The sequence below is a fragment of the Scyliorhinus torazame genome, chromosome 17 (genome assembly GCF_047496885.1).
Source record: "Scyliorhinus torazame isolate Kashiwa2021f chromosome 17, sScyTor2.1, whole genome shotgun sequence".
NCBI lineage: Eukaryota > Metazoa > Chordata > Chondrichthyes > Carcharhiniformes > Scyliorhinidae > Scyliorhinus > Scyliorhinus torazame.
The window spans coordinates 105,482,058-105,626,236 of NC_092723.1; the positions used below are offsets into that span (position 1 = coordinate 105,482,058).

The 144,179-nt window shown below is 50.0% G+C and overlaps 1 long non-coding RNA gene across 1 annotated transcript; it reads right to left on the minus strand.

Annotated features, from left to right (window-relative positions):
* Nucleotides 1-29,465: 29,465 nt before the first annotated feature.
* LOC140393560 (uncharacterized) lies at nucleotides 29,466-102,629 on the minus strand. Its single transcript, XR_011935663.1, has 4 exons — nucleotides 102,555-102,629; nucleotides 80,588-80,664; nucleotides 78,525-78,620; nucleotides 29,466-29,557 (listed from the first exon to the last, which is right to left on the minus strand). It is a non-coding gene; the product is annotated as an uncharacterized lncRNA (long non-coding RNA).
* Between the last annotated feature and the right edge of the window lie 41,550 nt (nucleotides 102,630-144,179).

The window sequence follows — 144,179 nt, forward strand, 5'->3', positions numbered from 1 at the left end:
GGGCCGCAACTCATTACCCTTTCAACTGCCCGCATCGCAACAACGAGGCGTGGGTTAATCACGCATCACAATTCCACGCCTGCTTTTCAGTCCTTATTCAATTCCCAACCCCATCCACCACCAATTTTGAAATATTAATGAGGCCCTTGCCTGATTGAGAAGGCTAATGTTGCTGAAGCCCGGATTAGTGAAAATGATGGTGTATGTTTAAATGAATTTGTAACGCAGCAGGTCTATTCCCCCATTTCAGCCACTGACCCACATTGTACCAAACTCAGGCTTTATACATCACTTGACACCAGAACAATTGTCAAGAATAATTCTTTCAGTGGTACTGTGCTAAGACCCACGAGGCCCACGGGGATACCATGATTGATCACCCCGTGGGGCTTGTGGAATACCAGCTTCCCCACCCATCTGGGGCTCGCAGGAATCGAGTATAATGGGCGGCCCGGACAGGGACTGGTATGTTGGTTGTCCCAGTGTTGTGTAAATAGTTTGTTGCCTTGGCAGCCTTTAATTGATTGTGATTAAAATTTGCATTCTTCTTCCCACTGGCTTCCTGTGTCTTAATACTGGCAACAAGGTAAAAGGGAAATCTGACCTTTAATTCTGGACGTCCCAGCCACCCTAGATGATTGTCGTACAGGAACGTGTGAAATTCACTTTTAAAAATACTACTTTTTTGGAAACTGGAAACCTTTGACACAGGCCTGGGAGATTGGACTCAGTACCCAGAGCAGATGAGTACTTTTTCCAGGCCAATGGCATCTTGGGAGAGGACCAGCAGAAAGTAATCCTCCTGACAACTTGCGGGTCTCAACCTCTGGCATTATACAAAGCCTCACCTACCCAGCTGTTCCGGATTCAAAATTGTTTTATGGATTAGTCGCACTTGTGTCTGACCATTATGACCAGAAACCGTCAGTGATTATGCAACGGTACCGGTTCAACAGGGCTGTACAAACTCCCAGGGAGCCAGTAACGGATTTCTTAACCCGACTCCGACAGCTGTTGAGCATTGGGAGTTTGGACCATCCTTATCCGAGATGCTGAGGGATCGGCTAGTGTGCGGCATCAACAACATGGCCACACAGAGGAAGCTGTTGGCGGAGCCTACGTTAGACTTAAAAAGGGTCATTGAACTAGCACTGTCTCGCAAAAATATGTAAAAAGGGGTGCAGGAACTCCAGGGTTCCATGGACTATGGTGTCCATAGTGTTGCTTGACCTCCACACCGGACTCCAGCGGCATCCCAGGGCAGTGCCCGAATGGTCAGGTCGCCTCCAAAATGACAACCAAGGATACAACACTGCCTCCGAGCTCAATATTCCGGAGCTGCCGCAGACCAGTGGGACACCTCTCCTGGAGACGAGGGGGAGTTCCGGCAATGTTGCCAGGCATGTGGGCAGAGTACGCAGCAATCAAGGCCGCCAGAATCGACAGTGAGTGTGTCGCCTTGGATAGACGATGAGGTTGTCCCGAGCCAGGGCCTTGCACGTTGTCCCATTTGAGGGGGATAACATGATGCAATTGAACTGCATCATGGCCCTGAAGGTGGTTTCCAATTCAGGGCAAACTGCAGGTGAATGGACGCTCCAGTAATGGAGATGGACACAGGGGCCGCTGTCTCCATCATTGGTCAGCAGACTTTCCGCGCTGGACTCTGCACAGGAATCCTGCCTCCAAGCCTATACAATACCAAAGCCAGATTGTGACTTATTGTATTATATTTGTTTTATTGTCACGTGTACCAAGGTACGATGAAAAGTATTGTTCTGCGTACAGTCCAGATAATTTCATACATGAAAAAATACATAGGGCATACATAAATAGCCGATGTAAATTCATAGACACAGGCATCAGGTGAAGCATATAGGAGTGCAGTATTACTGATTTGTGAAGAGATCAGATCAGTCCATAAGGGGGTCATTCAGGAATCTGGTAACAGTGGGCGAGAAACTGTTTTCGAACCTGTTAGTGTGTGTTCTCAGACCTCTGTATCTCCTGCCCGATGGAAGAAGTTGGAAGAGTGAATAACCTGGGTGGGAGGGGTCTTTGATTATGCTGCCTGTTTTCCCAAGGCAGTGGGAGGTGTTGACAGAGTCCATGGATGGCAGGCGGATTTGTGTGAGGAACTGCTGAGCATCATAAGAATAACTGTGATCCCGCTAACCCATGGTCAACAGACTGTCAGGCTGCCCTTGGTCGTGGTGCATGGGCCAGGACGTAACCTGCTGGGGCGTGATTGGCTTTGAGTACTCCACTTTGGTTGGAAGCAGATTTTCCAGATGAGCACTGGAAACTTGCCTGAAGCCCTTGGAAAATATCCAGAGGTATTCCAGGAGGGCCTGGGCAAGATAAAGGGAGCCAAGGCATGCATCTAGAGGCCTAGCCCAGGTATTTCAGGGCACGGCCAGTTCCTTAGACCTTGCTCACCAAGGTGGATGTTGAGTTGCAGCACCTAGAACGTTTGGGCAGCATATGCCCTGTGCGGTGTGGGCTGCACCCATGGTCCTGGTCATGAAGCCGGACAAAGGGTGATGGAAGGCATCACCCAGGAGCCACCCAAAGTGACGGTGTATTTGGATGATGCATTCATCATGGGATACACTGAAAAGGAGCTCATGGGGAATCAAGAGAAGGTCCTCAGATGGTTTTCCCAGGTAGGCGTCCACCCGAAGATAGGCAAGTGCGTCTTCCAAGCAAAGACTGTGACATACTTGGAGTAGAGGGTGGATAAGGACGGCTTGCACCCTGTACGGAGAAGGTTCAAGCCATAAAATGGGCCCCGACGTCACAAATGACCATGGAATTGCAATCATTCCTGGGTCTCATAAATTATTACGGGATGTTTACTCCAAACTTGGCCATCCTGTTGCCACCCCTGCATATCTAGGTCAGGAAGAACCAGAAGTGGGCCTGGGGAATTCCAGAGGAGGAGGCATTCACAGGAGTGAAGAAGCAATTGTCATCCTCAAGAGTTCATCTAGAGGGACTTCTGGTTGCGGTGATGCCTTGCTAGCCGCACGTTTCGGCGGCTCCAGCTCCGACGGACCTTCGGGCTCTTTTAAGCGCCCCAACGGGAAATTTTTGGGCGACGCAACCCGGTGTGGGGTGAGTGAGAAGGGAGTCTCCCCCCAACGAAGGAGGAAAAAACCGGCGGCGGCGGCTGCAGCGCGAGGAATTGTCGACCAAAGAGACAGAAAGGGAGAAGCACAAGATGGCGGCGGAGAAAGCGCAGGTGACATGGGGGCCCGAGCAGGATGAATTTTTGAGACGGTGCGTGGAGCTGCTGAAGAGGGCTGTGCTGACCCCGATGCTACAGGCAATTGAGGGGCTCAAGGAGACACAAAAGACCCAGGAGACAGAGCTCCGCGTGGTGGAGCAGAAGGTGACGGATAATGAGGATGAGATCCTGGGCCTGGCGGTTAAGACACAGACGCACAAGGCACTTCATAAAAAGTGTACTGAAAGGATCGAGGCCCTAGAAAACGGAGCGCGAAGGAAGAACCTTCAGATACTGGGTCTCCCTGAGGGTGTGGAAGGAGTGGACTGTGGAGCTTATGCAAGTACGATGCTGAGCTCACTGATGGGTGCTGAGGCCCCTACGGGCCCCTTGGAGGTGGAGTGGGCACATTGGATCCCGGCGAGAAGACCAAAAGCGGGAGAACCACCCAGGGCGATAATCGTGCGATTACACCGCCTTAAGGATAGAGAAGAGGTCCTGAGATGGGCTAAAAAGGTGCGGAGTAGCAGATGGGAGAATGCAGTGGTACGGGTGTACCAGGATTAGAGTGCGGAGGTGGCGAGAAGGAGGGCGAGTTTTAACCGAGCCAAGGAGGTGTTGCATAAAAAGGTGAAGTTCGGGATGCTGCAGCCGGCAAGACTATGGGTCACGTATCAGGAGAGACACCATTATTTCGAGACGGCGGAGGAAGCATGGACCTTTATCAAAGAGGAGAAATTGGATCGGAACTGAGGGACTGATGCTGCAGGAAATGTTATTGTTAATGTTATGGTTGAAGTTAATTGAGAAGTAAATTGGGAAGGGGGGAGACATTGGGAAATGTGGGCGCCGGTGAGGGGGGAAAGACGGGACATAGATGGAGAATGAGGAAGGGGAGGGGGAGGGGAAAGGAAGCTGCGCCACAAGAGGCGGGTCAGGTAAAGGGATGTTCCCGTGCTAGAAAGAATATGGCGGGAAGACAGGCGCAAGGCGGATGGGAGTTCCCCACACGGGGGGGTCGAGGAGTGAGCAGGAGTAGCCGGGGTCAGTTGAAGTCAGCTGACTTACGGAAGTAATATGGGGGAGCAATCACGCTAGAAAGAGATCTAGCGGGGAGGGGGGAGGGAGGGGGGGGGGGGGAACAACTGGGTTGCTGCTGCGGAAATCCAAAAGGAAATGGCTAAAGAGTGGGTGGACGAGGATGGTATGCGACGCTGGGGGAGCGAGTGGGAGCGCGGAGGCGAGATATGGGACTGGCCTAGAGAAGGTAATGGCTAGTCGACACGGGAGGGGGGCAGGTAACCCCCTAGTGAGGCTTATCACGTGGAACGTGAGAGGCCTGAATGGACCGATAAAAAGGGCCCGAGTGCTCGCGCATTTGAAAGGACTAAGGGCAGACGTGGTTATGCTCCAAGAGACGCACCTAAAGGTGGCGGACCACGTTAGGTAAAGGAAAGGATGGGTGGGACAGGTGTTCCACTCAGGACTAGACGCAAAGAACAGAGGGGTGGCCATTTTGGTGGAGAAACGGGTAGCATTTGAAGCAAAGAACATCGTAGCAGATAGCGGAGGTAGATATGTAATGGTGAGTGGCAGGCTGGAGGGAATGGAGGTCGTGTTGGTTAATGTATATGCCCTGAACTGGGACGATGCGGGATTTATGAGACGGATGCTGGAGCGTATACCGGACCTGGAGGTAGGAAACTTGATTTTAGGAGGGGACTTTAATACTGTGCTGGACCCGGGGCTAGATAGATCCAGCTCAAGGACTGGAAGAAGGCCGGCAGCGGCCAAGGTGCTTAAGGGGTTTATGGACCAAATGGGGGGAGTGGATCCATGGCGATTTCTTAGACCGAGGGCTAGGGAGTTCTCCTTCTTCTCCCATGTCCATAAAGTGTACTCCCGGATAGATTTTTTTGTTTTGGGAAGGTCGTTGATCTCTAGGGTGGAAGAAGCTGAGTATTCAGCCATAGCGGTTTCGGACCATGCCCCACATTGGGTGGACCTGGAATTAGGAGAGGAAAGGGAGCAGAGAGCACTCTGGCGATTAGATGTGGGATTGATGGCGGATGAGGGAGTGTGTGCAAGAGTGCGGGGGTGTATTGAGAGATACCTGGAGGTCAATGACGATGGCGAGGTCCCTGTGGGAGTGGTATGGGAAGCACTAAAAGCGGTGGTCAGAGGAGAGCTGATCTCCATTGGGGCCCACAAAAGGAAAACAGAGGCCAAGGAAAGGGAAAGATTACTGGGGGAGATTCTAAGGGTGGATAGGGAATTTGCAGAGACCCCGAAGGAGGGACTGTACAGGGCGAGGAGACGACTCCAGACGGAGTTTGACCTTCTGACCACCAAAAAGGCGGAGGTGCTGTGGAGGAGGCACAGGGGAGGAGGTATGAATATGGGGAAAAGGCTAGTCGCCGGTGGCTCATCAATTGCGAAAGAGGACAGCAGCGAGGGAGATAGGAGGAATTAGAGACGAAAAGGGAGACACGGTGCGAAGAGCAGGAAAGATAAATGAGGTGTTCAAGACCTTTTATGAGGGACTGTATAGGTCTCAACCCCCAGAGGGGGGGGGGGAGGGGATGCGGCAGTTCCTGGATCAATTGAGGTTCCCGAAAGTGGAGGAGCAAGAGGTGGTAGGCCTGGGGGCACCGATTGGGGTGGACGAGGTTATTAAGGGACTGGGAAGCATGCAAGCAGGGAAGGCTCCGGGACCAGACGGGTTCCCGGTGGAATTTTACAGAAAATATGTGGACTTGTTGGCCCCGTTGATGGTGAGGACGTTCAATGAGGCCAGGGAAGGAGGGACTTTTACCCCCGACAATGTCGGAGGCGACGATATCGCTAATTTTGAAGAGGGATAAAGATCCGTTGCAGTGCGGGTCCTATAGACCTATTTCATTATTGAACGTGGACGCCAAATTGCTGGCAAAGGTACTGGCATCGAGGATAGAGGACTGTGTCCCGGGGGTGGTGCACGAAGACCAGACAGGGTTTGTAAAAGGGAGACAACTGAATGTTAACGTGCAACGACTATTAGGGGTGATAATGATGCGCCCAGTGGAGGGGGAGGCAGAGATAGTGGCGGTAATGGATGCAGAGAAGGCATTTGATAGGGAAGAGTGGGAGTATTTATGGGAAGTGTTAAGGAGGTTTGGGTTCGGGAACGGGTTTATTAGCTGGGTCAAACTTCTTTATGGGGCTCCAACGGCAAGTGTAGTTACGGGTCGACAAAGATCGGAGTATTTCCGACTATATAGGGGAACAAGACAGGGATGCCCGCTGTCTCCATTGTTGTTCGCGTTGGCAATTGAACCTCTGGCCATGGCGTTGAGAGACTCCAGGAAATGGAGAGGGGTGATTAGAGGGGGAGAAGAACACCGAGTCTTGCTATACGCAGATGACCTACTGTTATACGTGTCGGACCCAGCGGGGGGGGGATGATAGAGGTTATGCGAATGTTGAGGGAGTTCGGGGATTTCTCGGGGTATAGGCTAAACATGGGGAAGAGTGAATTATTTGTGATACATCCAGGGGACCAGAGTAGAGAGATAGAAGGCCTGCCTCTAAGGAAAGTGGAAAGAAACTTCCGATACCTGGGGATTCAGATCGCTAGGAGCTGGGGAACCTTGCACAGACTTAATCTGACACGGCTGGTAGAACAAATGGAGGAGGACTTCAAGAGGTGGGACATGCAGCCTCTGTCGCTGGCGGGCAGGGTGCAGGCAATTAAGATGATGGTCCTCCCGAGGTTCTTATTTGTATTTCAATGTCTCCCTATACTAATCACTAAGACCTTTTTCAATAAAATAGACAGGAGCATCACGAGCTTCGTGTGGGCAGGGAAAGTTCCGAGAGTAAGGAGGGGGTTCCTTCAGCGTAGCAGGGACAGAGGAGGATTGGCACTACCGAACTTGGGCGATTACTATTGGGCCGCCAATGTGGCAATGATACGTAAATGGATGATGGAGGGTGAGGGAGCGGCGTGGAAAAGACTGGAGAGAAAGTTCTGTAAAGGGACGAGTTTAGAGGCGCTGGTGACGGCGCCGCTACCGTTCTCGCCAAAAAAGTTTACCACGAACCCGGTGGTGGCGGCAACATTGAATATCTGGGGACAGTGGAGGCGACAGAGAGGGGTGCGGGGTGCCCTGGTGGGGTCCCCAATTAGGAACAACCATAGGTTCGCCCCAGGAAGAATGGATGGAGGATTTCAGAGCTGGCACCAGTTGGGAATTAGGAGGGTGGGAGACCTATTTATAGATGGGACTTTTGCGAGCTTGGGAGCATTGGAGGAAAAGTATAAGTTGCCCCGGGGAAACTTCCTGAGATATATGCAGATGAGGGCGTTTACTAGACAACAGGTGAGGGAATTTCCACTGCTCCCGACACAGGGGACTCGGGACAGAGTGCTTTCAGGGGTGTGGGTCGGAGAGGGCAAGGTGTCAGAGATATACCGAGAGGTGAGGGAAGAGGGGGAGGAGTTGGTGGGCGAACTAAAAGGAAAGTGGGAAGAAGAACTAGGGGAGGAGATAGAGGAGGGTATGTGGGCTGCTGCCCTAAGCAGGGTAAATTCCTCTTCCTCATGCGCCAGGCTTAGCCTGATTCAATTTAAGGTGCTACACAGAGCACACATAACGGGAGCAAGATTGAGCAGGTTCTTTGGAGTGGAGGACAAATGTGGGAGGTGCGGCGGGAGCCCGGCAAACCACGCACATATGTTTTGGGCGTGCCCGGCACTGGAGAGGTATTGGAAGGGAGTGACGGGAGTGATTTCGAAGGTGGTGAAGGCCCGGGTCAAACCAGGCTGGGGGCTAGCTCTATTTGGAGTTGCGGATGAGCCGGGAGTGCAGGAGGCGAAAGAGGCCGACGTTGTGGCCTTTGCGTCCCTCGTAGCCCGGCGTAGGATCCTACTCATGTGGCAGGAGGCGAAACCCCCCGGACTGGAGGCCTGTGTAAACGATATGGCGGGGTTCATTAAACTGGAGCAGATAAAGTTTGCCCTGAGAGGATCGGCTCAAGGGTTCACCAGGCGGTGGCAGCCATTTCTCGACTACCTCGGGGAACGTTAGAGGGAAGACAGATGACCAGCAGCAGTAACCCGGGGGGGGAGGGGGGAGGGGGATGGGGTGGGGTTTAGTTTAGTTTATGTCAAAAGATTATGGGGTTTAGTTATTTGTGTATTGTTAAAAATTTCTTTACTGTTACGTTTGTTTTGTAAGAGGGAAAAAATTGTTGTTTGGAAAAAATTTTCAATAAAATATATTTTTTTATAAAAAAGAGTTCATCTAGAAAATGGCGGTCTACCAACAGCTACACGTTACCTGACCCAGACCACTGACAGAAGCACAGCCATGTGCAAAGCGGCGCAGAAGGCCTCGTCAGATGGTTGCAGAGGAGGAACGCTTTGATTCTCCTAGGCGACTAAAATGCTAGAGTTGGGAAGGACGCAAACCTTTGGAAAGGCGTGTTAGGCAGGGAAGGCGTGCGGAAAACAAATGCCAATGGTGTCCTCCTCCTGACAAAATGTTTAGAACATGACCTGGTTATGAACACCCTGTTCCACCAGAGGGACAAACAGAAGACCACATGACAACACCCCCGCTATAGACACCTAATATATTATGTCATCATCCGAGCAAGGGACCGCAAAGATGTCCACATCACCCACGCCATGATGGGAGTCAACGACTACTGGACTGACCACCAACTTAGCCACTCTACCATCACCCTGACCCCAAACCAGCACAGGTCGAAAAACACTCTGCCGCAGGATACTCAATGTTGCTGGATTCAAAGGCTCTGAGAAGAACGAGCTACTCAGTCGGTGCCTCGCAGCTAACCTGACGATGACCAAAGAGCCAGAGCAGAATGTCGACAACATCTGGTCCACCTTAGAAGCCACTATAGTCAGCACCTGCAAGGAGACGCTTGGGCTCTCGACCAGGAAACACCAAGACTGGTTCGGCGAGAGTGATCAGGCGACCCAGGATCTCCTTGAGCAAGGCGTTCCTGAACTGGCAGTTCCACCAAAACTCGAGTGAGAGGAAACAAGACTCCAGGAAACTGAAGGTCGAGGTGCAACAAAGAACTGATGAGCTAAAGAACAGGTGTTGGGTAGAAAGAGCGCAGGAGATGCAGCAATCGCCAACAACCAAGATGTGCGCAGCTTCTTCAGTGCAATTAAAGCCATCTACAGTCCAAGTACCCAGGGGCTCACCCCACTGAGAGCCAAAAGCAGAGAGGTGGTCATCAAAGACAGAGAGGCATTCAAGGCCCATAGGTGAGAGGACTTCCGAGGACCTTTTCAACCATGACACAGCCTTAGGTGCAAGTGCCCTCAACACCATCCTACCAGCATCCTCCCTGGGTCTCAGTGCAGCTTCCACACATCAAGAGGTTCAATGGACATGATATTCAGCACGTGACAAATCCAGGAAAAGTGCAGGGAGCAGCATCAACCTCTGTACATGGCCTTCTTCGATCTCGCAAAGGCCTTCGACTCTATCAACCATGAGGGATTGTGGAACATCCTCCTCAAATTCGTCTGCCCGCAGAAACTCATCACCATTCTCCGCCTACTCCACGAAGACATGTAAGTCGTGATCCTCATCAACTGAACTACCACTGACCCAATATGTGTGCAAACTGGAGTCAAACAGGGATACATCATTGCACCAACGCTCTTCTCCATTTTCCTCGCAGCAACATTCCATCCCGCCACCCTGAAGCTCCCCGATGGAGTGAAGCTAAACTATCGGACAATTTGGACAGTGTTCAAACTCTGATGCCCCAAGCCAGAACCACAACCACCCCAACCTCTGTCATCGAACTGCAGTATGCAGACAAGGCCTGTGTGTGCGCACATTCAGATGCCGAACTACAAACTATCATCGATGCACTTGCCGAGGCATATGAGAGAATGGGCCTCAGATTAAACATCCGGAAAACAAAGGTTCTATATCAGCCTCCGGCCACACCAAAACTGCCCTCCAACGATCAAGATCCACGGTGAGCCCCTGGACAATGTGGATCATTTCCCATACCTCGGGAGCCTCCTCTGAGCGCGAGCAGCCATTGATGATAAAGTCCAGCATTTACTCCTGTCCACCAGTGCAGTCTTCGGATTCCTGAGGAACAGAGTACCTCAAATGCAGCACCAAGCTCATGGGAAGGCAGTGGGATAGTGGTATTGTCGCTGGACCAGTAATCCAGAGACCCAGAGTCATGATCTGGGAACGCGGGTTCAAATCCTGCCACGGCAGATGGTGAAATTTGATGCAATAAAAATCTGGAATTAAAACGTCTAGAGGTGACCATGAAACCATTGTCGTAAAATTCCATCTTGTTCACTAATATCCTTCAGGGACGAAAATCTGCCATTCTTACCTGGTCTTGCCTACATGTGACTCCAGATGCACAGCAATGTAGTGACTCTTAAATGCCCTCAGGGATGGGTAATAAATGCTCCCCAACTAGCGACACCCACATCCCACGAACGGGTGAAAAGAAAATACACCTCAAGTCCCTGGAGAAATATCACCAACGTTGCTTCTGCAAAATACTGCAAATCCACTGGCAGGACAGGCATACCAACGTGAGTGTCTTCTCCCAGGCTAATATCTCCAGTCTTGAGGCACTGATCAAGCTCGGCCAGCTGCGATCGGCAGGCCACATTGCCCGCATGTCTGACACAAGACTCCTGAAACAAATTCTCTAATCCGAACTCCACAATGGCAAGAGCTCGCTAGGAGGGCAGAGCAAACGTTACAAAAACACTCTGAAAGCTTTTAAAATAAATGCAACATTTCCACCCACACTTGTGAATCGCTTGCCTTAGAATGCACAAACTGGAGAAGAAGCATCCACAAAGGCGCCAATCAACTCGAGCATCACAGGGTGGAGCACGGGGAGGCCAAGTATAAACAGCGGAAGGAGAGTGCAGAATCCCACCTCATCAAAGACCACCTGCCAAACCTGTAGCCAGGCCTGCGGATCCAGGATTGGACTATTCAGCCTCACCACAGAACTCACCTCCCTAAAGTGGAAGCAGGTCATCCTCAACACTGACTGCCCAAGAAGAAATAGGAGAAGAAAATGTTTATTGCCACTTTTGGCTGAATTGCTATTCCCTTTTGGGTGGCCTTTTTGGACTGGATACTCATTAATCTTGATGGTGTTGTTGCATTAAACTTCATTCAATCACTGTTGATATTGTGTTGACATTGATATTCGCTTTATGTGCCAACATAAAGTTCAACACAGGCCAGATTCTCCATTGTGAGTCTGCCCCGCTACTGCTGCTAGCGAGAATGGAGAATTTGGCACACCGCTCACTGGCGGCGGGATTCTCTGCTCCCACCGCTGTCAATGGGAATTCCTATTGTAGCCACCCCATGCTGCCGGGAAACCCAAAGGCAGGGGTCCGCGGCCGAGGGGACCAGAGAATCGCGCCGCCAGCGAATGGCCTGAGGATTCCAGCCATAGCTTACTGGTGGAGTCTGCAGCAGCAGTTGGTGCAGTAGTTGTGGCTATCCCAGAAGGGAAATAACTGTAAAACGCAAAATAAGAATACTGATCCAAACTGTTTTTCCCTCTGGGATGCCAATGAGAAAAAGGGGGCATTCCTGGCCTCCGACCTCATTCCCTAGTCTACTGGCTGGGTTCTGTGGTCTTCCATGATACCCTTCCCAACAAAAGTCTGAAAGTCTGAAACTCACCCAAATGTGTAAAAAGGGAATCCTAGATGAGGAGTTTGTGGAGCAGATTTGATCGACAGGCCACATCTTGGACATCCCTGTGGCAGGATGCAATTGATTAAAGTTGGCCTAGTTTAGTCTTACTTACAATCCTAACTGGCTAACACCAGTGGATTTGCTCTCAACTTATCATTGATGACGTAATTGTGCTTGTTTCTGCTTCTTTGGTGATAGTCTACAAGGTCTAAACAACCAGAATTAGGAGTCAACTACTATCTTATAACTTCCTTTAAACATTGCAGAAACGGTACGTCCTTTTGTGGATCTGATTGATAGATTAATTACACAGATTATTATTGGGGTAAAGTGATAGGCTGATTTGTCAGAGAATTGCTATTTGCAAACTTTAGATTTTTCTTCAGTTACTCAAATTTCACAAATTTGAGGGCCAAATGACTTCCCACTATGCTGTAAATAACGATAATGAAGCAATCTCGCTCTCTATAGTTTGAATGTGGAGGTGGACCATAACAGATGCTAATTATTTATGATGATTTTCAAATGAATTATTTTTGAATTTTTTTTCCAATTAAGGGAGCAATCCACCTACCCTGCAGATCTTTGGGTTGTGGGGAGTGAGACCCATGCAGACACGGGGAGAATATGCAAACTCCACACGAATAGTGAGCCGGAGCCAGAATCGAACCTGGGTCCTCAGCGCCGTGAGGCAGCAGTGTTAACCACTACACCACCGTGCCACCTCTCAAATTAATTCTTAACGAGGATGATGTTAGCTAGGTTCCATCTATTCTTGGCTTCAATTTCTTTCAGTCTGATTGTGGCACCAACAGTAGTAGAGTTGCCCTGCACTAGCAAACCTCCCAAACGCACTTTCAGATTGAGTATTGTTAGGGCGGATATTTGTGACACCTGTTTCTTTTTAAAAAAAATAATTTTTATTAAAGGTTTTCATAAAATATCAATAACAAAATGAGAAAGAAAAAAGAACCCAACGGGGTTAAGTACAAAACACAATCTAAAAAAACAACCCCCCAAACCCCTCCCCCCCCCCCCCGTACATAAATAATAAATTAACATTAACACCCCGACTTAACACAACAGGTGTATACGCCCCCTCAGACCCTTCCAGTGTAAATAACATAAACAAAAATAAAGTAAACCCCCCCCCCCCCCGAGCTGCTACTGCCATTGACCAATGTCTATCGTTCTGCCAGGAAGTCTAAGAACGGTTGCCACTGCCTAAAGAACCCTTGTACCGACCCTCTCAAGGCGAATTTCACCCTCTCCAACTTAATGAACCCTGCCATATCGCTGACCCAGGATTCCACGCTTGGGGGCCTTGCATCTTTCCACTGAAGGAGAATCCTTCGCTGGGCTACCAGGGACGCAAAGGCCAGAATTCCGGCCTCTTTCGCTGTGGTAATACCAGGTATTGCGGTACCAGAGAGAGGAATAACCTTTGGCTAGACCGCGGGGTCTACCATTCGGCAATGTACATAGCCCCGCCCTGAGAGGCGGGGTATAAGAACCGGTGCCGTCCCAGCAGCCTTCACTTCTGTAACTTCGCTGCTGGGTACAGTTCTATCTGATTAAAGCTGAATTGATATGACTCCACGTGGACTCAAGCGTATTGATTGTGTATCAATTTAATCAGATAAGTACTTTTGAAGGATGGATCTCCGCATCAAGCCGACGTGCCTTCAGCTCAGCCCGCACGCAGAAAACTCCGCCGCGATTTTTAAACATTGGCTGGCGTGCTTCCAGAGCTACCTCGATACGGCTGCCGACACCCCCACGGAAAGGCAGAAAATACACCTCCAGCTGAATCGATATGACTCCACGTGGACTCAAGCGTATTGATTGTGTATCATTCGCCTCCTTCACTCCCGGCTCCTCTGCCACCCCAAATATTGCGAGCCCCCAGCCCGGTTTGACCCTGGATCCTACCACCCTCGACACTGTCCTCGCTACGCCCTTCCTAAATTCCTCCAGCGCTGGGCATGCCCAGAACATATGGGATGATTTGCTGGGCTCCCTGAGCACCTAACACACCTGTCCTCACCCCCAAAGAACCGGCTCATCCTTGTCCCGGTCATGTGTGCCCTGTGCAGCACCTTAAACTGTATGAGGCTGAGCCTCGCGCACAAAGAGGAAGAGTTCACCCTCCCTAGGGCATCTGCCCACGTCCCCTCTTCGATTTCCTCTCCCAACTCCTCCTCCCACTTACCTTTCAACTCCACCACCGAGGCCTCCTCCTCCTCCTGCATCACCTGGTAAGTTACCGAGATCTTCCCCTCTCCCCCCCCCCCCCCCCCCCCCCAAGAGCACCCTGTCCTGTACTGTGTGTGGCAGTAGCCGCGGGAATTCCACCACCTGCCGTCTGGCAAACGCCCTTACCTGTAAGTACCTGAAGGTGTTCCCCGGGGGGGAGCCCGTACTTCTCCTCCAGCTCACCCAAGCTCGCGAACTTCCCGTCCACAAACAGGTCCCCCAACTTTCGTATCCCTGCCCTGTGCCACCCCGGAAACCCTCCACCTGTTCTTCCTGGGGCGAACCGGTGGTTCCCCCGTAATGGGGTCCACGCCGAGGCCCCAACTTCCCCCCCCTATGCCGCCTCCACTGCCCCCAAATTTTGAAGGCCGCCACCACTACCGGGCTCGTGGTATACCTCCTTGGAGGGAGCGACAGCGGCGCCGTTGCCAGCGCCCCCAGACTCGTACCCACACAGGACGCCATCTCCAGCCTCTTCCATGCAGCCCTCTCCCCCGCCATCACCCACTTGCGCACCATCGTCGCATTGGCGGCCCAGTAGTACCCACAGAGTTTGGGCAGCGCCAGCCCCCTCCTATCTCTACTCCGCTCCAGGACACCCTTCTCACCCTCCGAGTCCCTCGCGCCCACACAAACCCCATTATACTCCTGTTAACCCGCCTGAAAAAAGCCTTCGGGATAAACATGGGGAGGCACTGGAACAGGAACAAAAACCTTGGGAGCACCGTCACTTTGATTGACTGCACCCTACCCGCCAAGGACAGCGGCAACGCGTCCCACCTCTTGAACTCCACCTCCATTTGCTCCACCAGCCTTGTAAAGTTAAGCCTATGCAGGGCCCCCCAGCTCCTGGCCACCTGGACACCCAAATATCTGAAGCTCCTCTCCGCCCTTTTTAGTGGGAGCTCGCCAGACCCCCTCTCCTGGTCCCCTAGCTGAACTACAAACAGCTCGCTCTTCCCCATATTGAGCTTGTACCCCAAAAAGTCCCTGAATTCCCTAAGGATCCTCATTACCTCTGGCATTCCTCCCACCGGGTCCGCCACATACAGCAGCAGGTCGTCCGCATAAAGCAGCACCCTATGCTCCTCCCCACCCCGCACCAACCCCCTCCAGTTCCTCCACTCTCTCAGTGCCATAGCCAGGGGTTCAATCGCCAGTGCGAAGAGCAGGGGGGACAGGGGACACCCCTGTCTCGTCCCTCGGTGCAACCAAAAGTACTCGGACCTCCTCCTATTTGTGGCCACACTCGCCATCGGGACCTCATACAACAGCCTAACCCACCTGACAAACCCCTCCCCAACCCGAACCTCTTCAGCACCTCCCACAGGTACCCCCACTCTACCCTATCGAAGGCTTTCTCAGCGTCCATCGCCACCACTATCTCCGCCTCCCCCTCCCTCGCCGGCATCATGATAAAGTTCAACAGCCTCCGCACATTCGCGTTCAACTGCCTCCCCTTCAGAAACCCTGTCTGGTCTTCATGGATGATCTGCGGCACACAATCCTCAATCCTCGTGGCTAAGACCTTCGCCAGCACCTTGGCATCTACATTTAGCAAGGAAATCGGTCTGTAAGACCCACATTGCAGGGGATCCTTGTCCCGCTTCAGGATCAAGGAGATCAGTGCCCGGGACATCGTCGGGGGCAAAGCCCCCCCTCCCTTGCCTCATTGAAGGTCCTGACTAGCAACGGGCCCAACAGGTCCATATATTTTTTATAGAATTCGACCGGGAAACCGTCCGGCCCCGGTGCCTTCCCCGCCGGCATGCTTCCTATCCCTTTGGTCAGCTCCTCCAGCCCAATCGGAGCCCCCAATCCCGCCACCAGTCCCTCTTCCACCTTTGGAAACCTCAATTGGTCCAGGAAGCGGCCCATCCCTCCCTCCTCCCGTGGGGGCTCGGATCGGTACAATTCCTCGTAAAAGTCCCTGAAGACCCCATTGATGCCAACCCCACTCCGCACCACACTCCTTAACTCCCCCAATCTCCCTAGCTGTGTCCCACTTCCGAAGCTGATGCGCCAGCATCTGGCTTGCCTTTTCCCCATCCACGTAAATCGCCCCCTGGGCCTTCCTCCACTGCACCTCCGCCTTCCTGGTGGTCACCTAGTCGAATTTGGCCTGGAGGCTGCGCCTCCTCCTCAACAGTCCTTCCTCAGGCTCTTCCGCATACCTCCTGTCTACCCTCACCATCTCCCCACCAGCCTCTCCCTCTCCCCCTGCTCCCTCCGCTCCTTGTGGGCCCTAATGGAGATCAGCTCTCCCCTCACCACCACCTTCAGCGCCTCCCATACCATCCCCACTCGGACCTCCCCGTTGTCGTTGGTCTCCAAGTACCTCTCTATACTTCCTCGGACCCGCTCGCTCACCTCCTTGACCGCCAACAGCCCTACCTCCAAGCGCCACAGCGGGCGCTGGTTCCTCTCCTCCCCCATCTCCACGTCCACCCAATGCGGGGCGTGGTCCGAAATGGCTATTGCCAAATACTCGGTATCCTCTACTCTCGCTATCAGCGCCCTACTCAAAATGAAAAAGTCGATTCGAGAATAAGCCTCATGGACATGTGAGAAGAATGAAAATTCCCTAGCCCCGGGCTTTGCAAATCTCCAAGGGTCCACCCCTCCCATTTGGTCCGTAAATCCCCTCAGCACTCTAGCCGCTGCCGGCTTCCTACCCGTCCTAGACCTGGAGCGATCCAGTGCCGGATCCAACACCGTGTTAAAGTCTCCCCCCATTATCAGGCCCCCTACTTCCAAGTCTGGTATCTGACCCAACATACGCCACATAAAACCCTCATCGCCCCAGTTCGGAGCATACACATTGACCAGTACCACCCTCTCTCCCTGCAACTTACCACTTACCATTATGTACCTACCGCCATTATCTGCCACAATGCTCGACGCCTCGAATGATATCATCTTTCCCACCAAGATCGCCACCCCTCGATTTTTGGCATCTAGCCCCGAATGAAACACCTGACCTACCCACCCTTTCCTCAGTCTTACCTGGTCTGCCACCTTCAGGTGTGTCTCCTGGAGTATAACCACATCCGCCTTGAGCCCCTTCAGGTGCGCGAACACGCGGGCCCGCTTAACCGGCCCATTCAGTCCCCTTACATTCCAGGTTATCAGCCGGATCAGGGGGCTACCCACCCCCCTCCCCCGCCGACTAGCCATGACCCCTCCTTGGCCAGCCACGCGCCCGCACCCCACACCCGGCCCGTTCCCCACAGCGGCATAACCCCGTCTCGACCCCCCTCACTCGCTCCAGCTCCTCCTTGACCTTAGCAGCAGCAACTCGATTCCTCGCTTCCCCGCCACGCCCCCCCCACCCCCCCACCCCCCCCCAGTCTTCGGCGCGGGAAAAAATCCCGCGCTCTCCACCTACCAAACCCCGCCACCAACCAAAACAGTGCCCAACCCGCCCCATCCACCCTCCCCAACCCGAAATAGAAAAACACAGAGAAAAAGAAGCCCAAAACAATGCAAAGGGCCCCCCCCCCCCCCCCTGCCCAGGAACAAAAAATAGGCATAACATATCCACCGCAGTCCCCAATCGCCCATCCTGACCCTCAGTCTGTGTCCAGCTTCTCGGCCTGAACAAAGGCCCACACCTCCTCCGGAGACTCAAAATAATGGTGCCGGTCCTTGTAGGTAACCCACAGTCGTGCCGGCTGCAACATTGCAAACTTCACCCCCTTCCTGTGCAGCACCGCCTTCACTCGATTGTACCCGGCCCTCCTCTTCGCCACCTCCGCACTCCAGTCCTGGTATATTCGAATCTCTGCGTTCTCCCACCTGTTGCTCCTCTCCCGATCGACGAACCGATGGAACCGCACCAGCACCGCCCGCGGAGTCTCGTTAGCCTTGGGCCTCCTCGCCAACACTCTATGGGCCCCTTCCAGCTCCAGGGACCCCTGAAAGGACCCCGCTCCCATCAGCGAGTTCAACATGGTGACCACATAGGCCCCCACGTCCGGCCCCTCCGGGAGGCCCAGAATCCGCAGATTCTTCCGCCTCGACCGATTTTCCATCTCCTCGAACCGCTCCTGCCATTTCTTGTGGAGCGCCTCGTGCGCCTCCACCTTTACCGCCAGGCCTAAGATGTCATCCTCATTGTCAGAGATCTTTTGTCGAGCCTCTCGGATCGCCACCCCCTGGGCCGTCTGTGTCTCCAGCAGCTTATCAATAGAAGCCTTCATCGGCTCTAGCAGGTCCGTTTTAATCTCTTTGAGGCTGCGCTGGATACCCTCCTGTTGCTCCTCCGCCCACTGCCTCCACGCTGCCTGGTCTCCGCCCGCCCCCATTTTGTCCTTTTTCCCTCCCTTCTTCGGGTCCACCACCACCTTTTGTGTCGCCCCGCTCCTAGTTAAAGCCATATACTGACGGGGAGCTGTTATTATCATAGAATTTACAGTGCAGAAGGAGGCCATTCGGCCCATCGAGTCTGCACCGGCTCTTGGAAAGAGCAACCTACCCAAGGTCAACACCTCCACACTATCCCAGTAACCACACCCAACACTAAGGGCAATTTTGGACACTAAGGGCAATTTATCATGGCCAATCCACCTAACCTGCACATCTTTGGACAGTGGGAGGAAACCGGAGCACCCGGAGGAAACCCACGCACACACGGGGAGGATGTGCAGACTCCGCACAGATAGTGACCCAAGCCAGAATCGAACCAGGGAACCTGGAGCTGTGAAGCAATTGTGCTATCCACAATGCTACCGTGCTGCCCATACGGTAGCATTAACTCCTTCCCACACTGGGAAACATTGAAAAAGTGCCATTGGGGGCCCTGAAAAGAGCCCAAAAGTCCGTTTTTGCAGGAGCCGTCGAATGTGCGACTTAGCTCCGCATAGCCGCAACCGGAAGTCTCGAGAGGGAATTCTTTTGGCAGTGTTCGCTTCACCAATCTGCTCCAAAACGTCTGTGGAAACTCCTGAAAAAGGTCTGAGAGTCCGTTCCAGACAGGAGCTGCCAAATGTACGACCTAGTCCTCCATGGCCGCTACCGGAAGCCTCGTTCCCGCTTCTTCAATGGCCTTGGTGAGATATTTTCACAGTTGTTCCCTCTGCTGCTAGAATTCATCTTTAATAAAGGCCCTCAAGTCAGCTTAAAGCCTTTAAGCTTGCCCTTCCCCCGCATGCATGCTGGAAGAGGCTTTTGTCTTTCCTGCAGCTCCAGCCAAATCTTTTACTGTTTCTGCCGGGTCTGGTAACCAAGAGACATACCATTCCTGGGGGACACTGTCAGGGGAATGTTGCAGTCTTCTTCCCACACTGGGAAATGTTGGAAAATTCCGTTGGGGGCCTTGTAAAGAGCCCAAAAGTCTGTTCCAAGCGGGAGCTGCCGAACATGCGGCTTAGCTCTGCATAGCCGCAACCGGAAGTCTGACACCTGGTTCTAACCACCAACTGTTGTGAAATGTAAATTTTTTAGAAATTATGGAATGCCAGCAATAAAATTTGATAGTTGACTCAAAGGTGCTTTATTGCCCTGAGCAGTAACTTTGATGACCAAAGCAGCGAGAAGAAATATGGGGCTGGATTTTCCATTGGCTGGATCCTCCGTTTCACCTGCAGCGCACTGAGGCCCGTGGATTTCCTGACGGCGTGGGGGTGCCCACAATGGGAAACCCCATTGGCCGGCTGCCGGGACAGAGAATCGTGCTACCGGCTGGGGTGCGCCAGACCAGAAAACGGGTACGGAGTGACGGAGAATCCCACTGCAGCATATTCACAGTCTAACAATAGACATTGTTTGATTAAATGTGTCATTGAACAAGCCCCAGAACCCAGCAAAGCAGTACTGTGAATGTGCCCACTTACCATTGCCCACATTTTTAGTTACTACAACACCCAATTTTTCTCAGCAGGTCTGACAGCATCAGTGGAGAGAGAAAACAGAGTTGATGTTTCGAGTCCGGATGACTCTACTTTGGAGATGAAAACCGCTGGGTTTTCTCTGATAGATACTGACAGGCCTGCTGAGTTTTTCCAGCTTTTTCTGTTTTTGTTTCAGATTCCAGCACCTGCAGAATTTTGCTTTTATCTAATTTTTCTTACCCATGTTATGCAACATGCAATTTAAAAATAAAATAAACAATAGCATTATGGGAATTGCTTCGAATATATTTTACAATCTTGTGACGACATACGTCTCAACTTGCAAAAGGTTTGCTGGCATTATTCCAAATCCTCACAATGAATCTGTTTCCAATAAATGCAATTTACTTTATTGCCGCTCTGTGTTGACTGAGTCGTATTTATTGAGAATATTGCAGTGTGTCTCATTGCAGTTTTGCCACTTACAAACTTTACTGGCGGAAGCCATAGCTGTGTATTTCCAGCCTCTATCACATTGAAAGCATGTCATTGATGCTAATGTGACTTTGAGGATCGTGTTATTATTTGCAGAACACCACAAGAAACCTAATAATTTCAACTTATCTAACATTAACAGTGCAGCTGAGTAAGATCAACAGGAAACACACCTGTCCAATGTTGCATCTAATATTTGATCTACACTATATAAAGCAATGACATACTGTCATAAAGTCTTTGGAGGCAGAACCTCCTCCCACAGCTTTACAATATACTGCTTATATATTGTCTATTATATAATGAGAGCAAATATTTTTGCTATAACTTCCCTGGCTGACATGGTGTAATGATTAAACCGACTGTGCCTTCAACCCAATGTCTACCTTGACTGTTAACACATTTCTAGGGATTCACATTCTCAGAACTGACGTAATGAGCTACCGTTCCACTAAGTATAGGTTTAAAAAAAAGCAAATAACACATTTGTTTGCTGATGGGAATAAGACTGTGTCATTTCAAACACAAGCACAGCTTAGTGCCTGTGCAAAGAGTGAAAAATCAAATCTTTATGCTTGAGATAAACAAACGGCAGCCCAGAAAGATTGGTGCAAACCTCTGGCCAAATCTCAATTGCTACAATCTCTTCAACTCTCTGAAAACAGTTTTCTGGTTTAAAATTGATGAACTATTCAAGATTAGCTCAGTCCTAACTTAGTACCTGTCTTCATCAACAATAATAAGTAACATTTGTGTTGCACAAGTGCCAGGCAATGATCATCTCCAACAAGAGAGAATCTAACTATCTCCCCTTGACATTTACCATCACTGAATCCTTCACTATCAACATCCTGCGGGTTACCGAAGCAGAAACTGTACTGGACCAAACAGATTAATACTGAGGCTACAAGAGCAGGTCAGAGATTAGGAATTCTGTGGCGCGTAATTCACTTCCTGACCTTCTAAATCCTGCTCACCATGCACAAGGTACAAGTCAGGAATGTGGTGAAATACTCTCCGCTTACCTGGATGAGTACAGCTCCAACAACTCAAGAAGCTCGATAGCATCCAGGACAAAACAGCCCACTTGATAGGCACGCCATCCGCCCCCTTCAACATTCATTCCCACCACCACCAATACACAGCAGCAACAGTGGGCGGAATTTGGGAGACAACCTTTTCCTGCCGAAGTTAAATTGCATTTGATTTACGCTCCCACTTGGAGCGCAGATCAGGAAGCGACTCTCAATCCTTCGCCATGTAAATTTATGCATGGCAAGGATTGCGAGGGGTTCCCTGTGGAATCCTGCTATCGGGCCATCAATTTGAGCGAGTCTGTCACTGCCACCCCCCACCACCCACCCCCCGCATCGTAATTGAACCCCCGCATCCCTGAATTTTCTGGGTTTCCCCTAGTATGGGTGTGACTCGACCTGCCCCTCCCCATTTGTCTTTGTTTAGGTGGATCTCAGGGGGGTCTCTTTATTTAGGGGGGCTCTGGGTAGTGCCTTTATTTTGGGGGTCTCTGGGGGGGGGGTCTCTTTGTGTCTGGGGGGGCAGTGAGGAGTGTATGGTGGGGGTGAGATGGACAGGTGTTGCATTGTGTGGGTGGTGGCCCTTGGATGAACTTTGGGGGAAACCCCCCTAAGGAGTTACCCCCATAGCACACCACACGAGGTACATGTTTGTTCATTTCAGTAGTGGTCCTCGCTACGTGATTCCCCGGCCCAGAGGGCCGGAGAATCGCGTGGGCCCAGAGGATAGGGTGCCCAGCCTGTTAAGTGGATGCAAATGGGTCTTCCCATTTGCATCCTCCCTCTGGCGTGGGGCGTGAGCCTCGATCCCACCATCAGCGAGGCGCTGGAGCATCGGAAACAGGTTGGTGCCCGATGCCTGGTGCCGATCCAATTTTCATCACTAGAACAGGATTATTCGCCTCACTGTGACGTCCACTACTGGTGGCGTGAGGCGGAGAATCCAGCCCAGTGTGTACCATCTACAAATGGAGTGCAACATCTCACCAGGGATCCTTCACTGGCATCTACCAAACGTGTGACCTCTTGAAGGACAAGGGCAGCAGATGTATTGGAACACCACCATCTGTAAGTTTTCCTCCAAGTCACACACGATGGGCACGATCTACTGGGCTCATTGCACCTGACTTTGGAAGCGATGAGGCCGTTAATTCTCATAAGAGGTCTCTTGCAAGATTTACGATGCTCGTTACATCTTGCGAGATCTAACAAAATCGAAGGAAGGCTGCATGGTAGCACAGTGGTTAACACAGTTGCTTCACAGCTCCAGGGTCCCAGGTTAGATTCTTGGCTTCGGTCACTGTCTGTGCGGAGTCTGCACATTCTCCCCATGTCTGCGTGGGTTTCCTCCGGGTGCTCCGGTTTCCTCCCACAGTCCAAAGATGTCCAGGTTAGGTGGATTGGCCATGCTAAATTGCCCTTAGTGGGCAAAAAAAGGATAGGTGGGGTTACTGGGTGACGGGGATAGGTTGGGGGGGGGGGTGGGCCTAATTGCTGAGAGGCAGTTATCTGGCAGTCACCTGAGGCCTGTTAAGGGGCACAAAGGTACACATTGTATTCTTCTCTTTGAAGTTTTAGTGTGAGTCATCCTAAAGTCTATATAAAAGACAGACAGAAAGCGCACTTAGTAAGCATTGAGCTGGCCAAGGAGACACAGCCTGAGTGAGTGAGACACAGACAGAGTGAGAATTTGGTAATTTGGTGCAGTGAGGTAACCAGGAAAGGTAAGTGGTTAATCTAATTGTGCTGTTTTTCAGTTAAAAGTGCAATGTAGATTAGTGTCTGATTGGCTGAAGCTGCCCCCACCCTAATTGCTGAGAGGCAGTTATCTGGCAGTCACCTGAAGCCTGTTAAGGGGCACAAAGGTACACATTGTATTCTTCTCTTTGAAGTTTTAGTGTGAGTCATCCTAAAGTCTATATAAAAGACAGACAGAAAGCGCACTTAGTAAGCATTGCGCTGGCCAAGGAGACACAGCCTGAGTGAGTGAGACACAGACAGAGTGAGAATTTGGTAATTTGGTGCAGTGAGGTAACCAGGAAAGGTAAGTGGTTAATCTAATTGTACTGTTTTTCAGTTAAAAGTGCAGTGTAGATTAGTGTCTGATTGGCTGAAGCTGCCCCCACCCTAATTGCTGAGAGGCAGTTATCTGGCAGTCACCTGAAGCCTGTTAAGGGGCACAAAGGTACACATTGTATTCTTCTCTTTGAAGTTTTAGTGTGAGTCATCCTAAAGTCTGTATAAAAGACAGACAGAAAGCGCACTTAGTAAGCATTGCGCTGGTCAAGGAGACACAGCCTGAGTGAGTGAGAATTTGGTAATTTGGTGCAGTGAGGTAATTCGGTGAAGAGTGGGAGAAAGTGCTTTTTCCCGACTGTTTTGTTCTCTCTCTTTCTTCGGGCCTAATTTTGGGAGCCGTTCGGAGGAGGAGGAGCAGTCTCTGTGAGTAACGGTAACTTCCTGTTTTCCAGTTTTTTCCCCCAAAAGTGACGTCAGAGGGAAGCTGTGATCTGATTGGTTGATAGCAAATCTGCCCCAAATTTAAAAAAAAACACAGCTAAACTCGTAAACTTAAATTAAACTAATTAATTAATTAGTGATGGCTGGTCAGGTGATGTGCTTGAGCTGCTTGATGTGGGAGCTGACAGATCCCATTGCGAGCTGCAGCGACCACATCTGCAGTAAGTGTTGGCTGCTCGAAGAGCACCGGCTCAGAGTTGATGAGCTGGAGTCTAAGCTTCAAACACTGAGGCACATCCGGGAGGGGGAGACTTACCTGGACACTGTGTTTCAGGAGGCAGTCACACCTGTCAGAGTAAGTAGTTTAAATCCTTCCAGTGGCCAGGGACAGCAGGGTGTGACTGCAAGTCAGGCAGGTAAAGGGAACCAGCAGTCAGGAACTCAGGAGCCTCAGCCCTTGACCCTGTCCAACAGGTATGAGGCACTTGCTCCCTGTGTGGATGGCGAACAGGGCTGCAGGAAGGGCAGCACGGTAGCATAGTGGATAGCACAATTGCTTCACAGCTCCAGGGTCCCAGGTTCGATTCCGGCTTGGGTCACTGCCTGTGTGGAGTCTGCACATCCTCCCCGTGTGTGCGTGGGTTTCCTCCGGGTGCTCCGGTTTCCTCCCACAGTCCAAAGATGTGCAGGTTAGGTGGATTGGCCACGATAAATTGCCCTTAATGTCCACAATTGCCCTTAGTGTTGGGTGGGGCTCCTGGGTTAAGGGGATCGGGTGGAGGTGTTGGCCTTGGGTAGGGTGCTCTTTCCAAGAGCCGGTGCAGACTCGATGGGCCGAATGGCCTCCTTCTGCACTGTAAATTCTATGATCTATGATGAGTCAGCTGACCAAGGCACATGGTTCAGCAGGCCATTCAAGGGGAGGGAGTAAATAGGCAAGTTGTAGTTGTAGGGGATTCTATTATCAGCGGGATAGATAGTATCCTTTGTGAGCAGGATAAAGAGTCCCGCATGGTATGTTGCCTGCCCGGTGCTAGGGTGCGGGACATCTCTGACCGGCTTGAAAGGATACTGGAGAGGGAGGGGGAGGATCCAGTTGTTGTGGTCCATGTCGGTACCAACAACATAGGCAAGTCTAGAAAAGAGGACCTGTTTAGAGATTATAAAGAGCTAGGATTCAAATTAAAAAACAGGTCCTCAAGGGTCATAATCTCCGGATTACTGCCTGCGCCACGTGCAAATTGGCATAGGGAGGCAAGAATAAGGGAAGTTAACACGTGGCTGAAAGAGTGGTGTGGGAAAGAGGGGTTCCTTTTCATGGGACACTGGCATCAGTTCTGGGACGGGGGGACCTATACCGTTGGGATGGTCTCCACCTGAACCGAGCTGGGACTAGTGTTCTGGCGAAAAGAGTAAATAGGGTGGTCAATAGGACTTTAAACTAGAGATTGGGGGGGAAGGGAAAGTCAGGGAACCAAGAGGTGAAGTAATCAGTGGGAAGCGTAGCTGCTTAGGAATACAAAAAAGCACGAAAAGACAAAACTCAGGAGAGGTTACGACAGTCCCAATCCCACAAAATATGACACAGTGTATGGAAAGGCTCAGTAAACCAAGGTCCACCACACTAAAAAAACAAAAAGGGACGGTTGATAGAGAATTAAAGGTGCTATATTTAAATGCGCGCAGTGTACGGAACAAGGTAGATGAGCTTGTGGCCCAGATTGTGACTGGCAGGTATGATGTGGTAGGCATCACAGAGACGTGGTTGCAGGGGGTTCAGGACTGGCATTTAAACATCCAGGGATTCACAACCTATCGAAAAGACAGAGAGGTGGGCAGAGGGGGCGGGGTTGCCTTGTTAATTAGGAATGAAATTAAATCAATAGCAATAAACGACATAGGGTCAGATGATGTAGAGTCTGTGTGGGTAGAGTTGAGGAACCACAAAGGCAAAAAAACCATAATGGGAGTTATGTACAGGCCTCCTAACAGTGGTCAGGACCGGGGGCACAAAATGCACCACGAAATAGAAAGTGCATGTCAGAAAGGCAAGGTCACAGTGATCATGGGGGACTTCAATATGCAGGTGGACTGGGTAAATAATGCTGCCAGTGGACCCAAGGAAAGGGAATTCATTGAATGTTTACAGGAGGGCTTTTTGCAACAGCTTGTGATGGAGCCCACGAGGGAACAGGCCATTCTGGACTTAGTGTTATGTAATGAGCCAGACTTGATTAAAGATCTTAAAGTAAGGGAACACTTAGGAGGCAGTGATCATAATATGGTAGAATTCAATCTCCAATTTGAAAGAAAGAAGGTAGAATCAGATGTAAAGGTGTTACAGTTAAATAAAGGTAACTACAGGGGCATGAGGGAGGAACTGACGAAAATCGACTGGGAGCAGAGCCTAGTGGGAAAGACAGCAGAACATCAATGGCAGGAGTTTCTGGGAGTAATTGAGGACACAGTACAGAGGTTCATCCCAAAGAAAAGAAAGGTTATCAGAGGGGGGATTAGGCAGCCATGGCTGAAAAAGGAAGTTAGGGAATGCATCAAAGCAAAAGAGAATGCCTATAATGTGGCAAAGAGTAGTGGGAAGTCAGAAGATTGGGAAGTCTACAAAAACAAACAGAGGATAACAAAGCGAGAAATAAGGAAAGAGAGGATCAAATATGAAGGTAGGCTAGCCAGTAACATTAGGAATGATAGTAAAAGTTTCTTTAAATACATTAAAAACAAATGGGAGGCAAAAGTAGACATTGGGCCACTCCAAAATGACGCTGGTAATCTAGTGATGGGAGACAAGGAAATAGCTGAGGAACTAAATAAGTACTTTGCGTCTGTCTTCACAGTAGAAGACATGAGTAATATCCCAACAATTCAGGAGAGTCAGGGGGCAGAGTTGAATATGGTAGCCATCACAAAGGAGAAAGTGCTAGAGAAACTAAGAGGTCTAAAAATTGATAAATCTCCAGGCCCAGATGGGCTACATCCTAGAGTTCTAAAGGAGATAGCTGGAGAAATAGTGGAGGCGTTAGTTATGATCTTTCAAAAGTCACTGGAGTCAGGGAAAGTCCCAGAGGATTGGAAAATCGCTGTTGTAACACCCCTGTTCAAGAAGGGAACAAGGAAAAAGATGGAAAATTATAGGCCAATTAGCCATTGTTAAGGATGAGATTTCTAAATTCTTGGAAGTGCAGGGTCGGATTAGGACAAGTCAGCATGGATTTAGTAAGGGGAGGTCGTGCCTGACAAACCTGTTAGAGTTCTTTGAAGAGATAACAAATAGGTTAGACCAAGGAGAGCCAATGGATGTTATCTATCTTGACTTCCAAAAGGCCTTTGATAAGGTGCCTCACGGGAGACTGCTGAGTAAAATAAAGGCCGATGGTATTCGAGGCAAGGTACTAACATGGATTGACGATTGGCTGTCAGGCAGAAGGCAGAGAGTTGGGATAAAAGGTTCTTTTTCGGAATGGCAACCGGTGACGAGTGGTGTCCCGCAGGGTTCAATGTTGGGGCCACAGCTGTTCTTTTTATATATTAACGATCTAGGTGATGGGACTGCGGGCATTCTGGCTAGGTTTGCCGATGATACAAAGATAGGTGGAGGGGCAGGTAGTATGGAGGAGGTGGGGAGGCTGCAGAAAGATTTAGACAGTTTAAGAGAGTGGTCCAAGAAATGGCTGATGAAATTCAACGTGGGCAAGTGCGAGGTCTTGCACTTTGGAAAAAAGAATAGAGGCATGGACTATTTTCTAAACGGTGACAAAATTCATAATGCTGAAGTGCAAAGGGACTTGGGAGTCCTAGTCCAGGATTCTCTAAAGGTAAACTTGCAGGTTGAGTCCGTAATTAAGAAAGCAAATGCAATGTTGTCATTTATCTTAAGAGGCTTGGAATATAAAAGCAGGGATGTACTTCTGAAGCTTTATAAAGCATTAGTTAGGCCCCATTTAGAATACTGTGAGCAATTTTGGGCCCCACACCTCAGGAAGGACATACTGGCACTGGAGCGGGTCCAGCGGAGATTCACACGGATGATCCCAGGAATGGTAGACCTAACATACGATGAACGTCTGAGGATCCTGGGATTATATTCATTGGAGTTTAGGAGGTTGAGGGGAACTCTAATAGAAACTTACAAGATAATGAATGGCTTAGATAGGGTGGACGTAGGGAAGTTGTTTCCATTAGCAGGGGAGATTAGGACCCGGAGGCACAGCCTTAGAATAAAAGGGAGTCAGTTTAGAACAGAGATGAGGAGAAATTTCTTCAGCCAGAGAGTGATGGGTCTGTGGAATTCATTGCCACAGAGGCCGGTGGAGGCCGGGACGTTGAGTGTCTTTAAGACATAAGTTGATAAATTCTTGATTTCTCGAGGAATTAAGGGCTATGGAGAGAGAGCGGGTAAATGGAGTTGAAATCAGCCATGATTGAATGGTGGAGTGGACTCGATGGGCCGAATGGCCTTACTTCCGCTCCTATGTCTTATGGTCTTATGGGTGCTTTTTCTAAGGGTGCAGACTCAATGGGCTGAATGGCCTCCTTCTGCACTATAAATTCTATGATTCTATGATCTATGAGATCTCGTGAGGTGTCACGAACTGGGTCTCCCCCTGAATGGATGTGATCCAGATTTGCATATTCAAGTGTCTGTGCCGGAATTACCCAAGGCGTGTGATCGAACGGCCACGCCTCAGATTCCCCAACCAGGTGCCGTTTAACAGTGGTTTTCACAAACGTGGCATAATGGCACTTGGGCGGGTCTCCGAGGTGATTGGAGACTTCTGGGTGGTCGGGCACTGGGCAGGGTGGACTCTGGCAACCAAGATGCCAACTGGGCACCTTGGCACTGTCAGCCTGGCACCCTGGCACTGCCATATGGGTGCCACTGTGACACTGACAGAGTGCCCAGGTGGCACTTCCAGGCTGACAGGGGCACTGCCCGGCTGACAGTGTCAAGGTGCCCAGTTGGTATCTTGTCCGTGCTGGAGATCGGACCCGGGGCGTCTCTATGAAGGGTTAATATATAACAATTACTTGCTCAGTTATTCTAATTGGTTTTTCTTTTGAACAGCCAGATGTATTGGTGGAGGGGAAGGTTTTGTACAGGTGTTTTGAAAATGCTCCTTCATTTCTTGCAACAACAGCTCTGCAAGGTTTCGATAATCTTACATTCTTACATTCTGCAAAAGATAAAGGGGGTCACTATGGATGAGATTTATACCAGTACACATGAAGGCGGAAGGGTTGGCAAATAAAAGTGGAAAAGGTTTCAAAATCGCATTAAAATGACAGAACACCAAATATCATTGTACGTAACTAATTTCTCCCTTGTTGCATGTGTGCTTGGCTCCCATCCATGTAAGTTCAAGAATGTGCTTGGCATTAAAATACCCTTCAGCAGCATAATTCATACCTGCTGACTACTTATATGTTTCCAGGCAGAATGTCGCTAACCGGTACCATGGAGACAGCAATTACTTCATGTATCAGCATCCTGTTCTGTGTTCCGTTCTTTTCGGTTTGAAGGCATAAACACAAATGGTCATAATTAATCTTGAACACAACATGCTTGAACTCGCAGCCATCATATTACTATAATTGAGATCACTAAGTGTGTTTTCATTGCTTAAATTGCCTGGATTACAAAATAATTGTATCTGCTTTGATATTATTTTCTGGATGGTCGTTCTATTAAGTCTGTGTTAAACAATGATGGCCAGAGGCATGTCAATGAATATTCCAGGGGCTAATCATAATCCTTTCATTAATCATCATTTTTCAATTGGATAGTCACAAACTGATGAACGGAAGATTCTTATGAACACTTTGTTTTTGCTTCATGATCAGTGATCTGCCTCTCATTTTCCCCCAAATCCCTTAATTTTCTGAGAATGTGACAGAACCAGATTCAATTGTGTTTTTCCATAGGGTATTGCTAATTATCTCGGCCGGGAATCTCTGTTGCGAGTCTGCCCGCGAAGATGGAGAGGTTTAACGTGCCGTTCCTTGGCGGTGGGATTCTCTACTCCTGCCGCTTGTCACATTGAAGCCACCCCAGACCATCGCGGAACCTGCGGGCGGGGCAGAGCTGCTGGCGGCCCCAGAGAATCCCGACGGCAGCGAACGTGCGGAGACATCTGTCCTTGAAGATAGAAACATTTGCAGGGCTACAAAGGAAAGGAGGGGTTAGTGCGACAATATGAGTTACTCTGGCAGAGAGCTGGCATAGAGACAATGGGCTGAATGGCCATCTTTTATGCTGTGGTCCTCTTGGGCGTGAGTCCAGAACTAGGGGGACCCCCTTTTTAAAATTAGGGATCGCCCTTTTAGGACAGAGATGAAGAGATTTTTTTCTCTCAGAAGGTTGTGCAACTTTGGAAGTCCTATTTTTTGGCCGCTCGCGAGATTTAGCGGCCAATACGGGATTTGCAACTGTGGCTAACGGGGTTAATAGTTCATCTGGGCTGTGTCTCTTGAGCATTCTAAGATTTGTTTGCCCCTTTCTGCCCTCTTGCGTCGAAAAGCCAATGGTCCAGAACAGGATATTCTAACTGGTAACTTTCAGCAAGGCTATGCACATTGCAGAGAATGCAATTAGATTTTTTTTCATAAATTTAAATTGTCCAATTCTTTTTTTTCCAATTAAGGGGCAATTTACTGTGGTCAATCCCCTATGGAAAAACACAATTGAATCTGGTTCTGTCACATTCTCAGAAAATTTGGGGGAAAATGAGAGGCACATCTTTGGCTTGTGGGGTGAGACGCACACAGGCGATGGGACGATGTTGAAACTTCACACGAACAGTGACCCGGGGCCGGGATCGAACCCGGGTCCTCGGTGCGATGAAGCAGCAGTGCTAACCATTGTGCCCCCCGTGCTGCCCCCACAAAGAATGCAATTAGTAATTAACTCCAGGTGAGGCTGGGTGCATGGGCAGGGAAAAGATGTTGGCAGAGGAGGCTGGCTGAATACTTGATTGCGTCAAAAATGACTCCGAAAATCTTTGACTGGTGGCAGTGTGGTTAAGTTTAGTAGCCATGTTGAGCTCCTGTTCTTTAAAGTGAAAGGAACTGAATGTGCTGTCTATGTTAACTAATACCTCAAATACGTGTCTGAGACCACTGTAGTTAGCTAGTGCTTCAGTGCTAGTCAGAAATGAGTCAGAGATTTAGATGCTGAAGCAATGGGTCTTGCTGATGGTCAATGGCTGGGGTCGTGTCTGTGTAACAGATTGGCTACAGGTGGCAAAACACTGCTTCAGCTGGCAGTCTGCTGACCCAGATCCTAAAGAAGATGTTGTCATCAGACATTTGGAGGAATGTACCCTTAATTTTCCAAATGGGATCCGAAGTTATATTTAGTAAAGAGGCAATGCTAAAATGCTCACAATTTGTTTTTTAGACTGCTTCCTTGGTTGGCAAATCCTGTATAAGAACACCACGATCAGTTAATAATATCAATTTGTATGGAAATTAATAGGAACATTGATTTGAAATTTTAGGCTTATTTTAACTGGCCGTTAAATTTAATGGGACTGCTCCCGTTTATCATATGTGCAAAATGGATGCCTGAAATGTGCAAAATGGATGCCTGAATCCAGTATAAGAAAGAAGCAGACCATATATGCTCACCACATGCCAGAGGTGCAGCACCCATCATATTGATAAAGGCAGGGAAGAGTCAAGGGCCGAGTAGCACTCGCATACGCAAATAGACAGGCCCCTGACTGTATGAGACCACCATTTGGCTCCCTCATGATCACTACCATCTAACTTTCAATCATCCCCTCTTATTGCAGCACTTACTTCCAACCATCTCCCAATAAATTCCCCAACCTTCTGCATCGTTTGCCCCCTTTCCCCAATGGCTTTCCTGCTCTCTTGATAAATTCCCCCTCACCTGCCACTCCTGATTGCTTCCTCCCTCCTCTCCCTGCCCCCTCCCCCCCCCCCCTTCCTGGCTTGAGGCCTGCAAGAATATACAACTCGTAGGTCACTTGTAAATGAACCCAAGGCCCCAATTTATGGGGTTCCTCAGGCCAGCCCCTTCTGGTGGGAGAACCATTCTCTTCTCCCAGTTTGTGAATCCATTTTGAAGCCTTTAAATTCAAAAGACTCTTTTCAATTAACTTCTAATACCTTGCAAGTTTGTTTATCAAACAACATAAACACTAATGTTTAATTTTTTCTGAGTGCGAATTCGATCACCCAGATTGTTTGCAATGGATTAGTTCTGCCCTTTAATATGTTTCTGTGCTTAGGTACCTCGATAAAGCTCTCACCTGGATTCACATGTGAGAGAGGCAAACAGACCCTTGCTTTTGAAACAACTAAATTAAAACATATGTCGCATCAACACTTGAGTGTGGGAATTGTCTGGCCGTTGGGATCCTCTATTCCCACCAGCAGTGCAATCCGGCCCATGGGTTTCCTGGCGGCGTGGGATGTCTTCAATAGGAAATTCCATTAACAAGTGGCGGGAGTAGAGAATGCCGCCACCAGCGAATGGCCGCCACCGAGAAACACGAGGGACTGGAGAATCCAGCCTGAAGTGCGTGTTGTAAAATTAATTGACTCAGGTTTTTTTCAGTAAAGGGTTTAGTAACCTGAGGAAGCCAGCAGTAAGAGAACAGAGGTTTATTTAACTATGTATAATATTCTGCTCAAGGCAGCATCTCACTCCCAGTACAGTCCTTGCTGGGAGGACTAACCCACCCAGGCGCTGCTTTGGAAAGGATGAGCGCCACAAAATATGTGGCAAAGATACTAGCTGGGCTGGTGGAGCAAGGAGTGCTGGACAAGGCCCCAGAAATGGATAGGGCACACAGGTCCAGTGGTGTTCTTTGTGTTGCTAAATTCAGGATGGTTGGCGTAGTGTTCACAAAGACCACAAAATAGCTTTAACTTGAACAAACCTATAAATGTATTAACTACTAATTTGGATTCGATACGTACTCCTGAAGAATACACAGTTGATAATTAACATATAATCTACACTCACCTTCAACTAATCTCTACATGAGTACAAACTATGATCTGCTCTTACTCACATTATCTTGCCTTCAGTCTGTACTCTAGCTAACTCCTTTACTTCTCTCCCCCACAAGGCTTAGCATCAATGTCTTATATACATGTAACTCTAGCTCCCTTTAGTGGCTGATCTAGACATTTCATTAACCTTTGTTGGTCTTACATTTATGATAATACCACAGGTCCTTAAGGCAAAGGCCGATAACGGAGGAGCCGCCAAGGTTGGTGATTGCGAATACACAAATTTTTGGAAAAGGAAAGGATCTTGCATTGGGCCAGGGTGAAGCAGGACTGAGAGTGAGAGGGGAACTGGGTTCGCATCTACCAAGACATCAGGACGGAACTGGCGAAGAGGTGCGCAGGTTTCAACAGGGCCAAGGTGATATAATACTGAAAGAAACCTCGGTTGTGGGATTCTACACACAGTGAAACTGTAGGTCACATTTGAAGGCCGGGCATACTATCTAGAGTTGCCAGAAGAGGTGAATGATTTTATATGAGACCATAAATCAGGGGAGAACTGAGAGTTGATGTAAGATGAAGGAGCTGCTACTGTAAAGGTTGGAGGGTATGGTTGTTGTCTGTTGTCAGAGGGTCCAGCGGGGGTCTTGTTTGTTGAGTGCTGTTACTTCAAATTCTATTTTTCAGAGTTGCAAACTTACAAGTTTGTACGGGGTATTTCCGCTTCCCACTGCCCCCCACCCACCCCTTGTCATTTGCACTGTCTTTTTTGGAGAGTGGAGATTGCGACTTTGGTCGTTGTTTCCCCTTCTTTCGCCCAATAAAGGACGGTATTGGAAAAGGCAGAGCCGGAAGAGGATTATGGCGGATGATAGAGAGGAATGGAGGTGTAAGCCCCCAATAAGATTTGTAACATGGAATGCTCGGGGGCTAAATAGGCCGGCTAAGAGATCCCCGGCCTTTGCACACTTGAGGAGTTTGAAGGCGGAGGTAATCTTCTTACAGGAGACGCACCTCTGACTGAAGGACCAGATTAGGCTGAGGAAGGGATGGGTGGGACAGGTATTCCACGCGGGAGTCTCACTTGAAGTCACGGGGGCTGACCATTTTGCTAAATAAGAGAACGGGGTTTGTGGAAGCTAAGGAGATACGGGACCCAGGGTGGTGCTGGGGCGGGGGGGGGTGGCTGGAAGAGATATGTAATAGGGAGGGGGGTGGGTTGGAAGGGACACCAGTGGTGCTAGTCAACATATATGCACCAGACTGAGATGATGTCGGGTTTGTGAGGGGTTCGCTGGGAGCAACTCCGAATCTGGATTCGCACCAATTGATTATAGGTGGAGATTTTAATTGCATGAGGGAACCGAGGGTGGACAGTCGAGCCCCAAGCCAATGGGAAGGTTGAAGATGGCAAAGGAGTTGGGAGGGTTTATGGAGCAGATGGGAATGGTTGACCCGCTATATTTAAGAACACGGGGCGGGGAGGGAATACTCCTTCTTCTCACACATATTTAAGGTGTACTTGAGTATTGATTTCTTCGTGGTGAGCTGGGCAGTGCTGTTGGGGGTGGTGGAGGCAGATTCTCCAGAATTGTAATATCTGATCACATGCCGCATTGGGTGGAGTTGAGGCTCAGCAAAGGGCAGGCACCAAGGCCGGGATGGAGGTTGGATTTGGGTCTTTTGGCAGAGAAGGGGCTTTGCGAAAAGGTAAGGTCGGCAATTGGCGACTACATGGAGATTAACCAGAATGGGGAGGTGCCGACGGCCACATTTTGTGAAGCATAAAAGGCGATGATCTGAGGGGCGATTGTCTCGTTTAAGGCACACAGGGACAGGAGATGGATGGAAGAGAATGGACGGCTGTTAGATGCGATAGAAGAGGTGGACAAGAGATACGCAGGGGCCCCCACCAAGGAGCTTTTGGCGGAGAGGTTGCAGGGGCAGTTTGATAGGCTGGCGATGGGAAAGGCAGTGGAGCAGTTAAGGAGGGCGAGGGGGGTGCGATATGAATATGGGGAACAGGGGAGCCATATGGGGAGGCGGTAGCATAGTGGTATTGTCACTGACCCAAGAGAATGATCCGAGGACACCGGTTTGAATCCCACCACGGCAGGTGAATAATAAAACATCTGGAATTTAAAGTCTATTGATGACCATGAAACCATTGTTGATTGTCATAAAAACCCATCTGATTCACTAATGTCCTTTAGGGTAGGAAATCTGCCGCCCTGACCTGATCTGACCTACATGCGACCCCAGAACCACAGCAATGTGGTTGACTCTGAAATGCCCTCTGAAATGGCCTAGCAAGCCACTCAGTTGAATTCAACTGCTACAAAAACACAAAAAAAGGAATGAAACCGGACGGATCACCCAGCATCACCCTAGGCACTGGAAATGACAAAGACAAACCCAGCCCCACTGATTCTGCAAAGTCATCCTTACTAAAGTGTGGGGGCTTGTGCCAAAGTTGGCAGAGCTGTCTCACAGACTAGTTAAGCAACAGCCTGACACAGGCATACTCACAGAATCATACCTTACAGATAATGTCCCAGACAGCACTATCACTGTCCCTGGGTATGTCCTGTCCCACCGGCAGGACAGACCCAGCAGAAGTGGCGGCGCAGTGGTATACAGTCGGGACGAAGTTGCCCTGGGAATCCTCAACATCGACACTGGACCCCATGAAGTCTCATAGCTTCAGGTTTACCATGGGCAAGGAAATCTCCTGCTGATTACCATGTACCAGCCACCACCAGCTGATGAATCAGTACTCCTCCATGTTGAACACCACTTGGAGTAAGCACTGAGGGTGGCAAGGGCACAGAATATGCTCTGGGTGGGGGCTTCAATGTCCATCACCAAAAGTGACGCGGTAGTACCACCACAGATTGAGCTGGACGGGTCCTAAAGGACATAGCTGCTAGATTGGAACTGCAGCAGGTGGTGAGGGAACCAACAAGAGGGAAAAGCATACTTGACCGCATCCTCACCAATTTGCTTGCTGCAGATGCATCTGTCTATGACAGTATTGGTAGAAGTGACCACAGTCCTTATGGAGGCAAAGTTCCGTCTTCACATTGAGGCCACCCTTCATCGCGTGTGCGGCACTACCACCAAGCTAAATGGAATAGACTTTGAAAAGATCTAGCAACTCAAGACTGGGCATCCATGAGGTGTTGTGGGCCACCAGCAGCAGTAGAATTGTCTTCAACCACAATCTGCAACCTCATGGCCTGGCATATCCCCCACTCTACCATTACCACCAAGCCAGGGGGTCAACCCTGGTTGAATGAAGAATGCAGGAAAGCACGCCCCGAGCAACATCAGGCATACTGAGAAATGAGGTGTCAACCTGATGAAGCTACTTGTCTGTCAAACAGCATAAGCAGCAAGTAATAGTGATTTAACAACGAATGCATCGGATCTAAGCTCTGTAGTCCTGCCACATCCAGCCGTGAATGGTGGGTTAAACAAGTCACTGGAGGTGGAGGCTCCACAAATATCTCCATACTCAATGATGGAGGAGCCCAGCACATCTGTACAAAAGACAAAGCTGAGGCATTCGCAACAATCTTTAGCCAGAAGTGCTGAGTGGATAATCTACCTCAGTCTCCTCTGGAGGTCCCAGCATCAGAGATGTCAGTCTTCAGCCAATATGATTCACGTGTTATAAAGAAATGGCTGAAGGCACTGGATACTGCTAAGGCTGTGGGGCCTGACAATATTCCGGCAATATTCTGAAGACTTGTGCACCAGAACTTGCCACACCCCTAGCCAAGCTGCTCCAGGACAGCTACAACACTGGCATTTACCAGCAATGTGGAAAATTGCCCAGGTGTGTCCTGTACACCTGAAACAGGACAAATCCAACCCAGCCAATTACCGCCCGGTCAATCTACTCTCCATCATCAGCAAAGTGATGGAGGGAGTCATCAATACTGCTATCAAGCGGTACTTACTGAGCAATAACCTGCTCACGTACGCTCAATTTGGGTTCCGCCAGGGTCACTCAACTCCTGACCTCATTACAGCCTTGGTTCAAATATGGACAAAAGAGCTGAATGCCAGAGGTGAGGTGAGAGTGACTGCCCTTGACATCAAGGCAGCATTTGACCAAGTGTGGCATCAAGGAGCCCCAGCTAAACTGGAGTCAATGGGAATCAGGGGGAAAACTCGCCGCTGGTTGGAGTCATACAACAATAAACAATAACAGTAATCTTTTATTGTCACAAGTATGAAGTTACTGTGAAAAGCCCCTAGTCGCTACATTCCGGCACCTGTTCGGGTAAGCTGGGACGGGAATTGGACCCACGCTGCCAGCTTTGTTCTGCATTACAAGCCAGCTGACGAGTCCACTGAGCTAAACCAGCCCTTTCCTGGCACAAAGGAAGATGGTTGTGGTGGTTGGAGATCAATCATCTCAGCTGCAGGACATCACTGCAGAAGTTCCTCAGGGCAGTGTCCAAGACCCAACCATCTTCAGCTGCTTCATCATAAGGTTAGAAGTGGTGATGTTTGCGATGACTGCACAATGTTCAACACCATTCGCGACTCCGCAGATACTGAAGCAGTCCGGGTCCAAATGCAGCAAGACCTGGACAATATCCAGGCTTGGGCTGACAAGTGGCAAGATACATTCGTACCAATAAGTGCCAGACAATGACCATCTCCTATAAGAGAGGATCCAACCACCATCCTTGATATTCAAGGGCATTACCATCGCTAAATCCCCCACAATCAACATCCTCGGGGTTACAATTGATCAGAAACTGAACTGGACTAGCCATATAAATACTGTGATTATCAGGGCAGGTCAAAGCTCAGAATCCTACACGAGTAACTCACATCCTGACCCTCCAAAGCCTGTCCATCTACAAGGCACAAGTCAGGAGTGTAATGGAATACTCTCCACTTGCCTGGTTTCACACTGGGCAGGACAACATTCAGGCTGGGATTGATAAGTGGCAACTGACATTCACGCCACACAAATGGTCAGGCAATGATCATCTGCAATAAGAGAGAATCTAACCACCGCCCTTTCTCATTCAATGGCAATGTCATTATTGAATCCCCCACTCACAACAAACAAGGGCTTTCAGAAATTGAACTGCAGCAACCATATAAATACTGTGGCAAAAATGCAGGTCCGAGGCTGAAAATCCTGAAAGTGTCAGGAATGCCTCACCTCCTGACTCCCCAAAACCTGTCCACCATCTAAAAGGCATAAGTCAGGGGCGTAATGGAATACTCTCCACTTGCCTGGATGAGCGCAGCTCCAACAACACTCAAGAAGCTCGACACCATCCAGGACAAAGCGGTCTGCTTGATTACTACCCCTTCCGTAAAAAACATTCAAACCCTCCACCACCAACGAACAGTGGCAGCTGTGTTTACCATCTACAAGATGCACTGCAATAACTCACCTCTGTGGTTCCTCCGTGGGTGGCATGGTAGCACAGTGGTTATCACTGTTGCTTCACAGCTCCAGGGTCCCAAGTTTGAGTCCCAGCTTGGGTCACTGTCTGTGTGGAGCCTGCACGTTTACTCCGTCTCTGCGTGGGTTTCCGCCGGGTCCTTCGGTTTCCTCCCACAAGTCCCGAAAGACATGCTGTTAGGTAATTTGGACATTTTGAATTCTCCCTCTATGTAACCGAACAGGCGCTGGAATGTGGCGACTAGGGGCTTTTCACAGTAACTTTGTTGCAGTATTAATGTAAGCCTACTTGTGACAATAAAGATAATTATATTATATATAGACAGCGCCTTCCAAACTCACAACCGCTACCATCTGGAAGGACAAGTGCAGCATATAACTGGGAGCCCCACTACCTGGGGCTTCCCCTCCAAGTCACTCACCACCCTGACTTGGAAATATATTGCCGTTCCTTCACTGTTGCTGGGGCAACATCCTGGAACTCCCTTCCTAACAGCACAGTGGCTGTACCTACACTTCAAGGACTGTAGCAGTTCAAGGACGCAACTCACTTCCACCTTCTGAAGGGCAACTAGGGATGGGCAATAAATGCTGGCCTAACCACCGACACCTACATTCCGTAAATGAATTTTAAAAACAAATAGATACATCCAGGCTCTCTGCCAGTTCAGATACACAGACTTTCTGGAGAAAAACGGAGAGATTCTTATCTTTCTGCCGACAGGAATCAAACTGAAACCATGAAAACTCTGAAAAGCATACCCGTGGGATCATATCCAATCACCACCAGTTACCGGATAGAGCACGGCCTTTTGTGCCGTTTCAATGGCCACCAGCCAAATCAATCAAACTGAGTCTCAGCCCATCTCTGTCCTTGGTGCCGGAAAGTCTGCACCTCCAGTTTGAACCAGCAAATGATCTCTCCTGTAGCTTCTTGATTCTCCTGCGTGAATTAAAGATACAGGCTGCTTGCCTTAAAGTGACATGTCCATTAATCTTCCATGGATCAAAAGAATAACAGCAAAAATAAAAGAGAGGGGAAATAAGGGAATAAAAAGGTAAGGGAATCAACGGGGAATAAATGGGACCTAACATACCTCCCTCCTAAAATACTGAAACTTCAGGGCACGGACGTTTCATAATGAGGTATACAAGACATAAATCACAAACACCTATCCATCCAATATATCTCCGTTATACAAGTCCTCTTCCCAGTCTCGACATTTGTAACTAGTCACCCCTTAAAGCATCCGCAATTACATTATCCCTTCCTGGAATTTGTACAACTCCAACACTGAACAGCTGCAATAACAAACTCCAATGGATTAATCTTGCATTCCGGGTTTTAAATTTCTGTAGAAATGCAAGTGGATTATGGTCTGTGTAAACCAAGCTTTGCTGATTGTCATGTTGGACATATACTTCAAAGTGCTGAAGGGCTAGTAGTAATGCTAATGTTTCCTGTTCAATGGTGGAATTCTTCCTTTGGCATGGACTTCATTTTTTAAAATAATGTCCCCCTGGCCTCTATTCCTGCATCATCACCTTATAGTGGCAATGCCTCTACCCACAGGTCACTGGCACTGTGGCCATTTCAAATAACCTGGAAATGTCCGGGGTGTCCAACATCGGTTCGCTTGTTACGATGCCTCTCAATTTCTCAAACACCCCTTGGCAGTCTGCGGACCACAGCATTTTCGTTTGTTTCTGCAACATGTCCAAAGTGCATTGTATTTCAGTCTCTAACTGAGTCAGGTTCCATGATTTTAGTCATGACGGATGTGGCTGTATTGGTTCAGAGTTTCTTATGTCTACATCATGACTAGTTAACCAAGTGGCTCCTGGTGTTAACCTATAACACCATCTTTCAGTATCTTTATTATATCTGTCTCCTTCTGTCTCTCATGTAATGCAATGAGTCTTTTCTGATTGTCCAATGAAAGTTTATCCGATTTTCGAGGCTCTCCTGCAACTAAACTACAAGTAGTATTATCAATGCTGAGGGAAATAGTTTAAACCAGCAAGTGATCATTCCTGGAACTTCTGGATTCTCCCGCTTAAATTAAAGATATCCAAGGATCAAAAGAATAACAGCAAAAATGAAAGAAGGGGGAAAGGAGGGAATAAACAGGGAGGACCCTTACAATACGAATAGACTTACCTTTTTTAAACACTTCAATCCCCCACTAACATCAGAGCAATGCTGGATAGCAGGAATGTTTGACTACTTCCTTATATCTGTGGCTCAATTGGTTCGCACTCTTGCCTTGGAGTTAGAGGGATGCAGGTTCAATCCTAGTCCAAGATTTGAGCACAGAAGTTTAAAGTTGCCATTTGTAAGGTTTTCGGGCAATTCGGCCCTTTTTGGACTGCCCAAGGATAAAACCCAGAGACTGTAAACTGGACACTTTTCAGCCAAGGGAACATAACCAAATTTCCCAGCAGGCTTGGTCCGCTGAGCCGAGTAGGGGCATAGGTATTTACAAACCCACCCCCAGGAGCTACAAGGAAGAAGGAGCCAGACAACTAGATAAGATTAAAACACAGACAAAGGGGTACGGGAATACACAAGGGGCCTGCCTGCAAGCAGGACAATGGGATGGTCATAGCCCCATGCAGATGTAAATGACTATGCCTCCACCAGAGCAGAATCCAATCAACATAGCAGCGATCTCCAGAGCAGATGGAAGACTTTGAAAATCTTCACAAGGGAGCTCAACCTCGTTATCTCAAAAAGCAGACTGGAGGCGGACCTAGGGGAGGTACTCCTATCTTGACAGGTCTGACCGGCTCAAAGGGGGCAGGACCAGCGGGAACTTTAAACCTTATGGATTCAATGCAAAAGGGGCTGGCCGAACACAGGAAAAAGCCAGGTAAAACGGATATAAAAGGGGCTGTGTTTCGATTGAGGGTCTCTTGGCTTGACCTCTCCACCTTTGACTTGACCTCCTGCAGCCTGTGACTGTAAGTACCCTGCAGCAGCTTGCGAAACTCCCTTGACCTTGATAGTGGTTGAGGCTTTGGGGAAGGGGACTTGATTTGTGTTCTGTGTCATTGCTAAAACTGTGTAACAATAAGATTTTACGTTGTGTCCGTTATAGTACTTTCTGAATAGACTTAGTTTGTGTTAGAGTTTAAGATTTTATTATAATTTCTTCTGTTTGATGATTTTGACCTGGGTTTTGCAATAAACCTTGATTTGCTGATAATTGGAGTCGTTTAAATTCTTCAATCTCTCACCAGCGATCTCTGACCAAGTCATTGTTAAGATATTCCTCACCTTAATTCCGGGTTCGAGAATCTAGGGTCATCTTGAACGATTCACTCAGGACAGGCTGCTGGTTAGGTAATAAACAGCAGTGTCCTATTCTCTCTCTTAGTAAAGCTACTCCAGCGAAGTAGGAACCGGGTGGGTGTTGCACCACCGGCAAGAGAGAGAATCACCTGGGCATTGGTGGGGGTCTGGATATCTGTGTGATATAAGCCTCAGGCTTCCGGTTAGGGATAAACGGCAGGCTTGATTCAGTGCTCTCTCCCGTGGAGGTGTCCCAGTGCGGCATCCCCTGGCCTCTGAAGTTTCAGTGCCAGCTGGAGAGAGACACACACAGATACTCAAACCCCAGATATCGGCCCAGTAGTGGAGTAGCAGAGATGGAACCCTCTACAATGGCAACCGCGCAGGACCCCGGTGGTTTGGAGTATGTGACTTGGCAGAGGGGGTGAGGGAACGAAGTAAAATGGAGGAGAGAATCTCCTCGTATATGTGGCAAAAGGTCAACCTCACCAAACCTTGGGTCTCAGAACTAATCAATGCGGAGCGACCCGTAATGGCGGCGGCCGCATGGACAGAAAGTAAGGCACACAAAAGGCACTTGGAGAAGGCAGTTTGGCTAGTCTGCTTGTCCCAGCAGGTAGCCAAAACAGAGCGAAGGGTCGAAGAATTAGAGCAGGAGTTGGGAGAAGTTAGGGCCAGCGCAGGGGACAGCGCTAGCGCAGCGGAACGACTGCGGGAGGAATTGGCAGAAATGAAACAGGACAGCCTACAGGAAAGCGAGTCTAACCGGTGCGAGAAGGAGTATCTCCACTGCCAGATAGTGGAGGGTAAGACAAAGGAATGGAGGCTCCAGGAACTCTATGCTCGGAGTACAGAGCAGTGTAGGAAGCTGGAGGGGAAGTTCCGGGACATCCAGGCAGCGTACCGAGTGGCTCGCGAGGAAGTAGGGGACTGTGCTCACGGGCCGTGCCAGGCACGGATAACAGAGTTGGAGGAGACCTTGTCCAAGGTCAGGGGACAGGTACACCTGGTAGGTCCAGGGGGGTTCCCAAGGGGCAAGGGGCTCCTCGCAGCGGATGATTCCCCAAAGGCTAAGGGGAATAGACCGCCTCCTGAGGCGCCGGGATTGTGTCCGGGTCGGCAGGGGGGGATCGGACTGCACGTTCAGGGGCAAGTCCAAGGGGGGTCGGCAGGGTACCCCCAGCTGGCGGCGTGTCCGCCTGGTTTCGTATGTGGGTCCCCATGGGATGGGGACAGACTTGTGACAATAAGCGATTATTATAGTCTCTCTCTCTCACAAAACAGACTATCTGGCCATTATCACGTTGCTGTTTGTGAGAGTTTACTTTGCACAAGTTTGCTGCTGCATTCCCTACATTACAGTACGTCAAATCTCTTGTTTTTTGCAAAATGCAAATGACAGAAATACTTTGATTGGAATATTGCCATCACTTGACAGCAGAACAGTACACTCAGCCATATATGGGTGGATGATCGCATGCCACTTGTCACTCAAGAGTAGAGTGGAACAGTGTAAAAATGCAGCAGAGGTTCCTGCTGCTGCCCAGCTGAATTACGCTGAAAAACTGGTGGAGTTTGGGTGGAATATCTTGGTCATTAAATATCTTCATTCAATCATTCCCTTTGCATGCAGTTTGAATTGTTGTCTCTTATCATTGATGAGCCTCTCACCCATTCTCTAGCCTTTAGGCTGTTTGTCTTCATTCTGTCCTTATTGTTTAAACTCTTCCACCTAATAGAAAATCCTTTAGGTGGCCCCTTCCTTCTATTCTCTACCTAATCTCTAAAGGGAAACTTTTGGCGCTAAAGATCTGGTGGAAACCGGACAATTGGGCTGTTAATATTGGCTGGGGGCCTTACCTGCTAAATACCCTGCTCCAGCCCCAGGTCAGGATGCAAAAGAAAGTGGAAACGAGATCAGAAGAGTCCCAAGTAAGCCTTTTGGACTTCCTTTGTGGGGCCAGGGAGTTTAGGTCTTCTTAGCTCGAGGTTCACCCCAGACCTTCCTGGCCACAAGACCATCCAGATACCCCCTAAAAGACCTCCGTACTGTTGGCTATTCCTTTAGTGCCAACCTGTCCTCCTGCCACCAAGATGATGCTCCCACTTGGCAACCAGCTACTCTTTTTGCCAGCTTTGCTTGAGGAATGAAGCAACGGTAATGCAGATGAAGGCTGAGAGTTTAAAATCCCCTTTGCCTCAGGATGCTGAGGCCGAGTGGATGGTGGGGGAATGGGGTGCTCAGTGTTTGGTGCATGCCTTGGCTCCTCTCTGACCAGCTTCCACTCTGAGTCAAAACCCCGGCTCTTACCCTGGACCCTTTCTGCCCTGATCGCCATTGTAGGTTGCAATCTCTCAGCAATTATACTAAAAGTTGCCTTACCTGCCCTCCAACATGGAATCAGCCATTACAGTGAACCTATATCTTAACTTAATACCCTTTAATATGATGTGGTGAGTTACAATGAAGATACAGAGTGATGTAAAAAAATAAAGCACAAGTGACTCACACCTTTATACACTTGTTTTTTGCAAACCTTTGACATAGATCTGAAGGTTGAAAAGTGAGCTATATCCTAGTGTTATATTTATCAATTAATTTGGATTTTCCACTAATTCATACTTTACCTCATCATCCAAGCATGTAAGAAACATTCTAATTTCCATGTCTACAGAAATTCAAGCTTATTACCATGTACAATGGAAGTAATTTGCCAAGGTGCAATTAAAACTTAAAGTAATGCTTTGTTCTTGGAACTAACTCTTTCTGGCTGCTCACAAGATACATTTTGATTTTCCTGGCAGGCAGTATTTTTCTGAAGTTTATAAGCAAGAGAGCTGTAACCTCATAAATGATTGAAACCAGCTGTGGGAGTGCTCTTGCACATTACAGAAGTCGCTGCGAGTACCTTATATGTTCTTTTATGAAAAGGCCCCGAAACATCTGCAGCAAGAAGGCCGAAGCCAAGGCTGAGAATTGGATACTCCAGACAGTGGTGGGTCTGAAGCCTCAAGTCGCTCCTTACAAGGTCATCAGTGTAGAAAGGAGCAGGGATGAAGGTGAGGAAGCTCCCTACATCTTATTGCACCTCAACCCAGTTATGTGGGTATATCCACAATTGGCAACAGCTTGTACCTATACAGCAACTTTCATGTTGTAAAACTTCAAAAGCTCCATGCAGGAGCATTATCAAACAAAATTTGACAGAGTCAGGGTGGATAGCCAAATGTCTGAACGAGAGGTGGAATTTCAGAGTTTAGGACCTTGGCAGCTGAAGGCATGGCTCCATTGGTGGGACGATGAAAATCGAGCATATTCAAGAAGCCAGAATTGGAAGAACACTGAAATTTTTAAATAATAATAATCTTTATTTGTGTCACAAGTAGGCTTACATTAATACTGCAGTGAAGTAACTGTGAATATCCCCTGGTCGCCACACTAAGGCACCTATTCTGGTGTACTGAGGGAGAATTTAGAATGTCCAATTCACCTAACAAGCCCATCTTTCAGGACTTGTGGGAGGAAATCCACGCAGACACGGAGAGAATGTGCAGACTCCGCACAGACAGTGACCCAAGCCGGGAATCGAACCTGGGTCCCTGACGCTATGAAGTAACAGTGCTAACCACTGTGCTAATATTTTGATGGGTGGTAAGGAAATTAAATAAGTCTGCGAAGGTCAGCAGCAGGAGTTCATTATAAATACGTCCTAACACTTAAGCTGAGATTGTCCCTTATTGTGAACATTTTGGAGCATAAGTTTGAGAACAGAAGAAAAACGAGCAAGAGTAGACCACTCGGCCCATCGATTCTGCTCCGCCAGTCAGTATGATCATGGCTGATCTTGGATTTCAACTCCATTTTTCACCCACTGCCCAGATCCCTGAATTCCCCGAGAGACCAGAGATTTGTCTATCCCAGCCTCAAATAAATTCAACGATGCAGCATCCACAACCCTCTGGGGTCAAGGTACCAAAAACCCACAACCCATTGAATGAACACATTTTTCCTAAATTCAGTCCTAAATGATCATCTCCTTACCCTGAGACTGTGTCCCCAGTGTTATAGATTTCCCAACCAGCAGAAACAATCTCGTTGTTCACCCTATCAAACCCCTGTAGAATTTTATAGGTTTGAACTAGATTGCCTCTCATTCTTCTGAACTCCAGACAATAGAGGCCCAATTTACTCACCCTCTCAACACCCTTACCCAGCGAACAATCTAGTGAACCCTCACTGCACTGCCTCCATTGCAGGTTTTCCTTTCTCAAATGTGGAGACCAAAATTGCATACAGTTCTCTAGCTGCTGTCTCATCAAAATCCCTTGCACTGTAGCCAGACTTCTTCATTCTTGCCATTTACCATCCTAATTGTTTTCTGCACCTGCATGCAAACTGCCTGCGTTCTTTGTACAAGCACACTTTGAACACCAGCACTTACAAATTTCAAACACCTTTAAAACGCACTTTGCTTTTCTATTCTTATGATCATATCTACATCTTCCCTAAACAACTGATTTAAATTTGGAAACAGGTTTGCAGATTTGCGTGAAGGGAAAATCTTGGTTCATGTAAAATCAGTGAAAATTGGTAGATTAGTGAAACAACAATGGTCGGGCAGAGGTTATAATGTTAGCTATCATACAAGAAAAGCTGATTTTAAACACTACCGTGACAAGCTCTGTAGTTAACTTCAATAGGTCTGATTTTAAAACATTCTTCTCATAAATCCCTACAGTGTAGAAGGAGGCCATTCGGCCCATTGAGTCTGCATAAACCCTCTGAAAGAGCACCCGACCTAGGCCCAATCACTTGTCTTATCCCCGTAACTGCAGCTAACCTTTGAACACTAAGGGGCAATTTTATCATGGCACATCCACCTAACCTGCACATCTTTGGACTGTGGGAGGAAATCAGAGCACCCAGTGAACGTACAAACGCCACACAGAGAGTCACAGTGCTAATCACTGTGCCACTGTGCCACCCCTGGCTGCTTCCCAGAATTGCTATCAGACAACTTGTAAAAGATCTTCAGATAGGTGGCTGGAGAACCAACTCATTTCGAATGGAAAGCCTCCTGTACTATACCAATAAAAGTCTTGGACTATACATGGGACTCAAATTTCCATCTTTCTGTATAATTGAGTGGTCCATGCGCTCTGCATATTCTAGTCAACTTTAACCTGACTGTGAGTCCCCCTGGGTGTTCATCTTCCTGGAATCCTGCTCAGGTGCCATGATTTCTTGTCCATGATTTCTTGCCTGACCATTTGTGTGGCGTGAATATCACTTGCCACTTATCAATCCCAACCTGAATGTTGTCCTGCCCAGTGTGAAACGTGAAAATAATGTTTCATTCATTTGCGCGGGCATCCCCTTGCTTAATCAACTCTCCAGCTATCAGCTTTGGAGAATATTTTCCTCCAGGTATTAATAAGATTTAAAATAATGTAAGAACTTGCATTCATAGAGTGTTTTCAAATCCTCGGGATGTTACAATGTACCTCATAGCCCAATGAAGTGTTTCAATGTGGGCAAAACTGGGAAGCAATTTAAACGCAGCCTGATGGTACTAATGGCAAATAGATAGCTAATCTGTTTTCATGTGAGTTCAAGAATAAATATTGGTCAGGACACCAGTGAACTCTCCTGCTCATTGGTGGAGCAACCACCTTGCTTCAATCTGAAAGACATCACCTATGACAGTACGTCACTTCTTCAGTAGTCTACCGGGTGTCAGGTCTGATGTACTGTAGTCTCTGGGAGGAAGGCTTAAACTCACAAACTTTGGACCTGGAGTAAAGGCAGATGCTTTATAATACTGCTAATAACATAAATGATTTATGCTAGCATGGTTTATCAGCAATATGAAGCAGATGAGATCATCTGTGCTTCTACTAAGGAATGGAGGTGCATTTGCTGGAAAAATAATGCAATAAGTTATTTAACAGAAGTTCATGAATAGTGGGTGGAGGCACTCGATCTCAAAAGTTTGTTTTGAAGGAAATGGCACAGAAATAATCTTATTATAAGAGCCTCTGAGTTCAAGCTATTAATATATCTATTTTGAGGTTTGTGATGATTCTTCAACCGAGTTTGAAAGCTATATATAGTTATAATTTTTATTTAGCTACTCAGGACCAGAAGATCGCTTCTGGGAATTTGCTTTGCGGAGATTTTAAAATGGCAAATATTGAAGATTATGTAATTAAGATAATTGCATTTTAACAAGGTTCAAATATTTAACTGAGCTGCTGAGTTTGCCCAATGTAGCTGATGCTCCTAACAATGAAATGGAGCTCCTTTGTAATTGCCTTTAACAATGATGAAAAGTGGTTATCATTAATTCTTCAGCATGGATGGTTGGCCATTATAAGCTTGGGCTCTTAAAAGAGATGGGGGGGTGGGGGAGGGGGGGGGGGGTGGTGCTGTATATAAAAATAAATAATGCGGTGTGAAAAATCACGAACAAACATTTCATCCATTATTGCGAGTTTATTGATGTTGGATCAGTTGTTAATTTTAAATCTGAGACAGATACATTTTTGTGAAGCAAAAGTATTAAGGGATATGGGCCAAAAGCAGGTATATGGAGTTGGGCCACAGCCATAATCTCATTGAGAGGTGGAGCAGGCTTGAAGGGCTGAATGGCCCACTCCTGTTCCTATGTTCCTAAATCTCACTCAGCCGAATGTGAGCGCAGATATCAGATTCCCAGCTTTTTTTCTTTTAGGGTGGTGAGATGTGCTTTTTAAAGGTTTGTGCAGTATGCTCAACGCTTCATAAAACTAACGTTCATGTAGCTGGTGTGATGGGGCGTAAATGTCACCACATCAAATTCCTGGAACTCTTCCTAACAGCACCATGGATGTACCTACACCACATGGACTGCGACAGTTCAAGATGGCGGCTCACCACCACTGTAAGGACAATTAGGGATGGACAATAAATGTTGGTCGAGCCAGCGATGCCCACATCTCATGAACGAATGGAAGAAGTAAGAAGTTAGTCTGATCTCTCATTTAGAACAGGATTTACTGATGCAAAGTACAAATACAATATAATTGTTTCTGTTTGCCTATCGTGATGAATTTAGAAATTTCATGTGTATTGTATTTGGTACAGTAAATGTTAAAAGCCTGGGTTAGAGTGTGTTTGATTGCTGCTGTCATGTTTTAAAAGAAATCATAGCTTGAAAAACAAAAAAAGTTTTGGGAGCCAGGGGTGCAATTAAGCCATTGTAAAAAAACTTGGGCTAATGCAGTTTTGTTTGGGTTAAGGGGATTCATGTCGAGTTAATTAGATTTCAGCTTGGTAAGATGATGTCGTTACTGGGTAGAGCTAAGTTATTAGAAATTTTGCAGAAAGCAGGTCGGTGGAGTTCTAGATGAAGTTGTGACCAGACATCAAGCAGTTTACTCTCACTGCAGTTTAATTAAAAGAGATTAACTGTCTTTCCAAGCAGTGCAGACTTGTCTGAGAACAAGGAGAGCTGAAACAAGTTGAGAAGCATCTTCTGAAGACAGACAGATAGATTTTCTGCATGGTTCTGACAGGAATCAGTAACTTTTTAAAAGCAGTGACAGAAGATCTCCCTTTTGCAACGAACATCTCTGAACAGCAGGTATTCCTATTTGCTTTGATACTTAAAGTGGATTGAGAGCTGAGATGGTTTTTCTTATTGTTTGAGTGGGAATGAAGATAGCAGTTAAGGGTATTGTATTCACAGTATTCAGTAGCATTATTTGAGGGGTAATTGTAAGCTATTTTTTCAAGTGATTTTAAACATATTTTAATACTGTGTTCATAATAAAGTTTGTTTTAAAGTACAGGTTGAGGATCCCTGATCCATAATTCCGAAAACCGAAACATTCCGAAATCTGCACTTTTTTCCAAGTGCCTTGCATGTGCAGTTCCCAACACGCATCATATACGCGCAGTTCCCAAAGTTCTGCGCATGCGCAGTTCCCAATGCCTGCGCAGTATATTCTGAAATCCGAAAAACTCCAAAATCCAATACGCACTCGGCCCCAAGCCTTTCGGATAAGTGATTTTCAACCTGTACCATATCCTGATTTCTTTGTGAAATCACCCTGGAGTGAGGTATCCTTTCCTCACAGTCTTACAAAATTAAAATAAAACATTGGGTTTCTGTCCAGTATCCTAGCCACTGTTGGGGGTCTGGCCTGGGTTTGTAATATTGTTGACTGTTAGTAATCTCATTACTCAAGATATTGTTGATTGTTCACATCAAGAACAGAAAAGGGAATTTGAACTTCTTTCAACGCAATAGGATTGTAGAGAATGGCCTTTGTAGTTTATCAGAGCAGACTGTGATAACACAAACTAACAGCTGATGTATGGAGATGCTGTTTTTATGATTACAGAGTGCAGATTTAAATTTATGGGCTATAACATTAAGTCTACATGAATGACAAATGCAATTTATTTTGACTGTAAATTATTTAAAATAGTAAACAAAGGACAGAAGAGATATATAATTGAGAACAAGAAATATATAATCAGAGAGTTATGTTGCAAGAAGCAAGGCGCTAAAGCCCGGATATTTGCTCCCACATCAGGAACGCAAAGTCGGAAAAGTTCCCGACTCCACTGATGTTGCTCTGTTCTGTTGACACTACACATGATGGGCTTACTTGGGCACCATGAAGCAGTCTTGTTGAAGTTACAAAGATATATTTCTTAAAATTGCTGACAAATGTCTGCATTTATATTAGAGGGCAAAGGTTTTGAGAGAACCTAATACCAAGTCCCTACATTTTGCCACTTATCTCTAGTTTGCCCTTAGCTCGAGGTTACGTGCCTTCTTACATCACTGTGTGGGGGCATTGTACTCAGTCCCATGTTAACCCTTTAGGTACCAGATCCTTCTAATACAACCCGGACCTAGAAAAAAGAGGACCAGAAATTAAAATTTTCATTTTGCGGGTTGGATTAGAAGTCAGGCCTGCCACCCTCAGAGAGTGTGTGAATGCTGCCAGGTGTGGAGGTGGGCTGGGAAAAAGGCCCATTTCTCTGCTCTGGCACTTTGCTGACTCTATTTAAAAAGATGATGGAAACAATAAACAGCCCTCATCCCCCACACACACTCCCCATACCCCATCTATGCCAACATATGCCACCTCGTTCCCCCACACTCCCCATGGTCCTTCATAATCCTATGTCACTCTATGACTCTCTACCCAACCCCAAGGCTCCTCATAGATCCATGCCACCCTATCCCCCTCTAGCCACTCCAATGGCCCCTCAAGCCACTATGTCAACCCATGCTCCATTCATCTCCAAAGCCCGTTATAGTCCTTATGCTAACTTAGATCCATAGAACCATAGAAATGTTACATCACAATAAGAGGCCCTTTGGCCCATCTTGTCCATGCCAGCCCGAGGACACCCAGGTACCTTTTCTGATCCTACCTTCCTGCACCAGGTTCATGGTCCTGTAGCTTACATCACTTAAGGTGCAGATCCAGGTACGTTTTAAAAGAGTTCAGGGTCTCCGTTCCACCACCAACTCGTGCAGAGAATTCCAGACTCCCACTACCCTCTGTGTAAAAAAATGTTCTTCCTCATGTCCCCTCTACACTTTCTGCCACTTAACTTGTATCTATGTCCCCTGGCTCGAGAATCTTCTTACAAGGGAAACAATTGTATCCTCCCCACGCTATCTCTTCCCCTCATAATTTTGCACACCTCAATTATGTCACACCTCAGCCTTCTTTGTTCCAAGGAAGATAAACCCAACTTATCCAATCTCTCCTCATAGCTACACTTTTCTAGTCCTGGCAACATTCTTGTAAATCTCCTCTGTACTCTCTCCAGAGCAATTACTTCCTTCCTGTAATGTGGTGACCGGATCTGCACACAATATTCCAGTTGTGGCCTCATCAGTGTGTTATACAATTCCAATGTTACATCCTTACTTTTATATTCTATGCCGCTGCCAATCAAGGAGAGCATTCCATATGTTTTCTTTACAATCTTGTCTACTTGAACTGCTGCCTTAGGGACCTGTGTACGTATATACCAAGATCCCTCACTTCATCTCCTCCTCTTAATATATTCCCATGTATGTGTACTCCCTATAACTGTTTGACCTCCCTAAACCTCACACTTGTCTGTGTTAAAATCCATCTGTCACTTTATCACTCACTCCATCTATATCATTTTGGAGATTATTGCTATCCTCTACACCATCCACTACTCAGCCAAACATTGTGTCATCTGCAAATTTCCAAATTGTGCCCCCCCCCCCCCCCCACCCTCACGTTCACATCTAAAATGTTAATATATGAGGGTCCCAGCACCGAGCCCTGTAGACACCACTTGAAACAACTTTCCATTTGCAAGGGCAGCCATTGAACATTACCCTTTGTTTCCTGTTACTTAAGCCAGCGTTTAATCCAGTTTGCCACACTGCCCTGTATTCCAAGGACTTTTACATTTTTGACCAATCTGCCATGTGGGACCTCATCAAACGCCTTGCTAAAATCCATGTACACAACATCCACTGCACTATCTTCGTCAACTCTTCTTGTCATTTCCTCAAAGAATTCAATCAAATTTGTGAGGCAAGACCTTCTTTCAACAAATCCATGCTGACTATGCCTGACTCGTCCATGCCTTTCTCCATGACAGTTAATCCTATCTCTCAGGATTTATTCCACTAATTTGCCCACCACCGACGTAAAACTAACAGGCCTATAATTGTTTGCCATTTCCTTCAATACCTTTTTAAACACTGGAACTACGTTTGCATTTCTCCAGTCCCTCGGTACGTCCCCTGTATCGAGTGAGAATTGGAATATAATCCTCAGAGCACCTGCTATCTTCTCCCTGACCTCTTTCCATAGCCTCAGAAACAATCCGTCTGGCCTGGTGGCTTATCAATTTCACGGATTCCAACTCTTGGAGTACTTCCTCTCTCCTTATGATTATCCTGTCCAATATCTCACAGTGTTCCACCTGGATTACTATATCTGCATCATCCCTTTCCTTTGTATACACGGAGACATATTTATTTAAAACCCTTCCCACAGCCACTGCATCTACACACAAATTCCCTTCTTCATCTCTGATAGGTCCCATTTTTTCCTTAACTAACCATTTACCATTAATGTATTGGTAAAACAGCTTTGGATGTTCTTTAACTTTGTTTGCTAATCTTTTTTCATGCTCTCTCTTTGATTTCCTTACTGCCTTCTTAACTTTATTCCTACATTCCTATACTCATCTAGGATATCTGCAGTGCTTCTTTGTGCCTATTGTACGCCTTCTTTTTCTGCTTGATCTACTCCTGCATTCCTCTAGACAACCAGGGGGGTCCAGTTCAGGTCTAGGACAATCAGTTATATATTTTTATAGCTAGGACAGTTCCACTGAATCTTGACAGTTCTTTAACAGTCTGACAGTCCTTTGACAGCTTTGTCAGTTCTTTGATAGCTTGACAGTTCCAATGAGTTTATGCACATTTTACACACAATCATGTCTACTTTGAACAATCCCAAAGGGCACCTAACGTACCCCAAAGTGTGCCTTATCTATCTCAAAGGGCACCTTACCTTTCCAAAAGGCACCATATCCAAAGGGTTGCCTTACCTGTTCAAATGGTTTACCTAGCTAGCCAGACTACACCACAAGGCTTAGACCTGCTCCTACAAAGATCTCATCTGCACTCTTCGTGTTTCAGTCACCAAAATCACTCACGAGTGGAGACTGCTGCTGATTTATATGGACAGCTGCCTCTGTGAACCACGGATGTGTGATTGTAACCCATCCCCAATCCCCCCCTTGTGAAAATGCTTGGGGGTGTGTCCAGGGATGGGGCTTCTAAACTGAGGCCTTTGCTAGCATTTTCATGCTGGAGAGGCTGCCCATTCACATAGAAATTCAGGCCCGAGAGTGTATTTCGGGGGATTGCTCCACATTCAGGTAAACTAGAACAGCAAAAACACTCACAAGTTTACAATAAGGACTCAAGGACATATGTTGTCAGAAAGGACTCCTTTTTCCTTCGAAGACGGATCCATGGAGATAGTTAGTCGGCTATACTTTGACAATGATCAAAAAAATAATAAGATAGATAAGTTATAGAGGTTTTCTACAAGAAGACTTGTATTCCTTTGAAATAAAGAGTTACTAGGAATAATGAAGAATATTTATGGCTTTGAAGAAGTGGCATAATGGTTGCCAGCCTGCAATGCTTAACACATGTATTTTAGGAAAGTCAGAGGGCGGGGTTCTTCGTCCAATGACGCCAAAATCGTGAATCGCAATCAGGCAGAGAATTGGGCATTAGCCGAAAATCGAAGTCAGCGCCTGGTGCCCAACGGAGAGCCATGCTCTGACGCCTCGATGGCGACATGAATGCATTCAACGCCCCGTGCCATGGTGGCCAAGCAAAACGTACAGTAGCATTCATTAACTTTTCATTAACCGGCCTGACACGGTAGTCTCTGGTCTCCCGTGATGCTCTGGCGCAGTTGATTTGTGGTATTTAAAAATAGGGACCAGGTGCCGCGGCTGCTAAGGGAGAGGGAATAGGTAAGATGTTTCCAAAGGTGCAAGGGTGGGCTGACAGTTGTGTCACTGGCTGGGCGGCGTCTGCCAGGGTCAGGGGGAGGAGCGGTGGGTGACCAGGAGATTGGCCGTGGGTTTGGGATGTCCCACCAGGACCAGGGTGACCAGGCATGAACCTCCATTGCCACAGCCAGGAAGGCAGCCATCTGGCTGTGCACACTGCTGACTGCCCACTGTGTCCCATAAATGTGCAGAGCACCATCAGCGGTGAGGACTCACGGCACACTACAGCTACGGTCCCAACAGGTCCTGATTCTCCCCTATATATAAAAGTATATATCATTCTAATGACAGATTAATCTCCCCACTTGAGTCCTGTTTAGGGGACAGAGATCTTCCTTCATCCCAAAAATGCCCCACCTCCCACGGCCTGCCACAATGGTAGAAACATATGGCCAAGGATCTCCCATCAAGGTTTACAATTGTTGATGGGCCTGGGCACAGTTGCCCTGGGAGAGCATTTGCAATGGGCCTCCTTATCCTAAGTCTCTGACGCTCCTCTGACGTCCTTTGAATGCTGGGATAGCTAACTGGGCAAATGAGGAAAGCATAGTGAGATCAATTTATTTTGAGCGAGGGTTGCTGGACTGCGGCAGGATTTGTCAGGAATTTGAGGAAGGCAAAGTTGGGCAAATATTTGAAACCAGGGTCGATAGAGGGCCCTGGTGGGGCAGCGTAATTGACATTCATTTGCTCCAGCAAACAACTGGGACAGACATTATGGGCCAAATGTTTTTCTTCAATGCTGTAGGGACTCCGACAGCTCTTTAATGTCCTGCACATCATATGTGCCGAAAGGTAGGATGGCCCCCAGACGAGGTGCGAAGAGCTGCTACTGATGTGGAACCATAACAAGCAAGACCACCAACCCTTTCAATAGGGAAAATAGCTGGAAGGAAGCTTCTGACCAGGAGAGAGAGAGAGAATACACCAGTAAGAAAGTGTAAATTTTTCAAATTGCGTCAGTTTTAATGCATTCTTGTATAATATTAAAAAATGCTCTTTTTCACAAAAACATAATGCAACAAAAAAAAAGATAATATTGTGAGAACAATTTGTAATAAATATAACCTTGCCTGGGAACTTCAAAAGCAGTAAATTGTACTGAAGGGTAGTAGATATTTATGTTTGCGATTTAATGACATCAACCAGCTCTTATCAGCGAAACTCTCAACAATCCATTTTACTTTATGCTCATTGCTTCATTTGTGTTCCAACGGACAGAAGTAAAACTACAGCAATAAGATCATATGCAAATTCAAGGTATTTGGAGTTTTGGAAGTATCTGTATCCTGTTCCAAGATCAACAGGTTAGTTTGGTCATATCAAGGACTACAAAACAATGGCTGTCTGCAGATGCCAAATGCAAGCCAATCACGTTCTATACAGCTGGGTGAAACCAGCTCTGCCCAGAACACGTGCAGGTATTCTTATTTTAGATAAGCAACAGATTTCACCTTGGATTGTCAACTAACCTTGCCACATGTGCAAAGTGAAGGAGCCGATCACGTACAGCACTGACTGGGTTGGCTCAGCGGCACCATGGCAAGTCTATATGCTTATATCACAGAAACACTTAAGAAGAAAAATGTCTGTTAACTACATCACTTTAGGTCTCCTCGATCTGTGTTTGGGCCTCAGCTATTTACAATTCATATCAAGGGACTGTGTGTAATGCATCCAGGTTTACTGCTAAGGTTAGATGGGAAAGTAAGCTATGAGGAGGATGCAATGAGGCTGCAGAAGAAGATAGACAGGTTGGGTGAAATTTTCCCCTTTTTGCTTCTTAGTCTGGACCAGGCAAGGCTGAGAAGAAAAAGGTCCTGGAGGCGTGCCTCACACCGTCATGCTGGCAAGCGGGTCCTGAAAAAAACAGCAATGTCGGGTTTTCAGAGATCGGGAAAAGGGCACCATAATCTCCGGTTTAAAAAAGAGGACTTCCCCCCCATCCCACCTGCATGGAGACCCCACATGCACAAGGACAACAGCGCCCACCACAGGAATCTCCACCCCCCACCCCCTCCAACAAGGGTAATCCCACCACCCATAAACAGGGGAACCATCCCCCCTGGAGCTGCCCAGAGGAAACCCCCACCTGGCACTGGTACTGCCAGGGGACATTGCCAGGGGAAGTGCCTCGGGGGCAGTGACAGGATGACGCCCAGACATGTCTCTTTTCCCCCTTGGGGGCCATATTTATCTGTGTTCCCCCACTGCCCTTTTGGGAGGTGGGGGAGGATCACAATTGAGGGAATTATACAACTGGAAAGCCCGCAACTGACATTGAAATGCAGAAATCTTGTTATGACAGTGGGAAGGGGGGGGGGAAGAACAATCGGGCCACGAGATCTCTCCGGCAACAATCTTAGATTTGGCCTTTAGTGGGATTTTGTGCCCAAGTTGCTGTTTGTACTCACATTCGCCAAGGGCAAAAATGCTGCCATTGGGTGAGTAGGCAAGAACGCTGTAGATGAGATATAATGCAGGGAAGTATGAAGGTGACCACTTCAGAAGAAAAAATAGGAAAGAAGAACAATTTTAATTGGTGAGAGGTTGAAAAATGTTCGTTTTCAGAGGAGCGTGGTTAGCTCAGTTGGCTGGGTGGCTGGTCCGTGGTGCAGGATGATGGCAACAGCACTGGTTCACATCCTCTATCAGACTGAGGTTATTCATGAAAGCCCAATCTTCTCAATCTTGCCTGAGGTGTTGTGACCTCAGGAAAAATCACCACCAGTCAGCTCTCAAAGCAGCCAATGGTCCTCTGAGACTGTGGTGACATTTACATTTACCTCTCTTCCCAACTTGCCCCACTGTCCACACACACACGCACACACACACAAAGACAAACAACACAAAGGGAAAAGGGTGGTCGATAGGGGAAGAAAATATGAATAAATATAAAAGGATAAGGATGTTTGATGCACTGAGATGACTTGCAGTCGATGTTTTTCTAAAGTTAATGCTATTGTTTTGGTGCTGATGCACGATCAATAACCACAAAAGCGAGGTTGTAGTCCAACTGAAGGCTTTAATAAACTAGATGTTTCCCCCAGCAGCTCAGGTACAGAAAGAAGGCTGCTGGGGCAGCACGGGCTCTTACACCCCGCCTTGCAGGGCGGAGCTACCATGCAGCTTGACCAATAGGAAATATACAATATCTATCAATGGTGTTCCAGCATTACCAGGTACCGTAATACCTCTACACAGACTACCACATTCACCCCCTGTTAAAAAAGAGTCCGGCGGGGGTGGTGGCTTGATATTACAACATGGTAACGTGGTAGAAATTATAGTTATGGAGGTACCGTAATACCTCTGTACAGCATTTTGTAACTATTTACAGATTCACAATTAACTATAAACACTTTAAAATGAAGCAATCAGTCGATCGGGGGCCCTAGTCGTCCTCTGTGATCGTCGAAGCTTCGGTGGTTTTGCCGGTGGTGGCGCGGGTGTCTGTGACTCCGGGAGCGTGGCCTCGATCTCTGTGGCAGCTTCAACACCCCTAGACGGCGCTGGTGGGGAAAGCGGTTGACCTGGGAAGGGAGCGTCTGCGGGGTGCGAAGGTGGGTGGGGGGGCCTAGACGGGGCCGGCGGAAGGACCGATCCTCCTGTAAGGTGCACCGGTGGGAGGGAGGGTGGGAGTGGTGGCTGGGGTGTGCGTGGGGATCCGGCGGGCGTCAGGTCTCGTAGGGAGACCGTATCTTGTCAGCCATTGGGTATGCCACGTAGGCATACTGGGGGTTAGCGTGGAGAAGATGGACCCTCTCGACCAACGGGTCAGACTTGTGCGCCCGCATGTGTTTTCGGAGCAGGATGGGTCCGGGAGCTGCCAGCCAGGTCGGGAGCGAGGTCCCAGAGGAGGACTTCCTGGGGAAGACAAGGAGACGTTCGTGAGGTGTTTGGTTGGTCGTGGTACAAAGCAGTGACCGGATGGAGTGGAGGGCATCCGGGAGGACTTCCTGCCAGCGGGAGACTGGGAGATTCCTGGACCGTAGGGCCAGTAGGGCGGTCTTCCATACCGTTCCGTTCTCCCTCTCTACCTGTCCGTTACCCCGGGGGTTGTAACTGGTTGTCCTGCTCGAGGCGATGCCCTTGCTGAGCAGGAATTGACGCAGTTCGTCGCTCATAAAGGAGGACCCCCTATCACTATGTATGTAAGTGGGGAACCCGAACAGTGCAAAGATGCTATGGGGGGCCTTGATGACGGTGTTTGCGGTCATGTCGGGGCAGGGGATGGCGAATGGGAACCGGGAGTACTCGTCAATCATGTTCAGGAAGTACGTGTTGCGGTCGGTGGAGGGGAGGAGGCCTTTGAAGTCGTTCAAAGGGACGGGAAGCCTTTATCAGGTGCGCTTTCTCTGGCCGGTAGAAGTGCGGTTTGCACTCCGCGCAGATTTGGCAGTCCCTGGTGGCTGTCCTGACCTGCTCGATGGAGTAGGGCAGGTCTTGATAAAGTGGAAAAGGCGAGTGACCCCCGGGTGGCAGAGGTCCTCATGGAGGGCTCGGAGGCGGTCAACTTGTGCCGCGGGACAGGGCATCAGGAGACTCGTTTAGCATCCTGGGACGATACAAGGTCTCGTAGTTGTAGGTGGAGAGTTCAATCCTCCACCGCAAGATCTTATCGTTTTTTATCTTGCCCCGCTGTGCATTATCGAACATGAAAGCAACCGACCGTTGGTCAGTGAGGAGAGTGAATCTCCTGCCGGCCAGGTAATGCCTCCAATGTCGCACAGCTTCTACTATGGCCTGGGCCGCCTTTTCGACTGAGGAGTGGCGGATTTTGGAAGCATGGAGGGTACGTGAAAAGAAGGCCACGGGTCTGCCCACTTGGTTGAGGGTGGCCGCCAGAGCTACGTCAGACACATCGCTCTCGACCTGGAAGGGGAGGGACTCATTGATGGCGTGCATCTTGGCCTTTGCAATGTCTGCTTTAATGCGGCTGAAGGCCTGGCGGGCCTCTATTGACAGGGAAAAAGCTGTGGATTGGATCAGGGGACGGGACTTGTCCGCATAGTTGGGGACCCACTGGGCATAGTAAGAGAAAAACCCTAGGCAGCGCTTCAGGGCCTTGGAGCAGTGAGGGAGGGGGAACTTCATAAGGGGGCGCATGCGTTCAGGATCGGGGCCTATAACTCCATTTCACACTACGTAGGATGGCTAGGCGGTCGGTGCTAAACACGCATTTATCCTTGTTATACGTAAGGTTAAGGATCTTCGTGGTCTGGAGGAATTTCCTGCTGGTCGTGGACGCAGATGGTGACATTATCGAGATACGGGAATGTTGCCCGTAAACCATACCGGTCAACCATTCGGTCCATCTCGCGCTGGAAGACCGAGACCCCGTTGGTGACACCGAAGGGAACCCTTAAGAAGTGATAGAGCCGCCCATCTGCCTCGAAGGCAGTGTATTTGCGGTCACTAGTGCGGATGGGGAGCTGGTGGTAGGCGGACTTAAGATCCACCGTGGAGAAGACCTTGTAATGCGCGATCCTGTTTACCAGGTGGGAAATGCAGGAGAGAGGGTATGCGTCCAGCTGCGTAAACCTGTTGTTGGTCTGACTGTAGTCGATGACCAACCTATGCTTCTCCCCGGTCTTGACCACCACTACTTGAGCTCTCCAGGGACTGTTGCTAGCTTTAATGACTCCTTCCCTCAGTAGCCTTTGGACCTCTGACCTAATAAAGATCCGATCCTGGGCACTGTACCATCTGCTCCTGGTGGCGACGGCTTTGCAATCTGGGGCGAGGTTCGCAAACAGAGAAGGCGGATCGACCTTGAGGGTTGAGAGGCCGCAGACAGTGAGGGGGGTATAGGGCCGCCGAATTTGAAAGTTAGACTTTGGAGATTACACTGGGAGTCTAAACCTAGGAGAGTGGCCGCGCAGAGGTGGGGAAGGACGTAGAGCTGGTAATTTTTAAACTCCCTTCCCTGGACCGTGCGGTTTGCCACACAAAACCCCTTTATCTCTACTGAGTGGGAACCGGAGGCCAGGGAGATGTTTTGATTAACGGGGTGGACGAGGAGAGAACAGCGCCTTACCGTGTCGGACTGTATGAAGCTCTCCGTGCTCCCAGAGTCGATTAAGCTGGACGTCTCATGCCCATTGATTAGTACTGTTGTTGTAGCAGTTGAGAGTGTTCGAGGCCGGGACTGATCCAGAGTCACCGAGGCTAATCGCAGCAGTTGAGTGTTCTCTTTGGGCGGTGTGCGGTCAGCCGAGCTGGGGTCCTGGGAGTCCATCCAAGATGGCATCTCCCATTGGTGACACATGGCTGTGGGTGCACAAAATGGCGGTGCCCATCCATCGAATGTGACGTCCGCGGGACAAGATGGCGGCGCCCGGGGGCCGCACGAGCCCTGGAGGAGGAAGATGGCAGCGCAAGCTGGCCGCAGGGGCACCGTGGAGTGGTTTGTGGTGGCGGTCCGCATTCACCACCAGAGACCGCGGCGACCGCACAGGCCTGGCATACCACCATGAAGTGGCCCTTTTTACTGCATGCCCTGCAGGTGGATGCGTGGGCCGGGCAGCGCTGCCGGGGGTGCTTGGCCTGCCCGCAAAAGTTGCAGCGGGACCCCCCGGGGTTGCCAGGCTGCCTTGCAGCACAAGCTTGTGGGGGATGGGGGATGTCTCGGGGTCGGCTGCGGAGGGGTTCCACGCTGCCCAGGGGGCTGCCGCGCGGTTGGGAACGTAAACGCGGGCTTTTTGGGAGGCCACATCCAGGGAGCCTGCAAGGGCCCGTGCCTCCTTGAGGCCGAGGGTGTCTTTTTCCAGCAACCGCTGGCGGATTTGGGAGGACAGCATACCTGCCACGGAAGTGTCCCGGATCAAGAGTTCTGTGTGGTCGCTCGCCGAAACTTGCGGGCAGCTGCAGTTTCTCCCCAACACCAGGAGCGCACGGTAGAATTCTTCCAGCGATTTCCCCAGGGATTTGTCGCCTCGTTGCTAGCCGATGTCGGGCATAGACCTGGTTTATCGGGCGAATATAATGTCCTTTTAGCAGCTCCATTGCTGCATCGAAGTCGTCCGCGCCCTCAATGAGGGTGTAAATTTCCGGGCTCACCCTCGAGTGCAGGACTTGCAATTTCTGTTCTCCCGTGGGTGTGTTTCCACCGTTCCGAGATAGCCTTTAAAACACGCCAGCCAGTGCTTGCAGGTTGCCACTGAGTTCGCTGCGTGGGGGCTGAGTTGCAGACACTCCGGCTTGATTCGGAGCTCCATCCTTTTAAATCTAGCTTATTAAATTGATGCACGATTAATGACCACTAAAGCGAGGTTGTAGTCCAGCTGAAGGCTTTAATAAGCTAGATGTTTCCCCCAGCAGCTCAGGTACAGAAAGAAGGTTGCTGGGGCGGCACGGGCTCTTATACCCTGCCTTGCAGGGCGGAGCTACCATACAGCTTGACCAATCGGAAACATGCAATATCTACCAATGGTGTTCCAGCATTACCAGGTACCGTAATACCTCTACATAGACTACCACAGGTACTTCTTCCTTCTAGGCTTGAGATGGTTTTCTCTGGCAAGGCTGTCTACCTTCTCTGCAGAACAGCATCATTTCAGGTTCACAATAAAGGTTGTGCCAGGCATTCACTGTTTTCAAAACAACAGAACAGTTTTTCACTTCAGTAAATAGGAGAGAGCGAGAGAGCGCACGAGAGAGTGTATTCCTTTCAGTTCCAAGATCTAAACACTTCTGCAAAGTTCTCTCAGAAAGAATCACTCAGGAACCAATCACTGACCATTGTCAGGCAGAACACTGGCCAACCCACTGGTTGCCAGTTAACCAATCAAACCAACTCCCTCCGCATCCTGGATCCTAAGATTCACACGGAGCTGAGTTTCTGGTTTCTCCTCTCCAAAATACAAAACCTGGGAATGTCCTGGCAAGCAACTGTTTCAACCCGAGTCTTCTGTTTAAAGGCACATCCCGATTATAGGTCCACGCACCAAAAATAATAAACAGAAAAGAAAGGGGAGAAAAAGGAAATAAACAGAAAGGATTTTAAAAATTTATAAAATTCGGAAGGGGCTTGATAGGGTAGATGCTGGAAAGATGATCCTCTGGCTCTGGAGACTGAAGGGTTAAAGTCTCATGAAAAGGGATCTGCAATCTGTACAGAGGCCAGTTATGGGTGGCAGGACATTAATGAACTTGTGATTTTCCAAGAAGGCCGCAGACAAACTGCTAGAAAATTCAGAAATACAAAGATGTTTGAATGCTTGTGGAGTGATAATGTAATTACGGGGAGGGGTACATAATCTATCAATATCTACCAATGGTGTTCCAGCATTACCAGGTACCAGGTACTGTATACATTTCCTACATTACCACAGTGACTACACTTCAAAACTACTTCATTGTCTGTAAATTGATTTGAGGAATCCAGTGGTTGTGAAAAGTGGCATATCAATGCAAGTCTTTCTTTCCTAGGACTAGCTGAACCCTTCTACTGCAGTAGTCTGGGGTCTGTACTACAATGTGTTTAGCTGCTAAAGATGGCACTGTGTTTAACTTCACTTTTTCCTTCAAAGACCAATGCTCAGCTATCATCTATCTGGGTAAAGCCAAAGTTTGTCCATGACTAAATCCTGAAAGTAAATTCTGACAAATTAGCTGTTTGTTGTGATTCCACAGTGTTTTATTTACTTTTTCATGGGATGTGGGTGTTGCTGGATAGGCCTGCATTTATTGCCCATCCCTAATTGCCCCTGAGAAGATGGTGATGAGCTGCCTTCGTGAACCAGTGCAGTCCACGTGATGTAGGTACACTCACAGTGCTGTTACAGGGCGGGATCATCTGGCTGTTCACGCTGGTGGGATCTTCCGGTCAATGGGAAATCCGATTGACAGCAGCAGGACTCATTCCTATGTGTCAGCAGAAAATCCCACCACCGGCCAACTGTGAGCTGTTTCCCGCCACCGAGAAACATTCCATGGGGAGGCCAGAGAATCTCCCCTCAGAGAGCTTTCCAGGATTTTTGCCCAGCGACAGTTCCTCCCTTGAGAACAAGTGGAAAAATTCAAATTAAATCACTGGCTTCTCATTTTTATATGTTTTGACAGTTTTAAATACTAAAATGAGCATGTCCTTGATTTTAAACTATACAGAGGATCATTACGAACAGGGATAGGCCATTCAGTTCTTCTAGCTTCCTCCGCCATTCAAGCTACGACCTCTACCACCAGAAGGGCAGGGGCAGCAGACACATAGGAATGCCACCAGCTGCAAGATTCCCTTCAAGCCAAACATTATCCTGACCTGGAACTATAGGCGGGATTTTGCAGCCGATCCAGCTGACAGGATCTTTCGGTCATGTCGACAGTGACCCCCCCCACCCGAGCCACAAGTATCCTAGCGGCAGAGGATGCGAACAATGGGAAATCCTGCTGCCAACAGCGGGAGCAGAAGAGCCCCATGCCAGCCAATGGCGGGCCTCATCCGCCGCTGCAAACACACCGTGTGAAGGGGTAGAAAATCCCACCCTGTATCGCCGTTCCTTCACAATCACTGGGTTAAGATCCTGGAACACCCTCCCCAACAGTACCTGCATCAGATGGACTGCAGCAGTTCAAGAAGGTGGATCGCCATCAACTTCTCTAGGGCAATTAGGGATGAGCAGTACAAATCCTGGCCTAGCCAGCAATGCCCACATCCCACTAAAAAAATCAAATTAGATTGCGTGTTAGTGGCAAATCTCGTATGGCAGCATGCATGGTAAATCAGGCTGCAAAATGCCTTATAAGAGCAGACATATTATACCATGTAATTGTTATTACCTGGTGAGGAGGGGTAGAATGACTCCCCTTTTTCCCATCCCTTGTTTGACCACAACAGCATTTTTTATTAAAGGATATATTTGTCAATTTGGTGAATGATATGACTATAAAAGACAGTCAGACAGGTTTTATTGGGCCTTTTTGAAAAGAAAAGCAAGTCATTTTTATTGTACTTCACCTGGTCGAAGAAAAATAACGAAGCAACACTCCAAATGTCACACACACACACATGCTCGAAGTTCGCACTCACACAAATAGATTACAGAGCGAGAGGATAGGTTAAGCCATTTAAAGTCCGATGAATTTGGAGGAGTATATGGTTCTCTGGCTTCAACTGAACATAGTCATCCTTCTGAGTTGGTGTCAAGGTGGCTTAAAGATATACATTGATGATTTATCTGTTCTTCTGAAGATAGAGGCTGCAAGGTTGAGTTATTTTTAAAATCTGTGTCTAGAATCCCTACACTGTAGAATGAGGTCACTCGGCCCATTAGGTCTGTGCTGGCCCCCCGAAAGAGCAGCCTAGTATGGACCCACTCCTCCACTCTATCCCTGTAACCCCATAACCCCACCTAACTTGCATATACCTGGACACTAAGGGGCAATTTAGCATGGTCAATCCACCTAAGCTGCACATCTTTGGACTGTGAGAGGAAGCCGGAGTACCCAGAGGAAACTCATGCAGACACAGGAAGAACGTGCAAACGCTACACAGACAGTAACCCAAGGTCGGAATTGAACCCAGGTTCTTGGCGCTGTGAGGCAGCAGTGCTAACCATTGTACCACCATGCCACCCTGTCTGTGGTGCATGGATACGCAAATTCATCACAGGGTTTGAGACTTGCAAGTTAGATGGAGAGAGGAAGTGAGCCGGATGAGGCCAGCTTCTTCAGGGCCTCAGTTGCTTATCCTGTTCTACAAAAAACGTGCTTAAACGCACAAAGGGTAACTGAGTTGTCACATGACCATATATCTCCAACTGCCTAGTGACCCAACTAGTGTAATCCAGCAGCAACTTAATTAGATCATGACTGGGAATTCCTCTATGGCCAGTCTTATTGTCCAAGTGATTATGTTTAATGATTTGTCTTAACCCAGTTGATTATCCAAGCGATTGTCTGGATGTTTTGCTAATGGAATAGGAGATGGCCCCCATTCATACTCCTTCGAGGCAGTTGTTCCTAGTGAGGCTTTGGAGACAGGTTGGCTCCACTTAATGGCTTTAGAACATAGAAGGTGCAAATGTGCAGCCATCTTTGACTGTAATCTCAAGTTCTTGGACTGCGATGAGTTGGGGGGGAGGGATTATTCTATTGCAAATAAGGCACCACTCCCTTTTCAAGCAACATAATCTGATTCCAGCGATCAAAATTAAATTACGGCACTTCAAACTTTTGGCTTTCTTTCTTAAAAAATAGAGTGTGATAACGTTTTCATAGGTTTCCGATATTTTGGTCTGTGACTATTAGGGTAATTAAATAGCTTGTGAATGTTGTATGCTCGAAGTAATCAATCACTTGTTGTTCACTTATAGTTTTCATTCTTAAAAATGTGGCGTAGGAAGTGTTAAAGACTGGAAATATATGGACCCGAACTTCCAAGCTCCATAACTTCATATTGGAGGTACCTAAAGATGCATTGAGGAATGTTCCAGGTAGATTTTGCACGTCAATTGCACAGAAGTGAAACTTCCTCTGGGCAATTGCCCTGTTTAAATCACACTGGTTCCGACTGGGTTACACCAATAGTTACCCGGAAAAATTTAGGGGATTAAAACCATTTCTAACTTCTGGGTAACTATTCCATAGATCCAGATGAAACTCCCCCGCGGGGCACCCCAGACCCCTAACTATCTGTCTGTGCGGAGTCTGCACATCCTCCCCATGTGTGCTGATCAGGGACGCCTATGTCGCGGGCATGCACTCGAACTAGATCCGCCAGAGCTTATTAGAAGGGGGGACACCGGAGGCCCGAAGTGCTACTTCAGCGGGCAGAGTAATCACCCCCGACAACGCGGCCCGGCTTTGAACCCGATCTGTAGCAGCTGTGAGAAGGGCCACTTCGCAAAAGCCTGCCAGGCCCGACCCCCCCCAAACCTTCTAGGCCCAGCAGCGCTGCCTGCTGCCTGTCGGGGCCACCCCTAGCTGCCTTGCAGCCACCCGCCATGTGCGACCCGTGGGCGCCGCCATCTTTAATTTTGGCCGACACGTGCGACCCACGTGGGCTGCCATCTTGGATGCCATATTACACCTCACCCGCCACGTGCGACCCACGGGGGCCGCCATCTTGGTACCACTCCGCAGCCTCCCGGGAGCCCTGCTCACCCGACCGTACGCTGGCCACCGCCATCTCCAACCGACCTACCGACTGCTTTCCGACACTCGCCTCCGTCACACTGGACCAGTCCCGGCCGCACCACCTCGCGAAGTCCACGATGACCGTCCAGATAAACGGGCACGAGACGGCCTGCCTTTTCGACTCTGGGAGCACGGACAGCTTCATACACACAGATACGGTAAGACGCTGCTCCTTCCCCATCCTACCCGCGACCCAGAAAATCTCCCTGGCCTCCGGATCCCACATAGTAGAGATCCGGGGGTACTGTGTCGCGACCCTCACTGTGCACGGCGTAGAGTACACCAGCTTTAGGTTCTACGTCCTCCCCCATCTCTGTGCCTCCTTATTACTGGGGCTCGACTTCCAATGTCATCTCCAGAGCCTTACCCTCAAGTTCAACGGACCCCTGCCCCCCCTCACCATCTGTAGCCTCCCACCCTCCCTCTTCGCAAACCTCAGCCCGGACTGTAAGCCCGTCGCTATCAGAAGCAGACGCTACAGTGCTACAGGGCCTTCATCAGGTCAAAGGTCCAGTGACTCCTGAGAGAGGGGATCATTGAGGCTAGTAACAGCCCCTGGAGAGCCCAAGTGGTGGTCGTCAAGACTGGGGAGAAGCACCGGGTGGTCATCGATTATAGCCAGACCAACCGGTACATGCAGCTCGATGCGTACCCCCATCCCTCGCATATCTGACATGGTCAATCAGATTACGCAGTATCGAGTCTTCTCTACAGTCGACTTGAAGTCTGCGTACCACCAGCTCCCTAGCCGCCTGGAGGACCGCCAATACACTGCCTTCGAGGCAGACGGCCGCCTATATCAGTTCCTCAAGGTTCCCTTCGGCGTCACCAACGGGGTCTCGGTCTTCTAAAGGGAAATGGACCGAATGGTTGACATATACGTACCTGGACAACGTCACCATCTGCGGCCGTGACCAGCAGGACCATGATGAGAACCTCCGGCACTTCCTCCACACCGCAAAACTCCTGAACCTAACTTATAATAAAGAGAAATGCGTCTTTCGCACAACCCGCCTGGCCATCCTCGGCTACGTCGTGGAACACGGAGTCCTAGTGCCCGACCCCAACCGCATGTGCCCCCTCCTGGAACTCCCCCTTCCCCACTTCCCCAAGGCCCTGAAGTGATGCCTGGGGTTCTTCTCTTACTATGCCCAATGGGTCCAACTACGCGGACAATGCCTGCCCACTGATCAAGTCCACCACGTTTCCCCTGGCGACTGAGGCCCGACTGGCCTTTGATCACATCAAAGCAGACATCGGCAAAGCCGCGATGCACGCTGTGGACGAGTCCATCCCTTTCCAAGTGGAGAGCGATGCGTCGGACTTTGATCTGGCCGCTACCTCAACCAGGCGGGCAGGCCCGTGGCTTTCTTCTCCCGTACCCTCCATGCCTCCGAAATTCGACACTCCTCCATCGAAAAGGAGGCCCAAGCCATAGTAGAAGCTGTGAGATATTGGAGGCATTACCTGACCGGCAGGTGATTCACTCTCCTCACTGACCAACGGTCGCTTGCCTTCATGTTTAACAATACACAGCGGGGCAAACTCAAGAACGACAAGATCCTGAGGTGGAGGATTAAGCTCTCCACCTACAGCTATGACATCTTGTATCGGCCCGGGAAGCTCAACGAGCCCTGAGATGCCCTCTCCCACGGTACATGTGCCAGCGCACAAGTAGACCAACTCATGGCCCTCCACAACGACCTCTGTCACTCGGGGGTCACCCGCTTTTTCCACTTTATCAAGGCCCGCAACCTTCCCTACTCCATCGAGGAGGTCAGGTCCGTGACCAGGGACTGCCAGGTCTGCGCGGAGTGCAACCCGCACTTCTATCGGCCAGACAGAGCACATCTGGTAAAGGCCTCCCGCCCTTTTGAACACCTCAGCATGGACTTCAAAGGGCCCCTCCCCTCCACTGACCATAACTTGTACTTCCTCAACATCATTGACGAGTACTCCAGATTCCCCTTCGCCATCCTCTGCTCTGACATGACCTCTGCCTCCATTATCAAGGCCCTGCACAGCCTTTTCACTCTGTTCGGGTTCCCTGCCTATATCCACAGTGATCGGGGCACCTCCTTTATGAGCGACGAGTTGCGTCAGTTCCTGCTCAGCAAAGGCATCGCCTCCAGCAGGACGACCAGTTGTAACCCCCGGGGAAACGGACAGGTGGAGAGAGAGAACGCGACAGTCTGGAAGGCCGTCCTCCTGGCCCTACGGTCGAAAGGTCTCCCAGTCTCCAGCTGGCAGGAGGTCCTCCCGATGCGCTCCACTCCATCCGGTCGCTTCTATGTACGCCCACTAACCAGACTCCTTATGAGCGCATGTTTGCCTTCCCCAGGAAGTCCACCTGGATGGGTTTCACTTCCATCCTGGCTGACAGTCCCGGGGCCCGTCCTTCTCCGGCAGCATGCGAGGAGCCATAAAACCGACCCCCCTCGTCAAGAAGGTCCTGCTGCTCCATGCGAACCCCCAATATGCCTACGTGGCACAACAGGACGGGCGGCAGGACACGGTCTCCCTTCGGGATTTGGCTCCTGCAGGCTCCCCGGCAACAATCACCACCACACCCCACCCTACACCGTCCCCCCCCCACCTCTGCCCACCTCCCTCATGAACTGACACCCGCAGGTCCACTGAGGACAAGCACCACCAACCCCGCCCATACACCGCCCCCCCCCCCCCCCTTCGCTGACTCAACATCTGGGTGAAGATGATGACAACATGCTCCTGGACGCGCAGGTCTCAACGCCGGCACCGACACTACAGCTGGGACTGAGGCGGTCACTGCAGAAGGCCAAGACCCCCAACAGACTTGACCTTTAAAACCACTTCACCCCCCGCCGGACTTTTTTTAAACGGGGTGAATGTGGTAAACCACGTGTTGTATTATATTCACTGTGCTGTACTGTACATGCTTGGGCTTGTCCAGGCTGGCTCTGCCTGTGGCTCCTCCCCTCGGGGCTTCTGTATAAAAGTGGCAAGTCTCCGCCTTCGGACCCAGTTCGGATCCAGAGGAAGGAGGCTTGCTGTATAGTGTATTAAAGCCTCAGTTACGTTTATCACTCGTCGTCTATTATTTATGGTGTATCAGCTCCCCCCAACCTGAACCAGCAGGGAACTCCCCCATGCTCCTCTCCAAGGGTCTTCCCCACCCTTTGATTACACCCCCTACGGGATTCCCTCCACCTGCATGGAACTCTTCCCCCCCCACCCCCACACCCCCTGATGCTCAACTATTTTCTCCCCCTCGCAAGATGTACCAACACGAGGCCTAAACACCAACCCAGTCCAATGCCCAACCTCCTCTCCTGATCTCTGACCCCGGCCTCTGACCACCCCCTCTAACCCCTCAGTCCCTCCAACAATCTCCAGCCATCCCATGTGACTCTGATCCCAATCCACCCCCCAAATCCCCTTCATTTATGTGAGACCCGTACCTTTTCCCTGACCTGCCAAGGGCCTTTAAATTTTAATTGGATTTTTAAACTTAACTGGTTCATAGCAGCTGTAACGTAAAAAAGAGGGCATGGCTCTCATTCACTTTGACTCTCCTGCGCTTCGGCACTAGGCCTCGGGGACGCAGTGCACTGCTTGGATCTTGCACAGCCTGATTCAGTAGGCTGGGAGAAATAGGATCAGAGAAACGTTGAGGTGAGAAATTGGGCATGGAGAGCTAATTCGACGCTGCTTGCCACTCCGAGAAATTTAATGTTCATTTTTTGAATGTACTATTGTACAACGTAATATGTACATATTACGTAAAATCATGTGGACACAATGAGCTGGATTCTCCACCGTCGGGATGCTCCGTTTTGCCAGCAGCCCGGGGTTTTCCCGATGGCGATGACCAGAAGGCGAAACGGAGCATCCTGCTGGCGTGCTGAACCAGAAATCTGGCCCGGAGGGACTGAGGATCCAGCCCAATGTGTCCATTAAAATCACTGGGGATGCTAGTTGTAAAACGCCCAACGTATTTCCCATTGGAAGTCAAATAGTAAATTGTTCTATAAGGAGAGGAGCATTATACTGCGTAATACACCAGGCATTGTTCTGCAGGTAAAGTGGAGGCGTGTCCCTTTAAGGGAACTAAGAGAAATTGTTATTGGAAAATACAGTCTGAATTTTCTCAGAATGTAATTATTGTTTAATTAGGATACTTCATAGAATGAAATGTGTATGTCAGATTGAGGTTGCAAGAACAAGGTAGGGTATCCAGACTGCAGCATTAGCATTTGCTCATCTATATCAGTTTTAATATTTTACTGCTGTGCCAGTTTTGGTGTTTCTATTAGAGGAAATGGGGAAACATTGGCGTACAGTATTCTATGCAGGTAGGTAGCTCACATCCTATGGCAATTCAATGTTAAAATGTCAAAACCGTAAGTCCTTAGCCTGTTTCAAAAGTCTGGGCTTCAAGTGGATTTCATTCCGTCAGAACATGTGAAGAGACATTTCAACCATACCTATTTATTCTTAATTCTAACACGTTTTGCCGTAATCAGGTTTGTCAATTCTATGCATTTTGCAGTTTGCTAGCTTGCAGCAGGAGGGTTCTGAATAATAATAACAGATAATCCTGTGGGATTTATGAATTCCTTTTGCATTTTTCAAAAGTTTTTGAAGTTATTTAAAATCAAGTACAAGATAAATTAATATCGTTAAAAGCTCTGTTGGGCTATTGCCCACATCAGTCATGGCAAACCACTTTGTTCTTTGTTTCAGTTGAAAATTCAGTTGAATCTTTCTCTTTTGGAGCCATTGATTTTTTTTTCCAATGAAATTATTCATAAAGAGGACTTCCGGTAATGGGGATGTGCTGAGAAGTTGCCCAATAAGTGGCTTTCCTCCCAGAACCTGAAAAATAAGTTCATTTTGCCTGAATAAGCTCGCTGACAGCAAAAAAAAATCCCCACAGCACTGTCACATGTCAAGAGAAGAAAATGCCAAATAGCAGCCATTCCAGAGGACATGTGGAAACCAGGAGCGGAAAAAGCCTGGACAAACAAATGACCGAGCTGGCCTATGTACGAGGCGGCAAAACTCGGGCCTCGCAGGAGTGACAGTAACCGGTCCGCTGCACAAGAAGCCCCCTCCCCCACACCAGGGGATAGGTGGAGGACATTTCTCTCAAGAGAATTGAGAGAGACAAAGTCAGACATTCAAGCTGAGGTGAAGGTTGTGATGCACTATCAATTACCACAAAGACGAGAGTAGTGGAATAATCGAGGCTTTATTGAGCAAAGATGTTGTGCCTCCTGTAGCTGCTACCAGAATGGCTGCAGCACCGGCGACACACATTTATACGCCGCCTACTGGGCGGAGCCAGCAGGCAGGGATTTACCCATGTACCTCTAGTATATGTGTCTTACCGTAATACATATAATACTGCTAGTGGTGACTACCATAGGTTGCGATTGCCGAAGCTCTGGCAACCATGCAGGTGGCCCTAGATAAGGCGGAAAGGTGACTGGAAGCCCAGGAGGAAACGATCAAAGAACTGGAAAAAGCTGCAACAAAGCAGGGTATCCGAATCATCACCCTGGAAAAGGAGGTGGGCAAAGCAGTTTGCGACGCAGGAGAATTTGAAAGGGAAAATCGAGGACCAAGAGAACAGGTCGGGCATCAAAACCTACGAATCGTGGGCCTACTGGGGGGGATCGAAGGTAGGACAATGTGGCCCAAATGCTGGGCAACCTGGTGGGAAGGGATAGCTTCCGCCATCCACCAGAAATCGACAGAGCACACCGGTTCCTAAGCCCAAAGCCGAGGAACAGCCAAGCGCGAAAATCACCAAAGTACACCGGTACTAGGACCGGGAACGAATCCTGCGCTGGCCAAGACAAACCAACAACTGCGACTGGGAAAGCCACTGGATTCGGAACCATCAGGACATTGGAGCTGACCTGGTACCGGGCAGAATTTAATAGGGCGAAGGCCCGCTGTATAATATCAGTGTAAAGTTTGGGATGCTGTACCCAGCCAAGCTCTGGATCACATTCCAAGGCAGGGAACACTTTTTCACGGTCCCTGCGGACGCAGACAATTTAACCTCTCAGAATAGACTAGAGAAGCGACAGCAGGGACAGCGATGAGGAGCCCATAGGATGAGACTCTTAAGTGATTAGCACTGTGGCTTCACAGCGCCAGGGTCCCAGGTTCGATTCCCCACTGGGTCACTGTCTGTGCGGAGTCTGCACGTTCTCCCCATGCCTGCGTGGGTTTCCTCCGGGTGCTCCGGTTTCCTCCCACAGTCCAAAGACGTGCAGGTTAGGTGGATTGGTCATGCTAAATTGCCCTTAGTGACCAAAAAGGTTAGGAGGGGTTATTGGGTTACGGGGATAGGATGGAAGTGAGGGCTTAAGTGGGTTGGTGCAGACTCGATGGGCTGAATGGCCTCCTTCTGCACTGTATGTTCTACGTTCTGTGTTTACTTTCTACTTTTTAAATTGCCAACTGTGAACCACCACCATATTGACCACTTTGAGCGGGATTGTACTGCCTCGTTCTAGGGACGGGAGAGGGGAGAGAGGAAAGGAAGGAAGGTAGGAACGAGTGCAGCAAGGCGTAGAAGAAGATGAGGGGAATGGTGGACAAGAAGCTCAGAGATCGGGCGACAGGAGGATGCAAAATTAGCCCCGGGAGGGAGACACCACACTAGCAGGGTGAGAGAGGCCGTGGCGCATCTCCCGCAAGAGGGAAAGCGCCTAGCGAGGGGGGGTGCAGACATCGGGAATAGGGGGACAGCTAAGAGAAGAAACAGGGGGAAGGGAGAAGGGGGAGGCAGCTACAGGGTGGGAGGGGGGGGGGGGGGTGTTGAAGACAGGGGGAGGAAGAAAACACCACAACGGAAATACAGGTAAAGAAGGATTGAGGGCATTAGGCTGGCTACAACAGGCCACACGTGGCGACTTGGGATAAAATGGCGCTGCAAGCAACCATTTGGGAAGGTCCCTGGAAAAAGGGAAACCCCAATATGCACGGGCTCATCCACATGGTGCACTCACAGCTGGCAACCATGTTGGGTGCCCCCTGGACAAAGGGAAACCCGTAGCGCAGGGACCCGGCAACATGGGAAGAACAGTGGCCGTGGCCATCTTGGATGGTCCCCTAATGAAGGGAAACCCTGGAATGCAGGGGCACATCCACAAGGTAAGTATGGTTAATCGCACAGGAGCGGGGGGACAAAAAACCCCCATCAGAATAGTCACCTGGAACATCAGGGGGCTTAACTGCCCAGTGAAAAGATTCAGAGTCTTCACCCACCTGAAACGTATGAAAGCCGATATAGTCTTCCTCCAAGAGATGCAATGAGGGAAAAGGATCGACTGCGGGTAAGGAAGGGCTGGGTGTGACAAACCTACCATTCCTGTTACGGGACGAGGGCCAGGGGGATAGCCATACTGTTAAATAAGAGGACCCAGGGGGACAGTATGTCATGGCCAGTGGTGTCCTAGATGGGGCACCGGTACTCCTGATCAACTCCCAACTTGGATGACATGGAGTTTATAAAAGAAGACCATGGCGGAAAGCCCTGACATAGACACACACCGACTGATCACGGGGGGAGACTTTAACTGTGTGCAGGACCTACGAACGAACAGGTCGAACCCCAAAACGGGAAAGACCTCTGTAGCACAATCGATCACTCACGAGGCGAGATGAGATGAAGTCAATCGATGGCTTTATTACGCAGACTTGTTCCCCAGCAGCTCGGTTACAGAATGCGGCTGCTGGGAGAACCCGGGTTCTTATACTCTGCCTTACTGGGTGGAGCCAGTAGACGGAAGATCCAATCAGGACCCAGTGTCTGTCCACCAATAGCCTCTCGGCATCACAGGGTACCATAATATCCCTAATACATACCACCACAACTTCCAACATGGCAAAAGAACTCGGTGCATTCATGGAGCAGATGGAGCAGTGGATCCATGGCGATTCACCCATCCAGGCGAGAAAGAGTTCTCCTTCTTTTCCCAAATACATAATGTCTATTCACGGATCAACTTCTTTGTCATGGATTGGCTTCTTTGTAGTGGGGAAATCGGTGCTTCCAGGGCTAGTGGGAGTGGAATATTCCGCGATTGTAATCGCCAACCATGCTCCACATTATATAGATGTGAGGTTGGAGATGGGCCGTGCCCAATGCCCTATGGAGGTTGGATACGGCCTCCTGGCCGATAAGGCCTTCTGCAAGAAAATATCACCGCCATAGACGAGTATATTACTAACAACGAGAATTGTGATGTCTCATCCTCCCCATTCTGGGAGGCGCTGAAGGCTATGATCAGGGATGAAATTATTGCTTACAAAGCACGTAGAGACAGGTGGCTAGACAACAGCTAGTCGGCTCCATACTGGAGGTAGACCGTCAATATTCCGAGGCCCCGACTGTAGAGTTCTGAGTGGAGAGGAAAAAGAAACAGATGGACTTTGACCTGCTCTCCACGGGTAAAGTGGTGCACCAACTCCGCCAGGCACGGGGGGCCCTGTACGAGCACGGAGACAAGGCCAGCCGCCTGCTGGCTCACCAGCTAAGAAAACAGGCTGCCATGAGGGAAATAGCCCAGATTAGGGAAAGCAAAGACAACATGGTAGCAGTACTGGATCAGGTCAACAAGGCATTCAAAACCTTCTACCGGGGGCTGTACAACTCTGAGCACCCAGCAGGGGACTTGAGGATGAAGCAGTTCCTCGGTGGAAGTGCCAGTCGTGGGGGAGGATAGGAGACGGGCCTGGAAGCTCTGCTAGACCTGGGAGAAATCATGGAGAGTATCAGCTCCGTGCAGGCGGGGAATGCAGACTGGATGGGTTCTCGGCGGACTTCTACAAAAGATTTGCGACAGCACTGGCTCTGCCCCTGTGGAAGACGTTCACAGATTCATCGGCGAGGGGCACCCTGCCACCTACACTAGCACAAGCCTCAGTCTCACTGATGCCCAATAAAGCCAAAGACCCAACAGAATGCAGGTCCTGCAGACCCATCATCCTGCGAAACGCAGACGAGAAAATACTGGCCAAACTCCCAGCCAAAAGACTGGAGGACTGCGTACCAGAGGTGGTAGCAGAAGACCAAATGGGCTTTGTCAAGTGTAGACAGCTAACACCGAACATCAGGCGCCTGCTGAACGTGATCATGGCCCCATCTGGGGAGAGAATCCCTGAGGTGATCATCTCCCTGGACGTAGAAAAGGCCTTCGACAGATTTGAATGAAAGTACCTCATAGAGATACTGGAGCAGTTTGGGCTTGGATCAGGGTTCACCGCCTGGGTGAAACTCCTGTACAACGCTCCCACAGCAAGCGGACGGACAAATGCCACCAGCTCTATATACTTCCAGCTGCACAGAGGCACAAGTCAGGGATGCCCGTTATCCCCGCTTCTGTTCGTCCTAGCGATCGAACCACTGGCGATTGTGCTTAGGGCGGCAAAGAACTGGAAAGGGATCCGGAGAGGAGACAGAGAGCACAGAGTCTTGCTCTATGCAGATGACCGTCTCCTCTACATCTGGGACCCACAAAGCAGTATGGTAGGAATCATGGCGCTCTTGAAAGAGTTCAGAGCCTTCTCAGGCTACAAACTTAACCTGAGCAAAAGCGAGGTATTTCCAGTGAACCGCAAGGGGGAGGGGCAGAGCTGGAGTGGTTGCCTTTTAAACAAGCCCAACACGAATTCCGCTACCTGTGGATCCAAATCGCTCTTGACTGGACAGGGATCCACAAGTGGAACCTGACCAGCCTGATGGAGGAAGTAAAAATAGAAGCTGCAGAGATGGAACACACTCCCACTCTCCCTGGCAGGGAGCATGCAGGCGAACCAAGATGAACGTACTGCTCAGGTTCCATCTCCTGTTTAGATCCATCCCGATCTACATCCCAAAGGCCTTTTTAAAATTCACTGGATAAACTGATTATGGCATTTGTGTGGGGTGGGAAGAATGCAAAGATTCCAAAGAGAGTACTGCAGAGAACGAGATCCATGGGGGGCCTAGCCCTCCCAAACCTGCAATATTATCACTGGCCGGCAACCGCAGAGAGAGGAAAGGGGTGGATAAAGGAGTCAGATGCCAAGTGGGTGCTGATGGAGGAGGGTTCCTGCAGAGGGACCTCCCTCCTGGCCCTAGCCATGGCAGCACTCCCATCCCCACCGAGTAAATATTCAATGAGCCCAGTGGTGGTAGCAACATTCCGTTTGTGGAACCAACTGCATCAGCACTTTGGACTAACCCAAATATCCAACAAAGCCCCCAGCTGCAACGATCACAGGTTCACGCCGGCGACTATGGACACCTCCTTCAAAAGGTGGAGACAGGACAGGGGCACGCTGACAGTTAGGGATTAAAAAAAAAAAAAATTTTAGACTACCTAATTCATTTTTTCAAATTAAGGGGCAATTTAGCGTGGCCAATCCACCTACCCTGCACATCTTTTGGAATTGTGCGGGCGAAACCCATGCAAACACAGGGAGAATGTGCAAACTCCACAAAGACAGTGACCCAGAGCCGGGATTGAACCTGGAACCTCAGCACCATGAGGTGGCAGTGCTAACCACTGCACCACCGTTCTATCCCCAGTTAGGGGCTTTTACACCAACAACAGACTGACAACGCTTGAGGAACTGACAGAAAAATTCCAGCTTGGGGGTGGGGGGGCGGGCGGACGAACTAAGGTACCGACAGATCAAAAACTTCCTACAAAGGGAAACGAGGACGTATCCACAACCATCATGACAATCGCTGCTACAGGACCTGCTGAACGCGGACATCTTAGGGAAAGGGAACTGTGGTGACATGTACGGGCGACTGCTAAGGGGGGCCAACATCCAACTGGATGAGGCGAGGGAGGAGTGGGAGGAGGACTTGGGGTTTGAAATAGGGTGGGGACTCTGGAGCGAAGCACTGCACAGTCAACTCCACCTCCACATGTGCAAGGCTTAGCCTAATGCAGCTAAAAGTGGGACACAGAGCCCACTTATCCAGAACCCGAATGAGCATGTTCATACTGGAGGTGGAGGATAGATGTAAACAGTGCCAAGGAGACCCAGCCAACCACGCCCATATGTTCTGGTCTTGCCTCAGACTTGTTGGGTTTTAAGCAGCCTTCTTTGAGGCAATGTCCAAGGTGGTGGGGATGAGGGTGGAGCCATGTCCGAGAGTGGCAGTCTTAGGGGTATCAGAACAGCCAGAACTCTTTATTGGGAAGAGGGCTGGTACCCTTACCTTTGCCTCCCTAATCGCCCGCTGGCGAATCCTGCTCGGCTGGCAATCAGCAGCACCACCCAAAGCTGCAGACTGGCTGTCTGACCTAGCGGAATTTCTCCAAATGGAGAAAATTAAATTCGCCATCCGAGGGTCGGAGGAGGGCTTCCACAGAACATGGGAACCATTCACTCGGTTGTTCCAAGATCTGTTTGCAGCCAACAGCTATGAAGTTGAAGAACAGGAGAGGGTAGCTATGACACAGCAAGGAAGGGCAGGGGGAAGGGGGAGTTGGAGGGGGGCAGGGGGACATGGAACCCAACTATGCCCAACAAAAGAAACATGAGAAGCAGTATCACACCAACGTGACTGGAGCAGGGTACAAGTACAGATAAGGGAAGAAGGCAAGATAAGTGACCGGGGGGGTGGGGGTTGAGGTGGGGGGCAGGAGGATAAGAACGGGGGGAGCAGGGAAAACAGCCAGAATCGAAAAACTACTGGAGAACGAAAGACAGGAAATCGTAACCGTGACTGTAAGTAATGCAAGAGGAAGATTGACAATGTATGTGTGTAAATAATTGAAACCAACCGATGTGTAAATATGTTTCTTTATCCTCTGTCACCTAATGTTTTCCCACGCTTATCCTTGATTTGTATACCACATAAAACTCAAGAAAAAGACTTTTAGATTTTTAAAGAAATTATTCATAAAAGCATCTTGGATGGAAAGCTTTTCAAAAAGCCACTTTGAGCGATTCACTTTCACTCTTCAATTGGTTCTCCTGACTGGTCAATGTGCACTGGTTACTGTCTTACCTCTTTAACAGTTTCCTTTGACAATTATTCAGCAGCTCGTTTTGCTTTTGATTCATCCATTCCCGATTACTTCACTTCTGTTTTCCTTCTGCTTTACTTTAAACCAATCAATAAATTATGAAGATGAATCATTAACAGTGTTGTCCCATAATAACCTTTAACATAGGGATTTTCCAATAATGTTGGTATATAAAATGCTACTCACAATAGTTTCCATTCAATTAATAAGATGGCACTTTATTTGGCTTATAGTTTCCTTTTTACATTCATTCGAGGGATCTGGGCTTTGCTGGCTAGGCCAGCATTTATCATAGAATCCCTACTGTGCAAAGGCGGCCATTCTCTTCGAAAGAGCATCCTACCCAAGCCCACTCTCCCGCCCTTTCCCCGTAACCCCACCTAACCTTTGGACACTAAGGGAACTTTAGCATGGCCAATCCACCTAACTTCCACAACTTTGGACTGTTGGAGGAACTCGGAGCACCCGGAGGAAACACACAGACACGGGGCGAACGTGCAAACTCCACACAAGTAGTCACGCGAGGTCGGAGTCGAACCCTAGTCCCTGGCGCTGTGAGGCAGCAGTGCTAACCATTGTGCCACCCTACCGTCCATTTATTGCACATCCCTCATTACCTTGAGAAGGTGGTGATGAGCTGCCTTCTTGAACCGCTGCAGTCCATGTGGTGTAGGTACATCCAAAATGCTGTTCGGCAGTTCCGGGATTTTGACCCAGTGACAGTGAACGAACAATGATATATTACTAGGTCAGGGTGGAAATGTAACTGATTCAAATTATTTGAATTCGCAAGATATAATTTTCAGCATGACTTTACACAATGTAAGTAAAACATGAGCTTAAATCATGTAAGTAACTGCAACAACAATGTATGTCAAGTGCAATTTGATTGCTTCATTTTGTTCTTTAAATCTACAAGGATCCTTGTGCCTAAAATATTGTAGGTTTGATTTATTTTTTATGTATCTATGTAACTCATTGGTAATGCCAGAAAACTCAACAAATACAAACTCAGATCATTTGGGTTTATGCATAGTGCATTCTGTCTCTATAGTTACACTCAAACATGTGGGCTCACCAATGGATTATTGTACTTAAAAAGTTTCTCAACAGGTGACTGTTGTCATAAATTTGAAGCAAGCTATTTTCCATTGCTTTCACTGTTTGGTTCAATGGCATTTTGTTTCGGCACAACCAATTGTTATGTTCATTTTGGAACAGTATGATTTATGAACAGTAAACGATGTTGCTCTAAAGTGTTCCGACCCTGTGATTCTACAACATGGTGCGAGTTATGGAACAGGCTTCATTAAAAAGGCAGGCAAGCGTCCTTACAAATGATTATAAAACGCTGCAGTAATGTGCACTTCCATGCTTCCAAACCAAATAAAAAGCATATTGACAGATGGTTTATTGGTGTAGGTTTTATTGTTTCATGAAAGTCTTATCGAAACTTCTTACTGTTGAAAAATGATTTGTATTTATACAGCAGCTCAAATGTAGAAAACCTGATAAGGCTTGGCAGGGCATATCGAATTCAACTGTAATTACTGCAACTATTGCATTATTGCTGGTGTCGACATATGTAATTATGCACGAATTGCTCACAAGAAAAAAGATGGTTTGACAAGTATTTCTCTGACTATTCTGGCGTGGCGCCAAATTTTGAAAACCCAGTACTCACCAAGGCTCCTTCGACAGCACCTTCCAAAACCCGTGACCTCCACCATCGAGAAGGGCAAGGGCAGCAGATGCATGGAACCACCACCACCTGCATGTTCCCTTTCACACCAGACTCTGAATTATATCGTCGTTACTTTTATTGTCACCGGGTTAAAATCCTGGAACTCCCTTCACAAAACTACTGTGGGGGCACTTACACCACATGGACTGCAGCAGCGCAAGAAGGCCGTTCACCACCACCAAGGGCAACAAGGGACGGGCAATTAATTTTGGCATTGCCAGCGATATCCACATCCCACGGAAGAATAAAAATGCTTTTTTGCAAAGCTGCTAGAATTAATGGTATGGGGGAGACGCTTACCTTCAATAAATTCCCTTCTTCTACACAGTATTTCCGTATAGGTGTTAAAAATTCGGTGTGACTTTGAAGTTGTCAACCTGAATTTGTGATTTAAATGACAGATTCAATTGATGAATATGCTGGATTGTAGTTAGGGCACAGCTCTCTACCTTTGTGATTGCTGCAAGCATGGCTTCATGGCAAAACTAAGATTAAGTTGGGTTTTAGATTCATCAACACGTACTGATATAAATTAATCAACCTGAAACGTTAATTCTGTTTCTCTTAAACAGATGCTGTCTGACCTGTTTGAGTGTTTCTAACGTTTTCTGTGCTACTTCAAATTCAATGTGTGTGGCCTTGGTTTAAAAACTGGTGCTTATGCGGTAACTTTAGTGCAGGGGGAAGGGGTGTTTTTTCCAATTAGATTGCCTGCCTTGGTACTATTGAGAACTTTGCTAATGGCAGGTCTGCTCATTTAAAATTAGCAGTATGAAATTATATATTTCAGCCCCACCTTTGCTGTAGAAAGATCCAAACTATATCTTTACCTCACATCTTTCCCTTTGATTGTTCACTTTGAAATGTAATCAGTTCTTTATTTTGCCCTTGAGCACAGATTGAACTTTCTGTTCCCTTCAAACTCTACGTACTTAAAACAATATTACTGCAAACTTGCAATAATCTTTGTACTTATTTTATATTATTCCCAACGTTTGGAAACATTTTATCTCCATGCTCAGCAATCCCCCCCTTGCGTGCTCTTTTGTACGTTTGCAACAAAACAAAATGTGGGAAGTTGCCGATGTATATTTTAATTGAGAACCCAATTATTAAATCAAGGGATGCATAACTTTAAATGTGTCATTGTCAGGTTTATAATTCATGAGGACATCATTCATCTAAACCAAAATGGACATTTCTCATCAGAGGGTTTCTCACCCATGTTATCCGATCAATTAAAAAAAGAACAAAGGGGTACATTTACACTGCTAGGAAGCAGCACCTGCTTTAGGTGCTGTGATGAATGATATCTGTATACATATGTACCTTTAATGCGTAGGCCCCTTTAAGACCGGGTTTGGAACCCTGGGGGACTCCGCCCCCAGGAAGCTGTAGATAAGGTTAAGTTCAGTACGCAGCGTGCAGTGAGCACACTTCTCGGCAGCTGTCTGGCTTTCTGGTTATTAAAGCCTTTGTATTATCAAACTCCTCTCCTGAGTCGTAATTGAGGGTATCTCAGGTGCATTCCTGAGTCATGTTTGCAAAATGCACTTCGCATTAAAACATCTGAAATCTAAGACACGATTTAACGGAAACAGTGCCAGTTTGGGCTTGACTGCCGCGTCGGCGAGATTGCGGCCTGTATTTAACGACACTTAGTGCCTGAAGTGAGCCCCTGAAATCTTCGTCTGATTGGCAAAACTTGCACCTCAGCTTTTCACCACTAACTAGGGGGAGCTGCTTTCAAACGCTCCCTCAGCACTCACTCCCAGTCAACACACAAGCATGGCCGTTAGCAGACCTGCTCCTCGTTTGGGGATGCCAATCTGGCCAGGCTTCTCAACACTGTGGATGCGAGATGGGACATCCTGGTCAGACGAGGGGGGTCAGAGGGCCAGCAGCAGGGTCACCGATACTACCTGGGAGGCAGTGGCAGCGATTGTCAGTACAGGTAGTATGACCAGGAAGGGCAGCGTCTAATGTCAGAAGAAGACCAATGACTTCTAATGAGCTGCAAGGGTAAGGTACCACCTCCCTCCTGGCATCAGTTCCACCTGCCACCCCTCAAATTCCCAACCCCCCCCCCCCCCCCCCCCCCCCCCCCCCACACACACAAATCACTGACTGACACCTCACACCCTCCCCACATCTAATTTTCATGCTTGTTCCTCAGCATCCCCTGGCACCCACCAGCACAACCTCTCTATGTCCAGTTGCGGCGCCATAGCCCGTTAATCCTTGAAGCGCACAGTTCAAAAAGCCCTCTCTTTGTCCCCAGAGGAGGAGATAGCCCATAATAAGTGGGAAAGGGCCAAAATGGGGGTGGGTCAGGCGGACAGAGTACCAGAGATCCAAGTCCTCACCCGCTATGAGGAACGTGCCCTGAAGATTGCGGTGTTGACCGAGGAGAGAGCAGTCACCGACAGCGAGGTTGGCCTGCGCCGCAGAGGTGAGGATCCACTGCCCTTTCACCAAGAGGATCTATTTCAAGTAAGTTGTTCACGTCAGACAAAATGATCCTTCCCTCTCACTAACCACATGTCCATTCTCTCACAGGATCTCCATCTGATGGGGCCGGGCCATCCGGAGTCGTTCTCTTCCCCCCGCCGCCCACCACCGCTATCAAGGTGTCCACTCCAAGGAGACCACTATCAAGGTGTCACAGTTTTCACCCCCACCTACCACAAGTGCAGAGACACACACATCGGTGGGTGACATTAGTGAACATGTTTCTGGGGCATAATTTAGTGAGCACCACACAGTTGCTGATGCCCATCAGGTGGAGGCAGGACCCTCCAAGGGGGACAGCAGTCGGAGGTCTCAGGACTCTGCTGAGTACCAGACAGAGGCCGAGCCTCTGGGCAAGCTTCTCCCAGAGCTGATGCAGATGCTAGGACAGCGAGTGCATAGCTGATCGGAGGAGTCCCAAAGACTACCAGCGCAAGAGATGATGGCAACAATGCATGGCACCGAGGTCAACACTGCTAGGTTGGCAACCCCAGTGGAAAGCCTGGTGCACGGGGACAGCATCTTCAGTGGTGGTGTCCAAGGCATGGCTCAGTCTATGACTGACATGACTGAGGACCTCGACATCATGTCCCAGTTGCTGGGGACACTGGAGAGCATGGCCCAGTCACTGAGGGACGTGTCCCAGACACGGGTGCACATTGCCGGGGCACAGCTGAGCATGGCCCAGTCACTGCGGACCAGCGCTGAGGGTATCGACACCATGGTGCAGACAGCAGGGAGGTGCCAGGACTGACAGAGCCAGATGACTCAGAGGCATCTGCAGCTCACTCCAGCTGCCTCTCAATCCCGTGGGGACTCCCAGGACCCTACAGGCACCATCAGGGAAGAGGAGGTACGGGAGGCCAACCTGGAGCCTGCCACCAAGGAGACAATGGCGATCTCCAGTTCCTCCACATACCCCCTCCCGACACCGGCACATCTCAAGAGCAGCGGGCAGAACTGGCATGGCGACACCTGTGACACCGGTAAATCAGCCAGGGCCCTCCCGCTTGCAGGTCCTCCAGGTAACGTCCACCAAGGGCATCAGAGACCACAGGGCGAGGAAAGCAGCAGACTGCCTCCACCTCCGATGTGCATCCTGCGGCCACACCTAGACGTAGCAGTAGACCACAAAAGTTCAAGAAGAGAAGATCACTATGTGGGTATTGGTGGGGGGGGGGGGGGGTTACTATCTGTAGCTAAGGGGAATGGAAATATCCAATGTTCACTATTAAAATATGATACACCTGATACATGTTAATCTTCACAGCGAACACGCCTGCACCCTCACTCCCTGTTGCCCTCCGTTTCCCCCATGCCTCAAGCAGAGTGGTCCAAGATCGAATGCCCCTGATGCAGATCCTCAGAGGATGGGTGTCGTTGTGCTGTTAGCAGAAAGATAGGAGTCAGACTTTGACATTAACTGAGGAGCACCAGAGTTGTTCTCACAGTGAGTGGTCATCACACTCCTGCCTTGTGCATTGACCCGCTGGCAGGGCTGACACAGGCCTATCACCCTGGAGTAATGTTACACAGATCCTGGGAAATTGGAACAGAGTAGTCGGGGGAGGAACGGTTGGTGGATGGTGTGGAAGGAGGAATAGAGGGGGGGGGGGGGGGGGTGAGCTGATGGACAAAGCCCCATTCTATGCGAATCGGGTGAAGATGAGGGCCTCCCTGGTCCTCCAGGCATACCAGACCTTTACCGCCGCCTGTCCTCTATCCTCCGGCTCCTCTTGCAGTTCCTCCCCGTGCTCGTCCACCATCCTTTCTTGGTCTGGCGCCTCAGCCTCAGATGAGCCACATGTCCCTCCTCCTCCTCCAGCATGTTGCCCGTGGTGTTGTGTCAGGTTGTGGCGGGCACAGCAGACCACCACAAAGCGGGAGACCCTCTGGGTGGTGTACTGCAGTGCACCACCAGAGTGGTCCAGACATTGAAGCGCATTTTGAGCAGTCTGGTGCATTGCTCACTGACAGCAAGGTTGGCATCATGGGGCCATTATATCGGGTCTCTGTATCAGTCTTCGGCCTCCACATTGGTGTCATGAGCCAGGACCTCAGTGGGCACCGGGCGACATGCTGGCACAGTTTTTAGCACTCAGCCTCACAGGGCCAGAGACCCGGGTTCAATTCCAGCCTTGGGTGACTGTCTGTGGAGTTTGCTTGTTATCCCCTGGCGGGATTCTCCGACCCCCCCCCCGCCGGGTCGGAGAATCGCCGGGGGGGGGGGCGAGAATCCTGCCCCGCCGTTCCGACGCCGGCTGCCGAATTCTCCGGTGACTTTTTTTGGCGGGGGCCATGGCGTAGCTTTACACATGGCCGCGCCGGACAGGGGCCGTTGGCTGTAGCCCCCACGGCGATTCTCCGGTCCCCGATGGGCCGAGCGGCCGCCCGTTTTCGGCCAGTCTCGCCGGCGTGGATTAGACCAGGTCCGTACTGGCGGGACCTGCATCTGAGGGCCGCCTGCGGAATCCTCGGGGGGGGGGGGTGGCCCCCACGGTGGCCTGGCCCGCGATCGGGGCCCACCGATCTGCGGGTGGGCCTGTGCCATGGGGACACTCTTTCCCTCCGCACCGGCCTGTGTAAAGCTCTGCCATGGCTGGCGCGGAGAAGAAACCCCCTGCGCATGCGCAGGAAACACGCCAGCGGTTCTGGGAACACGCTGGAGTTCCTTCGCATGAGCTAACTCGCACCGCGGAGGCCCTTTGGCACCAACCACACCAGCGCCAGTCTAGCCCACGAACGTGTGGAGGATTCCGCACCTTCCGGGCGGCCTGAAGCCGGAGTAGTTCACGCCACGTTTTGGCGCCAGTACGGCCCGTCCGCCGGATACTGGAGAATCCCGGCCCCCATGTCTGCATGGGTTTCCTCCGGTTTCCTCCCACAATCTAAAGATGTTCAAGTTAGGTGGATTGGCCATGCTAAATTTCCCCTTAGTGTCTGTGGTGAACGTATTGTATTAACCATTCACCATGTATCTCACTGTGTCACGCTGTTGCCCATGTGGGCTCCACCTATGGACTAGTGTACGATATTACATAGAATGTATCATGTTGGTGCCCTTGTGGGCTCCGCCCCTGGCTCCACCCCTTGAGGGGAGGTATAATGAGCAGCAGCCCTGTAGGCGGCTCTCACTAGCAGAGCAGTCGCAGGCAGGCACTGTTCTAGTCAATTAAAGCCACAGTTTACATATACTCTCTGTTATGCGTGAATTGATGGTCGCATCAATTTAATTGACAACAACACCACAATGGAATCGGCCCTCAAACCTGACCGACTGGAACCCGACCCATAGGCCGCGGAGGCCAAAGGGATTTTTTCGCACTTGATCCGCTGTTTCGAGGCCTACCTCGCCGCCTCCTCCTCGCCTTCCGTCTCCGACGATCAGAAGCTGAGCCTCCTCCGCGCCCGGGTGAGCCATCGAATCTCTGTACAACTCGAGGAAGCCTCCACATACGCAGACACCCTCGCGATGCTGAAGCGCCTAACGTAAAGCCAGTGAATAAGGTGTATGCGCGGCATCTCCCCACCACTCGCCACCAACGCCCCGGGGAATCGCTGGAGGAGTACCTACGCAACCTCAAAGCCCTCACGCGCAGTTGCAACTACCAGGCCGTTTAGGCCTCTCAACATATGGACCTCACCGTCCGGGACGCCTACGTGGCTGGAGTCAGGTCCTACTACGTGAGACAGCGCCTACTTGAAAAAGGTGCCCTCGACCTGGAAGAGACGGTAGAACTAGCCACCTCCCTAGAAGTTGCGTTCCAAAGCCTCAACGCGTTCCCGTCTGATCACGCGACCCCCTCGTGGAACCCCGACCAGAGAGTACCCCAGGCCTGTGCCGCGCGGCTGCCCGCCGAACCTGGGGGGCTACCCTGCTATTTCTGCGGCCAGCACCAGCAGCCCAGCCAGCGATGCCCGGCCTGGAACCCGAAAAAGGGACACTTCGCCAAAGTTTGCCTGGCCAGGTCCAAATCCTCAAAGTCACAGGCCCGACTCTCAGACTCATAGGCCCGCAGACCCCGCAGTGTGGCTGCGTGCCTGCCGGCTCCGCCCCCTCCGGACGTGTCATCTGCCTCTGTGTCATCTGTCCGTGGGGGCAGCCATCTTCAAGCCTGCACAACATGTGCGACTCACGGGGGCTGCCATCCTGGCCACTGTCTCCTACGCGGCCCGCCACATGCAACTCATGGGGGCCGCCATCTTGGACTCCATCTTCCTCGCCGCCCGACACGTGCGACCGACGGGGGCCGCCATCTTGGCCGCAATCTGCAACGCCGCCCGACACGTGCGACCGACAGGGACAGCCGTCTTGGGACCACCCCATCACCTCTGACCACGCCAGCTACCCGCAACTCGGTGTGGTCACCCTCGACCAGTCGTGACCAAAACACCTCCGGAGATCCATGATGACCGTCCGGGTCAATGGACACGAAATGCCTTGCCTGTTCGACTCTGGGAGCACGGAGAGCTTCATTCACCCAGACACAGTAAGGCGCTGCTCGTTCCCAATCTTCCCTGTGTTGTGTTGGGTGTTCTGATGTACAAACGACCCAACACGGCTGGAGATGATGTAACTCAATTTTATTAACTACTCAACTGTAACAGCACACTGCTTACTTGGGTACGTGCATTGCCAGCTAATCTGTGGACCCTGTCCTATCATTATCTGGGTGAGGCACTCAGCACATGGTGAATGTCTGAGTGGTAGGCTCTGAGCTTGGTGCTCTGAGCTGGCTGCTGCTGGAATGAGCGGGAACTGTAGTGTCCCGTTTTATAGTGCGTGTGCTCTCACTGGTGATTGGCTGCGATGTTGTGTGTGTGTTGGTTGGTCCTACTTCATGTCCATCAGTGTGTGTGTGATTGCACCATGATATGCTGATCTAAATATCATGACATCCCCCCTTTTCGCAAAGAATATGTGCCTACATGATAATAAATAAAGAAGTGTGGTGAGTGCATCTGATCATGTGTGTGCAATATTTACAACAATATGTACATGTGACTATACTATATACACAGGAAGGTGCCAGGTGCAGAAACTAACTATGTTACACCAAGAACGAAACCAATGTTATTAACAAATAATAACAAAATCTTAAACAGTATGGCATAAAGTCTGAAACAGTATGTCAGAACAAGTCAGTGAGTCCAATATGAAAAGGTTCATAAATTAAGTCTCTCAGGTGGGCGACGAATTCGGGTTGACCGCCTCAAGGGTGGGTCAGGATCCACCGGCTGAGGAACGGGCCGGGCCACGGTCGAGTGAGGAGGATGCAGGGTGTCTGGAAGGTCAACAAAGTCCATTGCAGGGACAACAGGAGGGCGTGGCACCGGTGCAGGATCACGTAGCGAGCGCGGAACCAGACGAAGGGCATGCCGATAGAGCCATCAGGCAGACGAACCAGGAACGAGCGGGGAGCTATCTGTCGGAGAACCTCAGCGGTTGTCGACCAGCCGCCCTCCGGAAGGTGTATGCGGACATTATCTCCAGGTGCCAGGGCAGGAAGATCAGTCGCCCGAGCATCGTGTGTCGCCTTTTGTTGCTCACGCTGTTGCTGCATTCGCCAAAGTACCAGAGCGTAGTCGAGGTCTGGGACGTGAATCGATGGCACAGTGGTCCTGAGGGTGTGTCCCATAAGCAGCTGGGCCGGCGATAGGACCGTGGACAGTGGAGTCGAGCGATAGGCCAGCAAGGCAAGGCAAAAGTCAGATCCTGCATCAGCAGCCTTGCAGAGGAGCCTTTTAATGATGTGGACGCCCTTTTCTGCTTTGCCATTCGACTGAGGATGCAGAGGACTGGACGTCACGTGTGTGAAGTTGTATGAGCTGGCGAAGGAAGACCATTCCTGACTCGCAAAGCAGGGGCCATTGTCTGACATCACGGTGAGCGGAATGCCGTGGCGAGCAAAGGTCTCTTTGCAGGCCCGGATGACAGCCGATGACGTGGTGTCGTGCAGGCGTCTCACCTCTGGATAGCTGGAAAAGTAGTCGATGATGATGATGTAGTCCCTGCCGAGCGCATGGAACAGATCCACACCCACCTTCGACCAGGGGAATGTGACCAACTCATGGGGCTGAAGGGTCTCAGGGGTTGTGCCGGCTGAAACCGCTGACAGGTGGGGCAATTGAGCACAGTGTTAGCAATGTCCTCACTTATTCCCAAGCCAGTACACAGCCTCTTGGGCCCTCCGCCGGCACTTCTCAACGCCGAGATGGCCTTCGTGCAGCTGTTCTAAGACAAGCCGGTGCATGCTGTGTGGGATCACGATGGGATCAGGAGGACACCATCAATGACTGCCAAGTCGTCCCGAACATTGTAAAACTGTGGGCATTGTCTCTTGAGCCACCTGTCCGTCATGTGGCGCATCACACGTTGCAGAAGGGGGTCAGCCGCAGTTTCACGGCGAATGTGGGCAAGGCGTTTGTCAGTGGCCGGCAGATTGGCATAAATGAAGGCTACATGCGCGTTGACTTGGCAAATGAACCCCTCAGGGTCGGACGGCGTGTTGACTGCCCTGGACAGAGCGTCTGCTATGATCAGGTCCTTACCCGGGGTGTAGACAAGTTGAAAGTTGTACCTCTGGAGTTTGAGCAGAATGCGCTGGAAGCGAGGGGTCATATCATTGAGGTCCTTTTGAATGATGCCAATCAGCGGGCGATGGTCAGTCTCCACAGTGAACTGGGGAAGGCCATACACATAGTCGTGGAGCTTGTCAACACCAGTCAACAGGCCTAGACACTCCTTTTCAATCTGGGCATAGCGCTGCTCTGTGGGGGTCATGGCCCGTGACGCATAGGCGACTGGGGCCCATGATGAGGCGTCATCCTGTTACAGGAGGACCGCCCCAATGCCGGACTGGCTGGCGTCAGTCGAGATTTTCGTCTCCCTTGCAGGATCAAAAAACGCCAGTACCGGTTCGGTGGTGAGCTTGACCTTGAGCTCCTCCCATTCACGCTGGTGGGTAGGAAGCCACTGGAATTCAGTTGTCTTCCTGACAAGGTGCCGGAGAGCTGTAGTGTGGGAAGCAAGGTTAGGGATGAACTTCCCCAGGAAGTTGACCATTCCGAGAAAGTGTAGCACCGCCTTCTTGTCTGTGGGCTTCTGCATGGCCGTGATGGCTGCCACTTGTCAGCATCTGGCCGCACCCCCAACCGGGAGATGTAGTCCCCCAGGAACTTCAGCTCATTTGTCCAAAAGAGCATTTGGCTCGGTTAAGACGCAGGCCCTGGTCCTGTATCCGTTTAAAGACGCGCTGGAGGCAACTGATGTGCTCCTGCGGTGTGGTGGACCAAATAATGATGTCGTCTACATAGACGCGCACCCTTTCGATGCCCTCCATCATCTGTTCCATGATGCAGCCATCAACATAACAACACCCCAGCCATCTGCATATAAAGTAGCAATCCCGGGAACAATATGCTACAAATTAGTAACACAAAGCCGACCCAGACATTTTGGCGCCAGCAGGAGCTGACACAGAGAGAGGTAAATGACCACCCCTCGATCAAGGAATCGCTCCAGCATTGGAGAATATCGAACCAAGTGATTGGGACCAAGCCCAATCACTTGGAACCAGGTACAAGGTCCGCCCCGAGAGGCGGGAAGCCCCTGGGGACAATAAGAATAGGGGCCAAGTTCAAATCGACCCTTCTTCTCCTCTCCGCACCCTTCGAGACCCTTGTGCTGACCTTCTACACCAGCCGCTAGAATCGTAAGTCTTACTCCAACGATCGCTACAAGATAGACACTCCTGACTATCGACCTGTACCAGCTTTGAATCCCGCAGACCCATACGAAAGGCCATTCGTTTCCCTGACCTGGTGGGCCATTTCCAAAGTTAAGTATTGTCCTGTTAGTTGTAGGAAGTAACTTAGAAGTAGAATTAATGTATAAGTATTAATTGCTGTATATAATAAATGAGCGTTGAATTAACTCTTACTAAGCGGTGTGTTGGATTATTAATCATTACTCGGACTTGAACCACGTGGCGGTATCAGAAAGATACCTGGCGACTCAAGAGCAAAGGTGACAGAATAAGAGCAATTAAACTCAGGCTAAAACGAGCAACAACACCAACCCCCAGTACGCATACATAGAACACCCTGACGGCCGACAGGATACGGTTTCCCTCTGGGACCTGGCACCCGCAGGTTCCACTACCACCGCCAGCCAACTTACCCCCCCCAACCTACGCCGCCCAGCGCCCCCGCCCCTACATAACACCCTCACCCCCTCCTGCCCCTCCTCCCCCTTCACTGACCCACAGGAACGAAGCTCCAGAAGACACGCTCTTGGAGTCCACGTCTGTGCCCGCACCGGCGACTTCACTACCCATGCCCGCACGGATGAGTTTGACACCTGGGCCAGCTGTGATACCAGAGCTTCGGCGATCACAGCGCACAATCAGGGTGCTGGACAGACTGAACCTGTGAACTCTTCACCCCCGCCGGGCCTCAATTTTTTAACAGGGGGTGAATGTGGTGAACGTATTTTTTTAAAAATATATATATTTATTAAAGTTTTTTAACAACACAATTTTTGTTTTCCTCCCATTTACCTTTCAACTCTTCTGCTAGCGCCTCCCTCTCTTCTTTCATCTCATGGTGTATTGCCGAAACCTTGCCCTCCCCGACCCATACGCCCAAGATCACCCTGTCTTGAATTTCTTGTGCCGGGAGCAACCTGTTGCCTCACAAAAGCCCTCACCTGCATATATCTAAATGCATTTCCCGGGGGTAACTCAAACTTCTCCTCCAGTGCCCCTAGGCTCGCAAATGTCCCGTCAATGAACAGGTCCCCCATTCCTCTAATCCCCGCCCGTTGCCAGCTCTGGAACCCCCAGTCCATCTTCCCCGGGACAAACCGGTGGTTACCCCTGATCGGGGACCACACCGAGGCTCCCACTGCACCCCTGTGCCGTCTCCACTGGCCCCAGATCCTTAACGTTGCTGCCACCACCGTGCTCGTGGTATACTCTGATGGCGAGAACGGCAGCGGTGCCGTCACCAGCGCCCCCAAGCTCGTTCCTTTACAGGACGCCATCTCCATCCTCTTCCATGCCGCCCCCTCTCCTCGCCCAGCCCCATTTCCACCCAGTGTGGGGCATGGTCCGAAACGGCTATGGCCGAATACTCCGTTCACTCCCTCCATCTGATCCATATACCCCCTGAGCACCTTGGCCGCCGCCGGCCTCTTTCCCGTCCTTGATCTGGAGCGGTCCAGTGCTGGGTCCAGCACTATATTGAAGTCCCCTCCCATTATCAGTCCTCCTACCTCCAGGTCCGGAATGCGCCCCAACATGCGCTTCATGAATCCAGCATCATCCCAGTTCGGGGCGTATACATTTACCAACACCACCCACGTCCCTTGCAACCTACCAGTCACCATCACATATCTCCCTCCACTATCCACTACGATAGTCTTGGCCTCAAATGACACATGCTTTCCCACCAGAATTGCCACCCCTCTATTTTTCGTGTCCAGTCCCGAGTGAAATACCTGTCCTACCCATCCCCTTTTTAACCTGACCTGGTCCGCCACCTTCAGGTGTGTCTCTTGGAGCATTGCCACGTCTGCCTTCAGTCCCTTCAAGTGCGCGAACACTCGAGCCCTCTTCACCGGCCCATTCAGGCCCCTCACGTTCCACGTTATCAGCCGGATTGGAGGGGCTCTCATCCCCCCAACCCCTGCTGACTTGCCATCTCATTTTCCGGGCCAGTCCCGTTTCCGCATCTCCCTCGCCCTCCAGTCCCCCGGCCGGGGGTCCTCCGTCCCGACCACCTCTTCTGTGTCCCATTCCCTTTCGGCCAGTACAGCAGCAACCCTTCCCCCCCCCCCCCCCCCCCCCCCCCGCTAGCTCCCTGTCTAGCTTTTTTGCTCACCCCATATCACTCCCATAAGTCAGCTGACACCTGCTGACCCCGGCTTCCCCGCCATCCCTTTGACCCCCCCGTGTGGGAGTCTCCCAATCAATATACGTTCGTTCGTTCCCCTTCCCGCCTTTCTTCCCGCGCGCGGGAAAAGAACCCCGCGCTTTCCAAAGCCCGCTCCGCCCCCTCTGGCGCAGCTCCTGTCACGGCCTTGTCTCTCTCCCCCAGCCCCTATAACATTTCCTGCGCATGATTGACCCGCTATATACAACAACCATCATACTTCAACCCTCAAACACCCCCCACGCACACAAACCCTCAATTAGAGTCCAACTTTTCAGTTAGTTTCAAGGTCCACGCCTCTTCGGGCGTTTCGAAGTAGTGGTGTTGGCCATTATGTGTAACCCACAGTCGCGCTGGCTGCAACATTCCAAATTTCACTCCTTTCCGATGCAGCACCGCTTTGGCCCGGTTGAAACCCGCTCTCCGCTTAGCGACCTCCGTGCTCCAGTCTGGGTATATTCTGATCTCTGCATTGTCCCACTTGCTGCTCCGCTCCTTCTTGGCCCATTTCAGGACCCTCTCTCTGTCCGTAAACCGGTGAAATCTCACCACCATCGCCCTTGGCGGCTCATTTGCCTTGGGCTTCCTCGCCAGCACCCGGTGCGCCCCTTCCAGCTCCAGCAACCTCGGGAGGGCCTCCCCGCCCATCAGCGCCCCGATCATTGTGCCCGCATATGCCGTGGCATCGGCCCCCTCCACTCCTTCTGGGAGACCCAGGATCCTCAGATTATTTCTCCTCGACCTGTTCTCCAGGTCTTCGAGTCTCCCCGCCCACGTCTTGTGTAGCGCCTCGTGCCACTCCACTCTCACCGCCAGGCCCAAGAGCTCGTCCTCATTCTCACTCACTTTTTCCTGGATCTCCTGGATCTTCACCTCGTGGGCTTTCTGGGTTGCCCCAAGTCCTTCAATTATTGCCAACATAGGCACCACCATCTCCTTACGCAGCTCGTCGAAGCAGCGCTTGATGAATTCCTGCATCTCCTCTTTGTCCCCGGCCGCCGCCATTTTGCTTATTTTCCCTCTCTTCTCCCGCTGCTCCAATGCCACTTTTTTGGCCGTTTCGCTGCGGGTCCGGTCCATACAAGTTAGTAGGGGACCTCTCTCCTCTCTTCCCCACGGGTTGGCTGTAAAAAAAGTTCCGTTGGGGCTCTTCTAGCGAGTCCGAAAGTCCGTGTTCGCGGGAGCTGCCTAATCGTGCGGCTTAGCTTTGCATAGCCGCAACCGGAAGTCGTGGTGAATGTATTAACCATTCATCATGTATCTCACTGTATCACGCTGTTGCTCATGTGGGCTCCACTTATGGACTAGTGTACGACATTACGTAGAATGTATCATGTTGGTGCCCTTGTGGGCTCCGCCCCTGGCTCTGCCCCTTGAGGGGAGGTATAAAGAGCAGCAGCCCTGTAGCCGGCTCTCACTAGCAGAGCAGTAACAGGCAGGCACTTTTCTAGTTGATTAAAGCCACAGTTTACATCTACTCTCTGTTTCGTGTGAATTGATGGTCGCATCAGTGTCCAAAGATGTGCAGATTAGCTGGGGTAAAGGGAGAGTAGGCCGAGGTAGGGTGCTCTTTCAGAGGGTCGGTGCAGATTTGATGGGCTGAATGGCCTCCTACAGCATTGTAGGGATTCTATGCTTCTATTCTACCTCTTATCCCCATGAGCCAATCCGTCATCCAGGGGTGGTCCTCGACGACACTGGGGTTTTTCGATTGACCCAGATGTAGCTGCCATGCACGCCCCCTGAGAAGCGTGCACACACTTGTGTGGTCCAGAGGTGGTGGTCGCACATGAGTTGAACATTCAGGAAGTGGAACCCCTTCCTGTTAATTAAGGGCACTCCCTGATGCCCCAGTGTGCGCAAGGTGACATGCATGCCATCAATTACCCCCTGGACGTGCTGCACCCCGACGATGGTGGAGAATCCTGCAGGCCGGGCATCTTGGTGAGCTTGGTTCAGTTCAAAGCTGATACAGTCAGCTGCCTGGCATACAGGGCATCCATGACATAACAGATGCGCTTGTGGGCTGTAGCTTGGGAAATACCGCACAAGTCCCCGCTCGAGCCTGGAATGAACCCGTTGCATAAACGTTCAGCGCTGCGTGACTTTCATGGCTACTGGGAGCAAGTGTCCTTCTCCTCCACAGGGTGCCAAGTCCACGAGGACGTGGCGCCAGTGCCACACTGTCTCTTTGTTAAGACACATGCTGTCCGTCATCTCCTCGAAAGACCATCCTGTACACCTTGAGCCATCGCTGGCGTTCCTATTTGGGTTCCTACTTGGCCTGATCTTCAGGGTGTGTGGCGGCCCTCATGGGCTGCTGTCACTTTCTCCAGTGTCTGGCTACCTGGGCTTCCACCAGAATGGTGAGGGCATCCTCTGTGGGACCAACCTAATCAGCCATATTGTTATATCTGTAAGGAATTGGAGCAGGAGAGAGACTGACCATCAGTCCTTCAAATCCCCCAAGCTGCTCCCACCCTTATGTGCCATGCCTTCATTCAGAGTGCCAGCCACCGAGCCAGTTGTGCTGGAGAACCTCACTCTACAAACTCATCCTTGGCCACATCAGGGGCCCCAAACCCCAGACGGGAATATTAAGTTGGCCTCCGCTGATCCACACACTTTTAAAAAATTAATTCACGGGATGTGGGCGTTGCTAGTTAGGCCAGCATTTATTGCCCATCCCTAGTTGCTCTTCAGAAGATGGCGGTGCGCTGCCTCCTTGAACCGCTGCAGTCCCTGAGGTGCAGCTCTTGTTGGAGCTGCACTCATCCAGGCCAGGGGAGAGTATTCCATTACACTCCTAACTTATGCCTTGTAGATGGACAGGCTTTGGGGGGTCTGGAGGTGAGTTACTCACCATAGGGTTCCTAGCCTTTGACCTGCCTTGGTAGCCACAGTATTAATATGGCTAGCCCAGTTCCGTTTCTGATCAATGGTAACCCCCAGGTAGTGGGGAGATTCAGTGATGGTAATGCCATTGAATGTCAAGGGGCAATGATTTGATTCTCTTGTAGGAGATGGCCATTGCCTCATACTTGTGTGGTGTGAATGTAACCTGCCACTTGCCAACTCAAACCTGGATATTGTCCAGGTCTTGCACTTTGACTGCTTCACTATCGGAGGAGTCGCGAATAGTGCTGAACATTGTGCAGTCTTCATCGAACATCTCCACTTCTGTACCCTTTGATGGAAGGGAGGTCATTGAAGCAGCTGAAGATGGTTGGGCCTAGGACACTACCCTGAGCAACTCCTGCAGTGATGTCCTGGAGCTAAGATAATTGACCTCCAACATCCACAACGATCTTCCTTTGTGCCAGTTATGACTACAACCAGTGGATGGTTTCCACCCGATTCTCATTGACTCCAGTTGGCTGGGTTGGATTTGTCCTGTTTCTTGTACAGGACACACTGGGCAATTTTCCACATTGCTGATTAAATGCCAGTGTTGTAGTTGTACTGGAGCAGCTTGGCTAGGGCACGCGGCAAGCTCTGGAGCACAAGTCTTCAGTACTATTGCCATAATATTATCAGGACCCATTGCCTTTGCAGTATCCAGTGACTTCAGCCATTTCTTGATATCACATGGAGCGAATCGTATCGGGTGAAGACTGACATCTGTGATGCTGGGACCTCCGGAGGAGACCGAGATGGATCATGCATTCAGCACTTCTGGCTGAAGATTGTTGTGAATGCCTCAGCCTTGTCTTTTGCATATGTGTGCTGGACTCCTGCATCATTGAGGATGGGATATTTGTGGAGCCTCTTCCAGTGAGTTATTTAATTGTCCACCACCGTTCACAGCTGGATGTGGCGGGACTGCAGAGATTTGCTCCATGTGATATCAAGAAATGGCAGAGTTTAGATCTAATCTGATTATTGTGGAATTGCTAACTCTGTCTATTACTTGCTGCTTATGCTGTTTGGCACATTAGTAGTCCGGTGTGTAGCTTCACCAGGCTGACACCTCACTTTCCGGTATGCCTGATGTTGCTCCTGGCACTCTTCATTGAACCAGGGTTGATCCCCTGGTTTGGTGATAATGGTAGATTGGGGGATATCCTGGGTCGTGAGGTTGCGGGTTGTGGTTGACTGCAATTCTGCTGCTGCTGGTGGCCCACAGCACCTCATGGATGCCCAGTCTTGAATTGCTAGATCTGTTCGAAGTCTATCCCATTTAGCACGGTGGTAATGCCACACACACGATGGAGGGTGTCCTCAATGTGAAGACGGGACTTTGTCTCCACAAGGACTGTGCGGTGGTCACTTCTACCAATGCTGTCATGGACAGATGTACCCGTAGCAGGCAGATTGGTGAGGTTGCGGTCAAGTATGTTTTTCCCTCTTGTTGGTTCCCTCACACCTGCTGCAGTCCCAGTCTAGCAGCTATGTCCTTTAGGACCCGGCCAACTCGGTCTGTGGTGGTACTACTGAACCACCCTTGGTGATGGACATTGAAGTACCCCACCCAGAGCATAATCAGTGCACTTTCCACCCAGTGCTTCCTCCAAGTGGGTGTTCAACACGGAGGAGTACTGATTCATCAGCTGATGGTCTGATGGTGGCCGATATGTGGTAATCAGCAGGAGATGTCTTTGTTCATGTTTAACCTGAAGCTATGAGACTTCATGGAGCCCAGAGTCGATGTTGAGGACTCCCAGGGCAACTCCCTCCCGACTGTATACCACTGTGTCGCCACCTCTGCTGGGTCTGTCCTGCCGGTGAGACAGGACATATCCAGGAATGGTGATAGTGAAAGGGGTGGGAGGCTGTTGCAACGTGGCAGGGGGTGAGAGGTGACATGGTCGGGGCGGAGAAAGGGGTAATCTGTGATGGGCTAGGTACAGGGTGGAATTAAAGGGGCCGGAGTTAAGTAGGGAAGATGATGGACAGTAGAGGGGATTGGAGGCATAAGCCTCCGGTAAGGTTGGTAACGTGGAACGTCTGAGGATTGAATAGGGCCGGTTAAAAGGTCGCGGGTGTTCGCGCACCTCGGAGGCTCTGGTACTGGAGGTGGTGGTGTCCATGGATGCGGAAAAGGCATTTGATCAGGTGGAGTGGCGGTACTTGTTCGAGGTTTTGGGAACGTTTTGATTTGGGCCGAGATTTGTGGCATGGGTACGGTTGCTGTATGTGGCGCCAAGGACGAGGGTGAGGACGAATGATATGGGCTCACGAAGCTTTGACTTACACAGGGGTACGAGGCAGTGGTGGCTGCTGTTTGCGCTGGCCATAGAGCCATTGGCGATGGCTCTCAGGGGGTCGGCGAAGTGGTGGGGGATTATGAGGGGACAGAGGGAGCATCAGGTGGCGCTCTATGCCGATGACCTCTTGCTGTATGTTTCGGATCCGTTGGAGAGTATGGGAAGATTATGGGCGATGTTTGGAGGGTTCTCGGGGTACAAGTTGAATGTAGGGAAAAGCGAGGTATTCCCGGTGAATGAGCTGGCACAGCGGGCTAATTTAGGGAGGATGCCATTTACGGTAGTGAGGGATAGGTTTAGGTATTTGGGGATTCAGGTAGCGAAGGAATGGACGGGGCTCCATAAGTAGAACTTAATGAAGCTGGTGGAGTAGGGTAGGGACGATCTTAAGAAGTGGGATACACTGCACTTAACGTTGGCTGGAGGGTCCAAGTGGTGAAAATGAATATTCTGCTGAGGTTCTTGTCTATCTTTCAAACTCTCCCGATCTTTATACCAAGGCCTTTTTTCAGAAAGTGGACACGATCATTTCTGACTTTGTATGGGTGGGGAGGACCTTGCTACAGAGGCAGAGGCAGCAGGGGGGGTTGGCATTGCCGAACTTGCTTCATTATTATTGGGTGGCGAATGTGGACAAGGTGCGGCGGTGGTGGGAAGGAGAAGGGGGAGAGTGGGTTAGGAAGGAGAGGAATCTTGCAAGGAGTCTAGTTTGAGGGTTATGGTGACGGCAGCGTTGCCAATGGCTCTGAGTAGGTATTCAGGGAGCCCGGTGGTGCAGTCCACGGTGAAGATACGGAATCAGTTGAGGAGGCATTTTAGGGTGGAAGGGATGTCGGTGCTAACGCTGCTGTGCGCGAATCATGGTTTTGAGCCGAGGGGGATGGATAGTGTTTACAGGAGGTGGAGGGAAGTGGGGCTGGTCAAGGTGATGGATCTATATTTGGCGGAAGGGTACGCTAGTCTGGAGGAGCTAAGGGAGAGGGTAGAGCTGCCGAGGGGGAGTGAGTTCAGGTATCTGCAGGTGAGGGACTTTGCGCGAAAGGTCTGGAGGGGGTTCCCTAGGTTGCCGGGATACACCTGCTGCAGCGACTGCTGCTTCCGGATGTGGAAGGGGAGGGATAATTTGGGAATATATAAAAGTGGCTGTGGGAGCAGGGAGGTGAGCAGGTGGTAAAGATCAAGGAGAAATGGGAAGCGGAGTAGGGAGGGGAGATCAATTGGGGAGTATGGAGTGAGGCACTGCGAAGGGTAAACGGGACCTCCTCTTGTACAAGGATGAGCCTGATACAGTTTAAGGTGGTGCACAGGGTGCATATAACTCGGACGAGAATGAGTGGGTTCTTCCAGGGAATAGCAGATTAGTGTGAGAGGTGTGGGCGGGGGCCAGCGAATCACGCGCACATGTTTTGGGGTTGTGAAAAATTGGGAAGATTCTGGGCGGGAGTGTTCGTGGTCTTAGCCAGGATAGTGGAGGAGGAAGAGGACCCGGACCCTTTGGTGGCGATGTTTGTGGTTTCAGAGATGCCGGAGCTCATGGAGAGGAGGATGGCCGATGTCTTGGCCTTCGCCTCTCTGATTGCACGGTGGCAAATTTTGCTGGAGTGGCGGTCAGCATCGCCACCGGGGATAGTGGCTTGGTTGAGTGACCTGTATGACTTCCTACGATTAGAGACGATAAAGTATGAGTTAAGAGGCTCTTCAGGGGAGTTTGAGAAAAGGTGGGGGATGTTTGTGACCGTGTTTGAGGAGCTGTTCGTCGCGGGGTAGGGAGTGGTGAAAAAGGGGAAAATCTGTACAGACTGTATAGTTTCCCGGGGTGTTTATTCGCTGTAACCTGTTTCGATACATCTTTGTAATAAAATACATTTTTTTAAAAATGGAATGGTGATAATGGTGTCTGGGACATCTGTGAGTATGCCTATGTCAGGCTGTTACTTGACTAACCTGTGAGACAGCTCTCCCAATTTTGGCACAAACCCCCAGATGTTAGTAAGAAGGACTTTGCAGGATTGACAGATCTGGATTTGCAGTTGTCATTTCCTGTGCCTGGGTCAATGCCAGGGGGTCCGTCCGGTTTCATTCCTTTTTTGTGTTTTTGGAATGGTAGAACACAACTGTGTGGCTTGCTCGGCCAATTCAGAGGGCATTTAAGAGTCAACGCATTGCTGTGGGTCTGGGTCACATGGAGGCCAGATCAGGTAAGGATGGCAGATTTCCTTCCCTAAAGGACATTCGTGAACCAGATGGATTTTTACGCAATGGTTTCCTGGGCATCATTCGACTTTTTTTAAAATTCCAGATATTTTATTGAGTTTAAATTCCACCGTGGTGGGATTCGAACCCGGGTCCCCAGATCATTGTCCTGTGTCTGCTGTCCCCTTACCTTATGCTCCCCTTACCTTATGGTCACAAGAATATCCCCAGTTCTGAAGCCCAGTTCTTGAGTATTTGATTGTTTGTTGCTGCCTCTATGCTGATGCTTCTAGAGTTTAGACAAAGTGTTCAGATTTCAAAGTTTGATTGAAATATGATGCAATAATCATCGTCGGAGACATAGCCCATGTACCCAGAAGAAGCCACTTGAAAATATTTTGTTTATTAAATCGGTCAACATTAGTAAAGATTTGAAAATCAAGTATGTAACATTCCACAAATCACACTAACCAATATTCAACTAGGAAATGTCACCGTTCCACATTGGTACCAATACAAAGCTATATCAGCTCATTTTCACAAAACAAAAACCAAACACATGGCATTGCTCCTCGCAGAGTCCTCAACAGAAACAGAGGATAAGCCTGAGAATGTTTGTCGTAGGAATCGGGCGGGATTCACCCCTACCAGGCGGGGCGGGGGGTCCCGGTGGGACGGAGTGGCGTGAACCACTCCGGCGTCGGGCCGCCCCAAAGGGGTAGGCCCCCCCCCGGAGTGGTTGGCACCCCACCGGCCGGCGGAAAAGAGGCTTGGCGCCACACCAACCGGCGCTGAAGGGCCTCCGCCGGCCGGCGCATGCACGGGAGCGCCAGCGCGTGCTGGCGTCATGCATGCGCAGAGGGCTACGCTTCCGCACCGGGAATGGCGGAGGACCACAGCCTCTGGTGCGGAACAATCGAGTGCCCCCACGGCACAGGCCCGCCGTGGATCGGTGGGCCCGGATCGTGAGCCAGGCCACCGTGGGGGCACCTCCTGGGGCCAGATGCCCCCGCCCCCCCCAAGAACCCCGGAGCCCGCCCGCACCGCCAGGTCCCGCCGGTAAGGGACCTACTCTAATTTATGCCGGTGGGACCGGCAACAGACGGGCAGGACTTCAGCCCATCGCGGGCCGGAGATTTCGGTCAGCCCCGGCACCCATTGAGTCGCGCCCGACCCCGCCATTCTCCGAGGCGGGCGGCGCGACTCACGCCGGGCCGGTTTTTGGGGGGGCTGGAGAATTAGGAGGATGACGGGGGCGGGATTCACGCCGACCCCCGGCGATTCTCCCACCCAGCAGGGGGTCGGAGAATCCCGCCCGAGCTGGTCAGCAATTCATTACTTGTTGGTTGTTCCATGTATAAGTGCCATTATCGATCCAGGAGCCACTCCTGTGCAGCCCCTCCCACACGGTCCAATCTCATCGGAACCAAATCCTGGCATCCACATATTCCACTGGTGCTCAAGGTACAGTTGAACATCCCTGACTTCCAGCGTGTTTAACCTGCGGTGACGTGCCAGTTACTCACCACACCAGCAACAAAACCATCAGCAATCTGCAAAAGCATTTCTTTAACATCTTTATCTGGTAGCTCATTTAGATCAATGTCACGCACCAGGCCCCACAGCATCCTCGTGCTTCGAACCTGATCGTCTTCTGGACTCAAAGGTCGCCCAGAGCACAGAGTTCCTGTTTTTTTTCTGTGTGATTGGCGTTAGGAGAGAGCATTGGGCTTTTTATTGGCAAGAAGGATAGGCAGCAGTATCTTTAAAAAAATTGTTCTTCTTTTAGGCTACAGAAAAAGAAGGAAACAACAGCAGCAGCCTCCAGGCATTTGCAACTGCAAGCAGCAGGAAGCAGCAAACACAACCTGCCGCTGGGAAGTGCTCTCACAACTAATAAGGCAATTTTTTATTCGCATTAGCCTTCAGCTGTGAAGCTTGAGGCTGCTCCAGTCAAAGGGAGATAACGTGACGTTCAGCATATTGCCAAGAACAAGGTTCAGTCCTAGAGGTATTGCTAGGACAGACAGCCAGCAGCTATAGTTGCCCTGTTATGAGGCATCCACAAAAGCCCCTTACTCCCCTTCTGCCCGGCGGAGGGGCAACTCCCGACCTGGAACGCTTCAGTTACCCGAACAAGCCTAACCCCCCTGAGGGGGTAGCAACTCCGGTGCCCTCAAGCTGCATGCCTGAAAATGGAAATGGCTAATCACTTCCTCAGTCCCCCTCAGCAGTCATTGTGCCAGCTTCATGTTCTTAAAAAGGGGTACTAAACGACACCCGCGTGACTTTTCACTGGGAAGCTGGTTAATTTACGGGAGGCCATTACATTCGACTTCAATCTCGCTAATGAGATGGAAACTCATGCAAATTGGAGTTAATGAAATGCTCGCTATATTTGGGTGCGATCCAGAACTCACCATCGGGAGCTGGCCGGTTCGATAGCAAACTGATTTGCGCCCGGCACAAATCACAATTTTGGCTTTTCCTGATATTTAACCGGCGCACCCAGATCCGTGCCAGGTGCAGTGTGGCAGTTACATCCTACCCCTAATTAAGAACATCTGAAACTACCAACATCCACAAAATAACAAGCTTGTTTTGTGATGAGCGGAATGTAGAATGATGCCAACATTCAAAGTATTGCTGTTTTTTTAACTTATTTACACAGGCGTGAAATATGAGGCCTTGAAATTTCTAAGTTGTGGATCAATGTGAGACATGTTGGATCTACTGATGATCTGTGGTGTTGTTTGTGTCAGAATTTTGTGGATCAGTTTATCTGCAGGTCAACTGGAGGACCCATTGGTATAGCCCCCATGTTAAACATGGGTAGTTTGTTGGGATATTAAGACTGCAGCCTTTAAAAAGCTGGCTCTTGTTGCTGTGCATCGGTGCCAAAGTGCTGAGCTCAGTAAATTGGCTGTCAGTATGTTGGACAGGATCTCCTTTGTGTGTGCTCTTGTGCCAATTTGTCCTGTGTAAGGTGGGGCTGGGGATGGGAGGCTGGGGAGGTATTGATTCAGAATCTTACATTATGGCTATCCATCTTCCCTAAAAGAAATTCTAAATTTGCCCCACTTAATACATTCTGTTTTTATCGAACAAATCATTGCACAATGACAACTGAAGCATAATTGCCAAACTCAAAGACCTCACCCCCTGTAGATACTGGCAATGTAAATTGTGGTAGCCCAATGTCAGGTCAGTGGCTGTGTTATCCCTGTGATGCATCACATGGCCACAAGCTTTCATTCCCTTCTCTGTCTCTCGGGGGCCTTGGGATATTTACGTCAAAGGTGCCATGCAAATACAAGTTGTCATTGCAGTTGTTTTTTTTTAAAAATTATTTTTATTCAGATTTTTATCAAAACAGAATTTTTACATAACCATTCACAACATTTAACAAAACAAGGTGAACGTTAACATTAAATATAAAAAAGAAGATACAGTAAGTGAACATTCCCCCCCCCCCCCAACCCGGATTGCTGCTGCTGCTGACATTTTAATGCTCTCCTAGAAAGTCGAGGAACAGCTGCCACCTCCGAGAGAACCCATCATGGACCCTCTCAAGGCAAACTTTATTTTCTCAAGACTGAGAAAGCCAGCCATGTCGCCAACCCAGGTCTCCACACTCGGGGGTTTTGAGTCTCTCCACGTTAAAAGGATCTGTCTGGGCTACCAGGGTGGCAAAGGCCAAAACCTCGGCCTCTTTCGCTTTCTGAACTCCCGGATCATCTGACACACCAAAGATCACTATCTCTGGACTCGGCACCACCCGCGTGTTTAGGATCTTGGACATTGCCTTAGCGAATCCTTTGAGAGCCGGACATGCTCAGAACATATGGACATGGTTCGCTGGGCTTCCCGCATATCTCGCACATCTATCCTCAACCCCAAAGAACTTGCTCATTCTCGCTGCTGTCGTGTGTGCCCGATGGACCACCTTAAACTGAATTAAGCTAAGCCTGGCATTTGATGAGGAGGAATTAACCCTGCTTAGGGCATCAGCCCACAGGCCCGCATCCAGCTCCCCGCCTATCTCCTCCCACTTGCCCTTAAGTTCCACCACTGGAGCTTCCTCCGCCTCCTGTAGTTCTTAGCAGATGTCCAACACCTTCCCCTCCCCTAGCCAAGTGCCAGAGACCACCCTATCCTGTATCCTACGTGGGGGTAGCAACGGAAATGTCACCACCTGTTTTTTTAGGAAGGCGCGTACCTGAAGGTATCTGAAGGCATTTCCAGGGGGCAGACCGAATTTCTCCTCCAGCGCCTTCAAGCTGGGAAAAGTCCCGTCTATGAACAGGTCCCCCATCCTTTTAATACCTGCCCTATGCCAGCTTTGAAACCCTCCGTCTATCTTGCCCGGAACAAATCTGTGATTGTTGCGTATCGGGGTCCAAACTGAGGCTCCCTCCACCTCCCTGTGCCTTCTCCACTGACCCCAGATCCTTAGCGCCGCCGCCACCACTGGACTTGGGGAGTAGCCCGCCGGTGAGAACAGCAGAGGTGCCGTTACAAGTGCCCCTAAGCTGGTGCCTTTGCATGACGCCGCCTCTAACCGCTCCCACGTCGACCCCTCCCCCAATACCCATTTCCGAATCATGGCTATATTAGCCGCCCAGTAGTAGCTGCAGAAATTGTCATTGCAGTTGTTAATTCCCGAGGTGAGAAGGTAGAACAATGTTCACCCATCCTTAGCTTGTATCCTCCTTTGAGGAGGGTGAGTCACGTTTCCAGCCGCGTGTGAGAACGTGACTTCTGAGTAGAACCCAAAACCCATGTGTTCTTGTTTGGAATGGAAGAGCATTTAAATCCATAGCAGTCTCCGATGATGCAAAGCGACTGACAACTGTGACTCCAGTCTACTGGTCTTGTTTGCAACAACAGAGAAATATTTTCTTTATTACTGGTATTGATGGAGTGGATGCCGACTTTGTAGTCTGTAGCAGGTATCCCCCCCCCACCCCATCGATTGATTTCTCCACTTACACAGAAGTGCAGAGTGCCATCCAGGTGACAGAGGAGGCCAGCACATACAGTGTCCTGCATACTGGGTTTCGCCCACTACTGGGAGTTAGCTCAGTTGGCTGGATGGCTGATTCGTGATGCAGAGCAATGCCAACAGTGTTGGTTTAATTCCCGCCCGGCTGAGGCTATTCATGAAGCCCCCACCTTCTCAACCTTGCCCTTGCCTGAGATGTGGTGACCATCAAGTTAAGTCAGCGCTCAAAGGGGAGAACAGCCCATGGTACTGTGGTGACATTTACATTTTACTCTGATTCTTACATCATTTGTGCTTTGTACCTCCCATTCTAACTCACCCCTAGCGCACTATGATTGGAAAGCAAGGCAATTGGCGACTGCAGCACTATTGACCCACTTTTAAATACACTGTAGTGAGCTTCGGTCTTGGTGTGTGGATTACAGGAAAGGCACCAAAAACAGATGGGAAACTCCGAGGATGGGAATCTATTTGGAACCAGGAATCTAAACAAAAAAAATGTCAGTTCAATCTTGCTGTTAAAAAAAAGAATACAGTCTTATCTGGTTACAAGCTTGTAACTCAAAGTCACCCTTTGTGCAATTGTAACATTCGACATATCTGAAACACCAATTCAGCATTTACACAGGTAGATTGCATTAGAATAACGTAATTTAGTAGACTTTTAAAATGCCAAATATATTTGTCACCAATAGAAGTTTCAAGGAGTGTACTGGTTTATTAAAAAAAAAATCCAGACGCATGTACAATTTGTTAGAAATGTTATCTCCCAATCTACCTTATAATTTGGGGCATGGTGGCGCAGTGGGTTAGCCCTGTTGCCTCACGGCACCGATGTGCCAGGTTCGATCTTGGCTCTGGGTCACTGTCCGTGTGGAGTTTGTACATTCTCCCCGTGTTTGCGTGGGTTTCGCCCCCACAACCCAAAGATGTGCAGACTAGGTGGATTGGCCACGCTAAAATTGCCCTTTAATTGGAAAAAATGAATTGGGCACTCTAAATTTAAAAAAATAATAATAATAATTTGGGGTGGCACAGCGCCAGAGACCCGGGTTTCGATTCCAACCTCGGCTGACTGTGGACTTTGCACGTTCTTCTCGTGTCTGCCTGGGTTTCCTCCAGGTGCTCCGATTTCCACCCACAGTCCAAAGATGTGCAGGTTAAGTGAATTGGCCATGCTAAATTGCCTACAGGTGGAGTTAGGGGGTAGGGTGGGGATTGGGCCTAGATGGGGTATTCTTTCAAAGGAATGGTGCAGACTCGATGGGCCGAATGGCCTCCTGCACTGTAGGGGTCGTATGATTCTATGAATTACTACGCCATCCAACTCCAGAGGGTGTGACAATGTCTCTTCTCAAGAATGGTGCTGCTAAAATTGCCTGTCAAAGAAATCTTAGCGATAATTTGATTCAGTAGTTTAACTGACCTCAAGGATCTGGATTTGAGTTAAATTCAAAATGATGGAATAAAAGCCTCTTTTTGCCAGTTGTAAATAGATCAAGGACATTCTAACTCAGTCCTGGTCGGGCTTCAGTGCACACCATGAATCCACTCATAGATCATCACTAACTTGGAAATCTCGAGAGTTCTAAAGAATTTGGGAAATGGAACTTCACACTGGTGCACCAGAACCTTCCGTCTGTGCTTTGTGTTAATGCCCAGAATCAGGATTACATACTGGGAAATTCACTTGACATCTAATGTGTATGATAACGACAGAGTGAAAAATGTGCAAACATTTGAGATTTCTATTTGAGGAATACTATTTGCTTTACACATATTCACAAAAACAATTCTTTTCTGTTAATTGATGTTGACATTTGAAGTTATAAAATCAATGTTCTGACAATCTTGAACAAATAATGATAACAAATACGCGGAATGAATAGAGAAAGAATGCACGATCACGTAACATTTTAGAGTCATAGAAATCATAGAGCTTTACAGCACCGAAAGAGGCCCTTCAGCCCATCCTGCCTGCACCGGCCATAAGCACCTATCTATTTTAATCCCATTTTCCAGCACTTGGATGCTTTGACATTTGAAGTGCTCATCTAAGTGCATCTTAAATGGTGTGAGGGTTCCCGCCTCTACCACCCTTTCAGACAGAGTTCCAGATTCCCACCACCCTCTGGGTGAAAAGGCTTTTCCTCAAATCCCCCTTAAATCTCCTGCTCCTTACCTTAAAGCTATGCCCCTTGGTTATTGATTTTTTTTTTGTTAGATTCAAACAGCCACCAATCATTAAGAAAAATGAATGAAAGCAAATCAATGTATTAGATATTATTAATATAAAAGTGTACCAGGCAGTGCACTGCTGAGTCTGAAGAAAGCATATAAGATTAATAAATAATCATCTGCCTATTATTCTGGTGATTAGATTGTCAATACACTAATAAAATAATCATGCAGTTTCTCATTTAAATGATCATATTTTAGTAAAAATACGTATAGCCCTCAATATTCACTCTAAATTGTGAAAGACTTGGTTTACTGTTACACAATTTAGCAGCTTTTAAATTATAAAACAAAAAGCTTGGAACAATCTCACTTCTTTACAATAATCTTTCCCTCTCTATCTTTTGTAGACGAACGGTGGTACAGTGGTTAACACTGCTTCCACACAGCACCAAGGACCCAGGTGCGATTCCGACTCTGGGTGACTGTCTGTGTGGAGTTTGCACATACTCCCTGTGTCTGTGTGGGTTTCCTCCAGGTACTCCAGTTCCTCCCACAGTCCAAAGATGTGCAGGTTAGGTTGGTTGGCTATGCTGAATTGCCTTTAGGTGGAATACAGGGATCAGGGGCGGGATTCTCCAACCCCACGCCGGGTCGGAGAATCGCCGGGGGCTGGCGTGAATCCCGCCCCGCTGTGTCCCGAAGTCTCCGCCACCAGAGATGTGGCGGGGGCGGGAATCGCGCTGCGCCGGTCGGCGAGGGCGGGAATCGCGCCGCGCTGGTCGGTGGGCCCACCCCAGCCGATTCTCTGGCCCGTGATGGGCCGAAGTCCCGCTGCTGGAATGCCTGTCCCGCCAGCGTGGATTAAACCACCTTTTGAACGGCGGGACAAGGCGGCGCGGACAGGCTCCGGGGTCCTGGGGGGGGGGGGGGGCGGGGCGATATGGCCCCGGGGGGTGCCCCCACGGTGGCCTGGCCTGCGATCGGTGCCCACCGATCCGCAGGCGGGCCTGTGTCGTGGGCGCACTCTTTTTCTTCCGCCTTCGCCATGGTCTTCACTATGGCAGAGGTGGAAGAGACCCCCTCCCCGCGCATGCGTCGCCCGGCGAAGACCTTTCAGCCCCAGCTGGCGTGGCGCCAAAGACCTTTCCCGCCAGCCGGCAGAGCACAAACCACTTCGGCGCGGGCCTAGCCCCTCAAGGTGAGGGCTTGGCCCCTAAAGGTGCGGAGACTTCTGCCACTTCATTACGCCAGAACCCCCCCGCCCCGCCGGGTAGGGGAGAATCCCACCCCTGGTGGGGGTTTGGATTGGGCCTGGCTAGTGTGCTCCTTCAGAGGGTCAGTGCAGGCTCAATGGGCCAAAAGGCCTCATTCTGCACTGTAATTATTCTCTGATTCTAGACCACAAGGTGTCCAAACCGAGTTTGGTAAAAAAGCTATTTTGGTTTATTGTAACCTTTTTTTAAAAAAAAATTGAATTAAAGTTTTGCAACGTTTTTCATAATAAATAGTAATAATCCTAACACAGCAAAATAGAGTGAACATTAACATAGTGCAAAAAGAGAATATACAATAGCAATTGACTAAACGTGACCCCACGCGCCTCAGTCTTCCCGCACCCTCCCAACGGAGCACTCACCCCCACTCCCCTACGGGTCGCTGCTGCCGACGTTTTAATTTTCCCTGAGAAGCCATCGGACGGTATTATGCCCCCGCTCAACAGCAGCAGCTCTGTACACTTGGCAAAATTATTTACACACATAAGTAGGCATCTGTTCGTGATGTTGTTGTCCCTTGCTTCTCCCAGACGGAGTTCGCTGCCGTTGTCGTCTCGTTCCGCATCTGTGCACTTCCGCTTTTGCGGCCCTCCTGTCTTCCCCGTTTTCTCTGTTCCTGTGGACGTTAAGTTTGTTAACGTTTCCCTGCCTCCCCGGCTCTCGTCTATTGTTCCGTTTCTTCCCTCTACCCCCCCCCCCCCCCCCCCCCCGCCGTGGCTCGCCTTTCCTTCCTCTTATATTTAGCTGTCCCCCTCCCCCTCTCTCCCCGTCTATCTCTCCCTCTCATGCTTTGGCTACTCGCTCCTGTTTCTTGGCTACCTGGCTATTCTTCTGCTTGCTTGTTGGCCACAAACAGGTCTCGGAACAATTGGGTGAATGGCTCCCACGTTCTGTGGAAGCCGTCGTCTGACCCTCGGATGGCGAATTTAATTTTCTCCATTTGGAAATATTCCGAGAGGTCGGACAGCCAGTCTGCAGCTTTGGGTGGTGCTGCTGACTGCTAACCGAACAGGATCCTACGGCGGGTGATCAGGGAGGCAAAAGCAAGGGCATCCGCCCTCCTCCCCAGGAATAGATCTAGCTGGTCTGAAACCCCGAAGACTGCCACTTTCGGGCATGGCTCCACCCTCACTCCCACCACCTTGGACATTGCCTCGAAGAAGGCTGTCCAGTACCCCGCAAGTCTGGGGCAAGACCAGAACATGTGGCCGTGGTTGGCTGGGCCTCCTTGGCACCGCTCACATCTGTCCTCCACCTCCGGGAAGAACCTACTCATACGGGTTCTTGTTATGTGGGCTCTATGTACCACTTTTAATTGCGTCAGGCTGAGCCTTGCGCAAGTGGAGGTGGAGTTGACCCTATGCAGTGCTTCGCTCCAGAGTCCCCACCCTATTTCAATCCCCAGGTCCTCCTCCCACTTTATTCTTGTTGCGTCCAATACGGTGTCGGCTCCTTCTACCAGTCGGTCATACATGTCACTACAGTTTCCTTTATCTAGTATGCTTGCGTCCAGTAAATCTTCCAGTAGTGTCTGTCGTGACGGTTGTGGGTATGTCCCTGTCTCCTTTCGTAGGAAGTTTTTTAGTTGCAGGTACCTTAGCTCGTTCCCCCTGGCTAGCTGGAATTTCTCTGTCAGTTCGCCCAGTGTTGCGATCCTGCCGTCCGTGTATAGGTCCCTGACTGTCAGTGTCCTTCTGTCCTGCCCCCACCTTTTGATGGTGGCGTCAGTCAGCGCTGGCGTGAACCTATGGTTGTTGCAGATGGGAGCTTTACCCGACATTCTGGTCAGGCCAAATTTCTGCCGTAGTTGGTTCCAGGACTGGAGGGTGGCTATTACCACCGGGCTGCTGGAGTGTTTTTTGGGTGGGGATAGGGATGGGAGCGCCACCGTGGCGAGGGCCCGGAGGGAGGTCCCCATGCAGGAGGCTTCGTCCGCGCGCACCCACTCGGCTTCTGGCTCCTTGATCTATCTCCTTATTTGCTCGGCCGTCGCCGCCCAGTGGTAAAGTTGTAGGTTTGGGAGGGCTAGCACCCCCCTGGATTTTGTTTTTTGTAAGACCTTCTTTGGGATCCTAGCATTCTTCCCCCCCCCCCCCCCCCCCCCTCCCCGTACGAACGCCATGATTAGTTTGTCTAGTGCTTTGAAAAAGCCCTTGGGGATGTAGATCGGGATGGATCTGAATAGGAAGAGGTACCTGGGCAGCACGTTCATTTTGATCGTCTGGACTCTCCCCGCGAGGGAGAGTGGGAGTGTGTTCCATCTTTGCAGGTCCTTTTTTACTTCCTCTGTCAGACTGGTGAGGTTCCATTTGTGGATCCCTTTCCAGTCATGGGCTATTTGGATCCCCAGGTAGCGGAATTTGTGTCGGGCGTGTTTAAGCGGCAGTCCCACTAGGGCTGCCCCACCTACTTGTGGGTGTACCGGGAAGATCTCACTTTTGCTCATGTTGAGTTTGTAGCCCGAGAAGGCGCCAAACTCTTTCAGGAGTGCGATGATTCCGTCCATGCTGCTCTGTGGATCCGAAATGTAGAGGAGCAGGTCATCTGCATAGAGTGAGACTCTGTGCTCTCTGCCTCCCCTTCGGATCCCCCTCCAGCTTTTTGCTGCTCTCAGCGCGATTGCTAGTGGTTCGATCACTAGAGCGAACAGCAGCGGGGACAGTGGGCATCCTTGTCTGGTGCCCCTGTGCAGCTGGAAGTATCGGGAGTTGGTATTGTTGGTCCGTACGCTCGCCATGGGAGCGTTGTATAGGAGCTTTACTCGGGAGGTGAACACTGTTCCAAGCCCGAACCGCTCCAGTACCTCTATGAGGTATTTCCATTCGACTCTGTCAAAGGCCTTTTCTGCATCTAGGGAGACATCACCTCTGGTCTTCTCTCCCCGGAGGGGGTTATTATCACGTTCAGCAGGCGCCTGATGTTCGAGGTAAGCTGTCTACCTTTGACAAAGCCCGTCTGGTCCTCTGCGACCACCTCAGGTACACAGTCTTCTAACCTTTTGGTGAGGGCTTTGGCCAGTATTTTGGCGTCTGCATTCAGCAGTGAGATGGGTCTGTATGACCCACATTCCGTTGGGTCTTTGTCTTTCTTAGGTATCAGCGAGATTGAGGCCTGTGCTAGCGTGGATGGCAGTGTGCACCTTGCTAGCGTGTCTGTGAACATCTCCCGCAGGTGCGGTGCCAGTGCTGTCGCAAATTGTTTGTAGAAGACCGCCAGTAACCGGTCGGGTCCCGGCGCCTTCCCCGCCTGCATGGAGCTAATGCTGTCCATGATCTCTCCCAGTACTAGTGGTGCTTCCAAGCCCCGTTTTTTGCCCTCCCCCACGACTGGAATGTCCAGTCCATCAAGGAACCGTTTCATCCCAGACTCCCCCATTGGGGGCTCTGAGGTGTACAGCCCTTGGTAGAAGGCCTTGGTTTTGTTGATCTTTTCTGTTTCTGTTTCTAGCGTGCCTCTGGTATCCCTGATTTGTGCAATTTCTCTGGTGGCTGCCTGCTCTCTCAGCTGGTGTGCCAACAGGCGGCTGGCTTTGTTTCTGTGTTCGTATAGTGTCCCACGTGCCTGGCGGAGTTGGTGCACTGCTTTCCTGGTGGAGAGCAGGTCAAAGTTCCTTTGTAGCTCTTTCCTCTCCGCCAGGAGCTCTACGGTCAGGGCCTTGGAGTCTGTACGGTCTACCTCCAGTATGGAGTCGACCAGCTGCTGCCTCGCCACCCTTTCCTCCCTATCTCTTCGCGCTTTGAAAGCGATGATTTCCCCTCTTAGTACGGTCTTTAGCGCTTCCCAGAATGTGGAGGGTGAGACCTCCCCGTTCTGGTTGTTCTCTGTGTACTCTGCTATGGTCTGTGATATCCTTTCGTTGAAGGCCGTGCCCGCTAGTAGGGCGACGTCCAACCTCCATGTGGGGCGTTGGGCCCTGCCCGTCTCCAGCCTCACGTCCATGTAGTGTGGGGCGTGGTCTGATATCACAATTGCGGAGTATTCCGCTTTGTCTATCCCCGGAAGCACCGTTTTCCCCACCACAAAGAAGTCAATTCTGGTGTATACGTTGTGTACTGGGGAGAAGAAGAATTCCTTCTCCCCGGCTGGGCGAACCTCCAGGGGTCCACCGCTCCCATCTGCTCCATAAAATGACTGAGTTCCCTTGCCATGCTTGAGGCTTTCCCCGTTTTGGGGTTTGATCTGTCTGTCTTTGGGTCCTGTACACAGTTGAAGTCCCCCCCCTACCCCCCATGATTAGTCGATGCGTCGCTATGTCAGGGATTTCTGCCATGGTCTTCTTGATGAAGCTCGTGTCGTCCCAGTTGGGTGTGTACACGTTAACTAGTACTACCGGTGCCCCATCTAGGGCCCCGCTGACCATGATATACCGTCCCCCTGGGTCCGTAACCGTCTTTGTCGCCCTAAACATCGTTCTCTTGCCGATCAATATCGCCACCCCCCTGGCCCTTGTTCCATAGCAGGAATGGCAGGTTTGTCCCACACAGCCCTTTCTTACCCGCAGTCGGTCCTGCTCTCTCAGCTGTGTCTCTTGGAGGAAGACTATGTCGGCCCTCATACTTCTTAGGTGGGTGAGGACTCTGGATCTCTTCACTGGGCCGTTGAGTCCCCTTACGTTCCAGGTGACTATTCTGGTGGGGGGCTTCTGCCCCCTCGCTCCTGTGGGATTAACCATACTTACCTGGTGGACGCGCCCCTGCCCTCCGGGGTTTCCCTTTGTTAGGGTGCTGTCCAGGATGGCCGCTGTCACTGCTCTCTCCATGCGGTCGGGTCCCTGCGCTCCAGGGTTTCCCTTTGTCCCGGGGGCACCCGACATGGCCGCCCACTGTGCGTCCGCCATGCGGGTAGTCCCCTGCACTCTGGGGTCTCCCTTCGCCCAGAGACCGTACTGGGTGGGTGCTTGCAGCGATTCCTTGTTTCGAGCCCTTGGTTGTGGCACTTTGTAGCCCAATTCCTTTTCTAGCCCTGTTTGTCCCTCCTTCCCTGTGTCACGCCTTCCCGGTCTCTCCTTCCCTGTGTCCCCCCCCCCCCCCCCCCCTCCCAGTCTATCCCCTTTCCCCCCTCTCCCTTGTACCCCTCCTTTGTCCCTCTTTCCCCTGTTCCTGTCCCAGTTTGCTCTCCCGTCTCTGTTGAGTGGTCCCCTCCACCTCCAGCCTGGCGCCTTCCCCCGTTGGGGACACGCTGCGGCCCTGCTTGGTTGCATGCACCCGGCGCTAACTTTCCCGCTAGTACGGTGGCCCCCCTCTCGGGAGTTACTGTCTCGTTTCTCCCCTGCCCGGCCTCTACGGTTTTCTGCCCGCTCTTCCCCCATCCTACCCTGCACTCCTCTTGCTTGCTCTCCCTTCTCCGCTACTCTCGTTCCCTCGTGCTGGGGCCTGGCCTCCCACCTTAAGCGGTCCCTCGGGCAGTGGTCTGTTCTTAGGGTTTATTGTAACTTAAAGGTATTCATGATATACATCAGATCCCAGCTGGGTCTGACCTGACGGTTCCATCCATGGCCGACTTTATGTAGAACGTAACCACGATCAATGTCTGCTCCCCGCCCTCTTAGCTGGGGAGCTCGTATTCGGCGAGGCTCACGGGGACAGTGATTGCTCTCACCCCGGAAGTCTCGTGTGGGTTACAACATCCCTCCCCACCCCTCCAAGTCCGAAGATTCCGACAACTGTGGAGTAGGAGGGCGTCAGACTCTATTCGCACATGATTGCGTGTCCTGTACTCGAGGCGCTGTATCTAACGGCATATATATGAACAGTGAAAGCTGCTTCTGATTGCAAGGTCATGGTGGATGCTCTCTCTGAGGCTACAGCACTGTTTGCTCCCCCTTGGAGACCTCCGATGCTTTAGTTTCCATGTCAGAATCTGTAGTTACGACCTCTCTGATCTCGGTGTCTTTATCTCCTTGTGGTAGTGTATTAGCCTCTTCGCGCATCGGATTTGATGAAGTCGTTACTATCTTTCCTGAGGAATTTTACATAGAACTGGCCATTTCACATGATTCAACCTTGTGTCTGCACTTGATAAGATATAGCCCTGTCTGACGGACGATTGTCCCAGAGTTCCTGTGGGCGCTGTCTGCAGTTTGTAACATAGTTTGCTTCACCTGGTATGAATAGTCTGGACGGTTTTCATCGAACAGAGCAACACTCTTTCAGCTCCTGGCTGTGGTGTATTATCCCACCTACATCAGGGAAATCCATACTAAGTCTCCGGCCCATGAGTAATTCAGCCGATGCTACTCCGGTAGCAGCGTGTAGAGTGGTCCTATAGCAAAACAAGTCCCTGGCCAGTCTTGTGTCCAGCAACACTGAAGTCTGCTTTATGAGTTCACGTTTGAACGTTTCCACCAACCCGTTTGAAGCCGGGTGATACGGGGCTGTCTGAATGTGCCGCACCCTGTAGCCTTCAGGAATCCTGAAAACTTGTCACTTGTGAAATGTGTTCCATTATCGGTAACTAACATCTACGGGATTCTGTTTGTACAAAAGGTTAAACCTAACTTTTCAATGGTTGCCCGAGAAGTGGTTGGCGACATCCTATGGACTTTCAACCATTTAGAGCGGCATCTATCAAGAGCAAGAATTTTGGTTTATTGTAACTTAAAGGTATTTACAATATACATCAGATCCCAGCCAGGTCTGACCTGTCGGTTCCATCGGACTGCACGTTCCCGCCCAACTGCCCATGTCAACTGTTTTGTGGCATGGGCAGCATGCTATCGGAAATAATTGCACTTATAACAAGCCGAACTGATACTTGATTACCCATTTAAATATGGTAGGCAAGCTGCCAATTTAGGTGTTATGGGTGTGAACTCGGGGGTGGGCAGTAAGATGGTGGTGTGGGCACACAGCCTATTTTACGACACCCATCCATCCCGCTGAACCCACACCAGGCAAGGGCATGTAAAATGCAGTCCATTGACCCAACTGTAAAACTGCTGATTTATTTTTGAATAAAATTGTTAGAAACAGAGGTGAGAGAGAGATTGGATCCCCAATTCCCTTCCCTTGACAATGTTAAAAATGCAGGTCCCTTTAAGAGTAAACCAGATCTCGTTTCAGAGCGAATTGAGATCAGATAGTGCTCATTGAAGCTTGTATTTAAGAGCTGGGGACTTTCACCAGTTAGGGTTGTTTTGTCGACAAGGTGTGGATCCAGGAGAGAAATTGGTGTGTGTACTGAACCATAATAAAACAGTTGTGAATCACAGAACATCTTCTGCTGCCTAATTTGGTAAATGGATACTCACCTGTAAAACATCCCTCACTGTCCATATCAGTATGTGTTTTGAAAAGGAAGGTGTGGGTGTTCATTAATACCTGAGTGTATTGTCAAGTGGAAAAACCAACAAGTTTTTGTGGGTTTAAATAAGGAGAATTATTTATTCATTCATTCACCCTGAAAGTCTAAACACGACATCACTCACACACACATACACTTGAGTAAGATACACATCAAGAACACAGTGCACTTATACCAATTACAAGCAAAGGAACGGTTCATAATCATGCTTTGGTTTATTTTAGGAAGAAGCACATTGTGGGCTCCTCAAAGAAGGCATTTCCACACATGTAAAGGTAGTCTATATGAGTTCAAATAGCTGCTGGCATATATCCAAGTTGTTGTGGAATTTGTTCAAAGAGGTAGATTTTTCACCAGGGTAAGAAGTTTGCTACTTACGGTTTTCTTACCAGGAGATCATGCTCCAGTACTGATGGGCTTGAGAAGGAATCAGACTGGGAGACTATCAAATGCTGCAATCTCCAAGTATTAAAGGCAGAGATGCTACTGCTCTACTGCTACCCTTTGTAGACTGGTCATTTTCTCTCAGGTTCTTGGGATAATCGATTTGTTATCTGAAGACAGTTTCAATCAGATGATCACCTGAACAAGTAATTTATTGTTCAACGAGAATGGTTTCAAGCTAGAAGCCATTTCTACACGGTGGAAAAGGGGTGGGGAAGAGTGTCTGTCCACACTAATTTTTGATGAACTGGCTTCTCAGCAGCTCCCTTTATTGAATTTCAAATTCGGAGCCTGGGAATCTCGGGATCTTTATATTTTCAGATCAGTCCACAAGCGATAGCAGGCACAAACTCCACTGATGAGTTTCATCTTGGTATGTCCATTAAAAGGGCCAAGGCCATAACGATGAGGAACTTTCCAGAGACATGAGGTAGTCTGTGTGGAAATTGTTAAAGCCACTAGACTATCAATGGCCATCCAAGCAGTCTTGTTAGTATCTATTTTAAAATAAAAGGCAGTTCCATAAAATTGTATACTAAATATAATCCATGTTTAAAGTTATGAATAGGACATGCCTTCAACATGCATGACAAAAATAAAGAAAAAGAAAAATTCAAAATTGGCATTGGATATAAATCTGATTTCTTAACTTTCTAATTTGTTTATTGTAAACTTGCCAATCATATGACAAGGATTAGTAAAACAATAATTTGTTTCTATATGCATACAATGGTATCTGTGAGGCTCCTTAAACATGGCTGACTTATAAGACTGCTGCTCTGTTCTGTTGCAGAGTCATGGGATTATGCATAACATTCTGTCTTCTGGGGGGTAGCGATGGACAGCAGTTTCGGGTATTCATCCTTAAAGATACATCACATCACAGCATCTGGTCATTGGTGCAAAAATGGCAGAAGAGGTCAAAATATAGAAGACCTGCCCCCAAACATGGTCCCTACTCTATTCACGAGGGTGGGAATGGGCTCATTAGAATTTGTGCATGCACATTTTGTGCAGGCAATGTCCATATAAAATAGCAACTGCTTCAAGTCATGTCTGATTTTCATTATCCTAGAGTGGGAAACATGGGGCAAAATTCTCCTACCCGCCCCGCCACATTTCTGCCCCGACCGGCCGGCGGGAGTCTCCGTAACACCGGCCGGTCAATGGGGTTTCCCATTGTGGGGCAGCCCCACGCCGTCGGGAAACCCCCGGGCGCCGGCAGAACGGAGACTCCCGCCGGCGGAGAATGACGCCCCATGATGTGTGCAGAGTAGAACGGGTAGGAGCATGTCTAAATTTTGCGGAGTTGTTATAACCTGCCTAATACTGGCTGGGGACTAATGGCAATCCCACAATCCTTAGTGAGTATGAGCTTCCTCAATGAGTAGGGCAGAGAAATCATTAGCAGTCACCTGCATAAATAGAGTTGGCCAGTTTGGAACCAGCTGTAGAGGAGTGAGCAGTGGTGGAGTACTGCTGCTGTTGTATATATGTAATTGTAAATAAAGTTATTTCTTTTGATTCTACAAACTTGCGCTGGATTCTTTGTGGCCCTCACAAAAGGAGTTCTTTGGTGAGATGGGTCCGCTTCTGCAGAGGTAGGTACTTCTTTTGGATATGGTCCTGAGCCACCTTGTGAGAGGCAGGCTGCCCTTTGGGGGAGGTAGGGTGCCCTTTGGGATTGTTAAAAGTAGACATGAATGTGAATAAAAAATAAATAAACTCATTGGAATTGTTAAGAGGAACTGTCAAAACTATCAGAAGTCCAATGTGCTCATGTCGGACTCAAGAAACAAGGATATTATCACTGAACACTTCATTTCATAAGAAATCTTAGCTTGGAACTGACTGGAATTATGTACAACCATGTTGCCTGGAAGTCCAGCTGGATTTAAACTGGTGGTGCAAATGCGCATGCATCAGGAATTTGCTATTTTAGAATTATGTTGATTTAAAAAAATATTCCTCTGCAGGATTTGTGCGTTGCATTTTGTTGCACGTCCCTAATTTCCCTTCAGAAGATGATGGTGAGCTGCCTTCTTGAACCGCTGCAGTCCATGTGGTGTAGGTACACCCACAATGCTGTTAGGGAGGGAGTTCCAGGATTTTGACCCAGTGACACTGAAGGGCTGGCGATATTGTTCCATGTCTGGTTTAGCAAACTGGGCTAAATTCGCTGGCTTTTAAAGCAGACCGGGGCAGGCCAGCAGCACGGTTCATTTCCCGTACAAGCCTCCCCGAACAGGCGCCGGAATGTGGCGACTAGGGACTTTTCACAGTAACTTCATTTGAAGCCTACTTGTGACAGTAAGCGATTTTAATTTCATGTCAGAATGGTGTGTTGCTCGGAGGGGGAGATTGCAAACAGTGGTGTTCTCATGTTCTTGTCCTTCTAGGAGGTAGAAATGGTTGGTGTTGAAAAGGTTGCTGAAGAAGTGTTGATGAGCTGATGGGATGCTGCAGTGTATCTTGTAGATGGTACACACAGCTGCCAGTGTACCCCATGATGAAGGGATTTGATGTTTAAGGTGGTGGATGGAGTGTCAATTAAACTGGTTGCTTTGTCTTGACTATATTGAGCTTCTTGAGTGTTGTTGAAGCCACAGTCATCCAACCAACTCACCCATTACACTCTTGACTGGTGTCTTGTAGGTGGTTTGGGGAGACAGGAGGTTGGTTACTCGCTGTAGAATTCTCAACCTTTTGACCTGGCCTTGTAGCCACAGTATTTGGGCGGGATCCTCCAACCCCCCGCCACGTCAGAGAATCCCCAGGGGTGGCGCGAATCCCGCCCCACTGCCCTGACACCGGCTGCAATATTGTCCGGCGCCGTTATTCGGGCAGGATTGGGGTTCCCGCCATGCCGGTCAGGGGCCGTTGGCAGCGGACCCCCCCGGCAATGCTCCGGGCCCCGAGGGGCCGTCCGTTTTTGGCCAGTCCCGCTGGCGTGGGTTACGCATGGTCCCACACGGCAGAACCTGGCAGGTAAGTCGGTGGGGGCGGTCCTCGGGGGGGTGCGGGGGGATCCGACCCCGAGGGGGGCCCCCATGGTGGCCTGGCCCGCGATCGGGGCCCATCGATCTGCGGGCGGGCCTGTGCCGTGGGGGCACTCCTTCCTTCCGCGCCGGCCCCTGTAGGGCTCCGCCATGGCCGGAGCGGAGAAGAGAACATGCGCCAAAGTACGCCGGCCGGTCTGTGCACCCATCCACGGCGGCGGTTTCGCGCATGCGCGAGACCACGCCGGCCCTTCAGCACATGCATGAACTGATGCAGTCCCTTCGGCACTGGCTGGAGCGGCGCCAACCCCTCCGGCGTCCACCTAGCTCCCGGAAGTGCAGAGAATTCCGCACTTTCGGGGACTGTTGATGCCGGAGTGGTTGGCGCCGGTTCACCCACCAGCGTGGGTATTTAGTCCCCAGAAGGGAGAATCCCGCTGCTTATATTGCTGGTCCAGTTCAATTTCTGGTGAATGATAACCCCCAGAATTTTGATGATGGGGATTCAGCAATAGCAATGCCATTGAATGTTTTTTTTAAATATATTTTTATTGCTAATTTTTCATTTCTAACACACACAAGATCAACATCAAATAGCCTAGAAAGCAGATAATACAATACAACTGGCCCACAAACTTCTTCGAAAATTCACCGGCAAACTCTTACCTGTTTGCATCAGCCCAATTCCCTCAGTTCATCCTCAGGGCTTAACGGAGCCTCCAACTCCTCCCTTCTCTCCCTCTTTCCACCATCGGGAGGGATAACCCATCCAGAAACTTCAACATGTCTGTTCCACTCCCAGGGGCTCTGATCTATAGAGATCCTTGTGAAAAAAACTCAAACGTCGCATTGACTTCCCTTGGGACGTAAACCAAGCTGCCCCCGAGCCCTTAATCTGTATGATCTCCCGGCATGCCACCTGACATCTCAGTTGTTGAGCAAAAAGATGGCCTGCCTTCTCCCCATATTCATAAATCAATCCCCTTGAGAACCACAGCTGGTCCAACACCTTCCCCGTGGACACCACATCAAACTGCATTTGCAGCTGCTTCCTAGTTGTCAGCAACTCCGGAGTATCGTCCTCAGAATAGCAGCGATCCGTCTCCAAAATCACACCCAACAGTCGCTGCCATTGCACCCTCAGAGCTCTATCTAAATGCACCTTCTTTGAGATGACCTCCCCTCTTACAACCAGCTTAAGGCCCTCCGATGGTGTGGAGGGAGAGACAAAGTTGTTCCTGTTAAACCGGATATATTCCTCGACCATCGAGGCTATCGCCGAATATTTCGCCCTTTTTACCCACAGGAAGAAGTCAATCCTGGAGTAGACCTTATACACATGTGAAAAGAATGAAACCTCCTTATTGCTTGATGCAGAAATCTCCACAGGTCTACCCCCTCATCTGCCACTCCTGAGAGAGCCAATGAATTAGGCCTGGACCTGTCCGCTTTCGGATCCAGTGCACAATTAAAGTCCCCTCCCAGAACCAGCTGGTGCGTATTTAGACCGGGAATGGAAGCCAACAGATTAATAAATGCCAAATCGTCCCAGTTTGGGGCATATATATTTATCAGCACCACCAATGTACCCACTAGAGTCACACTGACCATCACGTATCTACCTTTAGGATCCGCCACGATCCTGGTAACCAATAAGGAGACCCACTTATTATCCAAAATTGCCGCACCGCGGGGATTTTCATCAAAGCCCGAGTGAAACACATCCCACCCATCACCCCCGCAGTCTGGTCTGTACCTGCAAGTGAGTCTCCTGCAAAATTACCGCATCAGCATTTGGATCCCTCAGGTGAGCAAAAACTCTCGACCACTTCACAGGGCCACCTCTTATGCTCCAGGTGACCAACCGAATTGTGGGTCTCCCAGTCCCCCTTATCCCGGAATCAGTCATTCACACCATCAGGGACTACTGAGTAAATATTCAATAAGTGCCGGCCATAGGCCCTCCCAAGATGGCTACCAAACCCATCCTCAAAGTAAAACAAAGGAAATCCAGTCATCACCATCATTCTGCTGCTGCAGATGGCCAGTGCCTCATGGTTGCCCAGTCGTGAGTTTGCTAGATCTGTTTGTAATCTATCCCATTCAGCATGGTAGTAGTGCCACACAACACAATGGAAGATATCGAAGATGGGACTTCATCTCCACAAGGAGAGTGCAGTGGTCACTCCTACTGACACCATCATGGATAGTGAGTCTCAACAACTAAATACAAATATCAACAACTATATACAGGATATCCCAACACCCTTCCCAATCCACAGGAATTAAAGATCTCATACGACATATTCAACTAGACCCAAGTCCATACTTTTTGATGAAGGTGTCTGCTTCCTCCAGTGCCTCAAGGTAGTAGCCCTTGGACTCGTATGTGACCCACAATCTTGCCGGCTGCACCGCACTGAACCAAACTCTTTCCTTATGGCCTTAACCTTTTTAAAGGCCGCCCGCTTCCTTGCCAGCTCAGCCCCCACGTCCTGGTGAATCCTCACGAGGTTTCCTTTCTATTTTGAGTCACCGTGTTCTTTGGCCCACTTCAGGACCTTCTACTTCTCCCTAAAGCTGTGAAATCAAATAATGATTACTCGAGGTGGCTCGTTCGGCCGACGCTTCCGCCGAAGTGTCCGATGGGCCCTTTCCAGCTCTCGGGGATTGGGGGCGTGCAAGACCACCCTCGCCCATCATTCTCCCAAGCATCTGCGATAGATATTCAATGGCATTCGGGCTCTCCATTCCCGCCGGCCACACCACGACTCTGAAGGTTCTGCCGCTTTGACCGATTTTCAAGATCATCGACCTTCGGCTTCTGCCTCTAATTTTTATCTCCCACCTTCGCCATCTTGGCTTCCAACGATGCAAGCTGCTCACCTTGCCTTGTCAATGCCTTCTCTACACCCTCTAGCACCTCACCGTGTTTCTTTATTGCCTCGATAGTCTTTTCAAGTCACCCGGATGGGGCCCAGCACTTCTTCAATCGATTGTCTCAGAATCTCTTACACCAGCTTGCATTGCTTCTCAAAGTGTTTGTAAAACTTCTTTGCTAGCATACCCAAGAGCATGTTTATCGGGGTGGCTGCCATCAACAATGTTGCCGCCGCCATTTTCTCTGCCGATGAATTGCGCGAAGCTTCCGAATCCATCCGTACAGAAGAATTATCTTCTGTGCGGTTATTGTTTTCTTTCCTTTTTGGCATGTGTTGGGTCCAGAATATTTTCCTGTAAAACAAAAAACATCTCCCGAAAAAGGGCGGCATGGTGGCACAGTGGTTAGCGCTGTTGCCTCACAGCACTGAGGACCCGGATTTGATCCCAGCCCCGGGTAACTGTCTGTGTGGGGTTTGCATATTCTCCCTGTGTCTGCGTATGCCTCACCCCCACAACCCAAACATGTGCATGGTAGGTGGATTGGCCATGGCAAATTGCCTCTTAATTTGAAATTCCCCCTTTAAAAAAGATTGCTGAAAAATAGGGCAAAACAGCCGACAAAACCTCGATCCATTCAGAGCGACCTCCCCTCACATGCCGCCACCGGAAGTCCCATGCCATTGAATGCTAATGGCAGATGCAGATTGTCTCTTATTACAGGTGGACATTGCCGGGCACTTCTGTGGCAAATAACATTCACACCATTCATCAACCCAAGCCTGAATGTTGTTCAGGTCGTGCTGCCTGTGGGTATGCGCAGCTTTAGTATCTTAGAGGTTGTGATTGGTGCATTCACATTGTGCAGTTATCATTGAACATCTCCACTTCTGATCTTATGGTGAAGGGAAGACCATTGATGAAGCAGCTGAAGATGGTTGGGACTAGGACACTACCCTAAGGAACTGCTGTGGTGATGTCCCGGGACCCAGGTGATTGGCCTCCAACAACAATAATCTTCCTTGTGTTTCCTTCACAGGACAGATCACCTGGGATCAACCTAGGAACTGGAAGAACCATCGGTTCGTCCCGGGAAGGATGGATGGGGGGTTTCGGAACTGGCATCTGGCAGGGATTAGAAGAATGTGGGACCTGTTCATCGATGGAACTTTTTGCGAGCCTAGGGGCGTTGGAGAAGTTTGGGCTACCCCCGGGAAACGCTTTCAGGTACATGCAAGTGAGGGCGTTTGTGAGGTGGCAGGTGAGGGAATTCCCGCTGCTTCCAGCACGTGGGATTCAGGACAGGGTGATTTTGGGTGTATGGGTTGGAGAAGGCAAGGTTTTGGCGATTTATCAGGAGCTGCAGGAAGAGGAGGAGGCCTCGGTGGAGGAGTTAAAGGGCAAGTGGGAGGAGGAGCTTGGGGAGGAGATAGATGAGGGTCTGTGGGCTGATGCCCTGAGTAGGGTTAATTCTTCCTCCTCTTCTGCCAGGCTCAGCCTAATACAGTTCAAGGTTACTCACAGAGCGCATATGACAGCGGCGAGGTTGAGTAGGTTCTTTGGAGTGGAGGACAGATGTGGGAGGTGCTCGGGGAGCCCGGCAAATCACGTCCATATGTTCTGGTCGTGCCCGGCACTGGATGGGTTTTGGAGGGGTTTTGCGAGGACTATGTCCACGGTGGTGAATGCCCGGGTCAAGCCGCGCTGGGGATTGGCATTATTTGGGGTATCGGACGAGCCGGGAGTGCAGGAGGCGAAAGAGGCCGGTATTCTGGCCTTTGCGTCCCTGGTAGCCCGGCGGAGGATTTTGCGACTATGGAAGGATGCGAAGCCCCCTAGTGTGGAAGCTTGGGTCAATGACATGGCAGGGTTCATCAAGCTTGAGAGGATAAAGTTTGCCTTGCGAGGGTCTGTGCAGGGGTTCCTCAGGCAGTGGCAACCATTCCTAGACTATCTCGCAGAGAATTAGGAGGAGGTCAGCAGCAGCAGCAGCCCAGGGGTGGTGGAGGTGGTGGTTGGGGGCGGGTGGGGCGATTTATCTTGGTTTGGGTGTTTGGGTTAAGGTGTTTTTCTTTCCCTATTTGTGCTTTTTACTGTTATGGGGGTGGTGGGGTTACTGTATATGGGGGAAATCCAATGTATAATTTCTACTTGTGTTCTTGTTGTTTTCTTTTTGTTGAGGGTGGGGGGTTTGTTGAAAATTTGTTGAAAAACTTGAATATATATTTTTTAAAAACCTAGGAACTGGAAATGACAACAACATACTCAACCCTGTTGACACAGCAAAGTCCTTCTTACTAACACTTTGGGGTTTGTGTTAAACTTGAGAGACCTGTTCCACAGAACAGTCAAGCAGTAGCCTGACATATTCATACATATTTTACAGCCAACATTCCATTCTGCACCATCACTATCCCTAGGTATGTCTTGGCCCATCGCAGGACAAATCTACCAAGGTTAGCAGCAGAGTGCTATAAAGTCAGGAAGGAATTGCCCTGGTTATTTTGTACATTGAGTCCAGGCACCATTAAGTCTCATGGCATCGGGTCAACATGGGCATGGATCCTCCTGCTTGTACTAGCTATCTTCCACCTTGAAGCTCAGTACACCTGTATGTTGAACACCACTTGGAAGAAGCACAGAGGATGGCAAGGGTGCAAAATGCTCTCTGGGTGGAGACTTCAATATCTATCACCAAGAGTGGCTCAGTTGGACCACTCCTGACTGAGCTAGCTGGATCCGGAAGGATATTATCTTCCAGAGAGCCTGCAGCACATGTTGAAGGAACAAGGGAAAGCCTACTCAATATTATCGTTACCAATTTACCTGTCACAGCCGCATATGTCCATGATGGTATCAGTAGGAGTGACCACTGCACTCTCCTTGTGGAGATGAAGTCCCATCTTCAATATCTTCCATTGTGTTGTGTGGCACTACTACCATGCTAAATGGGATAGATTACAAACAGATCTAGCAACTCAAGACTGGGCAACCATGAGTCACTGTGGCCATCTGCAGCAGCAGAATTATATTCAACCACAATGGCCCAGCATGTCCCCCAGTTCAGTGAAGAGTGTAGGAGGGTATGCCAGGGAGCAACACCAGCTATATCTAAAAATGAACTGTCAACCTGGTGTAGCTACAACCTGGAACTACTTCATGACAATCAACAAAAGTTGCATGTGACAGACAGAGCAAAGTGATCCCAGAACCAACAGACCAGATCTAGACTCCACTGTCTTGCCACATCCAGTTGCGAATGGTAGTGGACAATTACGCAACTAATTGGAGGAGGAGGAGGAGATTCTCTGCAAGTCTTATCCTTGATGATGGGAGAGCCCAGCATATCAATGCAAAAAAGGCTGAAGCAACAATCTTCAGCCAGAAGTGCTGAGTGAATGATCCATCTTGGCCTCATTCTGAGATCCTCAGATGCCAATTCGATTCACTTCACATCATATCAAGAAGCAGCTGAAGGCACTGGATACTACGAAGATTATGGACCCTGACAATATCCCAGCTGTAGTACTGAAGACTTGTGCTCCAGAACTTGCCGTACCACTGTGGTAGTCTGTGTAGAGGTATTACGGTACCTGGTAATGCTGGAACACCATTGGTAGATATTGTATGTTTCCTATTGGTCAAGCTGTATGGTAGCTCCACCCTGCAAGGCGGGGTATAAGAGCCCATGCCGCCCCAGAAGCCTTCTTTCTGTACCTGAGCTGCTGGGGGAAACATCTAGCTTATTAAAGCCTTCAGTTGGACTACAACCTTGCTTTAGTTGTCATTGATCGTGCATCAATTTAATAAGCTATATTTAAAAGGATGGAGCTCCAAATCAAGCCGGAGTGTCTGCAACTCAGCCCCCACGCGGCGAACTCAGCGGCAACCTTCAAGCACTGGCAGGTGTGTTTTAAAGGATATCTCAGAACGGCCGAAAACACACCCACGGGAGAACAGAAATTGCAAGCCCTGCGCTCGAGGGTGAGCCCGGAAATTTACACCCTCATCGAGGACGCGGACGACTTCGATGCAGCAATGGAGCTGCTAAAAGGACATTATATTCGCCGGTAAACCAGGTCTACGCCCGACATCTGCTAGCAACGAGGCGACAAATCCCTGGGGAATCGTTGGAAGAATTCTACCGTGCGCTCCTGGTATTGGGGAGAAACTGCAGCTGCCCGCAAGTTTCGGCGAGCGACCACACAGAACTCTTGATCCGGGACGCTTTCGTGGCAGGTATGCTGTCCTCCCAAATCCGCCAGCGATTGCTGGAAACAGACACCCTAGGCCTCAAGGAGGCATGGGCCTTTGCAGGCTCCCTGGATGTGGCCTCCCGAAACGCCCGCGCTTACATTCCCGACCGTGCGGCAGCCCCATGGGCAGTGTGGAACCCCTACGCAGCCGATCCCGAGACATCTCCCATCCCCCCACAAGCTTGTGCTGCAAGGCGGCCTGGCAACCCCGGGGGTCCCCGCTGCTACTTTTGCGGGCAGGTCAAGCACGTCCGGCAGCACTGCCCGGCCCACGCATCCACCTGCAAGGGATGCGGTAAAAAGGGCCACTTCGTGGTGGTATGCCAGGCCCGTGCGGTCGCCGCGGTCTCTGGTGGCGAATGCGGACCGCCACCACAAACCTCCCCACGGTCCCCGTCCCCTGATCCAATCCACAGTTTTTCCCCCGTCGATAGAGGCCCGCCAGGCTTTCAGCCGCATCAAAGTAGGCATTGCAAAGGCCACGATGCCCGCCATCGACAAGTCCCTCCCCTTCCAGGTCGAGAGCGACACGTCTGACATAGCTCTGGAGGCCACCCTCAACCAAGCGGGCAGACCTGTGGCCTTCATCTCACGTACCCTCCATGCTTCCGAAATCCGCCACTCCTCAGTCGAAAAGGAGGCCCAGGCCATAGTAGAAGCTGTGCGACATTGGAGGCATTACCTGGCCGGCAGGAGATTCACTCTCCTCATTGACCAACGGTCGGTTGCTTTCATGTTCGATAATGCACAGCGGGGCAAGATAAAAAATGATAAGATCTTGCGGTGGAGGATCGAACTCTCCACCTACAACTACGAGATCTAGTATCATCCCGGGAAGCTAAGCGAGCCTCCCGATGCCCTGTGCCGCGGCACATGTGCCAATGCACAAGTGGACCGCTTCCAAGCCTTCCACGAGGACCTCTGCTACCCGGGTGTCACTCGCTTTTTCCACTTTATCAAGACACGCAACCCGCCCTACTCCATCGAGGCGGTCAGGACAGCCACCAGGGACCGCCAAATCTGCGCGGAGTGCAAACCGCACTTCTACCGGCCAGAGAAAGCGCACCTGGTAAAGGCTTCCCGTCCGTTTGAACGCCTCAGCATGGACTTCAAAGGCCCCCTCCCCTCCACCGACCGCAACACCTACTTCCTGAACCTGATTGACGAGTGCTCCCAGTTCCCATTCGCCATCCCCTGCCCCGACATGACCGCAACCACCGTCAAAAAGGCCCTCCATAGCATCATTGCACTGTTCGGGTTCCACGTTTACATACATAGTGATAGGGGGTCCTCCTTTATGAGCGACGAACTGCGTCAATTCCTGCTCAGCAAGGGAGAACGAAACGGTCCGGAAGACCGTCCTACTTACCCTACGGTCCAGGAATCTCCCAGTCTCCCGCTGGCAGGAAGTCCTCCCGGATGCCCTCCACTCCATCCGGTCGCTGCTTTGTACCACAACCAACCAAACACCTCACGAACGTCTCCTTGTCGTCCCCAGGAAATCCTCCTCTGGGACCTCGCTCCCGACCTGGCTGGCAGCTGCCGGACCCATCCTGCTCCGAAAACACATGCGGGCGCACAAGTCTGACCCGTTGGTCGAGAGGGTCCATCTTCTCCACGCTAACCCCCAGTACGCCTACGTGGCGTACTCCGACGGCCGACAAGATACGCCAATCCCCACGAGACCTGGCGCCCGCCAGATCCCCACGTACACCCCAGTCACCAGTCCCACCCTCCCTCCCACCGGTGCACCTTACAGGAGGATCGGTTCTTCCGCCGGCCCGGTCTAAGCCCCCCCCACCCACCGACGCACCCTGCAGACGCTCCCTTCCCAGGTCAACCGTTTTCCCCACCAGCGCCGTCTAGGGGTGTTGAAGCTGCCACAGAGATCGAGGCCACGCTCCCGGAGTCACAGACGCCCGAGCCTCCACCGGCGTCACCACCAAAGCTTCGACGATCACAGAGGACGACCAGGGCCCCCGATCGACTGATTGCTTCATTTTAAAGTGTATATAGTTAATTGTGAATCTGTAAATAGTTATAAAATGCTGTACGGAGGTATTACTGTACCTCCATAACTATAATTTCTATCACGTTACCATGTTGTAATATCAAGCCACCACCCCCGCCGGACTCTTTTTTAACAGGGGGTGAATGTGGTAGTCTGTGTAGAGGTATTACGGTACCTGGTAATGCTGGAACACCATTGGTAGATATTGTATGTTTCCTATTGGTCAAGCTGTATGATAGCTCCGCCCTGCAAGGCGGGGTATAAGAGCCCATGCCGCCCCAGCAGCCTTCTTTCTGTACCTGAGCTGCTCGGGGAAACATCTAGCTTATTAAAGCCTTCAGTTGGATTACAACCTCGCTTTCGTGGTCATTGATCGTGCATAAACCACTAGCCAAACTTTTCCTGTGCAGCTACAACACTGGCATCTATACGGCAATGTGCAAAATTGGCCAGGTTTTTCCCGTCCACAAAAAGCAGAACAAATCCAAACCAGCCATTTACCACCTCATCAGTCTTCTCTCAATCATCATCAAAGTGATGGCATGCGTTGTTGGCAATGCTGTCAAGCGGCACTTTATACAGCAATAAGCAGCTCACTATTGCTGAGTTTGGGTTCTGCAGGGGCGACTCAGCTCCTGACCTCACTACCACCTTGGTCCAAACATGGACAAAAGATCTGAACTGAAGAGGTGAGATGACAGTGACTGCTCTTGATACCTAGGCAGAATTTCATTGAGTATGCCATCAAGGAGCCCTAGCAAAACTGGAGTTAATGGGAATCAAGGGGAAAACTCTCCACTGGTTGAAGTTATACCTGGCACAAGGTGGTTGTCGGAAGTCAATCAAATTAGTCCCAGGACATCACTGCAGGAGTTCCTCAGGGTGGTGTGCTCGGCCCAACCATCTTGTGGATCGGCTATGGAATAATATCCTTAGCTTGGGAAGATTAATAATTACTTCAAAGGCAATTATAGTAATCACGAGGAGTGCTGAAAAGGTATGTCCGAGAAGTTTATTTTCTAGAACAAAGTAAAGGCGCACAGCGGTAACGGGTCCCACTGTTCAGCCTCCACCCCTCAGTGGGGGAGCTCATATTCCACGAGCCCCACGGGGAGATCGATCGGTTCGTCCCCGTGGGTCTCGTGGGGGGTTACAACAGCAACATTGCTTTTTTAATTAAAAGCTGTGTGTAACTGCAGACAACTAATTAATGTTTGTGATTTTTAATGTGCAGTGACCCTACAAGCTTAGCGATGGTGTGAAGTGGTGTAGGGTTTGCACTGATATAATCCTGTGAAGTGCCAAAACCCAGAATAACTTTGTAGTCAAGAGTGAGGCCATCTGCCCAAAGGAGTTTTGTTTAATTTCATTTTGGTGTCAGATTAGGTGGTAAAAGGGGATTTGGGCTGCATTACACTATAACATTTTGTCTTATTCACATGTACTTTAAACACACTTTTAAAAATTTGTTACGGTCATTAATTTGACGTATAATCGGCCATAATACTAAATTAGAAGTTCTTGCCATTAAAATGTTTAAAATGTCCAGCCCTTTAAATTTGATTTGAACAGAAGTCTTAAAGTGACCTCTTGTGGAAAGATTAAGAACTGTGCACCTTATTTAAATTACACATCCATTGTTTAATGTTACAGCCCCAATGTGACTGAACCTGGTAACTGCCCTCTGAAGTGGCCTAACCAGCCATTTAGTTCTATTGAACGATTACAGTGAAGTCAAAAAATAATAAACCATTCGGACAACGTGGCTTTGACCTAGGCAACAGAATGACTAAGGCAAACCCTGCAATTTTGACCCTGCCAAGCCCTCCTAACTAATATCTGGGGGCTTGTGTGAAAATTGGGAGATCTCTCCCACAGACCAGTCAAACAACATAGTCATACTCACCAAATCACTCTCGAGATAATGTCCCAGACATTGCCATCACAATGTGTGGGTATATCCTGTCTCACCGACTCTGGGGTCTCGAGGCTTCAGGTCAAGCAAACCTGCTGATTACCAGCTATCATAACACCCCCCCACCCACCCCCAACTCCCTTAATTATGAGGTAATGTCAGAGTGACTTTTCCTGGAAAGGATTACCCAGCAATTGGAAATAACCTGCCAGTGCTTCCCCTGTCAGGCCCCTTCAGGATCTTGTATCTATCAATGAGATCACCTCTCATCCTTCAGATCTCCAGAGTGGAGGCCCCAAACTACTCGGGCTCTTATCATAGGACAACCACCTGCTCTCAGGAGCCAATCTATGAATGAACAGTTTGGGAAGTTTGAGCTCTGGGTAGATCACAGCATGTGATAACTCTCAAGAGGACCACAGGGGATCACTGATTGATCTCTTCATGGCCTGTGGTGACCGGTATAGGTTCGCCCACCTGGGGCTGTTAGCGGGACCTGTAAATGTAGCTCCCAGACCTGGACCGGCAGTTCCCGATAGTCCTGGGCTGGGACGTTTGTTTTGTGTGTCGTGGTAGTGGCTTTATTTTCAGTTTAAAATAAACCAGTTTGGCCTTTCACTCTATGCCTCCTGGAATTATTATGCAGCATAATACAGAATCTTAAACTGTGTCTTCCACAATATGTTACACTGGCCAAAATTCTCAGACCGCTTGCTGACAGGGGGATTCTCTGGTGCTGCCGGCAGCGCACTCCCACCTGCGGGTTTCCTGGCAGCATGGGGTGGCTATAATGGGAATTCCCATTGTTGCGGCGGGAGTAGAGACTCCCACTGCCAGTGAACAGAGCGCTACCTCCCGCTGTCGAGAAACACGTGGCTCGGAGGCTGGAGAATCCCACACATTGATTTGTCCACATAGGCCAAGCACACAACTGAGGATGGAATGCAGCATCCATGTGGTTACGTTTATTTAGTGGCTTACGCACACCATCTGCTCTCTTCACAGAATTAGTGTAATACAGCCGCCATCTGAGAAAATTACGGAAGCCCCATCCTCACTTGAAAAAGTCACTATCACAGAGACACAAACTCAGGGAAAGGTAGTTCAGTATAGTGGAAGGAATCACACGGTGAGTCAGAGTTCAAATGAGGGCATAACGCCAGTTTGCCATTAGGATTAACATCGACCGCTTCTCATTTCCATTCTGTTATCACTGGGTTCCCCACAGGATCAATCCTTGGCCCCCTCCTATTTCTCACCTTCATGTTCCTCCTCGGTGACATCATCTAAAAGCATATTGATCTTCATATGTTTGTTGATGACACCCAGATCTACCTCACAACCACCTCTCTTGACCCCTTCGCAGTTGCTAAATTATCAGCCTGCTCATCTGGTGGCTGGATGAGCAGAAATTCTCTCCAATTAACTATTGGGAAAACTAAAGGCATTAGCCGAAATCCCGCCTGCCGTAGAATCGGTGTGGGTGGGATGGGTAATTTGATGGACAAACAAAAGGCCCATTGAGCTCGGGTGGGAAATCACGCCCATTGTCTTTGTTCAATGGTGGAGCAGGCTTGAGGGGCTGAATGGTCTTCTCCTGTTCCTATTCCACCACAAGCTCTGCTCCCTCACCACTAATTCCAACTCTCTCCCTGACAAACTGCCTGAGTCTTTAACAGAATGTTTGTGGCCTTGGTGCCATAGCTGATCTCCAGATGAGCTTCTGGCCACATATACACACCATTACTAAAACTGATTATTCCAACACACTCCTGGCTGGTGTCCCACTGTAAATCTCAGGTCATCCCAAACTCTACTGCCCATTTCTTAACTTGCAGCATTTTGCTCTCCTGTCATCCCAGTGCTCACCCCTTGGCTCCTAGTTAAACAACACCCCAATTTTAAAAGTCTCATCCTAGTTTTGAGATCGCTCCATGGTCTCACCCCTGCTTACCTCGGTAGCCTCCTTCAGCTCCATAACCCTCCGAGATATCTGTGCTCCTCTAATTCTGACATCTTGAGCATCCCAGGTTTCAATCACTCCACTAAAAAGCAAAATACTGTGGATGCTGCAATTGTGAAATATAAAACACAAAATGCTGGAAACATTCATTAGGTCTGTGTGATAGTATGTATTGGGGGTCATGTGGGACTGGAAGCCCTAATGTCATTGGCTGACAGATCCCGGGTCCTGGTTGGCCGTTGACCTCAAGCTCCGCCCTGAAGGCGAAGTATAAGAAGCCGGTGTCTTCCCCCGCATGCCAGTTTACTATCGGGCTGCTGGGGAACAGATACGCTTAATAAAGCCTCATCGACTTCACTCTATTCGTCTCACGGAGTCTTTGTGCGCCACAATTTATTAAGCGTGCCTAAAAAGGACTATGGAGCTCAGGATCATTCCAGAATGCCTGAGGATCAGCCCCCACGCAGTGAATGCGGCAGCAGCCTTCAAACACTGGCAGACTTGCTTCGAGGCCTACATCAGATCGACCACAGGCCGAGTCTCAGACGAACAAAAACTGCAGGTCCTGCACTCGAGGGTGAGCACGGAGATTTTCACCCTCATTGAAGACACCGACGATTTCCAGACGGCGTTCACAGCACTGAGAAGTCTCTACGTTCGCCCAGTTAACCAAATCTACGCTCGCTACCAGCTCGCGACAAGACGGCAAGCTCCCGGAGAATCGATGGACGAGTTCTACGCCGCGCTGCTGATTTTGGGACGAGCCTGCAGCTGCCCGTCGGTGAATGCAAACGAACATACGGACATGTTAATGCGCGACGCTTTTGTGGCAGGTATGCAATCCTCCCAAATCCGCCAAAGACTTCTAGAAAAAGAGTCGCTAGGACTCTCAGAGGCCCGGGCCCTAGCAGCCTCCCTAGACGTGGCCACGCGTAATACCCGCGCCTACGGCCCCGACCGTGCGGCAGGCCATTGGGCCCCGTACGTACCCATCGCGACAAACCCCCTACCCCACCCCCCGGACACCCCACAGGCTTGCGCAGTCCAAACGCCGAGTCGCACCGGGGGCGCCCGCTGTTATTTCTGCGGCCAGGCGAAGCACCCCCGACAACGCTGTCCGGCCCGCGCAGCCATCTGCAAAAGCTGCGGGAAGAAGGGCCATTATGCGGTGGTGTGCCGATCCCGCGAGGTCGCCGCCGTCCCGGGGCCACAGGGAGCCCTACAAGCAGTCTATGCCTCCCAACCCCCCCAGCACGCCATGTGCGACCCGCAGGCGCAGCCGCTCTGGGTCCCGACCACCGCGGTCCCGGGAGAACTGGGAGCCCTGCACGCCGCCTACGCTCCCCAACCCCCCTCCCCGCAGTCCATGTACGACCCGCCGCCGGCGCTCCCGCTTTGGGTCCCGGCCAACACTCTCCACGGAGAGGAAGGGGTTTTTCGCGTCCCGAACGCCACCCTCACCCCCGTCCCGCGCCCCACGCCTGACCCGCCGGCGCCACCTACTTGGACCCCGACCACCGCTGTCCCCGGTGAGGGACCTCCTCGCGCTCCTTGCGCACGCGGCCCCACGCCTGACCCGCCGGCGCCGCCGACTTGGGCCCCGACCACCGCTGTCCCCGGCGAGGGAGCTCCGCGCGGTCCTAGCGCCTGCGGCCCTGGCGCTCGCAGTGAGGGAACTCCGCGGGGTCCTAGCGCTCCCCAGACCCCCCAGCACACCATGTGCGACCCGCAGACGCCGCCATTTTGGGTCCCGACCACCACGAGGGGAGGAGGGGCGCTGTTGTGCGACCCGCAGATGCCACCATTTTGGGTCCCGACCACCACGAGGGGAGGAGGGGCGCCGCCATCTTGGACCGCCCCCGACCTGTACGACGCATGGGGGCGGCCATTTTGTCCACCCCCGACGCCATCTTGTGACCCCCCAGCCACGTGCGATGTATGGGGGCGGCCATTTTGTCCATCCCCGACGCCATCTTGGACGGCAACAACGGACCCCACCCCACTACTACAACCACGGCTCGCTTCGGTTACGCTTGACCAGGCTCGGCCCCGGACTCTCCAGACGACGACGACAACGGTCCTAATTAACGGCCACGAGACGCCATGCCTAGTCGACTCCGGGAGCACGGAAAGTTTTATACACCCCGACACGGTAAGACGCTGTTCCTTAACTACCTACCCCAGCGCACAAAAGATTTGCCTAGCTGCAGGATCCCACTCCGTACAGATCCAGGGATTTTGCATAGTTACCCTAACGGTACAGGGGAGGGAATTCAAAAACTACAAACTTAACGTCCTTCCCCAACTCTGTGCCCCCACCTTGCTGGGATTAGATTTCCAATGTAATCTACAGAGCCTTACGTTTAAATTCGGCGGCCCCATACCCCCACTCACTATCTGCGGCCTCGCTACCCTCAAGGTGCAACCCCCATCCTTGTTTGCAAACCTCACCCCGGATTGCAAACCCGTCGCCACTAGGAGCAGACGGTACAGCGCCCAGGACCGGACCTTCATTCGGTCCGAAGTCCAGCGGCTACTAAAGGAGGGCATAATCCAGGCCAGCAATAGTCCCTGGAGAGCGCAGGTGGTAGTAGTGAAGACAGGGGAGAAACAAAGGATGGTCATTGACTATAGCCAGACCATCAACAGGTACACACAACTAGACGCGTACCCTCTCCCCCGCATATCCAACATGGTCAATCGGATTGCCCAGTATAAAGTCTTCTCCACCGTGGACCTCAAGTCCGCCTACCATCAGCTCCCCATCCGCCCAAGTGACCGCAAGTACACAGCCTTCGAGGCAGACGGGCGATTATACCATTTCCTACGGGTCCCTTTTGGCGTCACAAACGGGGTCTCGGTCTTCCAACGGGAGATGGACCGAATGGTTGATCAACATGGGTTACGGGCCACGTTCCCGTACCTCGACAATGTAACCATCTGCGGCCACGATCAGCAGGACCACGACGCCAACCTCCAGAAATTCCTCCAGACCGCCAAAGCCTTGAACCTCACGTACAACGAGGACAAGTGCGTTTTTAGCACCGATCGGCTAGCCATTCTGAGCTACATAGTGCGCAATGGGATAATAGGCCCCGACCCCGAACGTATGCGCGCACTCATGGAATTTCCCCTCCCGCACTGCCCAAAAGCCCTGAAACGCTGCCTGGGGTTCTTTTCGTACTACGCCCAGTGGGTCCCCCAGTTCGCAGACAAGGCCCGCCCCCTAATACAGACCACGACCTTCCCTCTGTCGACAGAGGCTTGCCAGGCCTTCAGCCGCATCAAGGCGGACATCGCAAAGGCCACGATGCGCGCCATCGACGAGTCCCTCCCCTTCCAGGTCGAGAGCGACGCCTCCGACGTAGCTCTAGCGGCTACCCTTAACCAAGCGGGCAGACCAGTGGCCTTCTTCTCCCGAACCCTCCACGCCTCAGAAATCCGCCACTCCTCAGTGGAAAAGGAAGCCCAAGCCATAGTGGAAGCTGTGTGACATTGGAGGCATTACCTGGCCGGCAGGAGATTCACTCTCCTCACTGACCAACGGTCGGTAGCCTTCATGTTCGATAATGCACAGCGGGGCAAGATTAAAAATGACAAGATCTTAAGGTGGAGGATCGAGCTCTCCACCTTCAACTATGAGATCTTGTACCGGCCCGGAAAGCTGAACGAGCCGTCCGATGCCCTATCCCGCGGCACATGTGCCAACGCACAAATTGACCGCCTCCAAACCCTCCACGAGGACCTCTGCCACCCGGGGGTCACTCGGTTTTACCACTTCATCAAGTCCCGCAATCTCCCATACTCTTTAGAAGAGGTCCGTACAGTCACAAGGGACTGCCACATCTGCGCGGAATGCAAGCCGCGTTTTTTCAGGCCGGATGGAGCGCACCTGATTAAGGCTTCCCGCCCCTTTGAACGCCTCAGTCTCGATTTCAAAGGGCCCCTCCCCTCCACCGACCGCAACGCATATTTCCTTAATGTAGTGGACGAATACTCCCGCTTCCCTTTTGCCATTCCCTGCTCCGACATGACCGCGGCCACAGTCATTAAAGCCCTGAACAGCATCTTCACGCTGTTCGGTTACCCCGCATACGTCCACAGCGACAGGGGGTCCTCTTTCATGAGTGACGAGCTGCGCCAGTTCCTGCTCAGCAAGGGCATAGCCTCAAGCAGGACGACCAGCTACAACCCCCGGGGGAACGGGCAAGTAGAAAGGGAGAACGGCACGGTCTGGAAGGCCGTCCTACTGGCCCTACGGTCCAGGGATCTCCCAGTTTCACGGTGGCAGGAGGTCCTCCCGGACGCTCTCCATTCCATCCGGTCGTTATTATGTACAAGCACTAATCAAACGCCTCACGAGCGTCTCCTTGTCTTCCCTAGGAGGTCCTCCTCTGGAACGTCGCTGCCGACCTGGCTGGCGGCCCCAGGACCCATCCTGCTCCGAAAGCACGTGCGGGCACATAAGGCGGATCCGTTGGTCGAAAGGGTTCACCTCCTCCACGCAAACCCCCAGTACGCCTACGTGGAGTACCCCGACGGCCGACAGGACACGGTCTCCCTGCGGGATCTGGCGCCCGCCGGCACCACGCACACCCCCCCGACACCATCAACCTAACCGCCCCCCTTCCTGCCACCGCCGCACCCCGCGACCGCCCCCTTCCCAGGAGGATCAGTCCCCCTCCCCTTTGCACCGACAGCTGAAACCGTGCGGCTCCCGGAGGCGACAACACTGGTACAAGCACCACCACCACTGCCGGGGCCGAGGCGATCGACACGGACGACCAGACCGCCCGACCGACTCGTGGCGTCGATGTAAAACAAAGATGGACTGTTCAATGAACATTTTGTTTTTCCTATACCCTCTGTAAATAGTTGTAACAGGACGAAACTGTCCAATACTGTACTACCATGTAACTGTTCTATCCTCCCAGGACCAGCCCTGTAAATCCTTACCACCATACGAAGCATCACCCCACCGGGTTCATTTTTGACAAGGGGTGAATGTGGTAGTATGTATTGGGGGTCATGTAGGACTGGAAGCCCTAATGTCATTGGCTGACAGATCCCGGGTCCTGGTTGGCCGTTGACCTCAAGCTCCGCCCTGAAGGCGAAGTATAAGAAGCCGGTGTCTTCCCCCGCATGCCAGTTTACTATCGGGCTGCTGGGGAACAGACACGCTTAATAAAGCCTCATCGACTTCACTCTATTCGTCTCACGGAGTCTTTGTGCGCTACAGTCTGGTTGCATCTGTCGACAGAGAAAAATAGACCCTTCCCACTAGCTGGATTTTCCCGCCCTGCCGAAAGCATCACGGCGGGTTACCCAGTGCCCTGATGGGCAACCCATGCAAAATGCTATAGACATCGGTCCAGGGTGGAACCCCAATGGTTTGCTCAATCCTCACTCTTGTAAATCCGTGGGATTCATTATAATGTTTTTCACCTGGAGTTCGAGGTGCCTCACTGGAATCAGCTGCTGTTGTCCAGAATCTATCTCTGCATGGGTGTGCGAACCTTGAAGAATGGTGGAACATGGGAATGGAGTAGAATACACACATCAGGAGAGCTTGCTGGTAACTGAGCACACTCCCGGAGGACACATCAACTGTGGTCACAGGTCATTTCACATTAATGGAATAGAACTCTTTCCTGTTGATAAAGGTTAAAGCTGGTCCCAGGGAGTTCTGGATCCTGGTTGATAACCTTGTGTACTTGTGGAAAACATACAATGACCCCCAAGTTCACAGATCTTTCAGCTTGGCTCGCTGGATCTGTTCTATATTGCATAAACTCTCAGAGTATTTGTTACCTCTTTGGTGCAGTGATGTGAGGCAGCCTAGGAGATGCCACACATACATCACCCCTACACCACCACCCACAGAGCGGTGGAAGGAGCTGCTGGTATAGACGTTTAATGCTGCAGTAGCTTTTGAAGACACTTGGCATTGGATTCCCTCCCAGTGCATTGGGTCACAGGTCATCCTGCAGTACAGCATGCAGGTCATTGATGGCCTATTTAGTATCTTTAATCGTCATTGACATTGCCTCTCATTGCAGGTAGTTGAGGTGGGAGTAGCCTTTGGGGTGCGTCATTGATCAGAGTCGGACTGGACCCTGGTTGGCTCCCTTTTGACTGCCCTCGGCATCTGGTACCAACGCGGGTTGAGCCACTTGATGGCCTTTTGGCCTCTGCGGGTCTCGGATCCAGATCAATCCTTCCACTGCATTTCCTCCTCCACAGAGGCTCCAAGAGCAGTAAGTTGACAAGACCCAACTTGCTCCCAGAAGCTCAACAGAGGGCAGGATCACGGTAGTGGCAAACAAGCCATCAACAGAAACCTTGCACCTGTGATTGGCTCAACTCTTCCACCTTCCCCAAGCACCGGGGCCTCAAGACCACCCTTTTCCTCCCCTCTGTCTTCTCCTCAGTAAGCCTCAGCTTCCCCTCAGTAATGTTGGACTCACCCCAGGATGTTTCATAGGCTTCGTTCCCCTCTTCCAACAACACTAGCACTGCTGCCTCACAATGCCAGTGACCCGGGTTCAATTCTGGTCTTGGGTGACTGTGTGGGTTTCCTCCAGGTGCTCGGGTTTCCTCCCACAGTCCAATGGTGGAGTGGGCCTAGGCAGGGTGCTCTTTCAGGAGGTTGGTGCAGACTCAATGGGCCAAAGGCCTCCGTCTGCACTGTAGGGATTCTATTTCAGTGGTAGCAGGTAGCTTTAAAAGTTTGTATTTTTTGAAGCAGACCCAGATTGAAAACAAAAACTGAAACTGTGATTCAGAAACTAAAACTTCAAGGGATTCTAAACCTACTTGAGAAATCTAAAAGGATCAATCCATAGGAACAAAGAAACATAGGAAATTGGAGTAGGGGTAGGGCATTTGGACCCTTGAGCTTGCTCTGCAATTCAGCTAGATCATGCTGATCTTCTACCTCAACGTCATGTTCCTGCACTATCTGCATATCCGTTGATGTCGTTAATCTATAGAAATCTACCGGTCTTTGTCTTGAACGTACTGAGTGGGTGGAAATTTCTAGCCTCCACACTGGCAGGGTGGGAAAATTTGAAGAGCTGTTAAGGCTCTCCACGTTTTTCCATCCTGCCCGTGAGGATGCCCACTGATGTCAGGGCTGGAAAACGCTGGCCAACGGCTGAGCCTCCACAGCCCTCAGGGGTAGGGCACTCCAAAGATTCACTACCCTATCAGTGAAAGAAATCCTCCTCATCTCAGTCCTAAATAGTCTGCACCCTATTCTGAGACTGTGTCCCCTGATTCTAGACTCTCAGAACCAAGGGAAACATCATTCCTGCACCTGCACTGTGGAGCCCTATAAGAATTTCATTCTTCTAAACTCTAGAAATGCAAGCCCAGTCTCCTCAATTTTCCTAATAGGAGAATCTTGCCAACCCAGGAACAGTCTTGGGAACCTCCATTGCACTCCCTCTTTAACAAGTATATCCCTCCTGAGATAGAGACCAAAACTGCACATTATATTCCAGGTGTGGTCTCTCCAAGGCTCCTTACAATTTCAGCAAGATCTCCTCACATTTGTCCTCAAATCCTCTTGCAATAAAGGCCAATAGTTGCCTTCTTAATTATTTGCTGCACCTGCATGTTAGCTGTTAGCAACTTATGAACAACACCACCCAGGTCCCTTTGGACATCAACACTTCCCCAATCTTTTACTACTTTACTATATTCCAACCACCAAGTCTTGCTCTTTCCCTTGAAGCCACTTTGCATCCTTCTCACAATTCACATTCCCACCTAGATTTGTGTCATGTGCAAATTTGAAAATATTACATTTGGTCCGCACATCCAAATCATTAATTTAAATTTTGAACAGGGGCCCAGACACTGATCCTTGTGGTTCACCACCAGTCACAGCCTGCCAACCTGAGAGTGACCCATTTATTCCTACTCTCATTTTTGTCTGTTAACCCATCCATACTAGTATATTTCCCCCATCCTATAATTCACTAACCTTCTGAAAATCCTTGTCCTGCTAATTATATCCTCAAAAATCTTCAGTGTTGATGTCCAAAGGGACCTGGGTGGTGTTGTTCATAATTTGCTGAAAGCTAAAATGCAGGTGCAGCAAATTATATCCTCAAAAAAGTTTGTCAAACATGATTTCCCTTCCAGAAATCCACATTGACTCTGTCTAATCATAACCTTAATTTCTAAGTGTTGTGCTATCACATCCTTTATATTAGATTCCAGCATTTTCCCTAGTACTTATGTTAGGTTAATAGGCTTGCAGTTACCCATTTTCTATCTCGCTGCCCTAGCAGTGTTGGCCTCAGTGCATGGTCTGCAACATCTCCTGCGACCGAAGCCTTTGGGACTCCTCCAATCGGCTATGCAGTCGCTGGAATGCACCCGACATCCCCCCCCCGAATGTCATGGCTGTGTCCAATCATCTGCATCAGCTCTGGGAGAACCTTGTCCAGAGGCTCAGCATCTGATTGGGACTCAGGAGAGTCGAGATCCGGCAGACCTCTGACTGCTGTCTCCCTTCGATGTTCCTGCCTCCACTTGATGTGCATCAGCAACTCTGTGGTGTCCCAAAAGCCAGTCGACTGATGTCGCCGACTGAGATGTGTGTCTCTGCGCAGGTGGAAGGTGGGTGTGAAAGCTGTGATGCCTCATCATTGGCCTTCTCGGAGATCTCCTCCGAGGTAATCTCTTGGGTTGCACACTCCCCCCCACTTGCCCTTTCCGTTTATTATGGGCTATCTTCTCCTGCAAAGAGACGGCATCGTGAGCCATACGTTTGATGGGCCAGGGGATCTATAGAAGGTGGCACGTGTGGGCACCGCATCTGGACATGAAGTGGTTGTACTAGTGGGTGCCAGTGGGTTCTGAGGACCAATGAAATGAAAAATGAAAAAACAAGCATGAAGATTGGTGTGGGGAGGGTGCAAGATGTCAGCCAGTGATCTGTGGGGGTGTGGGGCTTGAAATTTGATGGGTGGCAGTCAGAACCGATGCCAGGAGAGAGGTGGTAACTTACCCTTGCAGCTCGGTGGAGGTCGTTTGTCTTCTTCTGACATTGGATGGCGGTGCTCCTGGTCATGCAGCCCACACTGACAGCTGCTGCCACTGACTCCCAGATGGCATTGCTGACCCTGCTGGTGGGCCTTGGATCCCCTCAGGGGAACAGGAGATCCCATCTTGCATCAATGGCGTTGAGAAGCCTGGCCAGGTTGGCAACCCCATTGTCAGGAGCAGGTCTGTGCGCTGTCATGCTTGTGTGTTGACTGGGCGAGTGGTGGGGGAGCGTTTAAAAGTGGGTCCCCTTATTTGCGGGAAGATACTGATATGCGAGTCACGTGAATCAAACAGCGAGACAGCCAGAAATGGTGAGATTCACGTGGGGGCTCATTTTCGGCACTAAGTCCTGTTGAATATGCGCCATGATCTCGTCAATGTGGCCATCGAGAGACACCCGACCACACATGCCCAAAATGACACTTCAAAATGTTTCCGTTGAATCGCGCTCATCCTGATCTTCCTATCTAAGCTGAGGGGCAGCAGTTCATGAGTCCAGTGGTGCAGTGAAGAAGATAGGATTCAGATCCGGAAGGTGAGAATACATTGCTGCAGCTGTTTCTGTTACTTGAAGATAAATTTGTACCACCAGACTGAGTTGAGGAGGTGCTGCAGATGTATTCCATTGGTGGTGAAGAATGTGCCTGTAGAAATCTAGTTGGTCATGTGCTGTTGTTGGTCGAGGAATGGGCTAGCTCCTAGGATAGGAGCTGAATTCTTTTTTCAGGACGACAGAATTTTGAAGGGCCTTGTGATTGAATTTGATGACCTGCATGCTATGTGGACTGTCGACCAACCTGTAAGGTCCATTCTAGTTATATCTGTCATTTAATGTGTAGCTTATAGTTTATAATTGACTGCAATTTGCTGTTAATTCATGCCAAACTTTTGACGATCTTGGATGTTAGTGTATAGGCCAGTGGTGGGCATACTGCGGCCAAGGAGCCACTTGCAGCCCAATAGAGTTCTGAGTGCGGCTCATGAGACATTTCATTGACCATTGTCCACACGCAGAGCTGCCACATTCTGTGGGTTTCCATCCACGTAGCTTTTTTTTAACGATCGGGATGACTAAAGTGATATGTAAAGCAAGGGCAGATGAAGTGAGGCAGGTGTTGATTACACACAATATTGACTCTGAGAGACATGTCCAATTAAGCGTAAATATTTATTTTATTACAACAAATGTGAATGGTGCTAAGGACGCCCAGTCAATCACGGCCACATGTTCTGGGCCTGCCCCAGACTTGTCAGGTTCTGGACAGCCTTCTTTGAGGCAATGTCCAAGGTTGTGGGGTGAGGGTGGAGCCGTGTCTGTAGCCATCTGGGATGGCCACTTCCAAGGTGCAGAGGAACTTGCAAAGCCTGGCGGGTAAAATGGACAAGCCAAGAATCAGGCAGGCTCAGAGCCTGAAATGCATATTTGTCAGCAAAAGTCCAGACGGTATCGAAACTATGTCCCATTAGCATGTTAATCAGGCCGATTAGCATTTGATGGCCCATCTTCCCCAAAACAAAGGACTGGTACTCAAAGCAACCAGGACAGTCCCAGACATTTCAGTGCCACTCGCTGTTCAAGGGGAAACACAAACAACGGGGTCAGTGACGGCTTGGGACACGCCCAGCCATCCAGATCCCCGCCCTCTTATTGGCTAAGGAATCGAACGGAGTGATCAAGGATCACCCAATTAGTAAGGCCCAAATCGAAGGACCGCCCAAAAGATCGCCAATCGCAGCAACACCAGAAGCGAGTCCAAGTTCAACGCCCGCTACCAGACGGAGCCCAGCTGAGCAGCAGTTACTCCTTCGAACCCGAGAGATCCAGAATTGAACAGCGGCCACTGTTTTCTGACCTAAGCCGGGTGCCTGAAGTTAAGTACAGGTTGTCTTAGCTGATAGGTGTAGTTAACTAGTAGTGTTTATGTTGCATGACTAATTGTGTGTAAATAAAGTACCCTTGACCTTGAACTAACTAACTGGTGTTTAGCTCTTTGATCGATAGCCAGTTGAAACTTGTGGTGGTATCATTAGATACCTGGCGACTTTAAGCATTCGGACATAGATAGCATAGAAAGAAAGGCAAATTCACTGATTGCCCTAATTGGAACAGAGCCACAGAAAAGACCAAGTAGAAAAAGAAACTAGCAACAGTTATTGGTGACATCTGACGGGACTCGACCCAGAAGTGACCGTTTCACTCCGACAGAACCCACAAAAGCATTTGAATTAGAATCCAAATTGGCAAAGTAATAGAAACCACAAGTGAAACCAGTATCGATCAAACCTCCAGAATTCAGAAGTGTGTAATTTGCATGCGTACTAAGAAAGGGATATATGGTAAACTCGATAGATTTTGCTGCGTGAAACTTTCGGGAGTTGCGTAAACCGGAAAATAGCTTAAGCCGTACCCGTGTTTGCACTACCGCTTTATTCCCCCTTGTTCCAAATTTCCGGTAAGAGTCAGAAGTATTTGTAGGGATGGCCATGAAGGCAATGGAACGCCTTATGCATCCACAAGAGCCCGAGGTCGCAGCGACCACTAGATCAGAACAGTGTCTCGTATGGGAAGAAGAGCTTAGGAGATACCTAAAGGGGAAAGGATGGCCCCTATGGTCTGAGTTTTGCACGAATGAAGAGACAGGTCCTGGCAGCATAGGACAGATTTGGTGGGACAGCCTGACGAGATCCATAAGAAGAGTGTGACTAAGGTTCGTAAGCCGATGGCAATCGTGTCCTGTCTGGCACAATTGCGAGG